Raw genomic sequence first — 120128 nt, 5'->3', positions numbered from 1 at the left:
CCTGGGGTAATGGCCATCCAAGGCGGTTGCTCTGCTGACAGCCCTGTGGTTTCTGTCACGCGCATTGAATCTGAAGCTGATTCTCCAGCTGAAGCCGATGCCTCGGTTGCATTTCACTTGACGTCCTCTCCCACTTGTCGTCATCGCTGTCAGTGCCGTTGAGGAGGAGTCCTGCGAGTCCTGCAAGTCCTCCGATTTGTCCTGGCCGTCCAAGGAGCCTCCGTCATCCGGCTGCTTAATGTCAACTCTTGGCGTTTTGTCTTAGCAGCCACATAAAAAAATTGAATTTATGATAGGGACTTTGGGATGTTTTTCGCATTGTGCTGGCCACGCAGATTTTGCACCGATAGCTTTTGGCCTGGCTCAGCAACTCAATTCCATCGTAATGCTGCTCCTCCGGCTGCCAGCGGATTTCATTTCAGCTCCCTAACGGAAATCAACTGACCGAACTGGCGAATTGCAAATTTCAAGTGAATTTCGCACTTTTCAATCTAAAATTTCATTAATTTCAGCGATGCACTTACACTTGAAGTTACACATTTTTGTAGCTTTCACATTTAATTTAATTTTTTAGCGATTTTTTAAATTTATCTTACCAGAGAATAAATAAGTAAATGTTATTGGTTTTGGTTGGTATGTTGCTAATTTTATTTTCTCTATCTTTTTATCTAAGGTTTCTTAAAAAAAACTATGATTAACTTGGGGACTTCAATGGGAAAGGAATTTAAAGGAAAATACAATTTTTTAAAGAATATTATTAAAATAAAAAATAAATACAATTAAGGAAATACTTTTTTATAATAAAATGGATTTACAAAGGAGAATTCGAGTCTAAAACGTGCTATAAAAAAGTACCTAAATCACTCCTTTCCCCTGATTTAATTTTGATGTAATGATTACTACTTAGTACCTCTTTTTTCTAAGTGCACTTGCTCCATTCACGGAATGGTTCCTTTAGTGCTGCTGACCAAACACTCAGTCAGCGGGCTCATTATTTTTAGTAACTGCCTTGCTGCATGTTTATAATGCGGCTGCACATTTGGTTTTTAGTAATTCTGGATTTGGCTGATATTAGCCCGGCTGTGGCGGTCCCCACGTGTATTTCTATATTTCCACCCCGAGAATATATATGTTTTTGGTTTTTAGAGGGGGTGGAGCGGAACTACACATTTGCTCCATGTTTGCCGCCGCTGTGCTCCGTGCCCAGAGAATACTTTAATGATGTTGTTTTCTTCGAATTTCAGTTTATTTATGCAGTCATGTGTGCCGCGGCTTGTTTACCAGGCATTGCATTATATAATTTCAGTTTGCAAAATCAACATGTGGCAATGGCTGCTGTTGGTCATGCTGCCTTTTGGCTCATATAGCGTATATGGTATATGCGGCTTTGGGCCACATTCTGTATGGCTGGCCGTATCGTTATTGAGTTGGTTCCCAGTTTTTAGTATTCAGTTTCCAGTTTTTGGGATCCCAGTTACCCAGTGTTTGCGCACTCGGAGCTGCCACACAAAAAGCTGGAGTCGCCCCCGTGTGCGAAATATAAATGAATTTGTTCAGTCGAAGCGCGTTGAGTTTTTGGTTCCATTCAAAATGGGTTCCGTCCCCCATTTCCATTGCCATTTCACCGCCCCCCATCTGTACCTGACACAAGGCAAGGCAGCCACCGAAAATTTCATATTCATAATTTAATTAAATTAACATTTTGTTGAATTATGTACTTACATGACTGTGGCACAAAATATGGTTTAGGCATGGCACGGCATGTCATGTGTATGGCCCAAGGGATTTACATCTTTGCCTGGATCCCCAACCCGCGGAATTTCACCCATATTGAATTGCCTCCGAGTAGCCAGGGCAAAATATTCCCATACATTTGTTTGGGATGAGTGCAGCAGACCAGAAAATCCACATAAAAGTGGGTTAAGCCAAAGAATGGGAAAATTAGTGGTAATAGATAAAGCTAGGGGCCTTTATTAGCAGACTTAAACGGTTTCTAACGTAAAGGAAATATTTAAAAGTATAGGTTTAAATATTTAATTAATAATACAAAATAACTAACTAAATAATTGTAATGCTGCGGTTAAGAAATATTAATAATTATATTGCTATCTATCCTTTAAAGGGGGTTTTCCACAAAAAATTCCCTAAGTCAGTTAAAGGAATAAGAAGTAATATTTATAAACTGAATATGTTTATCCTTTAAAATTGAAACAACTAAGATGTCTGTAACAGTGCCAAAAAACAAGCAGCAACATCCGGAGACAAGTGTTTAAATTACATACGACATTGTTCGAATTTGTTTATCTTTCGATTTTTTCGCCAGCTTTGTGTCATTGAAGGCGCTTTTGGCAACGAGACTGAGACTGAGACAGGCCAAATCGCACTCATACTCACCTGACCACCGGACCACCTGACCATTGTCCTCCTGGCAAGGATACTCACGAGATCGAAGGGATGGAATGGGTTGGGATGGGATGTGTCACTTGTAGCAATTTGAAGTTTACAGGGTCACTGGGGACCTCGTTGGGGACCTCGTTGCCCATAAAGGATGGCAAAAACTTAAAGACAATGGCAGGCAGGCAGACGTAACAAAAACGTAATCTACTCAACAACTTACTTTGCTTATACTACAAGGATGGGGATCTGAAATCAGTGTTTGCGGATGTGGAAGTGGCTATGGATGGGGGGTGGTGGTCTCTGGGTTATTGTCTTGGGCATCTTCTTCTACTCTTCGATTCGAGGACGACATACGACAAGTTTTTCGAATAAAACCAATACAAGACGCTGGCGACACACTTAAGTATGAACAAATAACAAACTAAATAAAATGCCAAAGACACCAGCCCGAGGGGGCTTTGAATTGGCCGGGCCAGCAACAATAACTGTTTGGGGAAGGTCTTAGCCGGGCTATATATACATATATATTTATATATGAAAATCTGCTTTGGCTTTGTGAAAAAAAAAATCGTATTTAATTTTTGGTTTTGTTTTCCCTGCTTGCGGATTGTGTTTTTATTTTTGCATACAGCATCAAAGTTTTTGCTACTTGAAAATGTGAAGCAGATAAAAATAATGGAAAAGTTTTGCTCACTTTTTGTGAGGAAAGTGAGAAAGTGGATGATGGTTCCTTCTGCCAGTCCATATAGTGCCATATGCTAGTCTTCGGTTCGGTTTCTTTGGTCCTTTGGCCTGCAAGTGGCAGCGTCTTAAGGTGGCAACTACTTAAAGTTCAACTTTGGCTTAAGCACTCGCTACAGGCTGCAATTCCTCGTTGGGGGTGTGACACCTTTTTCCACCGGTAACAAGGCCATTTTATTTATTACCCTACCCAGTTTCTTTGTTTCCACTCCGGTGCTTAGTCCTGAATCACGGGTTTTTATTGCCGACGCTGCCTGCCCTACTAAGCTGCAAAGTCCTTAGATAATAATCCGGCTTTCTCTAGATGCGCTTAATAATAAATGACAATGGTACTTGGCTTAGTTTAAATAATCGGATTGGAAGTTCATTGAGTGCATTCGAACCAATTAAATGCTCACATGCTAATGATGCACCGATTCTATAAATTCGCTATAAAGGTGAGTGAAATGCGAGTGAGCTGGGAATCGCGTGAATTGGGATAATCCGCGGGTTTCCAACGGGGGAAAGCATTTCCAACACCTAGGAATGGTCTCACCTGGCTGAAAGTGCTCCTGTGTGGGGGTGTGTCGGTGTGAGCCACAATGGCAACTAATCAGCTTTTTGTGCAACACGCGCGAGTGTTGCCTAAGGTGGTAATGGAATGATTCGGCTCTGGATTTGCCTGTCTGACTACACTGCACTAAACTACTACACTATACTACACAAAAAAAAAAATCAGGACTTCATACCAAAGGTTTATGAAAAAAGGAGGGTTATGCGACGAAAACTGTTTTGACGGGATGATATTATAACAATACAACCGAATTTGTGTGTTACTATTTGGTCATGGTACATATTACATCTTAATAACCATAACGTTTATAAAGAAAGATACTAAACAATGTGTAAGTAAAATTTTTTTCTTGGATCAAACCTTTTTTCCTAAACACAGTAAAATCTTATCTAATATATCTTGTTCTCGAAAAAAAGTACGTTTGTACGTATGTAGAAAAAAATTATTTTTTAAATCAGTGCAAATTTTCATAAACTAAATCTGATGTCTTATGAAAAAATCCTTTTTAAGAAAGTCTTTAAGATTTCCTCCTTGTTTTAAAGTGTAAGCTTACAGTTCGGTAATATAATTTTCGAAACTCATGGCTTTTTGAGGCCTCAATCTTTTCCGTGTGTACCTGCAACTTTTCAGTTGTTTCACTTTGGGGAGCTGAATTTCACTCGAAAGAGGCAAGGCAGTGAACCGTGTAGGTAGTACCCCTCGGTAGTACCGCCCCCCCACTGAATCCACCACCCACCAAACCACCCACTGCACCAGCACTCGTGGCTGTGATTTATTTACCGTTGAAATTATCTTGTTTTGCGGTTTGATGCATCGCATTGCCAAAGTAACTTTATTTTGCACTCGAAACCTTTTTGCACTGCACCGCGCAGAGATAAAAATTTACGTTTCGGCTTTCATTTTCTTTTTGTGTGTTCTTTTTTTTGAGTTTTCTGTATGTTTTTTTTTTTCGTTAGCCCACGCTCCTCACTTTGTGTGTTGCTAACTTTTCAACTAACGTCGACTTGGGTGAAAATTGACTTTGCAGGGATCCTGGGATACCGGGGATACTGGGGATACCGGGGATTCCCCCTGCTAGGCGTTCTTTTAGTGCATAAAACTTTTGTGTTAGACTATCAATATTTGCGCCTGTGAGGGCGGACTGTTTATCTAGCTGCAGTTTGAAGTTTGTGTGCATGCTGCGGTCGAGCTGGGGATTCAAGCCTCTATAGAGTCTACAGATGGGTTGCGATGGCGAAAACGCAACACTTTAGTTTAATTGGTAACCAGGCGAGCTGTGTACATTTTTAAGTAAGAGTTAATATTTAAGGGCTTCAGTTCGGCTTGCTCTGCTAATTTGACACTTGAATTTGAAAGTTTTGGTGGACAGCGAGAGTTTTGGAGATTCTGGTTTTCTGGCCAGGCCGCATACACGAAAATGCCATATCAAAGCAGACCACACACGTCACAATCACACACACAAAAACACACACACAAGTGGGGATGGTCCTTTGGTGTGTTTTTCTAACCCCCCTCCCCAGGCCCCATTACACCAACACACCACGCCCATGCAAATGAGTGTGACACCGTGTGTTTATCATGCTTAAATAGCTTACACAATTATAATAATCCCCACTGCCACTAAATGCAGACAATGTCCATGGAAAACACACACAATTTTCGGGCCAGCACAATGGGACGATCGAAAATCAATTGTCAAATTAAACAATTTCAAAATAATAATTAAAAATGACTATCTTGTTTTCGCTGGTATTAATGGATTTAAATATTGCATTTCAATTACGATTTTATTTGACATCTTTGCCTTACAAAATTCAATTGTTTAATACGACCCATGGTAGCCGCAGTTTGTTTGCCCAACTATTTTTGTTTGCAATTTATTTGAAAATTGAATATAAATTATTTACTAAAAAAGCATTAAAGGCGGGACAAGTGAGAGAGTGGCCAACAAAGGCGGAACATGGCTCTGTAATTTTAATTAAAACAAACAAACGGACGCAGGATGGTGAGAACTACACGGATCGGTACTTATATACATGCATATATGTAGGACCAGTGCCGGAGGTCCTGGCCGATTATATTCTAGTTGTATCGTTCAACTTTTGCCCATAACCGTTGGTTGGGGAGGTTTTGGAAGGGGGGGGGGCATGATTTGTTTGTTTGTTTGCTGTAGCTGTCATTATAAATTTCATTTCAGCCAGAACGGAAGTCTGTATGTCTGCACGCTTGGGTTTACCAATTTTAATGAGGTGATATCGGAACTTTCAGCGGGTGCAATGGGAACCCACTCTAATTGGCAAAACAAAAAGTGTGTGTTTGTGTGTGTGTGTGTGTGCATTGTGAATTAATAATGAATTGAAACACATCGAACCTTTAAACGGAACCCTTTGTGCGCCGCAATTTAACCGCATTGACCATTGATTGAGTTACAGGTTGCCGGGCATCTATACTATGTGTATATACTGAATGACGATGCGTACTGGACTGCCAATGCTATTTGCACATTAGTCCAAATTCAATAATAATGGCGAATGCAAAACAGAAACTAATTGCAATTTGCATGCAGTTTCTCCAACCAGTAATTCAAATGCCAACTGTTTATTGAGTTACTTCATAATTACAATGGCACACCGATGTTGTGCGAGTTTTTGGTCCTTACCTGGGGGTTTACGTCCTGACTTCGAATCTGAAAATGCCAAACATGGCTTTCCTCTTACAAATATCATAGGTCTTCTATCCAGGGTATAGGTAAACATTTTAAATGATTTCCTGAATTTAAAATATCTTAATTGTAAAAAGGTTTTGTGTATTTAACTAATGGCTAAATATGTTTGTTTAATTTTTAAACAGTAAAATAGTATAATTAATATACTACGATTTTTGAATATTACAATAAACATTTTGTTTCACTTAGTATATTTTCTTATCCCATCTTTTCATCGCCATTTTAAGTGCAATCAGCTATGTAATGAGTTCAATTGCTTTGCTGTCAACATGAAAACCGCAAATGTAACTGCCAATTCGTAGGCCAAAGGCAGGCAATTCTTGCTCGGGCCCTCAAAAGTAGGCCCACGGATTATGGCCAAACTATTGGCCTGACCAGTAATATCATAAATTCATTACCCACAAGGCAGCTGGCCACGCCCCCTCGAACCGCAGTAATGAGCTTTCACATTTTCACATTTCAGCAGAACAGCTCATCATCAGCCTGCCTTTCTGCCTTCCGGCCGCGCCCCCATTACCGGGAATGACTATTGAAAAACGGTTGACCAAAAATGACGCGCAAATGTTGGCAACATTAAATTAAAGCGCCAGTAAACTGGCTCAAACCGCACGCGAAAATTTATGCATATAAATCACAGGCAACGTGGCCCGCTCGCTGATTGACGTGTGCCCGTCAAACTACTGCTAATTTGTCGGGGGGGTGTCTAGGAATCTGCCCCCCTAGAAGCTCCCACCTCTTTAAAAAAAATATATATAGAAAAAAATGGGAAACAACCAAAACAAGGCAAACGCGGCCAAGCCAAACCAAAGCAAACAACAACAGCACAGCAGCTGGAGCAACTGAGTGTGCGAGTGTGCGAAATGTGCCGAAATTCCATCAAAGCGACGTTTTACGGATAAAACATTTGCATATTTTGATTGGACACGCCCAGTTGTGTGTGCACAGTGGGCGCAGTGGGCAAACAATGGGACGACGCCGCTTTTGGGGACGGTTTGGCTCGGCCTGGCATGCAGCTAGCAAACTGCGACGTGCGCTAGGCCCAGGCAGCAACAACAAGGGGCAACAACTGCACTGAAAGAAAATATAATATTAAAAATAAATACTGGATTATTAGCATATTGTAATCTAAGTTTCGTAAAATTAAATACAAAACATATTAAATAACATAGTTTAGTTTGAAAATATTGGTATCAAGTTAGGAAATAATAGATACGATGTTGGCTTACATATTTACTTATAATATTTTACGTGATTAAGAAGCAGATATTTCATATTAAAATAAAAAATATTTTAAAGGAATATATAATCCTTGGATTTAGTAAGGTTTTTTTAAGTGGGTAGGTACAGCAGCAACATTGGTGGCAGCAACAGCAACAGCAACATCAGCAACAGCAACACAATGGCGGCAACTATGGTCGCGATAAGGGAACCGGGAATCGGTAGAGGGGATTCGGGGATTTGGGGATTCGGGAATTGGGGTCTCCCGACTGGACACGCCCACTGGACGGAGTGGGGCGGGGCGGGGCGGTCAACTGCCTGACTGGTCTATCATGCGGCTGACGTGACGTGACGCGGCAGCGATTTTTACACTTTGCACTTTTTTTCACAGCTCCATACTCAGTACATTTTAAAATATAAAGGGTAGATAAGCTCTATGAGGTGCCTAAAAAAAGTATTTACATTTAATATGCAAGCTTCTGACAAAAAGCAAGCACATCATTCAAATATTTTATTGATCATATATAATACTTTTTAATTTTTAAATCAACTAAATATTTTTTTAAGATAATGAATCATTAATCACATAGAACCTATCTTAAATAGAAAATACCATTTTTAATTTCAAATCAATTCTTATGAAAATAAAATAATTTTTCAAGTCCTAAGCATTTATATTACATACCCACATATTTATATGCTCATTTGAAGTCTGTATTGATGTGAATGGTTATATCGTAACCCAAACTGCTTAAAACTTATCTGTTTCATTATTGCCCTACAAATTTCATAAAGGATTCCATAAAAATCGCAATATTAAACGATTAGCTTTAAACTATCATGTTTATATAGCCCTTCCTAGTCGATTACTTGAATGATTTCCAGCATTTACGGCTTCCGATTTTGCTGGTCAGTGGCTCTTTGTTTTGCCTTTGTTTTAAACGCGCTTTTTAGTTGAGCTACCGCTTTTTTTTCGTGGCATTTTGGCGTCGTCATCCGTCGCTGTCGTCGTCGTGGGCAATAAATCTTCATTTTCGCTATTAAAATGTTGTAATATTTTCGCTTGTTTTTTAACGCGCTGCCGATTGTCCTTGCCGTTCTTCCGTCCAAAATATATTTTTTGGAGTTTTGGTTTAAGGACCGCACAGTCGAAGCCGTAAATAAAAAATAGAGAATAAAAATTGAATTGCTCGACTTTGCTGGCGGCCTTAGTTTTTTGTTCGATGATTTTATTTTTATTTTTATTTAGGGGTGCCGCTTAGATTTTGTGTGCTTCTAAACGGATTTATGCCCGTTCGTAATTGATCTTTTGAGCGAAATTGCCCGGGCGATAAGCTATTCGATGGCAACTCGACTTTAATGCGAATTTATCTGAAGCGAGCGACTGCTGATGTCATTGCTGACGCATTGCGTATACGCAGCGTGGCGCTGCCATTAGTATGTGGTCTTTTGCAAAGAGTCGTCGGTTCGGTGAATGCAAAATGCATGTTGCTATCGTGCTGCGACGACCCTTATTGCATTAAAATATTTGACACAATTGCAGCTTTATGGCAATTTGCAAATTGCATTGCCACCCGTGGAGTTTCGCTTTTGGCTCCGGTTTGACTTTGTCAGGTGCACAACTCACAAGCTCACATTGTGTCAGCTGTGTCATTTTGAATAATTCCAGAGTGCGTGACAACATATTTTTTCCATCGCCTCGCATGCAAGTCAATCAATTTGGTTGGCGAGAAATATTGATAAGTAATTTTACTTTACATGGTTTCATGCAAATTTCATATGCCAGGGCTTTAAAAGTTTTATACTAATGAATTGAATAAATTCCTATTAACGATTAAGGCCGTGAAATAAATTCACCAAAATTCGATTCACATGCGAGCTGGGGTCATAAATCAAACTGTGTCTAAAATGGCATACATAAATTTTCATACTGGTAAAGGCATTTGCGATGAAATTAACACGCTGCGGCCCAGGACAACGTATCGTTGGCTGTGATTAATGCAACGCGGCGTATGCGTAACGTTTCGCTAGCTGTCTTTATTAATGGACGCTGATTTGCACATAAAGCACAGCACATACATATGAGCCGAGCGATAAAATGTGGCCAGGGGAGGGGGTTTAAGGAGCACGAGGAGCCTACAAGGTGCTGGGATTAAACTAGATAGCTCAGGAGCAGGAGCTCCCTGGGCTCTTGGTTGTGGCTTCTTGGCTGGAGGAGCAGGCACCCAGCCAGCCATCCAGCCTGAGCTGCCTGGGCATTGTTGTAGAGTCATTAAGGTGTAAATTATACCACTAATTAGCCATTAAGTAGCAAACGGCAGGAGGCAGCGTTTAAGCACGTACATGCCAAAACAAAACGAGTTCTGCGTGCTGTGAGGGACTTAGAACTATATAGGAGCAATAAAATTTAATGAGCATATAAAATGTGAGAGTGAAAGGTGAATTCTGATAAAAGTATATATATATATCGAGTTTAAAGGTACCTATCCCAGGGTTATCCATCTGTTTGTCTTTAATCCTTTGCCAGTAATGCTGCCTGTATACATATATCGAGAGCAGAGCAACAAAGCAAGTGCGAGAAAAACAGCAGAAATAGTTTGAAAAAATATTGAATTCTTGAGACATAAACAAAGTGAAGGGGAGCGAGCTATAGAGCTATGGCTATAGAACTCCGGACTCCAGACTATTGAAGCAGAAAATCGAAAATTTATACAAATATGTTGAAAGGGAAGAGGGGTGTGAGCAGGGAGTGAGCAGTGGAAACCGGGAAAATAGAGAAGCGCTTTGGTGTTCGGGAAATGTGCAGCGGCGGCAACAAAAGGAGCAGTAGTCCTTGTCTATGGCCAATGTGTTCCTGCCCCAATGTGTGTGTGTGTTTGCCATGGCTAAATTTGCATTTATTTTCTGAGGGTATGTTCAAATGTGCAACGAACTGTGCTTGAGTAGAAGACAGGCGGAGTAGAAGAGCCAGTGCAATCAAAGACGAAGAACTGAGATCGCTCCTTCGTCCTGTCCCACTTTTTTTTCCCCCCAGTTCAGCCGCCGGCTGTTCGTGTCCATTGCATCCTTTGGCTCCCCTTTGCCGTGTCCATCTCGAAAACAGCACAAGACAAATGTACTCGCACAGCTGACCCTGCAGCCAAATCCAAATCCCGGCCAGAGATCCATCTGAGGAGTGGAGATCCACATTCACATTCGCATCCACCGAGACGGCAAATGCCTTTGATTGCTTTTAAAGTGTTCTCTGCTCGAAATTGAATTTGCCATTAGTCGCTGGCAACTTGTAAATTCAAATAAGCTCAGCCCTCCAGGATCCTCGTCGCCCACTGTTCCTGTGTTTTTCATTGCGTCATGCTGCATAATGAGCTGCAAAATCTTTGCCCGGCTTACATGGCGTGTGAGTGACATTTAATTTGCCGTCGACAGCGTTCGCATAAAACTCAAACAGCGCCCTGGTGGAAATGTACCCTTAAACTAGTTAAGTAATTGTGCCTTAGTTTTAATGGAAAGGTAAAGGTTGCCACTGGAATTTAAGAGTTTGTTGATTGTTAAAAGGAACTAAAAACTAATCGGCATATGACAATTGCTTGGCTGTTTACCTACTAACTGATTTAGACTCAAGATATGGAATGTAAGTGTGCAGTTTTGCGTTCCAAAACTAAAAGCCATTGAAAATAGAGACAAATGGAACATAACCATGAGTTAAAAATTTGACACTCGCTTAAAATAAATATTTAAAAGTATAATATTAGAGAATTCAATTACAAATCCATAGAGGTATCCCACGTCTAGATCGGGGTCGTATAACCCGAGTTATGGAATTTGAAAGTGCAGTTTTGGTCTCCCATTCTGAAGACCATTGGAAATACGGAAAAACCAAACATGAAAATGGGTCAAAATTTGGACCCTCGCTGAAAAGAAATATTTTAATGCAGATTATTAGAGAATTCGATTACAAATCCATAGAGGTATACCACGACTAAATCGGGATAGTATAACTCGAGTTATGGAATTTCGAAGTGCAGTTTTGGGCTCCCATTCTGAAGACCATTGGAAATAAGGAAAAACCGCACATGAAAAGGGGTCAAAATTTAGACCCTCACTGAAAAGAAATATTTAAATGTAGAACATTAGAGAATTCAATCACAAATCCATAGAGGCATCCCACGTCTTAATCGGGATTGAATTACTCAAGTTATGGAATCTAGAAGTGCAGATTTGGGGGCCCATTCTGGAAGCCATTGGAAATTTGAAAAAATGGAACATGAAAATCGGTTAAAATTGTGACCCTCTCAAAAACAAAATATTTAAATAAAGTTTATTAGAGAATTCAATCACAAATCCATAGAGGCATCCCACGTCCAAATCGGGATCATATAACTCGAGTTATGGAATTTGGAAGTGCAGTTTTGGGCTCCAATTTTGAAGACCATTGGAAATAAGGAAAAACCGAAAATGAAAATGGGTCAAAATTTGGACCCTCGCTGAAAAGAAATATTTTAATGCAGATTATTAGAGAATTTGATTACAAATCCATAGAGGTATCCCACGTCCAAATCGGGATTGTATAACTCGAGTTATGGAATTTGGAAGTTCAGTTTTGGGATCCCATTCTGAAGACCATTTGAAATACGGAAAAACCAAACATGAATATGGGTCAAAATTTGGACCCTCGCTGAAAAGAAATATTTTAACGCAGATTATTAGAGAATTCGATTACAAATCCATAGAGGTATCCCACGACTAAATCGGGATAGTATAACTCGAGTTATGGAATTGCGAAGTGCAGTTTTGAACTCCCATTTTGAAGACCATTGGAAATACGGAAAAACCGAACATGAAAATGGGTCAAAATTTGGACCCTCGCTGAAAAGAAATATTTAAATGTAGAACATTAGAGAATTCAATCACAAATCCATAGAGGCATCCCACGTCCAAATCGGGATCGTATAACTCGAGTTATGGAATTTGGAAGTGCAGTTTTGGGATCCCATTCTGAAGACCATTTGAAATACGGAAAAACCAAACATGAATATGGGTCAAAATTTGGACCCTCGCTGAAAAGAAATATTTTAACGCAGATTATTAGAGAATTCGATTACAAATCTATAGAGATATCCCACGTCCAAATCGGGATCATATAACTCGAGTTATGGAATTTGGAAGTGCAGTTTTGGGCTCCCATTCTGAAGACCATTGGAAATACGGAAAAACCAAACATGAAAATGGGTCAAAATTTGGACCCTCGCTGAAAAGAAATATTTTAATGCAGATTATTAGAGAATTCGATTAAAAATCCATAGAGGTATCCCACGACTAAATCGGGATAGTATAACTCGAGTTATGGAATTGCGAAGTGCAGTTTTGAACTCCCATTTTGAAGACCATTGGAAATACGGAAAAACCGAACATGAAAATGGGTCAAAATTTGGACCCTCGCTGAAAAGAAATATTTAAATGTAGAACATTAGAGAATTCAATCACAAATCCATAGAGGCATCCCACGTCCAAATCGGGATCGTATAACTCGAGTTATGGAATTTGGAAGTGCAGTTTTGGGATCCCATTCTGAAGACCATTTGAAATACGGAAAAACCAAACATGAAAATGGGTCAAAATTTGAACCCTCGCTGAAAAGAAATATTTAAATGTAGAACATTAGAGAATTCAATCACAAATCCATAGAGGCATCCCACGTCCAAATCGGGATCGTATAACTCGAGTTATGGAATTTGGAAGTGCAGTTTTGGGCTCCCATTCTGAAGACCATTGGAAATACGGAAAAACCAAACATGAAAATGGGTCAAAATTTGGACCCTCGCTGAAAAGAAATATTTTAATGCAGATTATTAGAGAATTCGATTAAAAATCCATAGAGGTATCCCACGACTAAATCGGGATAGTATAACTCGAGTTATGGAATTGCGAAGTGCAGTTTTGAACTCCCATTTTGAAGACCATTGGAAATACGGAAAAACCGAACATGAAAATGGGTCAAAATTTGGACCCTCGCTGAAAAGAAATATTTAAATGTAGAACATTAGAGAATTCAATCACAAATCCATAGAGGCATCCCACGTCCAAATCGGGATCGTATAACTCGAGTTATGGAATTTGGAAGTGCAGTTTTGGGATCCCATTCTGAAGACCATTTGAAATACGGAAAAACCGAACATAAAAATGGGTCAAAATTTGAACCCTCGCTGAAAAGAAATATTTAAATGTAGAACATTAGAGAATTCAATCACAAATCCATAGAGGCATCCCACGTCCAAATCGGGATCGTATAACTCGAGTTATGGAATTTGGAAGTGCAGTTTTGGGCTCCCATTCTGAAGACCATTGGAAATACGGAAAAACCAAACATGAAAATGGGTCAAAATTTGGACCCTCGCTGAAAAGAAATATTTTAATGCAGATTATTAGAGAATTCGATTAAAAATCCATAGAGGTATCCCACGACTAAATCGGGATAGTATAACTCGAGTTATGGAATTGCGAAGTGCAGTTTTGAACTCCCATTTTGAAGACCATTGGAAATACGGAAAAACCGAACATGAAAATGGGTCAAAATTTGGACCCTCGCTGAAAAGAAATATTTAAATGTAGAACATTAGAGAATTCAATCACAAATCCATAGAGGCATCCCACGTCCAAATCGGGATCGTATAACTCGAGTTATGGAATTTGGAAGTGCAGTTTTGGGATCCCATTCTGAAGACCATTTGAAATACGGAAAAACCAAACATGAAAATGGGTCAAAATTTTGACCCTCGCTGAAAAGAAATATTTTAACGCAGATTATTAGAGAATTCGATTACAAATCTGTAGAGGTATCCCACGTCCAAATCGGGATCATATAACTCGAGTTATGGAATTCGGAAGTGCAGTTTTGGGCTCCCATTTTGAAAACCGAACATGAAAATGGGTCAAAATTTGGATCCTCGCTGAAAAGAAATATTTTAACGCAGATTATTAGAGAATCCGATTACAAATCTATAGAGATATCCCACGTCCAAATCGGGATCATATAACTCGAGTTATGGAATTTGGAAGTGCAGTTTTGGGATCCCATTCTGAAGACCATTGGAAAAACGGAAAAACCGAACATGAAAATGGGTCAAAATTTGGATCCTCGCTGAAAAGAAATATTTTAACGCAGATTATTAGAGAATTCGATTACAAATCTGTAGAGGTATCCCACGTCCAAATCGGGATCATATAACTCGAGTTATGGAATTCGGAAGTGCAGTTTTGGGCTCCCATTTTGAAAACCGAACATGAAAATGGGTCAAAATTTGGACCCTCGCTGAAAAGAAATATTTTAACGTAGATTATTAGAGAATCCGATTACAAATCTATAGAGATATCCCACGTCCAAATCGGGATCATATAACTCGAGTTATGGAATTTGGAAGTGCAGTTTTGGGATCCCATTCTGAAGACCATTGGAAATAAAAAAAAACCGAACATGAAAATGGGTCAAAATTTGGACCCTCGCTGAAAAGAAATATTTAAATGTAGAACATTAGAGAATTCAATCACAAATCCATAGAGGCATCCCACGTCCAAATCGGGATCGTATAACTCGAGTTATGGAATTTGGAAGTGCAGTTTTGGGCTCACATTCTGAAGACCATTGGAAAAACGGAAAAACCGAACATAAAAATGGGTCAAAATTTGAACCCTCGCTGAAAAGAAATATTTAAATGTAGAGCATTAGAGAATTCAATCACAAATCCATAGAGGCATCCCAGGTCCAAATCGGGATCATATAACTCGAGTTATGGAATTTGGAAGTGCAGTTTTGGGCTCCCATTCTGAAGACCATTGGAAAAACGGAAAAACCGAACATGAAAATTAGAAGTACAGTTTTGGGTTCCAGTACTGAAAGCTCCTGGAAATACGGTTTCTATTATTCAACTGTCTTAAATTGCCTTTATAAAAAATTAAAATTGATGAACTACAACTTTCATTTAAACAAAAATCCAGCTACCTAATAAAAAAGGGTTATACTTTTACCATCCTTAATCAAATCGCGAGTCGTCTTTTGTTTCAGATTTGGAGCCCCACCAACGGAGATTATTTATTGGATGGCAGGCAGCTCGTAGGAGCACTTAAATCCGGAAGCCAACCGGATCTCCAGCTCGCATTTTACAGCTAATAACAAATGACCCGAGGTTGCTTGTCGTCGGCCACGTTTTTCAGCCGGGCACGTACGCATAAATTTCGACAAGGCCGTTGGATATCCTTTTTTTGTTCCCCGAGTCAGGTGGGCTGAACCCAGTGCCCCTGCTTTGGTCCTTCAGTCCCCTGGCGTTGGCCCATAAACATAATGACCAGCTATTATGGCCGGTCGGCTCGGCTTGCAGGGCAACAGAAAACACATGTTTGTCAGTCAAGTTATGTGCCAAGTGTAACATATTTTAAATAATTGATGAGCGAACCCGACCCGGCAGCTGTTCCTGGTTCCTGGTTTCTCTTCCTGCGGAAATCCAGATCCCGCCCGCCTCGTGCTGTATATTTGCATGGAAAAGCCTTTGGCTGGCCATCAATTAGACGCACTGCCTGCCGACATGGCTGTCACTTTTTGCTGTCGACGCCAGAGATTCAAAAGGAGCGTCGGCTGGAAATGCCTTTGGCCCATCCGTTTTCTTGCCGCAGGCGGTGCATACATTACAAACACTTCAATTTCCGTCTGCCAGTCAGTCCACTTCAGAAGTCGAAGCCATGGCCACAGCCAAGGCCTGATTCTGATTCAGAATCAGTTTTTTTCGCCCATCCCCACCCTCCGAACCAGACAACTGTAATCAAAGCAAATTAATTATCTATGTCCTCCGTTGTACGCCGCCTTTTTTCAGCCATCTCGCTTATATACTCGTACCTTTCAAGCCTTTCATGTCCGGCACAATGTCGTCTGGCGCTGTCAGGACGCTCCACCCGGTCCACCCGGTCTACTCGGTCCACTTGGTTGTCTGCCTCGATGGCAGGCGGCAAAAGGCAAGAGTTAAATGACGGCCATTGATGCCTGGTTTATAATTCAATGTGCAGCCGCACTCCAGAGCACATACTCATCGAAGGAATACCAGCAATATCTTCCATTCCCTCAAAGGAAGTCTGCAAAAAAGTGCAAATGCCAAAACAATGACAGACACGGCAAATAAAGGACCTGCTGGGAATTATAGAGGGAGAAGTGCGAGATGAGTCTGCCGATTGGCTTTCGTCTAAATTTTTAATTAATATTTCAAAAGGTACACTTGGAAAAATAGCTTTAAAAATGTTAAATTAACAAGACAAATTATATAAATTTTAACACAAAAATGTATTTAGAGTTGTAGGTGATTTAATAATATATGAAAAGTATTGTAACTGAAAAATTGTAGTTTGGGAATTAGAAAATGGAATAGTTTAAATGCTTAAGTTCAGAACAAGGATCTTACTTCTTAAGCAAATAGTTATTTAGTATAATAAAAAAAGGTTGGTTATCTCTTTTTGTAACTTAAGAAACTAAATATATTTTCTCTTAGTGAATTTCTTTTTCGTACTTAGAGTGAAACTAATGAAGTTAGTTACCGAAAGCCCTTTTGCCATGGTGAATCCAAATCAGTTGCCCTGCTTAGAGCCAGTTTTATTTCAACATGCGGCTCCTAATCACATGTATCTGGCTCATCCTAGGGCTCGACTTTAGTGCTTCCATGTGGGTAAAGAGGTACATCGAAAACTACCATAGACCCACATACCGCAATCGTGCCCACAGTTCCGATAAACACGTGAACTACAATCGTGAGGCCCTCGAGAATCGGAAAAAACCACGAACGTTGGAAGCCCACACCAGGCCTCCTTTTGATCACGAAAAGCACGTGTCCTTCTACGTAAATGTCCTCAATGAGGGATCTGTGATCTGTGCAGGGGCCCTGATCTCTCACAGGATGATCATCACATCGACGCACTGCTTCTATGCCACAGGAACCGATGCGACTTACGAGTATACGGCCAAAAAAATGACCATACTGACTGCCATTGATTTCGCACCAAATACTGAACCCCACCAGGTGAAGGCCTTTTTCATGCCGGTGAACCGGGATGACCACTTTATCAACCATGTGGCTCTGCTCGCCCTGGCCCAGAAGCTCAAGAGGACCCAATATCGCTATATTCCTCTGAATCGCAAGAAGCCTAAAATGGGTGATAGCGTTAAGATGGCCTTTCTGGGACCACCCACTTACAAGGTCACTTTTTACAAGACCCGGGTTTTTGAATACGATCGTTGCCGAATTCACTACGGTCTGAAGGACTTTTTCCACATCTCCACCTTTGAGTCGGACTTCTTCTGTGTGATGAATAAGAAACACTCGAAGAAGAGCACCTGCAGCACCCGACCCGGAGATCCCTTACTTGAGGATAACAAACTGGTGGGAATAAATATATATGGGGAGCACTGCGACGAGGACGATGACTCCACCAACATGGACATATACATACCGATCAGGGCTGTCGTACCATTCATCCAGATGGCCACGGATGCGCTCAGGGGTTTCACTGCAACGGGTCCCTACAACACCTCTATAAAAGCCCCGTTATCACCCCTGCTTCAGTTCTTGGCCGATAAGGATCCCAATATTTACGTTGGCGCCAATGTTCCCGAACTTCCCTTCGGTGATCCCCTCAATGGTGGAACCCCTGAGGACGACAAGGGTTCAATGGAGCACCATGTCGAAGAAGTTCCCGAATATTATTAGTTGTGTTCGCAAAACAGCTAAGAATATAAGCTTGATTTAATAAAGGTCATTTCCGAGAGAAATAGGGATAATATTTGTATTTTTTTTAGATACAAAAATATAAGTATATCGTTAAATTAATGGTAACGGCTTAGAAGCTTTGTGTTTTTTACATAAATACACCAAAATTGGCATGGAAAATCAATTGTTGGGGTGTCAAATGGATTACGTAACATTTTTGTAAAGAGATAAAATATAAATATAAAATATAGTCAGTACCAGGGGATTCCTCGCGTCACGATGATGCGTTCACTTTGGATTTTTCAAATCCTGCTACTGGTAGTCCTAGCAAATCAGTCGGAATCAAGCAAGACACACTTTCATCGCTATATGATGGGCGAATATAAAGCGCAGCACAATCCAAAAACACAGATGGACTACAAACGAACTCGTACTGCAAAAACTGATGCTGAGGCGGTACCAGGTGAAATAAATGGTACTGTGCATTATGGCACCTCCAAGGAGCCCGTGGTGAGGTTGACTAAGTCAGGAAAGAAAGTACTGCTCCATGAGCTAATGGTTCGCATCTATCAACATAACAAGTACATTTGCATGGGAACTGTGATTTCCGAAAAGCTAGTGATCACCGCATCCACCTGTTTCGATGATGGAAGCCCTGATATAGTGTCGATGAAGATGTTCGACGATGAAATCCTTGACGGGTTCAAGTATCCCCTGAACAAGACTTTCCTGAAGGGCGCCGATTCTCTGCTAGTCGCCATTAAACTACCGAACTCCCCCCACAAATCCAGTGTAATGGGCGACACAGTGAAGCTCTGCGACATAGAACTGCCAAACTACAGTCCCGTTGAATTGCCTCTTTGGATTCGAAGTCGCCACAGCATTCACTCGCAGATAACTTACACAGAGCCCATCCAGGAGTGCCGGCATCGTCTGAAGGATCCGAGAGGAGTTGTGGCCACCAGTACAATGATCTGTGTGAAGAATATGAAGTATACTGCCCTATGCCAGCACGCCGTTGGGAATCCACTGATTCATCACGAAGAGATATGTGGCATCAACGTGGCGGGCCATAATTGTCCCGCCTTCACTGGAGTCGATTTATATCTTAGGGTCTACGATGCTCTTGACTTCTCTATAAGAGGAATGGAAGTTATTAAAAACAGCCATATAGAAGACACAATATTGTAATTGTGAAATAAATAAAACACTTTTAAGTTGATTTCTTAAAAGCTTTGGAAAAAAGAGTTTTATGTACAGTTTATCCGAAACCATATTTAAATACCATTAGAAATCCATTACCAATTTTCGAATCGGTTGCTTTTTTTCCCCTTAAAGCCATGTAACATTATAGAAGAAGTCAGTTTCAAATACCGCCATGTTGAAAGTGGGCATATTTTTGCTTTTGGCCTTACTAACATTTAGTCCAGGCGAATCAGGTACCAAACATCTCAAGATGCAATATAAGAATGGTAACTGGCGTCCACACTTCGGCTACAGACGCAGTCACTACGCAAATAGTCATGGTTGATTCCATCAGTACTTTTAGGATTTGATATAAGGCAGTTGGAAGAAGTACAATTCCAGATTTACTAAATAAAAAATGTAAGCACCGTAAATAATTAATAATAAAAGAGACCCATTATCATTCCTCAAATCGGTTCCATTGCCTTTCAAAATAGGCGAGGAAAATCTTAGGCATTCAAAGGGCCCCATTTCAGTCATTTACATTTAGTTTTATCTGTGATCATGTTAAAAATGGGTATACTATTTCTGGCTTTGCTGGGTATAAGCCACGTCAAACTTTTGTTGGCTGCACCGCCTTTGGAGGATTACCTGGTGCGTTTTATGGCCAACGACAGGCTCATCTGCAGCGGAATCATTGTGAATCGGCGACAGATTTTAACCGCTGGTTATTGCAAGCCAGATCAGCATGCGGAGAACTTCACTCTGGTATTCTCCGATGGCTCTACAAACACTGTCACGGATAGCACTGTGTCCCAATATTATACAGCCAAAGAATCCAGTGATTTGCTGATCCTACTTCATTTGAGCAAAGTACTTGGGGAAAAGTTCACCAATCCGCCACCCATTTGCCAGTATCGACCTCCTACTGAACATCAAGTGGAGTATTGGAGCTGGAATGGAAACATTCTGCAGAAGAAGTACACTCCACAGTCAACGACCTTGGAATGCAGACGTGAAATCAAGGATCCCGAGGGTGTGGTCATCGGCAATGATATCGTTTGCTTGAAAAACATGCAATATTCCGAGGGTTGTGTGAAAAACTTTGGCATACCCTTTGTGTGGCGCAACAGCTTTTGTGGAATTAACATATTGGGACATAATTGTCAAATTGCCAGTAAAGCTGATATATTTGTTCGACTGCGAACAACCAACTGAAGTGCCATTTCATGTTCTCTTATTAAAATGGTGGTGTTAAAGATAATTTAGTTCTGTTCACAGACACAAGTTTATAAAATTAATAAAATTATATGTTCTCAATATAACCAACCTGGATCTTGTCTTTTTTCTTAATTTGTTTGAAGTGGTCAAATATCATAATAATCGCCTTATTTATTGTCCAAAATTATTTCTCTTAAATTAATCGATTCCCGAAACCAAGTTCAGAGCTGCGAAGATCAAATGAAAACAATTTTGTGTGTGCAACAAATATGACATTAAATTGTTCTGCCTCATTTCCGTTCGACTGGCTGAGGTTCAATCAAATTAATGAAAAATTGCTGCCGCCGCCGCTGTTGCCGCTGCCAAATCAAAGTTGCCCCAAAAGAAGGGCCATTAAACGCGCAGACGCTTAGCAATATTTGCCGGGAAAAAGTCCTTTGGCTCAGTGTCATTGACGAAAAAAAAACACCCAACCGAATGAATGAGAAGAAACTGTACAAACACTGAGATGAAGTGGCAGTGGCAGGAAAAAAGTACCTTTTGTATTGCAGCGATAATGTCATCAACTAAAGTACTCCGTCGGGCATAGTGAAAAGTTCTAGTCAATCGCCATAAAGCACCATATAATGTGACGGGGAGGCTGGGACTCCGGAACTCAGATACTCTGAAACTCGTAGATACATTGGATGTTGACAGGCGCATACAAACTGTGTAAACATCATTAAAATGGTTTTTCCTCTAAGGCCCTCTCCCTTCCGCCAAATCGAAATGGAAAATCATTGAAATTATATTTCTGTCCATGTGTTTTCTTTTGGTTTTTTCGATTTTCCTTTTTGATCTTCGTGCTGCGATTTGTCCCCCTTTCCCGGGGAACGAGGTCCTTGCAAATTAGCCACATATCATTTTATGGAGAAAGCACTTTGGCAAATTAAACTAAATAATTCAAGGGCGCGGCCGCAGTTCATAAATTGGGGACGGGGCATAACAAACAAATTTGCGCCTCTCCATATTTTCTTTTGTTTTTGCAAATATTATTTTGAACAGACATTCACGCACTTATAAGCGAATATGTGGCTGCAGCTGGTTATGGAACTGTTTGACAAGAAAAATGCGGTCGTCTGCTCAAGGGAGAACCCAAACAATGCTGAACGAAAAAATTATTCCATACACAAAAAAAGAGATCATATATATTCTTATTCTTTTTAATTCTAAATAATTGTTTTAGTCAAGTTTCTGAATAATTTAATGTATCCTATTATCTATCTTGTCTATATTTTCTTTTATTATACCCAAGAAATTTATAAAATCCTGGGCGAGGATTTTTAAGAATTAGAGGAATACAGGAAAGTATGGATTCAAATATTATTAAGAGCTAAAACAATATTTTTCAATTTTGAATAGAATAAAGAAAATATTATATTATATTATTCAAGAAATATTATATTCCATTCTAAAATGCTGTTATAATTGATGTTCTGGGATTTCTTTCTGTGCACAAAATCGCATTTGTATGTGTGCGCACGTCCTTGGCCCTCGTCTGTGTCTGGGTGTCTGTGAGGGTGTGCGTAAAATTTTACGATAATACGCAACAATTTCGAAATGAGTGCACCCTGCTAAGCGGCCTGGTCTGCGGAGCATTTCGAGTGCAAAGAAAGCAATTTCCTCAATATTCTTTATGGCCAACAAGAGGCGAGAGAAAGACAGAGACAGCTGCCTGTAGGAGTGAGCGAGAGGGGGAGCAGGGGCACTCTTTGCTGGTTTTTTGTTATTATTTTCAAAGTTCCATAAGCTGGCTGCTAATAAAATTTTAGAAGCCTGTGTTGGGCTATTAACATTATCATAACACACACAGCCAAAGACAGCCATGGGTGTGTGTGAGTGGCCTTATAATAATCATGGTAACACACTCACACATACATCCGCTTACCCACACAGTCACACAACATAGACGCTGACACACATTTACATGCCACTTAGGCATTGTCGCCCATTCCTTTTGACTGGCGTTGCGTATACGCCGCGTTGTGCGAGCGCCTTATAATTCATTTATTGGCATAATTTCGTTTTATTTTTATTTGTTTTACGGCTTTTGCGATTGCCTTTGATAGGCGAGGTTCGAGGGGAAAGCAAAGCGAAAAGATGTGAGAGCAGAGAAAGCGGCAAAGTGAAAAAAAACCATATTGAATATCGAATTTTGTTTGCTTGGCCGCCCTTGAATTTGGCCGCGCCACTTAATTTCTAAGCTGCACACGCGACCCGGCATACAATTAGGTATCCCCTGGGTAACCTATGGGACATCCTAGGGATATCCTATCCCGTGCATTCATTACAAAGCACTTTAATTCTAACCAGCTTGAGCGCATAGATCACGCTCGGCTTAATAAATTCCCACGCCAATGGCAACCGAAAACAAAAGAATCCTTGGACGTCGCTACCACTCAGTGGGGGCGTATGTCTTACCTGGCAGCAGCTGGAATTGGAGCTACAGCCACCGATTCAGCTCTGTCTGCACACTTGTCTGGTCGGTGGGGACGTGACTGGAAAAATGCATTTCCGCTGCACGTAAAAACCGGGGAAAAACTAGCAAAAAAAAAAATGTTGAGAAAAAAACACGGCAAACCCAGGAGCGAAGAGGAAAACGAGAGGCACGTAAGTCAATCAGCAACTGAGCAGCAGCCACAGGACTAAGGACCAAGTACCAAGGACTACCAACAACTAAGTATAACCCTAATGCAATGCGGAAGTCACACTCCAATTTGGACCAGGCATGGCGCCTGATTTTGTTGCTAACTGAATGAGTTACTTCCGCTTTGCCTAACAATTTTAAATAAAATCACATCACACAGGAAGGGGTTTCCTCTGCCAGCAACAAACTCGGACGCTAACCAATATGGACAATGGTGTCTGTGGATGAACCATCTCCATTTTTCCATATTTTTTTTTTGCGCCCGGTGGATATATGGTAGATATATAGATGTGCCTCGCAACCGACGCGACGCTGGCCTTTGAAATATTTATGGCAGCAACAAAAGGCCATAAAAAGCCAATGCCAATATGCGAGTGAAGCACTGAATCTCGCTGGCCATTTGGTAGCCAATTTAATTCACTCCGGCGCAGAAATCCCTCTGGCAGCCTCAATTTATTTGCACTAAACTGATTGACACAGGAAATAGTCTATATTTGCAAGTCCATCATATTATTATGTTTCACAGCAATTATGTTTGCCGGGGGGAAAAAACAAATCAGTATATAATGAGTGGGTGGAAAATTGTGCAAATCATTACACTCAATTAATTGCTAGCGAAAAATATGAATTGCAAAATATTTCCACGCTTGTAAGCACACACACACACACACACACCGACGAAGTAAATAATGCAATTATAATGCAAAAATAACTTAAACAAATGAGGGAGCTTCGCATTCCCCGTGGCAAACGTTGAATTCCAATTATTTAATAATCGCTGTTTTTGCTATTTGGCCAAATAGTTTCTGCCATATCAATAACATTCAATCACAATCCATTGGATAAAAACTTGTGAATGTTTGATAGCGAATTGCGCCAAGGGCTATGAATGAAATATCATCGATAACATGTAGCTCACCTGTTCGTTTCCCTTAACAACCCCTTGGCCCCCCCTTAACACCCGAAAACCTGACAGCTCATGGGTAATAGATAGTTTCGTCTGCTGCAATTAACACCTTGCGCGCTGCACACAAATATTTGCTAAACTTATCGAGCATTTATCAATGACAAGTGTGACAGAAAGCGATGATATGGTATGGTTTCGAGCTAGTCACGGCATAGGGCATTCGATACAATATCGCCCCTGCTGCATGTGACGACACAGAAAGCTCTTGAAAATCAAATATAGAAATCGGGAAAGTGATAATATGAAAGGCGGCCGCAAAGAAGTCATAATACAGAGCGTGAAGTCGCAATCTCGGCGATTTAGTTTCGCTTTTCGGCCCGACTTGTGACCACTTGGAACGCCATGCGGAAACAAAATCGGAATCACTTCAGTTGCGTTTTATATTTCCCATGTTTGCCAGTGGAAAAATTTGTCGGCCCCGCCGTTGCCTTTTCTATATCATTGTCTTCCTCATCTGTCAGTTGATCTTGGTACTCCAATTTATAGTCTATAAACGAAATAATGATATTACCGCGAGTAAAGTGAGCTATTTGCTTGGAATTTAAGGAATTACCACTTAAATCTATCAAGTTTTCTTCTCAGCCCTTACATCATTCAAATGACAGTGGGATTCACTTTCTGGATTGGCGTGAATTTATATCTCATACACCGCCAAGATCAGAGGATTATTACCAGTACAATCTTCATTTAAGTGATACTTTGGGAGTAATTCGTAACTTGCCTTCGACAAGGCATTATGGGTAAGAAATCAAAAAAATCAAAGAACTTGTTGCCTTGATAGCTTGCAAATCTAGATGTATTTAAAATATAGTTTTCTTGTAATCCTTTCTTTTTAATCATTAACTTACTTTACTGTGTAATAATTTACAAGGGTATTTACCGATCATTATCTTAAAATTAGTTATTTTATTTTAATGTCAACCTTCTAAGTGATTAACATTTTATGACCTTATACATTCATGTGTATAATTATGCTATATGCATTTGTTTTTTAGATATTTTCCTGGCTTTTTCTTAGCTTAGTATAACCCGCAATTGAATTATCATCGTTTCATTTTAGAGATACTTTTGTCATATGATTAGTATTATTTAATTATTATTATTATTCCTAGCTGCATGACCCGCCCTTTTAAGCTTCCGCCCCCTTTGGCATCCAAAGTGAGTGTGGTGATCAGTTTCCACAACGAGGCGCGTTCGATGCTGCTGCGCACTGTAGTTTCCCTGCTGAGACGCACGCCGGAGGAGTATCTGCACGAGCTAATCCTGGTGGACGATGGAAGCCAAGATGGTAGGTTATTGAACCCGAACACCAACTACTTTCGCACTTATCACTCAATTAACAGTGACCCTGCTGGACGACCTAATGCGATGGATGGACGGGTTTTTGGCGGCGCGAAGGGATCGCCTGGGCCTCATCTTCCGCAGAAACCAGAAGCGCATGGGCCTGATTTCGTCGCGCAACAGGGGCGCCTCCTTGGCCAGCGGAAATTATGTGCTCTTCCTGGACAGCCACTGCGAGGTGAACGAGGAGTGGCTGGAGCCCCTGCTGGAGCGATTGGCTCTCGATCCCCATCTGGCAGTTAGCCCACTACTTGACCCCATTGACCCGACCACCCTGAGTTACCGGAAGGGCAACGAGATGCTGAAGGGCGGTTTCGATTGGTCCCTGCACTTTCACTGGCTCAAGAGGCAGTTGGCCATCAAGGAGCTGCCCGAGATGGCCTACAAAAGTCCTGCCTTCGCTGGAGGAGTCCTGATGATGTCACGCGATTGGTTCCTTATGTTAGGCAGCTTCAATTCGTATCTGAAGGTGAGAGCTAAACCTAATTAGCCAGTGACAAGTGGTCTAATTGCTAATGTCGAACCGAGAACCGAGCTTTTCTCTGCCACTTTTCCCAGCGAATTCCTCTGTTTTTTTCTGTATTCCTTTGCAGATCTGGGGCGGCGAGTCCATCGAGCTGGCCATTAAATTGTGGCTTTGCGGTGGACAAATTGAGATCGTGCCCTGCAGTCGAATCGGACACATCTTCCGGCGGCGCCACGCCTTCGACTTCCCACCGCAATCCGACCAGGACCAGCAGTTGAGCCCGGCCCAGGAAACCTATCTGCAGTGAGTGCTCCAAAGTGCCGAGGTCGGGGATTAGGTGTGAAATGGACGCACCGCACCGCCTCTGGTATTTTTCAATTTATTTCATCACAGCGTCCGTTTAATATAAACATTCCAATCGCATGCTGATTGGACTGCTCCCCTTTCCCAGCAATTCAAAAATCATAGCCGAGTCCTGGCTGGACGAGTATAAAAATATGTTCTACGCACTGAGGCCGGTGGCCAGGCGAATTCCATTGGATCACACCTACGACGAGATGCAGAAGCTGCGGAGGGAGCGCCAGTGCCATCCCTTCGAATGGTATCTGCGGCATGTCAATCCCGAACTAAGGTCAGCGCACTGGAAAAAATATTATATGAAAAATTGGGTGTTCATTGGTAATATTAGTAGATTAACTAATAGATTAACTACCCTAGAAATCACCACTGAAAAATATTGAGATTATATTAAGTACTAGCATTTTTAATTTTTTATTTTCGTTAAAAATTCTTTATAAGTTAAGATATTTGACTTATCATCTGTCAAATTCTTTTATTTTAGGGTGGTTAAAAAAATATGAAAAAAGATGGGTGGTGAGAACAAGATAGTGCTAAGCCTTAGTCGATCTCGCTTAACGTTGATACTTAGTTTTTATTTTAATCTTTCAATAAGATAATAAATTATATGAAAAAATATTTTTCAATTAATATATTCCTTTATCAAATTTTTATTAGAACATCTATTGGGAATATCTTTTAAGTTTTTAATGGTAAATATTGATGTTACATTTTCTGAAAATGTTGTAGATTTTATTTTCTGTGTATTCAGTTATCTGAGTTATTATTAAATTAAAAATAACCAACTCCAAATCAATTCGCAGGCTGCACTTTGATGAACTGTCGGCGACGGGAACGCTGCGGAATGAGGATCGGTGCCTGCATGCCAGACAGAAGAACTCGCAGCTGATCCTGGCGAGCTGCTACCTCAGCGACATCACCCAGTGGAGCATGTTGCGCAGCAGTGGACAGCTGAGCACCCAGCGGGAGCTGTGCCTGGGCGTGGGATTAAGGATGCGGATAACCCTCCAGCCGTGTGGCAGGAATGAGACCACGAGGAAGTCCCAGCGATGGCTGCGCCTCGGAACCCACCTCCTCCATGCCGAGACGCACCTCTGCCTGGATAATCCGCTCAAGGACCGACTGGAGATGAGCACCTGCCGTTCGCATGCCGTATCGCAGTCCTTTCAATTTGCATTGGAAATGGAGGCTCAGACATAAACTTGGCTAATGATACTCAATTACTCTATTCGATTCGCTTCGAAATACCCCAAAACTCCGATACTGATTCGATGAACCTGAGCCTCTTAGTTCTGTGATGGTTGAGTGTTTCTGTGTTTGTGTTTGGGGTAAATCTCTTGGCATGCAGGTAAATCAAAATGCTGACATGTTGTGCTAATCTCTGTGAAACATTTCCGCTGGCGGAGCAACATGGCCATAGATTACGGAGGCGGCGGTAAATTATGGCGCCATAGATATAAGGAAAGGTACTCCCTAACTCCGAGATCCTTGTTCCTTCTTTTTTGTTCTTTTTCTCTGCAGCCTTTGTTGGCGGCGTCCGACTATCAAGACTCGCAGCGCTTCCTGTCGCATCCGTCACACGAGACAGGATACAATGGTTCCTGGGGGCGGCGGCGGCGGCTGGGAAATGGGGGCGTGGCCAGATAAAAGCCAACGACGCCGCGCGTATTGTGCGGCTTGTTTAGGCGGCCCCTGTCATCAGTCAGCGAACAGGGAACAGCGAACAGCGAACAAAAGCTTCCCTTCGGCGGCAAGGAGTCAGTCGCAAATGTAATTGAGTTGATGACAATGCCACTGACTGCCCGGCTCGCGCTTCCGGCAATTTTGATGGCCTCCGGATGTCGGCGACAAAAAGCGGCGACACCGGAAACAAGACCAAATAAAACAGGAACAGCCGTAGCAGCAGCAGCATCAGAAACATCAACTGGAAAGGCAGAAGTTCATGGTGTGCTGAAGCATTTGCCAAAGTGCAGTTGTTGCAACTTAAGATTTGTTTTGTTTTCACCATTCTTGCGGTAATAAAGCGTAAAAGTTAATTTTGTATCTCAACAATGGCAACAAGTGTGTCCACAGGGCTGACAGTGAGTCCGCCGACTGTAATATTTTCCTCACAATGGCCGCGTGCAGCTGCGCGTAAAAATCGCATTTTTCACGGAACTTAATAAAAACAAAAAGAAAGGGGGTGTGGGGGATGAAAAAAGATAGAAAGAAAGCCTTAGGAAGTCTAACAAGTGGCTGGTGCTTTGGCATCGGGTTTGGCTCTTCTAGTTTTCCCGGAAAGTTATGGCCGCATCCGCCCGCGACATTTTATTGTCCTGCTGCACCTGAAATGCAAGTAACAATAAAGCGAGCCCTCTCGGTAATAAAACGGCGAAGCACTAGAAAATTTAATTTTCTATAAACTTTGTCCAGGCAGGCAGGACTCTCCAAATTGCCGGCGACCACTTTAAGAATCCTTCGTCATTTGGCTAAAATGCTGTCAGTCCTTGACTTGGATTCGCCAAATTTGTATTGCCTTTTGAAACAAGAGCTGGATTGGATGGTTTCGAAAAAGCAGCCCCATCATCGAGTGAGCTGAAAAACTGGGCTCAAGGACGGACCTTAATTATGAGCGGTACCATCCGACCAGCCATGCAAAACTTGATTATTCATTTGAAGACTCATTTTATTATCTGCATAAATCTTTGCCGAACCCACCAGCCACAACTTTCTGTTTACTTTGTTGGGGGGAGGCTAAGAGCTCGCAGGCCAAAAGGAAAAAAGACAAAATGGAATCCATCATTCACTGGCGTGGCCGCATTTAAAACATCTTGATTAAAAAACTAAAAAAGGCGACTGGGAAAAGCTAGAAGAATGGCGGTCGGTGAAATGGTAAAATGAAAGCCAAATGCAAACTCAGCGCATTCTAAGTGCGCTAGTGGAAAAACAAAAAGGATAGGAAATTCGCGGAAAAAATTAAAAGAAAAAAAAACGAAAAAAACAAAATGAGAGAAGGCTAAAAAACTTATAAGCCGCGAGCGTAGAGCCAAGTTGCGGAATAACCGCTGCTGGGCAGCGTTTAAAAAGGGATTTCAAAATTAACGTCCATCAGGCGGGGAACAAAAAAAGCAAAAAAAAAAAAAAACGAAAGAAAAGAAAAGTCAATTTGAATGATTAAATAGCGAAAGCTGTGTGTAAAAGTTGTGTCGCCGTACCGCCATCGACCCCAAAAACCCAACCATTTCCAATCCAAATCCCGAGCGTAGCGCCCACCAAAAACAGAGAAAAAGGCGATTAGTGTGGTCTTTTGTGTGGCTTAAGCGTCGCCATTGCCATCGCCTCCTTTTTTGGGCACTCTCAGGCGGATTTACATTTATTAATTCCCCTGGCAGCTGCCGAAAAAAGGGTCAGGTTTCTGGCCGGGTTATGTATGCGAGTAAATAAAAACATGTGAACGTTAGCGCAAAAAGCGATAATCCATCATTTTTGTCACAGGTTGACTTTGGCGCTCGAACAGTGGTTAAATCTTTTCGAAACCACCGTGCAAAGTGGATGTTATCTGCCCCACTTTAGATCAATTTTTGGTTGAGCTACACACTGATAAAAATTGTAATATATCCAATAATTCCATTGCCTATTTAAATGTTGTAAAATAAAATATGGAATTAAATCGATTTTAAACTTTAATTTTACTCCGAAGTTAATTTTTATAAAAATAAAAAATGGTAGAAGTAAATAGAACTAAAATTATAACTAATAATCACCACCCTTATTTAAAATATTTATATATTTTTATATAGTGAATATTTACTATTCCTTTTTTTTACCAGTGTAGCAATTGAATTCTTCGATTGATCTGGTAGTAAAATCACTAAGTTAAGGTCAAAATTTAAAAATCACATTTTTCTAGTTCACCCACTGTGGTTTCCTCTCACGACGACCAAAAGTTCATGTCCCTGGCAGAGACTGGTAATCCCTATCGCATGATTATGCCAAAAATGAACCAATCCATCGCAGCTCACGAAAAAGGTTGAGCTCAGTGTCCCTGCAAGATGGGTCCTTCAATGCCAATCCCAATCCCATTCCCGATTCCGATCCCCGTGAGTGGGTGTTGTGTGTGCCATGCGGATTATCAAGCCGGCAGCCCAGAGGAGCACCCAAACAATTTTGACGCAATGAAATGATTTTGATGAAAAATTAAAAAGCATTTCAATCACGTCGAAAGTTTTCTGACATCACACAAAAATTGTTGCTTGTGCCGTTGAAAAGGGAAAATGCAGGGCGAGTGAAAATTTCAAGTGGGTGTGTTGTGTGTGGCTGATGTGAAGATCTCATCCTCGTTCCCAAACTCTCATGTCTGGCAGTCATTTATTTAGATGCTAATTTAAGTGGGCGCCTGGAATAATGCTTTCCATTTTGGTGAAAACGCTGCAGAAGTGGTGGTTCAAGGTTGGTTGGGGGACTTACAGGATTTAAATAGTTTTTGAGTGTAGAAAAAAAATGTATTTTTAAACATCAGCATACACAAATCATAAATTTTCAATTAATTTTCATTAGTCACGTTATGAAAGAGTAATAGCTAAATGAATTATTATTTTCAGATTAATCATACAATTATATAAAATTCAATGTAAAATATTGATTGGATGAATGGATGGCCAGAATGATTCTAGACTAATTGTTTGAAATATGGAAAATTAAAATCAAAGAATAAGTAGATTATTATTAATATCCATTTAATATTATGCATAATAAATTTTTGCATTATCTTCTAAGACATTTCATTTCATTTCCGGTCCATTTTGTTAGCCAGCCGCAAAGTATGCAATGAAATTGTAGGAATGGGCAAGATGGCGACTCCGGGTTTTTCAGCCGAAATTTAAGCAATTTACCGCCATTGTTGGCCATTTAAATAGGCAATGAACCTGCATTAAGAATTAAAGACTTCATTAAATCCTCAGTACTGCACATTAAACAAACATAATTCCGCCTTTTGCCTTTTACTGTTTGCTCTGGCCATTGTCGTCGTGGCGATTTCTTGGTTTATTTTTTTTAGCCACCGCCGTTGTTGTTGTTTTTGTTGTTGTTCATGGTGCTTAATTCGCATTTAATCTCATCAGGTTGCCGACGTCCTCGTCAGGGGTGCAGTGAGCCATGGCCCCACATCAGCCCCATCAGCCTGAAATGCGGGGTGACAGGACAGCCCGCCGCAGATTTGATGGGGGCCACAGCTGCCGCTGACGCAGACGCCGACGTCGACGGCGCAGTCGGCTTCTGCAGGTGACAGGTGAGCACTGCGCTGGCAGCGGCAATAAAAAGCATGTAAATGAGGCGGGATTTGGCCTAGGCCAAGACCCCAGGCCCAGCTATCTGCCGCCTGCGGTTATATAATGTTGTGACAAGCCGTCCCCAGCGACCAAAAGGTGTTAACCCAGTGGATCTGATCTCTGGCCTACACGGATCAAAAACAGCTCGTTGAAGAGCATGTATTGGCAAGTAATAAGGTTCATTCTGTTAGTTATCTTATAAATATATTTTTAGATATTTCATATTTTAATTTTTCAACATTAAGTTGGGCCATTTCAACAATGTTACTATATTTAAAGCTAAGATAAATTAAAGAAAAATATTGTATTTTATTGTGTCTTTCATGTTTTCCTAACAATATTGTGTGTCATGCAAACATAAATCTTATAAAAATAGTTTCTACAATTTTCAGAAATATTATAGACTGACTCAAAACGTTTTAAACCATAAAAAGATGTGAAATTATGAGCACATTTTAATGATGAACACGTTTTTTGACATCTTGAAAGGTAAATTTCTCGTTCAATATTACTATCACTTACATTATTACTCATGTTTTCTCAAGAATATAAATCTTAAAACATTTTTAAGTATTATTTATTTTCTCTCAACACTTAAATCATTTATTCATGTGTTCCTAAAAAATATATTATCATACTTTTGTGACTTGCCTGCAGGTTTTATCGCATAGCAGCTCTATTCTGCTTACAAAAGGCTTAGAAATATAATAAGAAGATTATCCCATGGTTAACATTTTTTTCCTGTGTAAGAGTGAGGGGCGTGAACATGGGCGCGTGCCACCTTTCTGTTGTTTTTTTTTTATTCCACCTCTGCTGGCAGTTAATCAGAGAAATTAAGCAAAGTACTAAACGCGGCAGAGCTTCGAGCGCCAGCTGTGCATCGGAGACGCAGGACGAGAGGTGTGACGAGGCTGACGACATCCAGCCAGGACACCAAGCTGTGCAGGACAATGGTGGACCCAGGACCAAAAGCGAAGGCAGACCCAGAACAAGTAGTGATTGCCCCAACAATTGCTGTGGCTTTAGGTTGCCCATTGCCCATTCAACTGGGCCAACAGTTGGAGCAGCAAGAGCAAACATTCCAGTCAGCTGATGAGGATTGGGGGAGGAGATGGCAGATGGAGGTGGAGGAGTAGATGGAGCAACTGGAGGAGGAGGTGTTGGCCCCACTCACACGCACAAATCTAACGCCGCTGGTTGCTGCTATTGTTGCCATTATTCTCGCTGGGATGGCTGGCGTCGCTGCCGGCGTTTTTCCACCGCCGCCGCCGCCGAGGCATCGACGTGTTCCTCAACAAGCCCAGCCAGCAATCAGTTGGGCGCTGGATACGAACGCGTGCAGTGTGGACTTTCGAATTGGTCAAAAATACTAGAGTGGAATCGAGAAAAATATATACACAGTTCCCTGGCGAAACAAAAGGAAACGTTGGAAACGCTTATATTTTCGGTTATATAGCCACCAAAATTTATGCCATTCCGTTTGTCAATAAAAAAAAAGAGACCAAACAAAACCAAAAAACCCAGAAACGTAAACAGAAACCGAAAGGAGCGAAAAGAAAGACATCATATTGAATTTATGGTGTAGGTGCAGCGACGTGGTCCTCGAGGATGGGATATCCTGGCATGCTCCTTGTCGTCGGGGTGTGACACGGCACAGTTTGGCTGCGTCGGCGCCGATTTGAACGTGTCCTTCGGACCTTTGAACTCTCCTCCTGCTGTCCTTTTATTGTTGTCTTACCTCTTACCTGACTGGCTACCCAGCTACCCTACTACAATTACCCTTATCGGGCCAAAGGACCAAATTGCTTTTGCCACCCGGCCACGTTGTGAACAATTCCGGTTCGTTTTGGTTCGGTTCGGTTCCACACGGCGTATGCATTACGGGTTCTCAACGGTTTCTCAAGCGCCCTCGTATTCCTCATGATAATTGAATTTTTGTGGCGGCCGCTTTGTGCAAATCTCCTAATTGGAAATTTGTTATTTGAGTTCGATGAACTGTGAACGGAAAATAAAATAATATCCTCAAATTGTTGAAAAATTGAAAATGTCCCTTGACAATCAGTGAAATTACCAATAAAGTGATCAAAATAATAAGAAACAAAAATGGAAACCATGGAGAACTCTACATTGCTGGGGAAAATCAGCCTAAATGCTTCGAGAAGCGATGAAAACATCACCTCCTTCTTCACGGATGAAGAGTGGCTGGCCATCAGCGGCACTTTGCCCTGGATTGTGGTATTCTTCTTCGGGGCCATTGCCATTACGGGTTTCTTCGGGAACCTGCTGGTCATCCTGGTGGTGGTCTTCAACAAGAACATGCGATCCACCACCAATCTGATGATTGTCAACCTGGCCGCCGCTGATCTGATGTTCGTTATCCTCTGCATTCCCTTCACGGCCACGGATTATATGGTGTACTATTGGCCATATGGAAGGTTTTGGTGCCGCAGTGTCCAGTATTTGATTGTGGTGACGGCTTTCGCCTCCATCTATACGCTGGTACTAATGTCCATCGATCGATTCCTGGCAGTGGTCCATCCCATACGATCGCGGATGATGAGGACGGAGAACATCACCCTGATTGCCATCGTGACTCTGTGGATCGTAGTGCTGGTCATCTCAATGCCGGTATTCTTCACACACGATGTGATGGTAAGTGGGAGTGGTTTTACTAGGTGCTGTGGGAGGTTGGGAGGCCTGCTGTGCCTTAATCTGCTGCGAAGAACACGGACCAGGCAAATTTATTGCTTTCCATCATCGTCACCTCGTTAGATTCCTCTCGCTGCACGTCAATGCCGTGCTGTTTCTTGGTTTGAGATAGATATAGATATAAATGTATCGTAATACGGAAGGTGAAGATCCAAGACCCCGAATACCCCAACCCGATCGACTGATTCTGCATGATACAAATCATTTGCTTTTACTATATGCCCCCTATTAAAGTTTCCCCTTTTTATCTTGTTTTGCTGTGCTTTGTGTTTATATTAAAAATTTTGCAAGATGCTCGATTTGTTTTTGTTACTAATTTGCTATTTGCTATTTTGAATTCATAAATTTTTAATTATAGACCAGATAGCCAGCGAAAAACACTTGCCAACTGGCGGTATCTTTATCTGCCCCCCAATTTTCCCCTTTCTCTGCTCTATGCACAATTTCCATTTCAATTTCAACTGTTGATCCAAAAGCACGTAAATCATGACCAGTCGTAAGTCGTAACAAGTGGTCATTATGGAAACTTTGCACTTGCGAACTTCGGGCGCACACTGCGTATGATAAATGTGCTCGCGGGTGGCGACCTTGAAGAGCTCTTTTGGACTTTAAGCTTTTATGATCGATGCGAAAAGTGCGAGAAACAATTTAATTGCGGAATAATCGCCAGAGATATTCATTGTTTGTATAAAATCAGCGGGCGATATCAAATATAAAGGGGGTTTTTAATTGGTGGACCAAATCTAAAGTCTGGGAGGTTTACTTTTGACTTTAAGTGAGCATTTAAAGAGGGTTTTATGGTTTTTCTATCACATATTGTAGGCCGTTTTAAAATGTAAAGATTTGTTTGTTTAATTTACAATTTAATTTGCTAACGCTTAAAAAAATGTTAAATATATTGGACACTTTATTAATAAACCAAGCATTTCAAATAGGTCTTTAGTTAGGAGATAGTTGGCATTATTGAATTTAGAAATTAATAAATATTGATGAATCGTTCAGTGTTATCTTAAATATCTTATTTATCCATTACACATATCAACTACCGTTACGGCCGGTAAAAAGGGTTATTTTCCTGTTGACGTCACCGATTTTCCCGGGGGCATTTTCCAACAGATTTCCCTCCGCCAATAAAGCGAATGCCACATAGCACACGACCAACTTTTCATGTGTGCCATGGACTTTTCTCTTTTCCTTTGCCAAAAGCAAAAGAGTCGCGGTTAATTAAACGAATCATCCCATCGATGAGATATTTTATCTATGAGATGGCGATGGCCCACTGCTGCTCTAGCTGTTGTTATTGTAACCTAATATTTTATTAAATGGCATTTCACGCTTCGTTATATATTTTTTTTCTCCCATTCGGTTTTGTTAGCCTTGTTTACGTTGGGGAAAATGCGGGGAGGAGGGGTCACAGGGTTCCAATGGGTCGCATTATTGTTTGTTTATGTGTTTGCTTTGCTTTGTCTAAGGATTAAGCTGGAAAAATACAGGCCAAATTGAATGCTCATATGTGTGCTTTGCTTTGTTATCTGGCCGTGCGTGTGCAAATACAAAGAAACATGCGATAAAAAGGCATAATTAAGTCATGTTTGATCAACATGTTAATTAACAGTTTGCTATTAATTATTTCCATATTACATTTAGCCCGGCAAAATTGCATATGTACATCATATGAGGGCTCTCTGTGTGAGCGTGTGCCATTATCTTTTTATTAGAAATCGATAACTTATAATCATAAAGGCACACATATGTCCGACTGCGTAACTAGATATGCGATCTCCAAATTCCAGGTCATGGCATTGATTGACAGCTGTTTGATTGGGTTTTCTCTCGAAACGAAACCGAAACGAGGGAAAGGCATTAATGGCTTGTCAAGTCTATTAAGTCTTTGGGTTTTCTGGCCTTTGTATGGTGGAAAACAAGCGAAGCAAATTAACCCATTAATCAGCGGAGGGTCTACTTCAATGGCCTTGGCCACTTGACGCTGCACAGATTCCTATTTTCGAATTGCCAACTCAATTTGTGGACCAACCAGATCTCTCGTTCAGTGTAACCAAAACAAGGGCGGGTAATAAACAAACATTTTTGTAAGCATTTTCCCGGGCATTAACGTGAAAAATTTTTTAAATACGATTTTCCACACGCATTAAGCGATGGCAAGAGCGCGGTGAAGAGGCGGAGATTGTAAACAAAAATGTAAACAAAAGGCTGCAAATATTTTTACGATAGGCCAGGCAGTTTATGACCCTCCTAAGCGTCAGCACACCAGTCTCGTCTAGCCCAAACCCGAAAGTACCCCCTACGTATCCCCACATCCACATCCAAATCCATACCCATCCCAAATCCAAATCCAAAACTCCGGCAGAACAATTTGTCAGCCAAATGTCAGCGACAGAGGAACAAAAGTGAGATTGCGAGTTAGTTGTCGACGTCCGAACTATTCGTATGACAGTTTAGTTTTATTTACGATGTCTGGCTGTTGGCCGTCTGGCGTTGCTTGGCTGCCATGCAACTGTCACTGGCAACATGACGTATGCGCAATATTCGATTCCCACACCAGTTTCCATCATTTCAATCCTCTCTATCATCGATTTCCGCAGGTGGACACCGATGCCAAGAAAAACATCACCTATGGCATGTGCACGTTCGCCACCAACGACTTCTTGGGTCCGAAGACCTACCAGGTCACCTTCTTCATCAGCTCCTACCTGCTGCCCCTGATGATCATCAGCGGGCTGTACATGCGGATGATCATGCGACTGTGGCACCAAGGAACCGGTGTCCGAATGTCCAAGGAGTCCCAGCGGGGTCGCAAGCGGGTCACCCGCCTGGTCGTCGTGGTGGTCATCGCATTCGCCTCACTTTGGCTGCCCGTCCAGGTGAGTTAAAATAACCCTATATGATCATAGGTAATATCGTACATACAAATAGCAGAGAATTTATAAATTCTTTGTTAAGAAAAACTCATATAAAAATCTAAAATTTAAAAAAGACTCAAATAACCTTTTAAAAAATACACAAAACTCTTTCAATAACTTATAAAAGCTGAGCGATAAAATTTTATGGATCAATCAGCTGAGTGTTCTTTTCGGCTTATGTTAAAAAGAGAATTTCGCCCAGAACTGTTCAGTATTTAAATTACCGATCAAAATTAAAAAAACATTATTTTTACTTTGCCATCAAAACATTATTTTTCCAAAATTGCTTAAATACATTTTGCTAGTCATTATTACGCATCAGAAAATATGCAAAAATTTATCATAAAATAATTATTTGTTTAATTGTAAGTTTAGAAAACAATACATGTTGAATCAAATGTTTACCTTGAATACTTTTTTTTGACCTTAATATTACGTGTAGTAATCATTAAAAGCGCATATGAGCACATAAATAATATTGGAACTGTACAACGTTAATCTTTAGTTTACCATTTACTTATATATTAGTTTCTTTTTTACTGAAAATTAAATATAAATATAAAATATTTCCAAACAATATAACAATATTTCCACAGCTCCTCCTACTGTTCAAGTCCCTGGGAGTCATCGAGACGAACACTCTGACCAAACTCATCATCCAGGTCACCGCTCAGACCCTGGCCTACAGCAGTTCCTGCATCAACCCGCTGCTCTACGCCTTCCTCTCCGAGAATTTCCGGAAGGCCTTCTACAAGGTGAGTGGGTGCGGTCAAGTGTCCGGATGAAGGGTCCTCCGATGGGCGACATTTGAGTGCTGGGTCAATATATCGATGATTCGACTGCCGGTTGATATACTTATTTTCCGAGCATTGTTTTCGCTTGCATTTCATTTGATGGCAACTTTTATTTGTCATAATTTTTGAGTGAGCCATCATATTGATTTATTGACTGACAAACAAGAAAAACCATTGACCCATATGTGATTGCGATTCATATTCGCTTAACCGCATTTCCATTTCCAATCCTAATGTGAATTTAAATGAGCCAATGTTTTGATTTCAAATCAAAAATAAAAAACCAATAATGCAATTAAATAATTTACGATAATAATGGACCAGAAGAAAACCAAAAAAGAATCTCAAGAGTATTCTGCGCGTGTTTCCCCATTAAAATTTCGATGGGCAACGGTTTCAATGAGTTAAGTGCGAAAAACGCGCATACGCCGCGTGGGTCGAAGCATCAAAATTTGTATTTACGATATAAATATGTAGAATTTACAGAATAATTTCAGCCTAGGCAGCCGAGCTGGCCCGTCAAATGGGATCATCATCATGGACCGACCGTCCATCTTCATTTCTCTATTTATAAAGCCGGCAAAACAGGGCAAAACAACCCGACGTTTCGCAGCTGCTGGGCATTAACACAAAAGAGCACTCTTTCCCCTGGTAATATGGAAGAAATATTTTCCATTATTGGATGGATGTGTGTGTGTGTGGAAATCTTTTGTCTTGTCAATTTAATGAAGTGCATCGAAGTAGTTTACGAGGCATACCATTCGCATGCATTCCACAATTTTCCATGAAATTGCACAGTAATTGGGCTTTAAAGTACAAATGGTTCGTCTATTTAAAGATATGCCCAAATTAGCAACGCATTGAGACAATGGGAAATTACAGGCTTTACATTTTTTTTCAGCTCGGTCTTTTTATAGCTTTCTACCCCCTGTAAATTCATTGACATTCGCTGATGTTCCGCCCACAAGAAAAAACCAAAAAAAAAAAGTGAAAACAGACGGCTGCCCGCAGTTTTTGGAGCTTGGGTCTTCGAGGCTCATTCCAATTCAACTCACTTTCGGGACGCATTAATTCTTTTGGTCAGCGGCCATTTGCATAAATACAAAAAACGTTGGTGGGTGGCAAATCACTGGCCAGCCACGCCCCCCGCCCCCCGTGGGGAGGGGGTGGTATTTTCCATTTACTTACTTTTAATTACTTTAGGGACAAACAGACACAAACTGAAGGCTCAAGAAAAACAGCGGTACTCATCGATCGGCTAGCCTTACTTTCAGCGTACAAGGAAACATTTCCTTTCAATCATTTTGTGGCTTAATTTTAATATTTTAATTTGTTTTCCCGCTGCGGTGCGTGAGTCCTTCGTGTTTTCCCGCCAAAGCTTTTTGGCACTTTGCATATAAATTGTGTTCCTGGACTGGAGATGCTGATGCTGTCTCGGTTTGCCGTTCGCTAATTGATGTGTTTGTCAAGTCATTAAATTAGATTAATTACGTTAATTAAATTGCTCAGCCGTTGTGTGTACTGTTGATGTTTTTTGCTATTGTTTTGCGCCGCGAGCGTGTTCGGAATGCCTTTTTTTTTGTTAATTCCCGGAAACGGATAGGCAGACCACGTGGTCGGGCATATGTCAATCTGATTAATTGGCCATGTGACGGGCCCTTCTATTGGACAAGCATTTATTCATGAGCCGCATTGGTCTCTCCATTGTTTTTCCATTTTCACGCCTTACCAAATCATTTAACCCAAAAGAGCCTGCAGTCCAAGAGGCTTGACAGGTGGACCACGACGCACCAGGATGTGAGTTCTGAGAAAACTACCTATTAAACATAACTGTAAGGCGGAGTAAATAATGGTTTATGTATTTTTTTTTTTAAATTTATGTTACAACAATTTTTCTATGACACTTTTAAAGCCATGTGGTTGTAATCCTAATTTCAAATTGAATTTAAATATTTATCTACCAGATTTAAATCTATTGCGATTTTTTAAGAACTTTATGCTTTGATTTTAACAAGAAATTCCTTGTTTTTGAATCAAAAGATTTGAAGTTAATTGACTGATATTTATTTTTACAATTCCACTTTTCTGTTTATAGTAATTGTTAGGTGCTTTTCTATTTCCTTTACATTTTTGTAACCACTTTCTTTTTAGCTGAATGTGAAAAATCTGTAGAAATGTATTTCAGTTTACTTTAATACAATTTTATTTAACCAATAGAAATTAATGTATTTTTAAACGGTTACGAATGTAAACCGAAGTTATTACCCCTTAAAAGCTTGTGGTTTTATTCTTTGTTGAACTCTCTATTAAAGTGTTTGTTCAGTTTTTTTTTCAATACATATTTGGATTAAATGTAAATGTAAACAAATAACGTACTTCTTCGAAAATGTATTATTTATTTGCTATATTTATGCATGTTTTTTCAAGTCTACAGGACAAATTATAGATGATAAAAACCACTATTTTTTATGCAGTCTCTTTTTTAGTAATACCCAGTGTATTTGCATTTCTGTTATGAGTAAACAGGTGGCAAATTTGCAGTTAAATACCTGCTTTAAAAGCTTTTCGCTGTTGTGCATTTGCCGTAATCGAATAATGAGCAGGAGGCACAGACAATGCGAAATGCACAGCGCACCTAGGAAGCCAAAGACCGTAACTGCCGGCGGTTCAAAGGCCGTAATTCATTTCCCCAGAGTTTTCCCGGCTTTCCCGGCTGCTCTGTTGTTGTTCTTGTTGCTCCTGTGACTAGGCACTAATCAACAATTTCAGGCAGTTCAATCAAAGCGCAAATTCATAAATCATTTATATGCAAACTCCTCTCACTCCCCTCAATAGGGATGGGATTCCAGTGGAAGTCCCAGTTCCCAGGTCCCAGTTTGGTTGCCTGGCAACTGCCTGTCTGCCGGCATTTCAACACCTCAAACCACTTTAATAATTGAATATTGAATCAAATCTAATCATTCAAATGCAAAGCGACGGCAACAATCGCAGCCAGAGGCCTTGACAAGGGAATAGCCTTCGGCCCATTGCCCCAATTGCCACTCCCCCCTTTTTGGGGGTGACTCTGCATCAAAACAGATCATTAATCAAATATTTTGGCCAAAAACAGTGAATGGCCTTCACTGGGCCATCAGTACTTAATGTATTTTTATTTTCGCATTAAATTTGGACAATTTTCCATCATTTTTCTCAGTCTTTCTCCTTTTGTACCCGCAGGCCATTAACTGCTCGTCTCGATATCAGAACTACACATCCGATTTGCCACCGCCGCGGAAGACGTCCTGTGGCAGGACCTCCACCACAGGACTCTAGGGATAATTTCCTAAAGGAAGGTGGACACACATATGATTAACCGACAGGCAGACCATTTGGAATTGCCTTCATCAAGAGTGAATCTCCGAGGGCAGGACGAATGTCCTTTACAGGGAACCACAGGACCAAAGGACCAAAAGGACTGCAAGCAATCACGGCAACAAAGTGATGCTCTTCGAATGGCTAGATTTAAATAGACATAAGTACTTTGTAAATAGAGCTTTACCTGATTGTCTATTAATATTATATAATATAGAGCTAGCACTTTATAAAGTCTTTTTAAGCACCTAGGAAATAATAAAAAAAATATAGTACTTAAGTTTATAAAATGCTAATTGTAAAGGGTGATATATTTAAATCCCTTGATATAATATTATCACTGTTTACGCACTTTTTAAAGAGTATTATTATAATAGCTGTTATAAAGATAAAGCTTATCGAAACATAATGTGTTACAAGCTCCCTTGGTGTAGGCCATTTTGTTGATCTTGTTACCACAGTTTGTTATTTGTGTAAACCATTAAAGAATTAACGAACAGCACATCACCATGCGTATTTGACTTGTTCTGAATGGAGTTAACAAAACAGTCAGTTGTCAGCCGGCGGCTCATGAGGCAATTGGCCAAACTATGTTCATAAGTATAAATGTATGCAAATTCGGCTGCCGGCATTTAAATGGGCATTTATTGGGGCGTGAAACATGAAATCGAAATACTTGTCGAATTTCGCGATGCCATCTACAAGGGAAACGGCTGGCTGGCTTTGTGCATTTGTGCAATCACTCGCATTCATTTGCAAAGCTATCATATTTATTCTTGGTCCTCACTCACCAAAGAAAGATTTCCACTTTCAAGATCTTCATATTCTGGCTTTTGAACCATGAAGGGACCCAAACACATCAATAGTAAGTAAAATATTTTAAAAGCTATTTTATCTTAAACTTCCCCTAATAAAAGCCATATCCTGGGCAAAAATTGTCACAATTCGGAATGATATACCTCGTTCAACTTGTAATAAAATCCCTAAACGATTGGCATTCAAACCTGGAAATGTTTATTTTTTACCCTGTTATCTCTTTTTGAAAATATGAAAATTTGATGATGCTATTCACTGGAAAAAGTCAAAGATTTTTTAAAAACTGGAGAACATGTTAAAAGTTTTGGAAAGATATACCTCGTTCAACGCGTAATAAAATCATTATTTGGTTGGCATTAAAACCTGAAAAGTTTTGTTTATCCTTTATGGTCTCTTTTTGAAAATATAAAAACTTACTGATCCTAATTCACTGGAAAAAGTAGACATTTTTTTCATAGCTGTAGAACAAGTTACAAAAATTTGGAATGTCATCCTGATTGAACTTGTAATAAAATTTCGAGTCGATTGACATTTAATCTGTAAATGTTTTATTTTTTATTATTTTCCCAAAAAATGGCAATTAAAACTTTAGAAATGCCAAAATTGGCATAAAAACCGGAAGCTTGTGGCATGTGAGCTGTTTACAACACTGTTTTTTGGTCAATATAAGTTTTTTTACCTTTTTTTTATTTACACCTTAGAAATCCCTTTTTTAGTAAGCCAGTGATGAATGGAGAGGTTTCCCCAACCTCAACCCTGGATAAAATCCTGCGAAAGCCCCTGGCTTTCGTCATTAAATGACGTCAGTGGTACTCCTCCTGGAGGTCCTGTGAGGTCGGCGAGGTCCTGACTTTGGCAGCTTAAGACGCTGATTGCATTCGCTCTCCGCTGACGACTGACCGGAATTAATTATGCGGTGTCCATCTTGCGGAGCCAGGGGTACATATATCTATATGTATGGTACTTACAGGCGGGCGTAGGAGTATTGGCTCCGGTTTTCCGCACTGCCGGGCGGACCTTGCACCTTTGCATAATTTATTCAATTTTAATAAGCGGCCCCGTCTAGCGCGGAGGCGTTGCTTTTTACACCAGGTAAAGGTAAAGGTAAGGGCAACGTAATTAATGCGTATCAGTCGCTGACAGGTTCCTCTTCGGCGCGTTGCCAATGTAATCAAAATTTCAAATGAGCCCCGAGGTCGAGGAGTGCGGGCCCAGGTGCAGGTGGTGTCTTTGCAAATGAGGCGGGAAAATCAATGGATCGATTCGAGAGCTGGTAGCTGGGAGCTGGAAGCTCGGAGGAGAGCCCCCAGGAAGTCGGCAAAATAAAGCCAGGCAACTAAGTATTGGCGCCATAAAAGTGAACGCTTCGCTGGTCAAACTTTTGTTTGCCTTTTCTTTTCTTGCACTTGGGAAAAAACCATCATAACATAAGTTAAGAAATTCTGTAGTTCCAGTTCCAAAAAAAAAGTTGAGTCTTTGAACCCATTCTGGTAATAGTAAAGGATTTTATACCAAATCGTTAAAAAATTTAGAGATTTGGCTTTATATATAATGGGACTATTAATAAAAAAAACTTTTTAGCTTTAAAGCGAAACAATAGTTTCAATTAAAATTATGAAATTAAATATAAATATATATGTACAGTAAATATAAATATATATATAATATATAAATTAAAGTTACATTTAAATGATACTATTAAAAACACATATTTATTACCCTTACTTACGAAAATGTTAATAAAATCATACTTTCATTAGGCGAGGATTATGGCTTTATCGTTTTTTAGCATCCTGCAGGGTTCACAACACACATTTTATTTTCTATAAAATCCTAATTAATTTTAATCCCTATCCATTTGTGTTTTTTTTCCACAAAATAGTTGTAACGAGTCAAGGATTGGAAAATAAACTAATATTGGTCAATTTGAATCGATCGATGTTGATCGTTGTAGATTTTTAACATTATTTAGTTCTTTCCTATCCCTTTTTGTATCTTTTTTTATCGTGTATCCTTGGGATACCCGCTTGCCCGAAGGATAAGTCATTTTGCCACCGAGCAAATAGCCAAACAATAACGGCAAAGCCGAATAGAAAAGCAACAACAATAACAGCAACAACAAGAACAACGACTGCTTATGCTGCTGACATTATCATAATAACAATAATCATAACTGTGAGTGTAACAGTTGTCGCAGCCAGCCACTCTCTCTTACCCTCTCTTACCCCCTCTCCCCCTGCTCACCCGCTTAAAGCCAAAGGAGTATTAAGAAATTGCGGCATATCCTGCATGCCAAGCAGTGTACCGTTACGTGGGCGTGTGAAATGCGGAACGAAATGGAAACGGGACTGTTACACTACTGACCTAGTCACAGGGCCAAGAGAAAGCGAGAGAAAGAGAGAGCGAGGGAGCTCTCTATTTAAGAGAAAGCTGGCCTGTCCTGGCAAAGAGAATCACTCCGAAAAGTGGTGAATTCCGGGTTAACAGCGGCAGAGAGGAAAGGAAACGCCTGGCATTGGCACACCGCCCACGTAGCCTGCTTTTGGGCATTCGCCTCGCTCGACTTCAGAGCGTAGGTCATGGCGGCCCACGGGTCGGCTACTCAACCTGCCCACCTGCTTTGCGGTCACTTACATGCTGCTAATCCGCAGTGGCGGAGGGAAAACGGGGTAAAGGGGGTCGCACTACGGCTCTTTGGCCAAATGAAGCGTAACCAAATGCTGATAGCCCAAATGTTGCAGTTTATGGCCAAGGCATTGGCCAAATTGCCTCTTGGCGTGCGGCATAATGGCGACAATAGCCACATTGTCTTCACACCGAGTATGTATGTGCCAGAGCGGGATGGAAGTAGTCAGTGGGGGTGGGGGATACACACCCACCCAACCTTTTGCTCGATTGCATAATGCGGTCGCGCCAAAACAGAAAAACAACTTTGAACAGCTTTGCAGTTCATTTCGGTGTGTGCTGCAACTTCCCTTTCTCCTTCTCATTTCTTTTTTTTTTCATTCTTTTCCACCGGCTTTTTGTCGTTTCGCGTTGAACTGGCAAATTTCCGGCAAGCTTTGCATGCACACAAAAGCCATCTTCCGTCCTTGTCGCACGCACGCACGCACACACACACACCCGAAACGAAAGTTTATCTGTCAATTTCGGTACACAAACACACTCAGGCGACAAAACGGTAACGCACTGAACGGATTTCTATATCCTAGAGATACTCTATCTATGAGATAAGACCCTGAAAACAATTTATGATAAGATTTATTATAAGACAAAAAAACCATTATCAAAAAAATTAGATTTCAATTCATCCATATAGTTTAAATATAGTTAGTTTATAAAAATGACATATATGATATAAAATATGTTCTCAATGTATGTTTTTAACCTTTGTATAAATAAATCACCATCAAAAGTCTAGTTTTTGCAAATGATCTAATCAGCTTTATGAGTTTGTTGACAGCCTATGTGTAATATCTTTTAAAAATAGACTTAAGCAAAGTACCAACCTTTTCTTAAAACAAAGAAACAATTTAAGAGAATATTCGATTTTTTTATCCAGAGCATCTTGCCTTCACGTAAACCCCGGTTAGTTAAACTTTTTTTCCAGTCCAGCACTTTGCCGATAGTTTGAGTAAGAAACATTTTGTCAACTTTAATGCGCTTTGTTGTTAAGACGGCAAAACGAAGAAAACGCCACGTTACATGTGCCAGCAAAGCAGGTAAAAGCGCAAAAGTTCGAACCGATTTGCATATAGTTCAGTAATCCAAAAAACGAATTTTTCGGTTAGTTGGCAAAGTACTTGGCTCAGCTTTTATGCATTTTAAAAATCAAACATCCCCATTCACAACACTCTACTGAACTCGTTTTAATGTTACGTACTTTATTTCATTAAACAATATGGTTATTATTATGATTACAATTGAGGGGTATAGGTCTTTGCATAATGGAATTTTAGAGTAATTTTGATTAGGAATTAGCCAGCAATTTGTTGAGTTTAAGGTTCTGGTTCTATTTCTTGCCCAGCAAGCAGCGTCATAATAAATAAATGATAAACTTTAGCCGAAAAACAGAAAACTGACAAGAACATAATTTCCGTGTCCTGGGTCCTAGGTCCTGGGTACTTGTCGAAAGGCAAGCCGCAGGAATTAATTGCGGGTCCTTTGCTCGCCTTGCTGGCCTCGTTAAACTTTCTACCAGATTAGGAAGTGAGGGGCGAACATTCGTTTGCAATAATTTAAATATTAGTTACACATAATGTAAAGCATAAATTAATTTTGTATTCCCCAACTATTAAAAAACTTTCCGTTCGCTGGGGCCAGCGAGTTGCGATGAAGAAGAAGAAGTGAAAGAGGGACATCCGTTTAAACTTTCTCCGCAGCTCGGGGCAATTAGTTATTCACGCTTGCGCTTGTCTTTGGGGCAAGTTTAGCCGCTGCCCAATCTGAATATATTTTTCTCCTTAACGGCGATTGGAATTAAACGAAGGATAAATAGTTGGAGGTATCTTATCCATATCATGTCATCTCGTATCGCTTCAGAGACGCTGCAACATCCGGCCGTAGACTTGATTCCGCTCGAAGCTGCTGAAGGCCTCGCGGAAACGCTGCCTCTGCTCGCCACTCAATTGCGCATGGAAATCTTGTGCAGCTGTCACGAACAATGCAATTTCGTGTTGACCCAATTTTCGGGCCATCGCCGGTGCTGTTGCCCCCGTTGTCCCCGTCGCCGCCGCTGGCGCCATCGAGCTGGATGCCCCGATGCCGAGCACCAGCGGAAATAGTTTAATCAAATGCAGATTTATGGAGGCGGATAAAAAGATGACGCTGAGACCCCAGACACCCTGCTGCTCCGGCTGGGCCAAGAACGTTGGCAGGGTGCAGATCAGCCAGTCCTGGAGCATCTGCAGGTACGACGAGTCGATGGCGGACCGAAAGACCTGCCAGGGGGGAAGAAGATTGGAGAGCGGGTTAAGAGCTGAACAGCGAAATGGTTAAATAAAAGCCAGGCCAAGCCGACAATACGGAAATTAAATTTTATTGTGCTGCTCGAAAGGTGCCTTTACTGATGGTGGTGGGGGTAAAGTCTGCAGCATACTTTGTGGCAGAAAGTTGGCTAATGAAATTCCACAGCCTGGGAATCCCAACCCTGCAAATGACAGTGCAAATTGTGCCGCACCGGGATCCCAAGCCAACCAGGATCCCCCAGGTTCACTCCCCCGGTGAGTGTCGAGCTTGTTTTTATTAATTTCCATGCACACGCACCCACCGAATGGAATGGCTAACCTTGAACCTAATGAAAAAATTTTATGGCACCACAGTGGTGGCCTTCTCCTCGCATTGACCCACATACACATGTGAGTCCCACTCGCACCTGGACGGGGGCCAAGCTGTAGCCATGAATTCCATTAATTTTCAAGCTGCCAAAAATTCCACAGACGCACACACATGTTTGGTCACAGATGGCGGCGAGTGTTTTACCCTTTCGACTTGTGGCCAGGCCAAACATTAGCGCAGCATTGACCCCCTTCCGTTACGGTCCCCAGGCAGGAGGTCCTGGATCTGGACACGGATTCAGACTTGAACTCGTAAAATGAACCCCACCAGGCAAACAACCACGCACGAAAGACCAACGTCTTTACCTTTTGCTAGATCTTTGGCCAGCACCACTCACCTGATATACAATCATGGCAATAACATCGCCGTGCGGTTGATTTATGGCCAGAAACTCCTTTATGACCTTCGTCAATATTTCATTCGGTGGCACTAAATCACGAATAATTTGGCACAGCACTTGTCCATAAATCCCGGCGGCATCTCGAGTCGATGATTTAATACAATGCAAAAGTATATCGACTTTATCGTTTTGCTGGGCGATTATCTCCGGGTCATCCTGGACGATTCCGTTCGACAGCTCGGTGTTTTCCAGCTGGACAGCAGAGCCTGAAAAGCAAAGGCAAAATGTGTAAGTCATCTGCAGACATAAAGGGGGGTGGGGTGAAGAAAGTGAAACTTTCTAATTAACAAAGCAGCCTTCAAGGCACATTGCCAATGGCCATTATTCACATGCTTGGGGTCCTTCACACGACAGGTATTCTACTCCTTTTTTTCCCATCCCAGGATACACACACGTCCATAAATTTGCATTTAAATTTTATGGATTTCTTTTTTTTTTTGTGGAAGCCTGACGCTTTTTGCTAAACTTTCTCTTCCAATCCCATGACCAACGCCAAAGCATCAAATTGAAAACTAAACAAAAAACGCAACCAAAAGCTGAGCACCCATAGATTAGAGCTGTTCGATTAAGCCCGCAAACTGAGGGAAAGGAAGGTCACCGGCAAATAAATGTGCGTTCCTTTGGCCAGGTGAAAAATGATGGTGGCCAGAGAGCGGTGAAAGCCACAGCCTGTGTGTGTGCGCGCTGCTTAGTGCGGTTTAGCGGCATCGAATTATTTACAATGCGAGTGGAGCGCTACCTGATCCACCTGGCCGCCTTAACCGCCCCATAACCCCGGCATAACCATCACCTTCCATAACCCAGCTCAGCCGCCTTCTGGCCGCGCCAACTTTGGCTTTGGCCTTTGTTTTGCAGCTTAACATTGTTGGTCGTGGCTGTTGGCCTGCGGGCAGCTTGTTTGGCTGGCTGTTGCCAATTTTGGCATTGTTGTTGCAGGCTTTTGAACGGGGATGAAGTATGGCCAAGCCACCAAGTGGGGGCGGAAGAGAGCGGAAGGGGGCGTGGCCCAGCGCCTGGCCACAATTATGCGCGCCACGAATGCCGCAGGCAATGCACGAAAAAAATATACGAAAAAACCTAACAAACTCTAAAATTCGTTTAAGCAAAACCAGGCTGTAGAAAAAAATGTATTACTATAAAAAAACAACAGGCTAACATAGGCTATTCCATAATCAAGAAGGACAATAAAACGAATAATTTATACCTACTTAAATGTTTTACCACCCATTATGAAGATTTATTTATTATGCAAATTATATACATTTTATGCAAAGATTAGTCTTTCTGATTGTTTAGTTTACGATGGATTTCTGAATGACATGTTTACTTTTGTCGTTGAGTTAAATCGATGATTCGAAACATTTGTGTTCTGTATATTATGTTATTAACTAGACTTGACCTAATATTAGAAGACCTAGAATTTTAACGGGCCATTGAGAAATCGGTCCCTGATTTTTAATAAAACATTTTACTTAACCATTCCTAATTCAATTTATTAAAGGGTGTCTTCTGTACGAAGGCTTTCTCGGCCTTTTTCCCTACAAGAATTTTCCACCAACTGGGTGACCAATATTGCCGCAAATATTTATTATTGCGTTTTGCAACTTTGAGGGCAAATGTATATACGTTTTTTTCTGTACCGACTTTCCCTATTTTGCTGCCTTGCTCCTTTTTTAAGCCTTCACTCTCCACATTTTTTTTTTGGTTTGAAGCAAGGGCAACCTGTATTGTCTTTGGCGACGCGGTCTTTTGTTTATTTTCGCGTGGAGCCACAGCGCTTTAAAAAAGCAAGCAGGCGGAAAAAGAGCAAAAAAGCGTGCCCAGAAATGGCCAACTTCCGCTAGGATGCGTTCCTCCCCCCCATTTCCGCCCAAGCCAGGATTTGTGAGGGTGTACGCTATGTGTGTGTGTGTTTTGGAAGGACCCGAAAATCGGAGGCAGCCGCCGCCATTTAGTGGCAGAAGTAAGCATCGCGAATGGGCTGCTACACAAACATTGACGTTTCTCAAAGGATTTGCGTGCTGTGGCCATGGCAAAAGGGACTCAGCAGTCGGCAATCCTGCGCACTGACAAAGTGCACGGCAAATACGCAACGCACCACTTCCAATTTCACCTACACATGCATCCCGGCCGCGGGCATTCTTCGACATATTTGTGGACCGACTTGCATAATTTCTGGCCAGGAGTGGCCACGTCGAAAGCTGTGCTAAGTTGCCACGCACATCAGTTTGAATGGGTTGAATCAGTGGGGGGAGCAGCACATCCCAAAGCCAGAGTTTGGAAAAAACCAAAGCAAGTTTTCCATTTCTTGTATTTTCCTATTTGACGGCTGTTATTTTTTCTCGTTAGAGAACCAGAACGAGAACGAGGAGAAGAAAACGTGGTGGAGCAAAGGAATCGATTGGCTTGTGATGTTAAATGAAACGAGACTGAGCGGATTACGACTGACCCGCATCGGGGCGATTTCCATAGGTACCTTTAAACAACAGTACCGGCTAATGAACTAAGCAAGAATGAGAACCCTTGTGGCATAAGCTGCATTCTAAGCTGGCACTTTTCTGGGGCTCTACACTTTCATTGGTAGGGGGTGTACTTAGTTAATAGTAGGCGTTTTAGAAACCTTTCTGCTTTTAAGAAAACTATGTGAGGTGTCTGGAATTCCACTAAAAAAAACTAGCTTTTTTAACCGATTTCTCAATGTCATGTCAAGGCTATCACGAAGATAAGTTGCATTTTGGAAACAAGCTTCCAAGAAAAATAAGTGAGATGTTTTAAGTGTCACTACACTGTCTTCAAAATTTTAGCCGTTTTCTCAATGTCATGTTAAGGATTACATAGTTTTTTTTTAAAGTTATTTTGAAGGTAATTCAAATTAAATATTTTTAACTCGGTTTTTTAAAGTTATGTTAAGGTTAACATGAAGTTAACTTTTTTGAAAGCAACCTTGTTTAGTGAGAAAATTTAACATGACATTGAGAAATCGGCCATAAAAATAAACATTTTTATCTAGAGTTTTGTAGGCCACCGGCGAAAGTAACTTGTGGATAAATATTATGCAAATGGCCGATAAATTTTGTACTTAAACCGAAACCCATTTACGCTCATTGCAATCCAAAAACTGGACTTGTGCCCCCGAAAACCACTGAACTAACATTTTAGCACAAGAGAAATGAGCGCATGACAGGCGTGTGTGCCTGTGTGCATGTGTGCATGGGTCCGACAGTTGAAACGATAATAATTGTCCTGGAATTGCGCTAATAACAGCAACAGGGATAATTGTTGGCCAGCAGAGACGGCAGAGATACGCAGCAACAGTCGGTGGAGTGTGTCCCGCTGGCCGGCGACAGCAATTAGCCTTTCTCTGGCAAGGGCACACACACTCGCATCCGCATTCGCATTCGCACGCCCAATGCATTCATGGCCATAATGATCAGCGCCAAACTGTTGACCCGCAAACACACAAAGTGCACCATGACCACCTCCCATCTCATCTCATCCCATCCTGGCGAGCGTATTTAAAATGGGACAGTGGACTCAGGAAATCGGACGTGGCAGCAGCCAAATAAAGGATATTGGGGCGCGTAAAGAGAATAAAGTTCACTTGGCCCGAGTGTCCTTTGGACTAATGCCACCTCCCTGTCAGGATGTTTTCCTTTCCTTAAAAATTGCGAGCTCCTCTCGCTTCCATTTGAAATTGGGAATTTCGGCTTGCCATTTCCATTTCCAACCCACACAAAAACGCACTTGCCCTTTGTTCAATTTTCTTATAACAACAGAACCCGTTCGCGGCCCATGCGGCATTAAATGAAATTACAAAATATTTCCGAACCATCCCCAACCCGATTCCCTCCATTTACTGGCTCCCCTATTTTTGATCTTGGTATTATTTTTGTTATTTTCCTTGGAGTTCAGCCCGAAATACTCACCCACATACATGCAGGACAAAAGCAATTTCAATGCCGGAATCGAAAATTTCTCATTTTCCATTTTCAGCAATTCGAGTGCAAGTTTTTCAATTTTATGTCGCATCTGCGGTGTGACCACGACTCCAACCGCCGCCTCGGATCCTCCAGCGGCTCCTCCGGTTCCGGCTGCCAATTCACCCGCCGCTTTCTCCTTGCCAATAGGCTGTGGGCCACCAGGAGACGGCACTCCGCTATTGACCACCATGCGCTCCAGGCCCTGGAAAACAAAAAAAAAAAATATTTGAAAAAAAGACAAAGAGATAAATAAATACAATAAGCAATATGTATATATACCCCCTCTATATGCACTATAGGCTGGCTGAACACTTTTTGTGGCCAAAATTAATAACTTCAAGCAAAACCAAATTTTTGAGTTCGGTTCTTATATTTGGGCTTATAATTAGCAAACTAACAGAAAAAGGCGTGGCAACGCCCCATTTAGGAGAAATTCTAGTTGTATCATAAAAAATAATATAAAAATATATAAGAAAATACTTACCCTAAAAACAAAACATAATTTAGAGGTGTATATTTTTGATTTGGATTTATATCGATGTAATGAACATATATATAGAAAAAAGGTGTGGCGCCGCCCATTTTTCACATGTTAAATCGAAAACAATTCTGAGTTGTCTAACCTGAGGTTGTGACCTAAAAAGGTAAATTGCGACGAAAGTGCGCAAAAGTGCACTTTAGAATAGCATTCATATGAACAAGAACTGAACTACCGACAACACAGTGTAAATATTAAGGTGAAACTAGGTGAAACTCACTTTATATCTCTATTTAAAGTTAGTTTTTATTGTAAATTTGTACACGTAAAGCGACTATAAAAAACACTCAATTACAGGGACAACACAAACAAATCCAACTTGTGACGACCACAAACATAAAGTACAAACCGCTATCTTTCGATGCCATCATAACTTGTTTGGTAAAAACTTAGTTTGGTGCCTTATTTTTATAATTTTAAACCGACTCTTTTTTTCACAAAGTAGCTTTCGTGCGCCCGTGACACCGAACAGCTGTTTTAACAGCCGATATTTTAACAGATCGTGACTCTGTTAAAATTTCTGTTACGTAACATTAAAGTTTGAAGTTTTCCCAACACTTTGTCTTCATTAGATTTTAATATTAACGACTTTCGAAAAATTGATTTTTGGCCACAAAAAGTGGTCAGCCAGCCTATAGTGATATGGTGGGAGGAGTAGAACAGCTCATAGAAATAGCAATGCGGCGGCTCTCGATTCGCTTTTGAATTTTTATCATTGCATACTTAAGTGGGTTTTTCAGTAATGGCCACGCTAATTGAGTGGCAAATTGTTATTGTTATGGCCGCTGTTGTCGCTGCGCGCCATTGCGCTTTCTCCCGCTTTCGCCGCTTTCTCCACCGCTCATCATCATCATCATCATCATGATGATGATGATGCTGATTCTGGTGGCGATTCAGATCCTGAGTGCGGCCATCAAAGCAAAAGGCAGCAAGGCAACAACAAGGACACAGCATCCAGCAACAGCAACAAAATGGCACAATTGAATTGCGTGCAAATTTCATAAATTGCTTAAAAAGTCGAATTTAATTTTCGTCCGAACGAACCGGACAACCGGAAGTATGCAGTGCAAAAACAGTTTTTAATTACTTGCTGCTCGCCATATACTCGTAAACTGCAATTAAAATCTCAACTCTATATTAAATGGCGGGGCAAATTACGTTCGTTTCGTTTCGCCCAACTGAGGAATTTCTTTTTATATGGCAGACAGACAGAAAGCGCGCAGCGTTTAAAAACAAAATGCTCTACACTTTTTCATTACGCTCAATTTGGAAACGGTCACCAATTGACCAACTGGCCAGGCCAATAAACATTTGGCTCTGTTGCTCCTCCATTGGCCATGGCTTCTCCGTCAGTTATGACAGCACTGGTTGCGGTTCGAGGTTCGCTGGGGATTGAAGCCACCTCCTCCACCCTGACATTCCCGTTGCCGTTTGAAAATTGTCAATCAAAAAACCAATTAAGCGCAACGTGGACTGCACGGCCGTGGACGACGTGGACTAAGCCACACCAGTCAAGGGATAGAGGCTTTCCCCACGGTCGATGGCAGTCAGATTTGTTGGCCCGCCAGTCGGCTGACAGTTAGTAAGTGGCCTGATGGCGGCTAGACAAGGCTGACAACCATTTAAGTGGCATGCTAAGTCCTTCCACGCTGCCTTCTCTATGCACCAGATCCCTGAGTTCTCTCCTTACTTCGATTCCGTACTCACATGCAGAACGCATAGATAGAGCTCCTCGTCGCCGGTCGTCTTCAGGAAATTGTTGGCCGCAATGATTGTATTTGACAACAGATGACATTGCGGCACGAATTTCGATGTCCACTCGATCAGGCTGTAATTGAGCGTCCAGACCAGCTTCGTGTGCTCCACGCTGAACGGCAGGGGGCTGCAAAAAAAGAGATGACCGAGAAATGTTTAGACCAGCGGATTGTAAAACGATATCGGGGATATCGAGGAGAGTGATTCCGCTGCTGCTCCCGGCATGTTTCCATCTAAATTAATTAGAAGTCTGACGACCGCAGAATTGCATCCGCCGTTGGCGTTGGCGATGGTGATGCCGTGGCCAATGGCCAAAACAGGCAGCTACTCCCACTCCCTTATTGCTTTTCGCGCTTAAAATTACAAAATAATTAGTTCGGAAGGGGCGGTGGTGTGGGAGCTCCGCCAGCACGCTGATTAGTTGCCGTGGTCGTGCCTCCCAAATGCAGGGGCCATCCATTGATTTTATGACCAGTGGTGCTACTGCTGCCGCCGCTGCTGCTGGAGCTGCAATTTTCACTGAGGTTTTGGCATATTGGTTTTGCATACGCTGCGTATGCGCAATAAAAGTTGTTTGCTCTTCTCAAAGCCAAACGGGGAATTCAAGTTATTTCCTTCAAGGTTTAAACAGCACAAGTTTTGGCGCTGAAACTTGTCAAAAGACGCAAAAACAAGGTGGTGCAGTATATGAAATTCCATCAAAAGCCGCGAACGAGCTGGCGGCAGCTGCTCAGCCAATAATTAGAATTTACTGGCGAGCATAAACAAGCAAATGCAAGGCAAACACGAACAGCACCATGGCTCCATTGATCAGAGGCTGGGTTTGACTTTGGAAAATCTATCGAGAGCAGCGGCGAAAAGTTTCAATGGCCATGGTTCATCGATGTTCTGCACGTTGTCGAGTTATGGCAACTTCCTCTGCCTGGATATCCTTTACAGGGCGGGAGGGTGTGACTGCTTCCGGCGCAGTCCTTGAAAACTTTTTGATAACACCCTAAACAGAAAGAGGTGGCGGGCAGGTGGAATCACCAGGAGCAGCAGCAACAGAAGCAGCACCACCAGAACATCAGACCACAGCGCCCAGATGCCGATGAGCCGAGGTAACTAATGCGAAATGAGAACTTTTGCCATTAGTGAGTGGATCTGTGGAACAGATATAGACATGCCGGGAGCAGCAGGAGCTGGATTTTGAATCTGGAACGGGACCCGCAGAGCCATCCCCCAAGTTGATGAGTTTCAATTCAAGATGGTACCAGGTAAGTTCCACTTTCAATTCAATCCGATGGTACTGCAAACAGACTGATAATACCGACGGACCAGCTAGATGAGGGGTTCTTAATTGCGCAGAGAGGCAAATTATGGACTGCAGAATCCAAAATCCGAAAGCCGGCTTCCTATATCAAAGACCTCCCACTTCCTGTACCAATTCCGGGCTCACCTCTCATCAATGATGCCATGACGATTGATGTAGCCCACAATTAGGGCTCGCAACAATGCCAACTCCTCGCTGAGCCGTCCCATTGTCGTGTTGGTCTTGCTGCAGCACTCCAGCAGGCAGAGCAGCCCCTGCAGCGTGGCGATGCGTATGAAGCTGTGCGTGCTCTTCAAGTAGACGTTGCCAATCAAGGAGCACAGGACCTGCAGCTCGCCCAGGCTGGGGATCAGGAGGGCCTGGCTGCGGCACAGTAAGTAGATTATGTGCTGCAAAGTACGGAGGGCATTAACATCGAAAACAATAGAATGGCAGGGTGCTGCGGAGGAAAAAGTAACATGAAAGTTGCAAAAGGGAAGCATTGTAACAAATTTCAACAGGTACTACTTAAAAAAATATTTGCAAAAATTAAAGAATAAAGAAGTGGATACATTTTTAAGGGAGCCACAAAATTGAGCTACTTAATTTTAATAAATGAAATGAAACAATTTGGAGAATCTAAGCACATTTAAATATTGCAAAAAAAGGTTATAAATATTATATAATTGAACAGAAATTCTATGTTTTGTATGTTTTTTTTGTACTTTTAAAATGGCAATTTTCAAGCAAAATGTTTACAACTTGTTTCATACTTTTGATAACTTTTCACAGTGCACACATGTACTTACTTGATGGGAAATGGTATCGTCCATGGGCACTTGTTCCTGCAGTTTAAGGCAGCGCTCCTTAATCCATTTGATGTGGTCGCGGCTCTCGCAGATCTCGCAGAACTTCACCAAATTGGGCAGCACCAGGATGTGATTCAGCTGTCATGGAGCGATGGAGCGATGGAACGAAATTTGGAAAAGAGTTATGCCAAGTTGCAGCTGCAAATTAAATCACTGGCAGCTGGGCAAACCCCAAAGGATCACCCCCAGAAGCACACACACACATTCAGCTGCACAGCAGTAATGTCCGCGGAGCGGCTTGCATAATCAAATTAAAAGCCATCGAATGGCGGGCATGCGATGTGCGAATGCTGGCAATGCACAGGACGTGACTGCCGCAAAAGTTTGACGGGACTCACCTCGATCATCTGCTGCAGTACGTCAAAGACCAGCTGCGTGCTGCTGCGAAAGTCAATTCCCGACAGCTGCGTAAAATGGCGATAGTTGCGCATTGCCATGTCGGGCACATCCGCATCGCCGGACTGCTTAATGTCCGCCGTGTTGGTTGGCTCTCCTCCTCCTGGTAGGCCAACGCCCACTCCCATTGCCACTCCCCCTCCAGCCTGCTCCTCCATCTGCGCCCAGCTGAAATTGAGATCGTACTGATTGGCCGCAAAGGTGCGTGTGCCAATCACATTGTCCTGGGCCGCCAGCTGCCGCTCCAGATTGGGCTGATAGAAGACATTGCACGCATCCACCAGCAACTGAACCTTGTGCAGTTTCTTCAGGCTGCAAAGTATGATGGATATGGAATATGTGTGGGAAAATGGTCGGTTTGTCGGCTGGCGATAAGGCGAGAAGGCCCTCCCGTTCTATCCCTCCCATCGATTATATGGCGCATACGCACTGTTGACAGAGCAGCAGAAATGGCAAGCAAAAACTATTTGCTTGTAATTAAAAACTAATTTATAAAGTCAACAGTCAGGGCGACAGGGATTTGTCAGAGTTTCGTGTTACCCACAGCTAATACGAAAAATATGTATTTTCCACAAATTTCCTAGGGGTTGTCAACAGAGTTTCTGATATTTCAGCTTCAGTTTCACCCCTTTTTTTGTTGTTAGCCCATATTTTTGCCGTTCCAGGCAATTGAATCGCGTCGACGACCAGGAGACATGAAAAAGAGTTTGGCACTCGTTAACTTTTAAAATTATTTTCATAATTCATGTGCTCACGTCACGCCATGCCATATATGCAATATTCGTGGTACCACCGACAAAGACTTTTTGTCGCTTTTAATTAAAAACGCAGACATTGTAAAAGCATCCGAAAACTTGTTTACCAAATTGTTTTTGCCCGCTCCCATGTTAACAAATTAGTTGTGCATTTAAAGTTGAAGGATTTTTTTCGTAATGGGGAACGATATAATGTGTGTGTGGCGGCAGAGCATCCAGTACAGCACAAAATCAGGATATACACGCTCATTCACAGACTCAACTTTTCGGCCATCGTTCGTTCCGTTCGCATTTAATTTGTGCTTTTTGCCATTTACACATTAAAAACTTTACCCACTGGTGCTGCTGCTCTGTGAATTTTAATTTTCATAAATTTCTACCGAAACCCACACCCAAACCCAAACCCCATCCCTATCCCCATACCAATCCCGAACCGGAACCCGAACTCACCTAATGCTGTCACAAGTGATGCGCTGCCAGCGAGTCGTGTGATGGAACTGTCCGTTGGTTTGGCCCACAATGGGAAAAGTTTTGTACGTCATTAAAAGTTCTAGGATGGCCTGGAGGCAGACCTGCTTGATCTGGAACTGCTCCTGCTGATCGACCATGTGCTCATCGTACTGCTTATTGATCAGCAGCAGGCAGGTCATGAAGTACTCCTCGAACTGCTGCCGGGTGGTGAATCCGAAGATGGAGAGCCTGGAATCCAGAGTGGCTATGATGAGTGTCAATTTAATTACGACAGGCTGCCCCTGTGCGTTTGTGTGTGTATACTATGTATGTGTAAGTAAAGTAATTAATTGAAAATTGGAAATTTCTGCATAAAATGTTTTCAGCCAATGCTTGAAATTTTAATTCAATTAGTCCTGGCCTCTTGAAATATTTAAAATATGCAATATACATGATGGTAAATCTACATATATATATATACACGTATAAAGTGCGTAGTGAGCAGGCCTAAAATGTCAATTAGTCTTCGATTACTTTAGGCAGTCGGTGAAGCGGTAGCTCCAATAGCTCAATCCCCCTTCGAAGGGAGCCCCGGGTGATGCTGTGCATCGTGGTGGTTTCTGTGCAATTAGCAACAATGTTTCTGGGGCAAAGGCAGCCGTCCGCATCCGGATCCGCATCCACATCCGCATCCTGGCATGACGTGTGCCTTTTGTTGGCAGCCATCTGCAACACGCACACATGCATTTATCTCACTTTGCTGCTCATAATTTGTTTATATCGCTCGCTGCCTCGACGGCGGCTCTTCCTGCTGTGTCTTTTAGCCAGCTTTTATCCTTCCCCGACATCCCCACAACCCCCCCTCCCCCCGCAGCCATTCCCTCCTGGCCAAAATGCATGGTGATGCCAACGATGCCGGCGATGCTGATGCTGATCCTGCGCAGAGTTTCGTCTAATGGAGTTGTTGATGTTCCGCTCCGTCAGCCCTTTGGGGATTTTGTCGTTATCATCCTCGCAGCTTTCCGCGCTGAAGCTGCTGCTCCCTGGCTGCCTGGTTCCATGGTTCCATGGTTCCTCTGCTGATGTGGTTTTGATGTTTGTGCTCTTGTCGGTCGGCCAAAAGCCAGCACTGGATTGGCTCCGCCGGCTGGGGCGACAAAGTGCGAGTGGAGTGCAAGTATGCATGCTTTTTGGGGTGGGGAGGGGCGGAGGGCGGCTGGCAGTGGGGTAAGTCAAGTTTTAGGCTCCGGACAACCAAACAACCACTGCCACAGACATCTAGCCGTGTACAATTATTCCGCCCAATTCCTGGCTGATGACGATTCAGCTTTCAGCCTTCAGCTGACAGCGTAATGATGACGACTGCCATCGAAACAATGGAGCTATAGCAATAGCTATAACGGGGAGTAGGAGCAGTAGTAGGAGCGGGAACCGGAGCCTGTCAAATGACAAGGACGAGGACAAGGATGAGGACGAGGACGAGGACGAGGCAAACAAGCCAAGGACAATGACGATGACAATGAAGTCTTACGGCCCGCACTCTCGTACATATGTGCGGATGTTTGGTTGTTTCGATGTTTGGATTTGTGCTTGTGTTTGCAATAGAACAACAGGATGTTGATGTTTCCAGTTGCGGTTTAGCCGTCGCTGCGTCCTCATCATCGCTCCATGTAGCTGCCATGCGCTCGTCAACGCTGTCAGAGCATTGTCAGCAACTTTGTTGTTGTTGCTACCGCTCTGGTTGTTGTTGTCGCTGGACAAAATGACAACGACAGCAGCAACAGCAACAGCAACACCCACAGCCTGGACAATGCAACAGAGCCTGGCCGATTGATAAGGGAAGCGACAGTTGACCAGACGGACAATGAAGCCTACCGGCAAGGTGAGGGACTCATAACTTGACTGGTGTAAGGTGTGACCCAAAAGATAAACGGACTTAATTAGCAGGACTTGGAAGCATCACATTTCCTATTATATGGGTCACTAATAGGGCGGAAGCCAGGAAACATTGATTTTCAGGCTGTAATTGAATTACATCCCACAATTATGTAAACTTTATATTAATAAATCACCAGTGTTAGGCAACTTCGGAAACATTGTCTGCCGCCACACGCACAGTATGTAAAGGCTGCCCATGTAAATTACTCAAATAATCGCTGGTTTAAGCTAGAATATGAATCGCATACAGTTTGCTATTTTAAGGGCCGTTTTTCTCGTGTATTATATATATATTTTTATATTTTTCGGACGAGAAAAAGGTCCTTAACCGGTTTTATTGAACTCGATCTCTTTAAAGATCTCCATATCTTCTCTCCAATTCAATTAAACTTGAACTCTTTAAAAAATAGATGTCTTTGCACCTTCTAAGGATCTCCGTATTTCACCCCGACTCACACTCACACTCACCTCTTGACAAATTGACGCAGGATATCCACATCGCTCAGGCTGTCCACAGGAATGGAGGGCAGCTTGCCATCGGCCTGTTGCTTCTGCTGCTGCAGCTGCTCCTCTGGCTGCCTGATGAGCTCGTGCGGAGTGACCGCGTAGGCATAAAACTGGTGCGTTCGCAGCAGCGAGATGCCGATGGATGCCACCAGCGACTGGAAAGGGGAAAAGAAAATGGAAAGTGCTCCTGGGTGGGACTGACAAATGGCCAGCCGAATGTCACTTACCAATGCCACTTGGAAGCGGGCCAGATCCTGGCCTGCGAACTGCAGTCGAGCATCCTCGGCGCCTGCCAAGAAGACCCTGCCGCTGTCCAGAGACTCGATTTCAATTTGCGTTTCAATCAATTTGGCCAGGAAAATCGCCTGCGGTGCCGGTCCCTTGGCCTTCTTTCTGTCCGTTCGGTGACGACGATAGAAAATTGTGTCCTGCAGAATGCACCGGGCCACCGAGTCCAGCAGGTCGAGCAATTCGCATCGCAGTCCGGGATCCGGGCTGGAGTTAAGCTCCCTCCAAACGCGTGGCTGCTGCAGGAGAGCATCCACGGTCGCAAGCAAAACGCCTAGAGCGTCTTGTTCCGACTCCTGTGGTGTTGGCTTGGCCAAAATCTGTTTGGCCGTACCGGCCAGCCAGCCCAGGTAGGCCAGCAACTGCGGCAGATGCTCGGGGCGCAGCAGGTGCTCGACCACGAACTTCTCCATCAGCCGGGCATCAATGTAGATGAGTGCTGTTTGCTCCACATTCCGAATGCAGGCCATCAGTGTGGCCACCGCACGGGCCACATCGAGTTGCTCTCCGGTGGGCGGTGCCCGATGTTGTGTGGCCTCAATGGAGGCCACTTTTGCCAGGAGCAGGGAGCAGGATACACGAGCCAGCGGCGGCGGTTGGATGTAGTTGATGTGCGGTGCATGTTGGATGCACTTCTGCCGGAAGGCGGACATCATGGCGGCCAGTGAACCGGAGATGGCATGGCGCAACAGCCTCGCCTCCTGTTCGGCGCCCAGACTCCGGAGCAGGCGCTGCAGCTTGGGCTCCGACTGGATCTCCAGGAGCAGCAGCATTAGTTGCTTCTGCTGCTGCGGAGCATCTGCATGCTGGGTGGCGAATTTGATTAGCTGTGGGCGGACGATAGTGGTGGTGGTGGAAAAATGTTGTCAAAGGAGTCGACGATGAGGAGCAGGAGGAGGAGGAGCAGCAGGAGGAGGGAGGATGAAAAGAACAACAAATTAGCTGTGGCAGTGCCATAATGGCCGAGTGCTTGTCCCATTTACCTGAGCAAAGAGCCAGCTCTCATCAATTATGCGCGACGGCGTTGCAGTCTCATTGTCCTGGCGGCACTCCAAGTCCTTCAGTCTGCGATGCGAAGCAATGAAACATAAATAAAAGCATCAAGGATAATGAGAGTCTGCTGATCCGAACTTGGAGTACTCTTCGGTTTGCTTTTAGCGGGTTCTCGTTAAGCAAAGGAAGGGACACCACTTTCACAAGGGTGGTTTGCCTTTTATGATATTATATTTTGATAAAGGAGTGGTCTTTAGATATTATTATCTATCTACCTATCTTGTTTATTCAGTAAATGATAAATTGAATTCTTTTATTTACCTATATTTTTTATTTATCCAATAAATAGATTCATAATTCTTATAATATATCTAATATCAAGTACTAATAGTTTTTTTTCTGGATTTTCTATTGTCAGTTAGTAAATGATCCGACAAATAGGACCTTCTTTATGATTGTCTCATTGATCTTATGATAGTTCGTTGTACTTCATGGTTTCCTACATATAATACTATATTTTTCAAGTCACCCTTAATCGATCCACCCTACCATGCAGCTATGTAATCAACTGAGTATAAATTTCCATTGCGTGGGATGAATAATTGCAGGGGAATTACTTACAGCAGGGTTCGCAGGGCGTCCTGGTCCTCACCGCCGGCCAGATCTCCCTCGACCAGTCTTTCGTAGATGGAGTTCCTGGCGGCCGGGCTGCTCTGGGCGCTCAGTCGTCGGGCCAATCGCTCCATGGGCAGTTGCAGCGAGCGTTCCCCCTCGTGCAGCTGGTGCAGGCGACTCAGCAGTTGCAGGGCCTGCAGTGTGGGATCCGCATCGCTGCCAGCATCTCCAGAGGCCTCCCGCTCAGCGGTCTCACAAAGACGTCCCAATAGCCGAAGGACGATGCGAATGGATTGCTGGAGGGGATCGGAAAAAAGGGGACAAGGGGACATGGCGGATGAAAGGGCGAACACACAAAAGCTTTGTTATGCAAAAGTCCTGAGTCTCAACTCGGGCAACTTACCCTGCTCAATCGATGGGCATTCCGGAACAAGGCCACCTGCAGTAATGAGCCGCACTCGGGACGCTCTTGGCATAGCTCGCAAAGGAATTCCAAGTGGTCAGCAATTAGGAAATTCAGATACCTGCCGTCGAACAAGCGGCGCACTTGTTGCGCACTCCAATCGCAGCCCTGCAATTAGTGGACAATCGTGATTTGTTCATGGGTTAACGGAGGATGGGGTTGGAGATTGGGATTGTGCCATTAGCCAACAAGTGGCGCATGTTCGAGTGGCAATCATTTAAAATTATGCCCGCCAATGAACTGTGCTTAAAGTAAGCCAACCGTTTAAAGGCTCACTGTCGCCGGCGGGACAGTGAACCGAAAGCCGAAACCAAAAACCCGATGCGGTGAACCACAAAATTGCGAGTGCGACAACTGTCAGCTGGAAAAATTCGCATTGTCGTATATGGTTTGGGTTTGGGCATTCAGAAGGATTTAGGGGTTGGCGGCCCGGCAACGCTGTCGTCTGCCAAATTCAAATTAAACTAATGTGTCTGATTTGCCATTACTCCGCTGCCCTCTCTTTACTTAGCTACACTGGGAGAACAAGTCTCCTAGCAAATAGTCTGGGAAATTCTAGAATTCTTAAACAAAAAGATATTTCCGTGGAAATTATTTTAAAATTTCGTTGAATTAAATTATAAAGATAGTATCATTTTAGGATTTTTAAAAAAATACATAAAAAAGAAATAACGTTTGAAGAATATTTAAAAAATATTTAAAATAATTTTGTTGTTTTAATTTTTAATAAAGTCTAATAAACAAATTGGTAATACAAAAATTATTTAAAAACCGACATGATATTTCGAAAAGTCTTATAACTGATGTTTTTAACATATCAAAATCTTCCCTTTTCTTTAAAAAAAATTTCCTATGCAGCTACCTTATTGGGACTTAACATTTAAATAATTTTTTCTCAGTTTACTTACCACATTTGCACGACAAACTTCACCTAGCAACGCCCGCTGCAAATTTCGTTTCAGCGGCAACTGGGCGGCCTGTTCCATGAGGGCCACCGGCTCCTCCAGCCGCATGGCCAGCACCAGCCTCAAGCAGGCGAGCAACACGGCATCCAGTGAGCCGGATCCTCCCTGGCCCGCGGCACTCATCAACAGCAGGCTATAATATTTGCAGAGAAATTCAGACTCGGCCAAAACCAAACGGAAAACCGATTGAAGTGCATCCTTGTGACGCGAGCGGCAACAGACGTTGAGCAGGGCGTCCACGAAGCGCCCGGCCAGCTGGCAGTAGGCGTGGCCCATGGAGGAGGAGCAGGAGGAGCCGGTATTCAGGCCCAGTATTGCATCCAAACAGGCAAGTAGCTTCTCGCTGAGAACTTTGGCAAAATAGTTAATTTCGCTGATGGTCGATCCCTTGGAGGAGGATGCAGCGGCGGCTGCTCTGGCAGCTGCAGCCGCCGAAGACGTCGAAGGAGCCTCGTCCTGCCAATGCGGAGCCGCCGATGATGAGCTGGGCATCATGGCCTGCAGACGACGCTCGGCCGTGGGATTATTTTTCAAATAAAGTTTTATGTGATTCACCAGATAAATTTCCTCGGTTTTTAGTATTACGTTGGCAAGCATAACCATGGCCAGAGCTAAATCACCAAAGTTCCCGACGCCCTAAAAACGAAAATAGGAGAAAAATGAAAAAGATATGTAAGTTCGTTGGCTGATGACTCCTTTCGTTGTTGACCGCCAGTGCAGTAAAGTGTGAAACTTTGCATAAATTTGTGTGACAAAGTTGCCAGTGCCAACATCAACATATTTTCCGACAGTAATTAGAAAGGACCCACCAGCCCCACCATCCTGCGCACATGTGGCGAATGCAATTCCATTTGCTCCTCGGACCGCTGGCTGCATACATATTTTAAATAAGCTTTTTTTTTGCCTCCTCGAGTCAATGTTTACACGCAGAATGTTATTTAAGTTGCGGCGCAATTTCAATTTCAATTAAAATGCTGCTTCCATAAACTAGTCACCTGCATCCTGTATCCCCCTGTAACCCACCTAAAAATACGCTAGCAAACACGAGTGGAAGGCCAGACCAAACTTAATTACTCATGCCACCTGAGTGGCAAAGACTGCGTAAAACTCTGTTAATTTCTCTACCCATCTCAGCTATTTTTTATACATGTCCAAATTAAATAAACGATAATTAGTTAAAGTTTTTAAGCTGTGCGCATAACTTACAAGCTAAGTGAAGTTGAATTGCCCAAGGCAGTAAAGTGTCAGGTCGCCATTAATACGAGCGATTTGGGAGGATGAGATGATGGGGTGAAATGGGATGATTTCATGGGGTGACCAGCGGCCAAAGCCGTTAGACACGTGGATGCACGGGAGTCTTCACAAGCAATTGACTGCCTACGACAAGTACTCGACTCGAAAACCCCGAGAACCCGCCCGTTGAACCAACACACGCCCAGCTGTGCTAGTGAGACTCTGTAATTAAGTTGGTTTTAACTGTAGCATAACGGTTGACTGGTGTATGTGGGGGCGGAATGGGTGGCTTGTGGGATGGGGTGGGGCGTGGCTGGCCCTAAAGGCACGGGCTGCATGGCAGGCAGACCCTACGCGACAGTTAATGCATGTGTAGCTTAAATGCGCATTAATAGTTGAAAATGTGCGGCGTTGAAGCGTAGGTATTAAAAATGTCACGTATACGACATGTGCCACATTAACTACAGCGCCACATGGATCAGCAACAGCAGTGGCAACAGTAACAGCAACACAGAAACACCAGGGCCAAATAAAAAATTGCCCCGTAACTGCAACTAAGTGCATTCGTGTGTATGTAAATGGGAATGAGAATGGGAAGGGTTGAACGGACGACCGAACGGACCGGCAATGACAAATCGTTGATGAGCTTCGAGGGTTCGAGATGGGGGCCTACAGGTGTTTGGTTAACTCCTTTGTGCACACATATATTTTCCCGCTTTAACTCTTTGATGGAAGCCCGAGAAATGAATGCAAATCGTTCGTCATCTTAGGAACATCGAACATCTGCCGACGCACGGCAATTTGATGTCATCGAGTTCAATTTATGCAGGCGTCGGCCCTAAGTACCAGTTAAGTCGCACGGCCATCGTTGCCAAACTGAGAGTGTTGTAATTTGTGGCATTACTTCAATTATATTATTAAGTGCATGCCAGGCACGCCCGATGACACCTACTCAGGACATTCATATGTCATTTGCATTGGCAGCTTGCCAAACCGGCGGCTGATAGACAGCTTTATGTTCATTTGCATGTCGGGTCGGGATTTTAAGTTTCTGTCTGCATTCATAAATATTACAAATTTCCTGACGCCTCGAAGTGTGTGCGGGCATGTATATTTAAACAGGCATTTCGCATATTTATGAGTTCAATCGAGAGAGCGGACGAACGGACGGAAACGGCAGACAGAGGTGGATCTGCCGGAGCCGGAGTCTTAATGCGCAGGCCTTAATTGAGCTCCTGACGGGCAGCTTGTCAGGTTTAGGCCACTGCATATTTAACCCACCTGCTCGATGAAAAGCTGCAGCAGCTGCAGGAATCCCTTGCTGTCGGCCAGCACATGGTTGCCGTTGTTGCGGAAACAGCTCTCCAGGAGCCGCAGATCTCCGGCGGAGTGGAGTCGCCACTGGCGCGAGCACAAGCCACGACACAGCGTCCCGTACACGGCGTCCGCATCCTGGGCACTTCGGTGGTATGGTGGCGTGTCCAGTTGCTGAACACTCCGCTCAAAGAGCAGGAGGAGGGCCAGGACCTGTTGACTCGGTCGTGCCTCGATGAATTTCTCCAGCATGCCCAGCACCACTTCCCGTTGGGTGTCCAGTTCGCGTCGCTGCGCCAGCAAGGCCTCTCGGGTTTCCGGTGTGGGGGCCGCACTCAAAGGACTCTGGCACGCCGCTCGACCTGAGTTATGGCCCTCCGTGTCCAGTGCCTCCTCCAGCTGGCTGTGCATGAAGAACAGTTCGTAGCTGAGGGTCTTGAGGGCTAGCAAAGCCACCTCGCGCACCGATCCGTTGGCCAGCAGATTGTTGGTGATGCTGATGATCTTGGGTATGGTGATCAGTTGCCGGTCGCTCTTGTGGGTTAGCTGCACAAGGAATCTCAGCATGGGCGGGACAACTATGAAGGCGTTCCTGGAGGAGCCATTTAAAATGTATAGAATATTATAAAACATCAGAAATTATAGAGTAGGTACATCATATTTTATTTAAAGATTAATCAATATCATATATGCTTTACTCACCTATCTATTCCATTCTCAATCAGATCCATGTTGCTCAGTATCTGGTCGAATATAACATTCTTGGAGTCCAGTATACTATAGGTTACATTTAGCTCCAGCAGTTGGGAGAGCAATCGCAGTATGGGTGCCTGAACCAGCGCATTGGATTTCATGAAGAGCTGAAAAAGAGGATGAACGAAGAGAAAGGGAATATGTAACATGCAGGAATACAAGTAGTCGGCAAATTTCTGCCATTAATAAAATATCAATGGTTGCACTTTGAACCCACCCGCATACATGCACACCCACACACGTAGCAGATTAAGGACTGCTCCCCAGGATGGTCAGTATTCGTGTCTGTGCATTTTTAATCAAACAAATTGGCTACAACTAAAATTAATTAGCCATCGCTAGCCACCGTTGCGTTTTTACAGTCGGAAAAAGTGGGAATTTATTTTAAGTAGTAGAAGGAAACAATAAAAATCGATTCTATATAGTTGTAAAGTAAATATAAAATGTTAGAATTAATTGCATAATTAAAAATGGAATCGAATTCATAGAAATATCAGAGCTTTAAATAGTAAATTTTTCCCTCTTCAAGAATATTAGATTATTGATACTAAATGTGTTAAATTCACCTAAACATTGTGATTTTAAGTTTTAACTATGAATTTTAGCTATAAAGAGGCGATGGATCTAAAAGAAAGGTTTAAACATATGTTTATTCAAAATTAACTCTAGTTCATGTCAGTATCCAAGTTTACACCCTTTTTAATAATGATAATTTATGTTTTAAATATGAGACACATTTCTCGAAGTGCACTTACCGTCAGACAGTATATGACCAGCGGCTCGAATAGCTTTATAAGCCGGCCGCATTCGCCCGTCGGTGGAGTGGTCGGCTGCAGGCCCTGCTCAAAGAGCAAACCCATTGCCTGGAGTGGGGCAGTATCAATTGGTTGCCCAGCTCCGGCTCCTCTCTGGTGCTCCGGTCCCTCCACCGGTTTTGAATTTATTGTTGGCAACAATGTTGAGCCGGCGCCGTGACCCCTGCCCTTGGCCCTAAAGTAGGGACGTATAAAGGCGGCATGGTGGCCAGTTCCACCGATGGTCGATGGCTGCAGCCGCACTTGGCTGGCATAATTTTGGGCGAATAAATATTTCAACAGTTGCCGCAGACATGCAACGCACTCGGCGGGCGCATAATTTATGAGCTTGGTCAAATAGTGGAGTATTTCTTCGATTAATTTCAGCTCCGGGGGCGAGGCACTTACCAAGCCCTCCAGACACAGGCCCAACGCATTGAGGCAGGTTTTCAGGAGACAAATTAATAAGCTGCCCGCCTCGTGATTTATGGTTATCTGAGAAAAATAGAAGAAGAAAAAGTTAAAAAGAAGGAGTAAATGATGGTGGCAACCTAATGCAACCCGCACATTAAGTCACTCGGCTCGGAGAAGTTTTCTGTTTGAGCTGCGAGTGGCAAAAGTCAAGTGAGGATGCTACGTTGGCTGCATTTCGTCGCGGGTTGAATTTTTACAACTCATTGCCATTGCCATTGCTGCGGCAGCGGTAGAAAGTGTTGCATATAAAACGGTGCATTGCGCTGTACGTGCATCCAAAGGATGGAACTCCATCTCCAGCTCCATCTAAAGCTGAATCCTGGATGCTCAATGCTGGGATGCTGGGTTGCTGGGTAGCTGGCAAATCTCAGTGCACGTGCCGCGCAACTTTTGCCATTTCGGCGCCACCAGCGACTTAATGGCGGTTGCTCGCTCTGAATCCGCGAGTCCGTGGCTTGACTTACCTTGTAGCTGTCATTAGCACCTCTTAAAATGTTGTAAAGTTTCATGTAAACGTAATCGCCGGCAAAGTAACCCAGAGCCTGAAGGGATGCCGCTGGCTGTTCGCGGGCAAAGAGCTCGCTCTTGGGCGGCTTGGAGCTGCCGCTGCTGCTCCCGGAATGGGAACTGGTTGGCGGTGGGTGGCGCTGATTGGTGACCAGGTGATAGTAGATGTTCAGCATCTTGACACTGTGCCGCAGCAGAAAGTCCAGGTGGGGGGCACTTGGCTCACCTGAGCTCAGCATGGCACCTGGAATGAAATGTGGAGCAGGGCTTATTAATGGCAAATTAAGTGATCCCGCCGGGGCTAATTGTGTTAAAATGCAAACGAGCTCTTAAAATTATACAAATGCGGCGTAATTGCAGCTCACCAAATGAAAAACGCATTAATGGATTTGCAATTGAAAAGTGCACAATTCAATGGGATTGCCATGGCAATATCCTATATATGCTTATGTGTATGCGCAGCTCGGAAGGCGGAAAAATAATGTGATATTAAAACAAAAATTGCATAGGTACAAGCGGAAAACGCTTCAAAGTATGCTATGATTTATCAACGTTAATTAATGTGTGCGTGTGCGTGTGTGTGGCGACTCACGCAACATTTCAATTTATGTGTCAACAATGCAACATTCAGCGGCAATAAGCAATATAAATTTGTATTTTTGCGGCTGCCAAAGGAAATGCCGATGCAAAAAAATTATTATTTACAAATAAATTAAATTGTATGCGCATAAATATTTATAAAAATTAAGTGTTAAGGGAGCCATTTAAAGAACCCCTTCGGGGATGCCACAATGGGCAAGTGGATATCGCCTGCGGCCCCGGATCGCCGTTTGCATTACATTTACTAATTAATTGAAAATTGCACACAATCGCAATGAGACGCCGCCATTCTTCCGTTACCAATTTATATTTATTTATCGCACATTTCAGATATTTTTCCCCCCCTTTTGGGCGCCAGTTCAACGTTCGATTATGGCTCGCAAAAGGTAGGTAGGTTGTGGGGTGAGATTTCACTGCTCACGATATGTCCATAAGTAGTGGAATTAAACCGCACGGTATAACAAGAACATTACTACACGGAGAATTGTGATAAATGATTCCCCAAGGCTTTTAAAAAGCATTTATTATTAGTGAAATCTTCAAAATTGCTTCATTGCGTTGTACATTCCATACCATCATTCATTCATCCAACTTAATCATCTTGAAAACATAAAATTAGATAATTGGGGTGGAAACTATATGCTGTGCATCAGTGATGGGAAAGGTACTATGTTTAAGGTACCTATAAGTTTTCTAAAATATAAACAATTCGTAAATATTTTATATCTCTTAATTAAATGCGAATAACAAACGGTTCGATCAATTAGATAAAAGTCGAAATGATCGTTATTTTCTAACCTTTCTATACAGTTTTTTAAAGGACTCGTACAATAACTAGGTAAGCAAAAAGGACCCTGTTATAAATATGGTTAAAACGACCTAGTTAATTTCCATCTCTGCCTACAACAACATCAGGTGGGAATGCAGGTGACTCTCAGTGGCTTTAAGCCATCGGTAAACTGTGAATTTACATAGGCCACAATTAAAGGATTTTCGTTGGCTGTGTTTTGTTTCCGGGCATGAATTGGAAACTATTTGCATACATTTTGGCAACTGTCAAAACTTATCATGAAGCGCACGCGAGAGTGTCGGAAAACATTTGGCGATTCTGTTTTCAAATCGATGTCCAGATAGGCGGGGCACACGGACAACCAGACACATGGCCACATAAGTACACGCGGCTTAAATATTAAATTGTTGAATGTTATTGAATGTTGTTGAATGTGCAATGCACGCAAGCGGCACAAATGCAAATGCAAATTGCAATGGCAAGTGTTTTAGGAGAAAGGGTTTTTCATGGGGGTTATTGGGTAAAAGCAGCCGGTGCGGCGCCACTGACACAAAAATTGTTTAACATTTAATGGTTTATTAATAATTTAATTACTTTTTGATTATGGTGGATTACATTAGCGCGTAGCAAATACGCGACTGGCATGATAAATAATAGAGAGCCTGTCGCCGTACCCCTACCTTTTCGCATAATACCCCTAAAATTTATAGCATCCTAATGCATGTCGACCGACCTGGTGAAGGGTGGGTGGTTCGACGGTCGGTGGTTGTGAAATGCCCTAATGAAATTGAGTTGAAGTTTGGTTTTCTGTTTGCTGTTTTTTGTTGTGTGCTGAAAACATTTCGTAAATTGAATTGAAATGTTTATTAGTGCACTACTATCTGCATTACTGTTGTTGATGTTGTTACAGTTGCTGGTATTTTTTAGATGCGCATTGTTAATGATGCTGTTTAAAATTATTAAATTAAAAAGGGTCAGATACGTTGTGGAAAATGTGAGCATGAATGCTGCTTTTGTTTGTTACCTATATTTAATGCAACGTTTTGTCACCGATTTTAGTTTGAACTAAAGCCTATTACATAAGGCTTTGTCTGCATGTCACTCAACTGTGCAAAAGGTTTGCCACATTAATAGAATAATTTATACAATGAAATGAAAGTGTATTTTGTATTCTTTAATATCTGTAATAGGCTTCCCGATTTTTTAATTGTTCGCCCTTTTTTTCGGCTAGCTAAATAAACTTTTAGTGCAACGGAAATTTAAAACCATTTATGCTAATTTCCCGTTTTTCTTGATTAAATTTAAAAATAATAACAGCTAAAAAAATAGACTGCGCCCAGTCACTTACACCGCAGCATGAAAATATTTATGCAAATCTATTTAATGACAAACAATTAATTAAAATGATTTATGCAAACGTTGCCACAGCATTCATTACAGCATAATGCAATTAAATATGCAGTCTGAGACTAAAAATTACTGTTTTTGTAATTCCATTTAAATTAAATTAGCCAAACGAGCCACAAAGCGTCGACCGTCCGGCCCAGTCGAATAAATCCAATAAATATCGGAAATATCGGGAAGGCATTCAGGCGCACAAGAGAGAAATCATCAGGCACGCCAGCCAGCCATGAATTAATGCGGTATATGAATGCGAATGTCGGTTTAAATGGGGTTGGGGTATGGAGCTATAAAGCTGGGGATAGGGATAGGGATATGGGATAGCAAGGAAATAGCAAAGTAACCCCTTTTGCGATCGGTGTAAGCACCGAACCACTACTCACCTGCCATTAATTTGCCCATCACATCAATCAAATCGTTCTGGCAGCCGAGGTCCGCAGCTGTTGCATTGTTGTAGTAGGCATAGCTAATGCAAATTTCAACGAAATTGAATTCCAGCCAGGCCTGTTGATAGTCCACGAAATTGAAGTGCCTCAGCAGGAGGCGCAGCGCGTAAATTATGCCAAACTGTGAAGGGAAAACAGGATGAGAGGGTGGTCGGGATGGGAGTATCTGGTCTATATCTGGTATCTGGTCGATTCGTTTCGTTTCAGTTCAGTTCGATTGGCGGCTGCCTGGCAAACACAAATATTTACCTGCACATTTTTATCATTCAGCGTCATCAATTTATTTGTCAAGCGATACAAAACTTTGGCCAAAACTTTTTCCTCCTGCGCGATTTGACGTTGGGATGCCGATGCCAGGGCAAAAACATGCCCCTCGGCGATGCCGATGCCGTAACTTGCTTCGAAGTAGGCCGACGCCGCGGAGACTGCCGCTATGGATCCGGATGAGGCAGATGCCGATGCTGAGGAGCTGGACGTGCTGCCCGTTTCTGGATAGATTGAGGCGGAGGAGGAGAAGGCCATTGCATCCAACTCAGCCAGAGGCGGCACAATCGTCGAACTGGCCCGGAATAAATTACGCAACGTCACGGACATGCTGCCAAATATGCGATAGTCGAAAAAATCCCACAGCAAATTGAAATTAGTTTGTTGAGTTTCCACGTTGACGTTGCTATTGCCATTGCCATTGCCTTCGATTTCGCCTCCGCCACCATCTCCTGCTCCTCCAGTGCCCTCATCCCTCGCCTCCTTCGATGGATCCTGGCGCGCCGTTTGCATTATAAAGCGGCAGAGACAGCAGGCGGCGTGTTCCCGCACCCGCGCATCATCGTCGCCGAGCAGATGTAAAAGTTCAGCCAGAAATTGCGCCTGCAAGGGGAGCGAAGTGTTTTTGAGTCAGTTGACGGCACGTTGTAAATCAAAAAGTGAGCCAAGTTTTCATTATGCAGTTTGGCAGTTTCGAATGCCCGTGCAGATGCGGTTTGCCTAGTCGATTTGGCCAGGAAGGTAGAACACTGAGGAAAACGGAACTCAATGACCCTAAAACTTAACACTCTTTTTTAAACCTCTCTATACCCTTTAAGTATAACATTTTTCTTTACATAAACACCAAAACTTAACTACGCCTTTATAATTATTAAATTTACGTATTAAAATTTCTTTAAAAATTGGAAAGATGTACAAAAATTTGGGACTATTTTCAAAATTAAAAAAAAATATATATATATAATTACATTTTTAATTTTACAGAAATTTCAAAGCTTTCCAATCCATTAGTAGAATTAAATTTAAATGGGTTGAATTGAATTCTTAAGTTTACAAAAGAAGAGTATGCAACATATTACTAAAAACATTTTTTAAATATTAAAAAAAATTGTGGAGTAAATTATAAAATTAAGTTTTTTTCTAAGTGAACAATCATCAAAAATGCGGCATTCCAAGTTTTGAACTTTGCGAAAACACAGTCAACCATAATTGCAACTACGATTGGAATACGAAATTCTAGGCAGCAGTTAAGCTCTTTTCATTCCCATACATTTTCTGGGTATTCAGTCTGATCCGTCAATCGTCTTTTGGCTCAATTGTTTGCCGACTCTCAAGCTGATGTACGTTTTCCCTCTCAGTGCCATTTAGTAAATTGCTTAGCTTTGTCAAAATAATAAATAAACAAATATATGTGTGCGAAGCGCCACAAGAACCCCGAAGCTCCGAGTTCCGAGTTCCGCTTGTCAGCCAGTCCGTCATGCTGTCAGTGGGTCCGTCATTCGGCATTCAGCATTCGGCAGGATGTGCTCCTCCTAGACTGCGGGAGTCTGCTGCAGAATGCACAAAGAGCCCGGCCACACACTTGAGTGCACAAATGTTCAATAAGAGTTGTCAGAGGATGCCTTGGAAGCCTTCGCCGGGCGAAGAAAACACACTCGTAAAATAATCTGCACAATAAACAAGCTGGCGAGCAGCGGACTGCCAGCGGGCCCGGCTGTAATAAGACGATTTAGCTGCTTACCTCATAAGTGCAGACAATGTCCTCGCCCTCCGCATCCCGTCCAGAATCGCAGGCATCCCTTGACGGCCGCCTCGAGTCCTGCTCCTTGGCGCCGCTGTTTTTGTTGTCGATGATGGTACAACGAGAATTTGCGTAGTACGACCGCAGCAGCACGTAATTTAAATTCGAAATAACTTCGGCGTATTTATTCTGGACCAGCCAATATTTATTGTGATGGCAGAGCCGGAGTTTGCTCAAGAGCAATTTGGGTGAGATGGCAAACACACAGAAGGGTTCAACCAGTTCGGTATTGGGCTTGGGCTTGGACTTGGTATCGAGATCGGGCTCATTACCCAACTGCCCAGTGTGCTGCTCCTGCTGCTGCTGCTGCTGCACCCCAGTCGATTGCAATTGGAAATCATTCAAAAGAACAGCCAGTAGCTCATCATTATCAGTGGCCGAGGACTTGGCACATGTCCCGGCATCGTTAGGACGCCTTTGTTGCAGCCGTTGACTGCTTAAGGCATTATCCTGGTCCTTTGCAAAAGTTTGTTGGCCAAATGTTTGCGCCTGGCCCGGACGCTTTTGTTGTCCACTTGAATGTCGTTGCAGGTCCCTCTCCTGGTTGTCCTTCTCCTGCTCTTGCTGCTCCTTCTGTTGCTGCTGCTGCTCCTGCTGCTGCTGCTGATGAGCATGATAATGACATGGCGGCTCTGTCAAATATTTGGACACCACATGCGGAAATATCTTATCGAATGCATTCAACGCTTGTATAACCACTGTGTGGATCTCGTCCTCAAAGCCCTGCAATAAGTGGGGAAGAGCAAAAAGTTTTTCGGCTAAATTTCTTTATACAGGATCTCAAGAACAGGCATAAGACGGCTAGCTACGGCCAAAACGAGTCGTTGGCTAAGCGAATTTGTGTTTTATTGTTTGCACAAGCAAAAAGTTTTCCACAATCACACAGTGGCCAGCTCTCAGGCATCCCATCCCTATTCCTATCCCTGCCATTCCTTTCCCTGCCCTCCATCCGGGCATCCATCTGAGAGTGTGTGCATTTTTAACGAATCCCTAACAAGCTTTTCCTAGCTGCAGACCCCGGCCAAAGGGCTATTGTTATCAAAGTTGCTTTGCCTTTGGCCTGTGTTGGCCTGCTCCAGGGAAGCTGGGAAGATCTTCCCACTCGCCACCGCCACCGCCGACCCATCCCTAACCCACAATCCCTATCTCGTTTTGACTCCAATTTTGGTATGCTGGCAAGTGCCATTGAGACGGATTTGCAGCCATTATGTAGCAGGCATCTAATGTGATTTTCAGCTAGCACGTCCTGCGTCCCATTCCCATTCCCAGCTCATCCTTTTCTCCCCCTCGTTTTCTTTTCTAAACCCCCATCTGCGCGTGCATCTCGCTGCAACAACATTGCATAATCAAATTGCACTTTTGGGGAGGCCAGCAGCCAGCAGCAATTTAAATGTTCGGTGCTGGCCACTAAATTATTGAATTCAATAAGAAACCATCCCCGCATCGGAGCCCCAACTTACTGCCACGGCCAATCCCCAGACAGAAATCAATGTGCAACTTATGCGCACATTCTGCATACCGGAAGGGTAAGAGGATGGGATGGCAAGAGTTGGGTTAGATGGGTGAAAGTAAGATGGCAACGGATGCGCGCTGCTCCCTTTAGGGGCATTTGCACTTGCACATTGCGAAGGCGATAAGAATTTTCTTTCTTATTTTCAAATGAAAAACAACCAACCACACAAAATGCCGCCGGCTAAGCTCCTCCAACTGCAACTGGCTTGAGCTGGAGCTGGAGCTGGAAAATATTCAAAAGGCAGCAGCCATTGATATGGACACGTGTCCGTGTCCGTGTGTGTTTGCCTGCATGTGTTAAAATATGTTAGCTTGATGGTTTAACATAGAAAAAAGTACAGCGAAAAGGTGGGGGCACATATTTATAGATATAGAATGTTTGCGCAGGGGGGAAAAAAAAGGGTAAGCTACGCTACTGACACATAGCAAACCAGGTCAGACCAGGCGATGCTGGAATGCCCTAAGAAACTTCATGGAATTCTTAAAATAACATGTTTTTAGAATAACAAAAAGACATATTTTGTGACTTAACAAATGCTTTTAAAAAAATCATAATATTATTTTAAACTGATACCAACTTCCTAAGTAAGTCCCCATACCTTTCACAGGGTAAAGCAAATACTCGGTCGTACAACGTGGCGTATGCGTTATGCAAACACAAGGGGTAGAAAATGGAGTAACACGACGAAAGAGAGAGGGACTGCAAGTGGGCGTTCCACGACAAAGATATGGCGCCAGATATACAAAGCGGGTTAGCATACATGTAATGTGGCTTACCATTAACCAAGAACCGGCAGATTGGTGCTACCCATTAAAGGAACTTTCATCGGAGTGCCTGTGGCTATGAAACGCTTTGTGCGAATATCGCGTATGAGGTTATCGCCACACTCACCTTCAACAAAATGGCCAGCAAGTGTTGCAGACCAAGATTACGTTTCAGTTCCAGAAACAGTCCAGCTCCACTGGATTGCAGGAAGTAACCCACAACTTGCTGCACTCCACCACGCAAAATGGGATCGGTGTGGTCATGGAAGAGCAGGATATCCGAAAGTGCCTGGCAGCCTTGAGGAGTTGGAGGCGTTCCAGAGGTGGAAGTGAATGCCAGAACTCCTGAGCGACTGCGCGTAGACTTTGTGCGCTTGGGTGGACGTGGCGGAAGGCTCAAAGGTGGCACATCCTCTACTGCTACAGTGGGTTTAAATGAGCTCCCAATGATCTCGGACTTGGAGAGTTTCTCTTCCTGCGCAGATTTCTTAGCAGGATGAGAGGAAGAGGATCCACTAAGCAGAAGAACCGAAGCATCTGCACTACGACTCAACGTAGGCATAGCCGGCTGCAGGTAAGCTGGACAGGTGCTGGGGCCAAAGTGGTCGTCCTTGATGTCCAGCAGGAGCAGGTTGTCCTCCAGATCGGTTTGAATCAGGCTACTATCCATCGAAGCCTTCTCTCCGCCCACTTGTGAATTGTCGCTGCTCTGAGGACTGGACACCTGAGTACTGTCCCGGGATACGTCCTCCTCCAGCAGCTGCAGTTCCCGATCGCTGATCTCCACGCTGAGTTGAAGAACCTTGGGAGCCAAGCGTACACATTGCGCAATCACGGCCAAGGAGAGACTCTTAATGGACACTCTACTGATGCTATCGGGCTGTAATCCCGCCGCCTGTCCACTGAGCAGGAATCGAGCTGCCACCAAACGAGCCGTATAGTAGACCAACGACTGCTCCATGATGCTGCCAATTTTCACGGTGATCTGGGCACGACCGACAACAGTCTGCCGTAGCGGCGAGTTCTCCACTAGAAAGGGATTAGCTGCGGAGATAAAGCTTCTAATTAGTGTCTCCTAGGTGCGACAAGTCGCCCTGGCGACTTACCGTTGGGCGTGCCTCGCAACTGCGGTGTTTCGGGCTTAGAAGCTGCCACATCCACACCCGGTGGATCCATCATGAGGGCGGTGGAGGCCGTGTGGGAGGCGGTCATCGAGCAGGAGTCCTCCAGCGGCGTGGGCGTCTCCGCAATCGAGGGCTGTCGCTCCGGCGGCTCCGTGTTGCTGCTGCTGGCCAAGGAGGTGAGCGAAAGCGTAAGCGAGGCCGTCGAGATGGCATCCGATTTGTCGGCGGGCGTCGACTTGGAGGGCGTGGACTTAGAGCCGCTTGATTGACGAAAGAGCTTACTGACCGACTCCGAGGCTGGAAGGATAAGAGCAAGCACAAAAGCCCCGAGTTAGTGCGTCCTTTCGAAGGTCTAGCAGATAACTTGGTTTGACACTAATGCCAGCAATGGCGTTGGCTAATTTGCGGCCACTCCAGACGGCCAATTACCCGGCACATTCGTCCATCGTCTATCGTGGCAAACTTTGTGAGCCAAGCCATGAGGGCAAAGGAAATTGCAAGGATGTGGGTAAAACCGCTAAAACTATTTTCCTTAGCTACTTTTTATGTTGTTCTATTAGCTTGCCGCCGCGGGCAAACTTGCCGGGCTCTTCATCTTGTATTGAAAATTAATTGAAAACTTCAATTTCATGGAAAGTACGAGTATAGTGCAGCCACTCGCTTCCTCCGACTGACCACTTAAGTGGGTTAAAAATGGCTGCATCTTTTAGATGCACTTGTTGTGGCTTTCCCAGTTGTTGTTGTTTTCTTTTTTTTTGTTTTTTGTGTTATTGTTCTAATGGATGTTCCGGCCGCATGCAAGTGCTGTAAAAATTAGAGCAACCACGATTCCACGACTGCGGCCAACGGAAGCAGCAGAGCACTTTATGGTCAAAGTGTTCGCATGTATTGTTCGGGGGAGATAAAATACGGAGGAAGCCTGATCAGGGCTTCAGCAGAACATCCTTGAACTACAAGTGGTAATCCCTCAAATTGGCTAAAGATATGCCAAATCCGAAATATTGTATTATTACTAACCCAATAACCAGGATTACTCTAAAGTGATCAATATTTTTGAAAAGATTTAGTTGATAATCAAATATAAAGGCTTAAGGATAAGCAGCACACCTTGTAGTTAACAAGTATTAATGCTCCATTTAAAATGCAGATTTACCCAAAAATATATTCTGAATTACATTGGCATGCCACAAAATTAGCAAAAGCTGGGTGCTCATAAAAGTACCCCGAAATCAGGGTCTTTTATGGAACTTTCCTGCTCATACACTCGCCAGTAATTATGTTTGGGGTTGTTCGGGGGGGGTTTTTCTGGCTGCCATTTTATGCTTTAATAGTTTCGCCTCCATAAAAGTGAAAACGGCAGCCCAGCAGCTCCGCAACTTCGGTTGAGTGTTTTCTTTTTTATTATAAAATCACGTTGAAAATGCAAACAAAAAATGCAGCACACAAAAATGGCAAATAAAACTTTGAAGCGTATAAGCAAAAAGGGAGAAACAAAACCCCCCAACTAGGCGACAATGAAAACCGCGTAGGAAAAGCGCGCTCTGGTCGGGAAAACAGCGGGGAGAAGGTCTCGTGGCTGCTACTTTATGCCCGGTACACAGACGGGAAAACCTCTCCGCTTACCCACACACATGCAAATGTTTTTTACAGCTCAAGTTGCATATGTGGATGCAGGGAAAGGGTACAAAAAATATTACAAAAAGTGGGCGAAAGACAAGACCAACAGTCGTGAAAAAATGGTTTATGAAAATAGAGTAAGATGGCTGGCCCAAACAAAATGAAAGCCTAGATTCACTATCAAAATTGTTAGCTCTTGTAGATCTAGTACATAAGTTACCTCAACAATTTATAGTGTGTTGTTAACATTGGTATTAATAAGTTATATGTATTTATAAATATCATTTTTTAAATACAAAAAAATATATAAAAAACCTGAAAAATATTAGGAAAATATATGCTAAGGGAAATGGATTTTCATTAAGATTTGTATAAAAGATCAGATTACAGGAGTCTGTTGCTAGAGTCCTTGGTAGAGAAAACTAATCGTATTTTTCTCTTAGCTACAACAAAAGGTCGTAGATTGTTTTAGAAACTAATACATTAAATATGTTATATAATATATTATTTTGTGATGAGATCACAAGAGCGTTTCCCTGGAGTCCTTGGTAGAGTGTACTAATCGTCGGGGCTCTAATGCAGATAAGGACGGGCGGCTGTGGCCACATATCTGAGCACACATGTTATGGCCCTAGATATATATGTACAATGTACATATTTATAAAAAGAAAACAAACAAGCGGCAATAACTACCGCGGACGGACGAGGAAAGCAGCGCAAAAAGGCTGATAGCGCATAAGTGCACAATAGCAAAAACAACTAATACGGCCCAGAAAGGATAACAACAATAACAACAAAACCATGAGGCGATGGAAACAGCAGGACGAAAATAAAAAAAAAAGCTAAAATCGGAGCAGGCAAAGTGCAGCAACTGATGGCTGGCTCCTCTCGTTTTGGCTGACTATTCCTGGTCCTGGCAATGCTAAATAAACCGCCACACACACAGTGTACACACATCCTATACACACGCCCCCGCCAAAAACACATACACACACACCCGGCACACGTATACTGTGACACAACATGTAAGCTTGCATACATGCAATTTGAGTAACCGCATTTTATCACGTAACCCATTTGTCTTAACCACTTTGTTGCCAACTTGCAGTGTGATGCTTTGGCCAAGTGGCAGTGGCGGCACAAGAAAACCAGCAATGAGGTTGGCGGGCGGAGAGTTTTGGGGCCATCGCACAGCACAAATGCATTGCCATGTTTCAAGCTTAATCCGCATCCCTCGCACATACACACACACACACACACACAAGAAATGCCGGATTTAAGCCCAACATTTACGTCAAGTAGATGTGGGTTTTTATACGCACCCCTCTCTCATCCGCCCCGACCAGTTGTCTTTATTCCCCCCTTTATTCCCACCGCTTAATTAGTACTTCCGGCTCAGTGCAGTACATTTCCTTTGTTTATTACTAGCCTCCACCCCGCGCACTAACTAACGACAGGACATGGGTCTGGCATCAAGTCTGCCACTCGTCCCTGTCCCAGTCCCTCTTCCATTCCATCCGTTTATAGGTCAGGGGAAAAGTGTGCCATACTTATATGCACTTGACTGGCGCTCGTTACTGTGAGTTGATTTCAGCAAGTCAGGCGGCATTCGAGCGGTTTAAATATTAAAATAAATTATATCAAGGACAGGGCAATCAATATGCAATGAAATGTCAGCAAATAGCATTAAAATCAAAGCGGGGGGTTGTTTGCCCATGTCAACTGACAAGACAAAAGCCAACATCAAGATGCATCTCAGGGTGCACGAACAAAAATAAATAGGTACTTATTAAATCGAGAAATAAACTAAAGTACTTAGAAAGGAAGTCATATTTTTTGAAAATCTCTAGGGGCTTTTTTTGCAAGGTAAGCTGCTATGCCCTTTAAAATACATTTACTTCAAAACAACCAAAAGTATACAATGCCATTTATTATAAGTATATTTGTCATAAAAAATCCTAGATCTAACGTCGTTATTTTAGGATCAAAACTCAACTTTGTTAGCACCATGGTGCTCACACCTCCTTCACGGAGAACAATACTTGTGCACGAATTGCCTAATTTTGCTCGACAACCGAGGAGAGTTGCTAGTTGCAGTGGCAACAATTACGCTTCATTAAATCGCAAGTGCAATTGGCAATCGCGAACGGCCCCCGGCTCTAAGTCACGTCTGCAGTTCTGCCGCAATTATGCAAATAATGTCATCGAAAGCCAACGGAATATTGAAAGTAAATGCTGAATTGTTTGGCGGAAAAAACACCAAAAATCTAAAGAACGGGCAAATAGAATTTGGTGGCGACTGCGGTAGACCATGAAATGCAATAACATCGAATGGAAATAGTTTTGAACTTGCTTCGCTGACTTTGAACTTTGCTAATGAAATATTTCCATCGAATATAAATTCATAGTTATGGCTGACTCACCTGCATTGGAATGCGACAGCAGATTGTTGAAGAATGTGCCAATTGCTGTTGCATCGCCGGATTCCACCGAATCATCCGCCGGAGGATGTTGCTGCTGCTGCTGCTGATGCGGCTCTTTGCTGCCGGCAATTGTGATTTCGGCTTCGAAATCGATGCTGTTGAAAGATTCATTGTCGATGTCACTCAAATGCTGGGATTTGTCATCGCTGCCGGCGAGCAGATTCTGCAGAGATGACTGATGCTGCGGTTTAGGCAGCCCCCCGACATCGGCATCAACATCAATCAGTTTATCGTCCTGCGATGTTGCTGTTGTTGCGGGCAATTGCAATGCCGCTGACAGCGCCTGTTGTTGTTCATTTAGTTGCGACAGGGTTGTAAAGTCATCACACTCGGCACTCAGCAGCTCCATGTCGTCGTCATCATCATCATCATCATCTTGCTCCTCTCCCGCTGCCGCCACTGCCCTCCTATCATCATCCTCGTCCCGCCGCCGCCGGTGTCCTTGCCCCTGCTTGTCCTCATCCGAGGCAACGCATTCGCTGATGCTGCGTGCGGCATTCCTAATGTGGCAGCGCTGCTTCGCTGCCTCCATGGATCCCCCTGGAAAATAAATGGGAAAAGGGATGTGAGTATGGGTTGGCCTTACAATTTGTGTAAATATTTGTGCAGGATTCCGCTGGCGGCAAATGCAAATGCAAATTTAGCCTGACCTCGTTCCTGCATGTGCCGCCGCCTAAAAGCATGCACTAATAATTTTCATATGTGCATTGTGTGTGGGTGTCTCCATCAGCCTGTGCAATTGCTCAATTTTCTTGATTTCGGCATGGTCTGTCTGTTGGTTCCGTCCGCGTGTCCTGCCCCTGTCCCTGCCTGTCCTCCAAGCTCCTCTGTGATCCTCTGTCAGCATGTCACATTTCCACATGACTGCGCGCTCACACACTCCCAAACCCAAACACAAACCCACAAACCATCTTGCCATACCATGCCTTATTTGCCATACCTTCATCAGCAACGGAACTTGGAGCCTCGGTCGTGGCATCTTCCCCGGCATTAATTCCCAGCGAGCTGTTGTCAACCTCGAGTCGCTGTTGTTGCCGCTGCTGTTGACACTTCGCCTGCTGCAGTTTTGCATTTGAATTCTTTTTCATTTGCACTGCAGTGGCCCCAACCGCCGGCCCATCCACATCCACATCCTCGTCCTCATCCTCATCCTCGAGCTGCTGTTGACTTGTCGCCACTTCGTAATTTTTCAATTGGAATATTTGATTCTTTAATGATTTCCTTCGCCGCAAATACTCATTGTGCTGCAGTTGTTGATTGCACAACAGTTGGCGCAAACTTTGGCCCAGACTCTGGCTACATTGGCCATCGTTGGTTGGGGCGTCCAGGGACTGGAGTATGCCGTTGATGACCTCCAGGGTGGCATTTATGATGGCGTGATTCGCGGTGTGCTGCGTGCTCAGCAGGTGCAAACAATAATCATAAATTTCAATAATTTGCCGGCAGTCGGAGGTCGTTGTCTGCTGCTGGTGCTGCTGCCTCTTTCCGGCCAAGGACTCGGAATCCTCGTGGCCATCGGCCGAGTGGCCTCGTATGAGTTGCGGCAACAGGAGGCGCAGCAGACCCAAGGCTCCCAGCACGCTGCTCGTTTGCTGATCCGTCAGCAGGAGTTCTGCAAAAAAAATAAAAATGAGGAAGGAGAAATAATAAGGATAAGTTAGTTAATGGAGTGAAACTTATGGCTCTGCTGTGTTTGATACAAATTAAAAACGCTCTTCAAACTTTTTGCGCAGAGTGCGCTGGCAATTCCAATTTGTTCAATAAGCAAGACCCAGATACCGATATACCAATTCCATATACCAATACAAGACACCCATGGCAATGCCAAAGGTAACCCACTTCCTTCTGCGTTTGGCCGGCCAATTGCAGTTCATACTTCTTTCTTTCGTGTTCTTGGCAACTTTTCCCTCATATGTTTTGCAACAAATTGCCTCCAATTAAATTTATCTCGTTGAAAACTTTCCATCTGATATTTATAGACTCCGCACACATGCACCCACCCACTGGGACTGGGACTGGGGACTGGGACTGAAGCTGGAAATGAGAACCTCGACCTCCCGCAGTTCTTGCTCTTGTTGTCTCCGCTTATTTGTCGTTTCATTACGTATACGCCACCAATCACAAAACGCCATGTTGGAAGTTTGTTACTCAATTAGTTTTCATTTTCTTCCTTTGGGGCGCAAAATTGAAAACACTTCTCGCCGGAGAAACTTTTTACATGGCCCTCATGGCAGCCAAGTGACTTTGCCGAGCAAAACTTGCGGCCTGTTTCCATGTGTATCAATTAATTGCGGCAGAAGCCGCAAGAACTTTCTGCAAAATGGGCGAGCCCAAAATGGGATTGTAGAAGGAGGGGGAGGCTTCATGCTGGGCACGTTTAAAGACTGCAATTAATAGCCACCCGAAAGGTGTTCACTTTGAGGTCTACTTATTGGGGATCACAGAATCGGAGTTTATGATTCAAAAAATTAAAACTTCTAAGAAACTGAAGGGATAGTTTTGGCTAATTAACCTCATTATCAATTTTATACTATATATTAAATTTTAAACAGCTTCAAATAAATCATATAGTTTTTGTATCCATAATATTCAGGTAAATAGCTAAAACTAATTAAATACGAAGCATTCAAAATAGGTAATTCTATTTTTGGAAAGTCTGCTTTTAGGACTGCCCAAACTCAACAACAATTCAAATAATAAAATGATTACTCTGACATTCTCAGCCTGATGGACTATCAAAGGGCCAAAAGTACACTTCCAAAAAGATCAGCAGTGATTTCACAAAATGAATTGGTCATTTGGCCATTTTGTGCTGCCCACAGTTGACATGAAAAATATTTTGCACTTTTTGTTTAGCTTGGCATCAGTCAGTGGGCAACATAAATTTTCAAAAGCTCCCCTTTGCAGCTGTTGGCTTTGCTGGCCTCGTTCGGCTGGCATTTGTTTACAACGTTGATTATCCGCTTTAAAGCTGCACAGGAATGAATATCTGATTCAATTTCGCATGAATTATTGCATGGAAGTGTCCAAGTGCATAAATTTCATTTCGTCTACGGGCGGAGACAAACAAACGGAGATGGCGAGGGCGGGCCTGAGGTCTAGGAACCCAGCTCTAAGTTCTCCGCTCTGAGGACTAAGGACCAGGGTCGTACTTTGTGTCTGTTTGTTGGGCCATGCCAGGAGGATGCCAGGATGCTAGGCAGCCCAAGTACTGACGCTGCGATGGTGATGGGTGCCCATAAAAAGAGGCGCCAGACTGTATAAGGATGCGCTGAAGAGTTGCCTGGCATTGTGCCTTTGCCGAGAAGTGGCATAAAGTTGACACAGGACTAGAAGACCAGTCGCCCGGGGAAGGAGCAGGAACAGGGGCCGAAGGAGTTGATTTGAAGGTAAACATTTGGACAAGAAAAGAGCAAAAGGTAAAGTCAAGTCGAAGCTTAATTTATATGAACTTAGGTGAGGTCAAAATTTTGAATGCCACATATACATATGACTCGCAAAAATAATCCTACAAAATGAATTAGTTTTTCCAATCCGGGCATCTCACTTTAATTGTTTGCAAATGCCAAACACGACTAAATGCATTTACAGTGCAGTACAACAGATCATAAAAAAGCAATGGAAACTGTAACTAAGGTGCATTTACCTCTTCGTCGACGTTTGCCAATAATATTTTCATGAAAATTCAATAAAAAATGATTTGTGTTTGCAATTTTTAAGCATTTTCGAATGGCTCACGTTGCCATGACTTTTGTTTTTGCCGCAGTCCGCCAGTCAGCGAATGCTAAAATAAAAACTGCCCGCTATCGTTGTCTAAAATCAAAACAAATCTAAAAAAAAACGATATATATTCGATGGTTCGTCCATCGATTGCGCGTTGGTTACCAACAGCAATGTAAAAATATAATTTATATCAACTGTCTAGTTACTCTTATTGTGGCACGCCCCCTTTAGCGCCCACAGACCACAGACAAACAAACCCCCATGGTTGTGATTGCATTCACAATGCGAGTTTGAATAAAATCCCAAAAACCCTCTTTCCCCCGCTCACGAAGTTCGCAGTTCGATGGCTTTATATTTTGGTAAGGTATTTTTCATGGATTTGCGGCTTTTTAGAATATTAAAAATATTTTTTTCCAATAGCGCGAGCTCGTCCAACCATATACACATATATATGCAGAGCTATGTGAGGCTTAGTATTTGGCCGTTACACGCTTTTTAAACACCACTTTCATTATTGATGAGAATATAAAGAGCGTTCTGCTGGACGTGTCCGAAGCGAAAATGCGTTAAATAACTAACAGCAATAACACCGAATTGTGGATTAGTTTATCCAAATCTAGACGATCAATAACGGCTTTTATGAGGGCAGGTGTTTTCTAATTAGAAGGGTTTACTAGGGTTGAAAAAAAACAAACTGTTGGTCGGGTTTTTTATAAAAAGTACACATGTTATATTAAAGAGATAGATTGCAACTCGAGACAACAGATGCTTGCAATAGCGAAAACACAAATAAAACTGTTAAGTCCTTATTCCTTAGCATTTAAAAACCCAATTGACTACTAACCACACAGCCTTCTAAAAGGCGTTTCATTTCCGTTTCCCAATGACTTACCCATCACTTTGTTGACTCCATGTCTGGCCATGAGGCTCCTATTGCGTGCATGCTCAATAAGGCTGATGCAATTTTGGGCAGAGCAACGACGCTTGACAGCACAATCGGAACTAATATTGTCCAGAAAAGTCTGCAAGAGCACACAAAGAACTGAGTAATTAAAGAAATAAAATAAAGGGCAATGATCGCACCTCGAAGAGCTTGCAGGATTCGCTATCGCTGAGACCCTGTTGTATATAACGACCAAAGTGCTTGATGAAATCGCAGAGGGTCTCCTGAAGCAGTGTCTCCCTGCGCTGGGAAATGGTGGTCATGCATTGGAGCAATCTCACTGCATACCACTTGATGTGCTTCTCCTTTATTTGCGGGGCATAGTAAGAGAATAGGTTCAAGCAAATTCTCAAGGATCTGTTCAAAAGATTGTTTCTGTTAGTTGATGTTGTCTTGGGATATGTATTTGTCTCCTTACCTCTGATTACCATTCCGCTTAATCTCGCCGTAGAGATCCATGAGGATGCGACTGACCCGGGTTTTTTCCAGTGCCCTCAGGATCTTGTTGAGGTTCTCCTCGGCACTCATCCGCACCACGGAATCCACATCCTCGCAGAAGAGCAGCAGGACATTCATGGCCGTGCCACAGTGGGCGGCATAGTTAATGTGTCCCGCCAGCGAGGGAGACATGATGCACTCTGCAATCTGCTGGAAGCATGTTATCTTCTGCTTTTGACTGTGGAAATTTCGGGAGATTAATAATTAGTGCAGGTATGTGGCATGACGTCATAACGGATGCGCCCGTTGTTCAAGGTTGAAGGAATGTTTTGGTAGATAGGGTAGATAGTTGGGTCATCTGGGGGCACTAAACCCATCCGAGAATCATATTGACAGCCGCATTTAATCAATATTGTTCCGTAATGAGCAACAAACTGTTGCCGGTTTCCCCACCCCAAAACATTCGATGCAACCAATAACATTCCAAATTAGGTCTAAAACCCACCTGCATTCCGTATTGCGCAGCTGTTCCACGTAGCCCACGAACTTGTCGTAGGCACTGGACCTGGATTTATCCATTTTGGAGTCCGAAATAACGCCTAAAAACGCTATTTAAACCACCTAATATCGAAAAACATTGTTTTGTTATGATTTCTATCAGCTGCACTTAGAGATGGGTTAACCACTAACGATAATATTTATGTATCGAATACTAGTGCTTGCCAAAATCGATTGTTCCGACTATCGATTGTTTACAGTCGTTTAGCAAGGGTATTCCGTATTTATTTGAATTGCTTAATTGTTAAAAATGTAATACAATCTTTTAGTTAGGATAAGTATTACTATTATTAAGAGTGAAAAAATATAACTTTTAGTGATAAATATGAAAGCCTGGTTTTTAACGAAGAGCTGATAAAGCCCTAACAATTAACCAATTCAACAGGTTGGGGAATACCCTAGTTTTTTGTTGGTCTGTAATGCGCATGTTAGATAACAGTGGCGCGAGTGTTATCGATAACGAACATTTTCAAAAAGCCATTCAAAGAAATCTGCAACTAAATTCAATTTAAACTATTTAATAAAAACGAAAAAGTGTTTTTATTTACTTTTTATTTTTATTTATTCATAACTGCGTTCACATAGTTAATGATTTACTTAAATAAGAACTTCACTTTTTCGTTGTTCATTGTCTTTTGTTTTGTTCGTTGTGAAATACTTATGCTCTGCGCATAATATTTCCTGAAATAGATTTCTTTACATACTCTTTAGGGTAGTGTACATTATTGTATTTAATTATGTTTTACCTTAAAAAACTTAAACCCATACAAAAATGCTTTAAGCTACTTAATGTTATTAACAAAACCCACCATTGTTTTTGTTCGCTATTCATTGTGTTTTCTTTTTGTTTTTTTTTTAGGCTTGCCCTACGTGTATTCGCGTGAATTATGTAGAAAAAACAATCACAGTCCATTGAAAAAATTATAAAATTATTTGTTGTGTGTGTGAATAAATCGAGAAAAGATCTAGTACAGAGGGTTGCAAGTAATGGACATCTAGCAACGGTTTACTGAATTCGTGACACAAAATATTTACAACAATTCATTTAGGTGTACCTAAACCTTACGCTTTAAACTACGAAATGTGCAAAACTTAGCCTAGGGAAAAACGAGTGCCGAGTAGAAAGCTAAGGAAAGCTGCGAATGTGCTTAAATAATTTATGACATTTGGGCAGATACAAGAGATTGGGAAACGCGGTGAAACTTGGAAGCGATAAGAAGTAGAGCCGGAGTAGGGGGTAAACTAACTAGGACGACAAGGACGACTAATCGTGATCTAAAGTAGGCATCTAAAAATAGCGTAATATCTGGAGGTCCTAGCCGCGTTTGGCCCGCAGCACGAGGAGCGTCAGCACCAGGAAGCCCACGATCCAGGACAACGTGCTCACATAGCCGATGTACACATCCGACTCCAGTATCGCCCAGCCACGTGTGAGGATGGAGCGCAGCGAGGAGGTGGCCAGCGTCAGAGGCAGGCACAGTGATATGTACCTGGCGGATAAAATAATATTAAACACCATTTGTATGTAAAAAAAACCCCTCCAGAACTCACCTCAGCACCACGGGCATGCCCTCAATGGGCCAGATCACTCCAGACAGCAGCAGGGTGGGATAGAAGGAGCCCAGCGCCAGCTGGATGGCATTCCTTTCCAGCTCGCACACCGAGGAGATGAGGAAGCCAAAGCACATTCCACACATGCCCTGCAGCAGGGTCAGCACAATCACCCAGAAGAGGTCACCGTTGTTGGTGACCCCGAATACCACCAACATGAAGATCAGCACCAGGGTGGTCTGTCCACACATCACCACGAACTGGGTGATCACGTGGGAGAAAAGAATTTCGAAGGGAGAGACTCCAGCAACCCAGGAGCGATCCAACAATCCCTAAAAGAAAGTAAGGAATAAAAAATATGTAATATATGATATTTAATTTATGAATATATGAACTAGTTTTCATATGTAAATTTAATTTGATTTAATGAATACTAAGTCAAGTAATTTTCTGTCCAACAATATAATTTTTTCTTTAATAGAGCAATTATTTCCCTGACTTACCTCAGTACGCTCAATGATCAGAGCCGATGACGTCAAAGCAACAGCCAAGAAGAAAACAATGCTATTAAATATAACGAAAAAAAAACATTAATGACACTCCCATAAAATGTATATGTATGAAACCTACGTCAAGATCACGCCAGGTGCCACGAAATCGGTGAACGATGGATTCATGGTTCCATAGATGGGGTCCCTGAACTGAATGGGTACGTCGCCCAATTTGGGATTGCTGCCGCACTGGCCTAGAAGACCCATGGCGAAGTCCCTGAAGGCCAGCTGGATATCCCGATTGAGCATGACGCCGATCTGCTGATTGGACATGTCCAGCCAAACCTTGACCTCGGAGGAGTCGATCGTTTCGTCATCGGAGTCACGTCCCAGATTTGCTCGGGCAATGAAGGCGTCCGTGAAGTTCTCACTGATGTAGACCGCTCCCCAAGCTGTACCCTTTCTCACGGCTTCTTTGGCATCATCCAGGTCCTCATAATATGTTTTTACCACACTCGTGTTTAGATGACTCAGATAGCGACATCCCAGGTTCTTAAAGTGGCAGCCATCCTCCCAGTAACAATTCTCCTGAAGATAATAGCAAATAAATTAGTTAAAATAATGCAAAGTTAATTTTAAAATCTTTGTGCTTCTTTGTAAATCTTTTTAAGTGACTATTTATTACTTTAAGTGTTCATTTATTACTCTATCTATCTAATGTTTAATGGGATATTTCAAAATCAAATAAAAAGTGAATATTAAATGTTATTTTTTTTTTAAAGGAAAATTTATGATTGTGCAGTTACTAACAAATTAATTTATTTAAGGTTTTAATGGCGTTTTTATCGTATAAACAAATTAAACGGGTTTTATATCTTAGCTTGGAATCAAAGGTGTATTTAAGTGAAATAGTGTATAATTGTGTGTCTTACCCTTACCGTGTCGTTCATCTCCCCGTTGACTATGGCCAGGTTGAGGCCCTGAGGATCGCGTCCGATGGCCAGGCAGAAGAGGATCACCTGCATGACAGGCAGGGCAAAGATGAACAGCATCACGCCCACGTTGCGCCACATGCGGAGCATGTTCTTGGTGAGCAGGGCGCGGATCTTGCCCTTGGAGGTGATCTTGCACAGGTTGGCATAGCAGTCCTGGCAGCTCTCCTCGTCATTGGGATTGTTGTTTCGCCTTGAAGGTGGGGGACTGTACGGTTCCTGGTTGAGCTGGGATCAACAAGATATGAAAGTTAGGCAAGGAAACCATATAGGGAGACCCAAAACCTACCGTGTATATAGAGCCATTACTGTCGTTGATCAGCACCTCCTTGCTCTGGTGGAAGTTGAGACCCACCACACCGCCCTCCTGACTGGAACTCGGCTTGTCCATCTTGCTGCCGAAGGCCATGGCGTGCAACGAGATGTTGTTACTAATCCCGACCAAAAAACCACAAACAGATGGGGGGTGGAACACATATTGCGAGCATGCGAGTGTCGGATGGAGGAGAGTTCAGAGTGGAGAGTTCAGAGTGGTGATTAGAGTAGTGTCTTCGGGTTAGCCACGTGGTGCATGCCAGATCCTTACCTGAAGTTCACATGGGTCACATCGCCCTTTTGGCTCTGGATGCGGGACAGCTTGAGGAACACCTCCTCCAGGCTGATGCACTTGTAAATGGAGAGCAGGACGCTGGGTGACTCCTCAGCCAGCAGGTGACCCGATCGCATTAGGCCAATCTAAAGAATACATTTAAATATATTTTAGTTATATTTTTTAAAGATAAAGTAATATTAAGTCATACCGTATGCGCCTGTCGCGCCTCTTCAATATAATGTGTCGTGATAATGACCGTCTTTTGGCCCGCCTTTGTGATGTGCACCAGATGGTTCCAGATGCTCTGACGCAGCAGTGGATCCACGCCCACAGTGGGTTCATCCAGGATCAGCAATTCAGGATCGTGCATCAAAGCCACTGCAAAGCTCACACGACGCTGCTGACCACCACTGAGATTCTTAACCAGACGCTTCTCCGATGGCAAATCGAGGAAGTTGAGCAGGAACTGTAGACGCTCCAAGATCTCCTTGGTCTCCATGCCGAAGATCCAGCCGAAATACATCATGGTCTCCTGGATGGAGAATTCCCCATAAAGAGCGATCTCCTGGGGCATGTAGCCCACACGCTTTCCAGGAACACCTGATCCTCGAGTGCCGGGTTTGCCACCCAGAACGAAGATCTCACCGGCGTCCATATAACGACGACCCACAATGCAAGACAGCAAAGTGGTCTTGCCACAACCAGAGGCTCCCAGAAGGCCATAACTGAGGGGGAAAAATATAAATAATTGTATTAAGTTATAAAATGCATATAAAAATCCAAGTATAAACCCTTTCTAATCTTTACAACATTTTATTAAGGCCTAACAAAGGTTACTTTCTAACATATATTATTTTTAATTAACTCAATTGTAACTTATTACCTTTTTAGACTATATTGTATAATGCCAGTTTTGTTTGGCTTCTTGGGCATGTAACGGGGTCGCCAAAGGTTAAGAAGCCAACCATGACAGAGAGGCAAAGAAATTTGATGAAAAGTCAGCAGAAAGCGGGAAAAACATTTAGCCAACTCAGCACGAAAACTGTCGCCACCATAAAAATGTCTATATATGTAACTGGGTATCAAAATACGAGTGTGGCATGTCGGCGGCGATGTCAATGTTAATTCCAGCAGTTCAAGTTGAATTATTTCGAAATGTTCACCTTGAAATGTAAGAAATGCCCGCGGCTATCAAAAAAGCGACTCCGCCTGTTTTTTTATTTAGGAGGGGCTAGTCTCCCCATAATTATTATCACCACCATCATCATCATCATCATCATCATGAACTTGGTAGCTGTGATTATTGTGATTATCACTTTGTTTTCATTTTGTCTTCGGCCTTTGACAAAATATTGCAGCACGTAGGTCGCACGTTTTGGCCTGTTATTGGATCTATTATTATAATTAGCACGCTGCGCCATTTAACGAATTAAGCGAGACAAAATCTGATAATTTAGCCCCAGGGGAGGACTGTCTGGTAGTTGGCCAGACTTTAATTGACTTCAATCGTTAAATGCACTGACTTTGAGAGCCCAAAAGCAGTTCGTTGACTTGCTCAAAAATCGAAAAAAAAAGTGACTAACTCAGCGACCTGACCTAGGTCAAAAAGCTGAACGAACCGAGCTGTTAACTGGGTCAAGACTTCTGCACAGAGTCTTGGCGGAGAATAAAATAAAAATCCGTTACGACACAGCATTAATTCGCTGAATAAATCACTCAGAATGCCAAAAAGCAAACAAGGAAAAAAACAAAATTTAATAATACCTCTCCTCAGGCCATATCCAATGCCAAAGGCGGCTAAGACAAAAAAATATAAAAAAATGCATATTTACGAATTTATTTTTATGGCCCCTAAATGTTTGCCAAAAATTCGTGGACCAGCAATTAAGCACATGTGCCGCGACAGAGATGGAGATAGATAAGTTTTGGCTGCTCCAAACAAACATCAATATTGTTTTCCAGCCATTTGCAAACTTCTCAGACGATAATCGATCAATATAGCTGGGCATATTGGTTTGGTTTCGAGAATATTGCCAATAACCTCAGTGTCTGGCATACAAATAGATTTTGGGATTAATTGCAAAGACGTGAGTACATTGACGTCAGTTGGGAACGCGGCTTAATGGGGATCATAACCAAAGATCCGACATATGAGGAACTTTTCAAACGACCCTCGTTAACCGCCTAGAATTATCATGCAAAAATGCCGTTTCAATTGCAAGATAGTCGAACGACTAAACCGGTTTGCCCTCCATATAATAGCAGCAATTAGACGCAAGCGTAACCAAGTGACCTCTGATATAGACGAGATCGGAGATCGGATCGGATTGAATAGGTGCAAGTGCAATCAAATCGCCGTCACAAGGAAATCGCTTAGCATTGCGCCAGCGGTACTAATTTCGGATTCGAGTTCAGTTGGCATTAGGTGCTAATTACTTTCGCCGTTTCTATTTTATGAACTCGCTAAATTGAGCTGTCAACATTTCACTTTTATTGATGAAACCTGACCCGTTGATCCCAATCACTCTAGCACTCACATAGTTCCCTTGGGCACAGTCATGTTCAGGTTGTTCAGCACCTGGTTGGCATTCTTCTTCTTGCCGTAGGCCTTAAAGGCATGCCGCACGGATACGGCGGCCTGTGTGTTCCGGGGTCCATTGGCCGGAGCTCCCCATGCCGCCACCGCATTGGGCTGTGTGCCACCGTCGTTGTTTGTGGTCGCCATCGCTGAGTCTGTGGAGATGCTGCAAGGAGATCGGGAAATGTATTTTAGTTGAGGTTTCAAATATTAAGGTAAATTATAAAATTTGATATGGTTACTTCCTATAAATTCAAGTACTTCAATATATATCATACCATTATTATAAGATCAGTTCGTTCATTAAGAAATATAATATTAATATAATATAAAGGTTAAACAAGAAATATGATATTGGTACTTCCTAAACCTTCTAGAACTTACGAATGTACCTATAGCTTTATTATAAGATTCAGTTCGAAAGAAAAATAATATTGGAACTTTTTATAACATCTAAATGTTCAATAACATTTCAAAAGATTCATCTTTTATATTTTTTGGTTTTAATGTATAAACACAAATCTTGAACAAAGACATTAACCTTTACAGCTGTCAAATAAATATTTATCTGAAAAATCAATGAGTCATCTAACCCCGTAAGTAAACAATACATCAACAAAATAAATAAATAAATATTATTTTTGAAGGGCTATGGGTAAACTTCAGAAATCATTAAGTGATATATACAGAATCTGGAAATTGACTTATTCGAATGAATTAAACAACAGAAAAGGTTAAGGTGTCTAAATGTAAACAATGAAAAGCCAATTTCAATGAATAAATCCAATAAGAATTAACATTTTAAATGCGGGCTGTTATTGAACACGAAAAAAATGGAAATTACTAAACCCACGTTTAGTTTAGACATAAATGTCATAAATTAGAAGTGTTTTTTATGACTTACTTAAAATTAATTAATGTAACCAGGCAACTACTAAATTAATTAAAACACCTGATGATTATTCACTTATATTGCTGACAGCTATTACTTATCGTTACATTTTTGAAAGCCTCAATCATTTTTTAAACGCAGAAATTTTATTAAATATTTTTTACGACTCTTTAAAGCTCGGATTTTAAGGGGAAAATCAATAATAAAAAGATCGTTAACGTTACAAAACTGGTTCCGTTCGTTTGGTAGAATATTTTATTGTCGTTTAATTTGCCAGCTATTGGCAGCTTCCTGCTGTCGCATATCGCATATGATAATTTGCATAACGATTTGCATCTGAACCCGCTTGAAAAAAATGTGTGTTATGGGTTTTGTGGGCTATGCTTCAATGGCTCGGCATCAAAAAACTATGTCAGCGGCACACATTGCAAAAAAAGGCATAAAACAGAGCGAAACAGCAAACACAATGGACAAACTTGCCAACACTTTTCATTTTTTCATTTCAATATTTATAGTTGGCCACTCGGAGCACTCGTGTCTTGGGCAACGCGCTTTTTGGCCACTTGCTTGGCCGAAAAGTTGGAGTCCAGCTGGAGTTAAAGTTAAAGTTAAAGCCAAAGCTAAAGCCGCAGTGAATGCGCGAAGTAATGTGAAGTCGTTGGCCAAGTCTGGTTTTGGACCAGCTCTATTCGCCGATTGCCCAACAGCCATCCATCCATCCAGCCATCCACCACCAAGTTGGTCAGCCGTTGAGCAAATATGCAAGCCGCACTTTGCAGTTTTCATTTGCATTTACATTGGCCGCAGTTTATTACGCAACTTCCCATGCAGTTTTTTGCACGCTTCGCAAAAGTATAAACAACACAAAAAAAGCTTCGCCAATTTTTGGGTCAAGGTTAGCTGCACTGTTAGTTGCGAGGAAGAAAGTTCATAATTGCCTGCAATTAATCACATTCGCACCTTTTTAACATATTTTGACTGCCAGCTATATATACGTAGATATTTATTTTTTGGGTTTTCATATCATTAGCGCTGGCAAACGGGCAAGTCATACCAGAAAACGAGAAGCGAGACAAACAGACCAAAAATATAAATAAAATGCTGGCTAAGGGGAAACTAGTTCAAGGTCACTGATTGAACGCATTCGATTGACGATCTGTTGTTGTTTTCTTCCCCGCACTAATGCCGCTTTCGAAAACGTTTTGGCTACGCTTTTTGGCCGTCTCGAGTTTTTGCTAATAGATTGCGTTACTTCTCGTTAAGATAAATATTCGATCGGCCGCAAATATTTGCATTTATTATAAGGTACAAGATGGTATGTGTTTGGGATTGGGTTGCCCAACGGTCGAGTGGCGAGCAAACATCCTCGAATACCAAAGTTTGCAGGGAAAATTAAGTGGCTATATTATGCGGCCTATCAAATATTAGCATAATGCGCTGACAACATTTGGGGCTGGGCCGCACGAATTCTGAATACAAAACGCACTCAGAAAAGCCATGCTGCAATTTCAACTGCGGATTGGTCAGTTGACGAAATGTGTTTCAAGTTCGTTGCCTGAGTCTTTCGATTTGCGTACAGTGGTTGGATTGGTTGGATTGGTTGGTTTGGAGTTAGTCACAGCCAAAAAGAGCCAAGAGCCAAGAGACAACAGCCAACACTCGCTGGTTGCTGGTTACTGGTTGCGTAAATCGGTGCGTCGCCGTGTGCGCCAGTCAACAATGGACAAGGTCAGGCCAGGTAGTTTTTTATAATGACAACAAACCGACATATTTTTCCTCTTCTCCTCACTTTTTTGTGCTTGACATTTATGGCTCGAAGATTTTGGCCCCCATCGATGGGTGTTTCTTTGTTTTGTGAATGCTTATTGATAATTTAATTAGCTATTAGAGCGCGATTTATGCATGCAACGTTGGGCCCAGCACGGGTCCACTTATATTGTATTTTATTTTTGGGAACCTTTTTCTCTGCTGATTTCTTCACAGACGCGCCCCGTTGTATGACAGATCGTGAGAATGGGTTAGGGTTTGTCAACATACAATACAAAACGGCACTTCGAAACACCTATTTCTATAGTCTAACACACTAGTCACTTCCCCTTAACCAGAAACCATCAATAATCTTTACTGCCCTACTCTGCCATAACTGACACATTTTCCCATCCGCCCTTTGCTCACTGTGCTAAATGCGGACTTTAGAATGTGTAATTATCGTGGCGAATAGTTGGAAATAAAATCGTGTAGAGAGAGGTGCAAAGTGACACCGAGACGACAGTGAGGTCATCACAAGATGTAGATTGCCATCTAAACAGCAAGAAAAGTTGATAAGATCAAGACGATTACATTTAGGATTTAATGGGCTCAGACTCTTCATAGATATTTTACATCAAGTTAGGGTTACTAGGGGTAAAATCAGTTCTTAGTAAAAACCTACACAGCAAAAGGAATATGTAGTAAAAACTTGAATGCTGTTGGTAAACCATGGACATTTTCTTGGAAGAGGAAGCCTTTGAACCTTGTGTTCTGATAGCAGATGGATATATGAATTTGATTTGTAACCTGCGTTATTTTCAACCTATCCCAGAACTATGTTATAATATATATAATAGCTGAAGATGATAGCATTCCGTGCTGCGATTTCATTGATGATCGAGCCGCCTAATCGTCTATAATCAGCAAAGGGAGAGGCATTATCAAAGGGGGACTTAAATGGTTCCTGGCTCCGTTCAGCTGGAGTCTGTCACGCATCGTTGGCTATGAATGGCAAACGAATGCTGAATGCTAAGCACGCCGATCCCCAATAACCCACGGGTTCTCCGGACTTCGGGGGAATTCCAGACCAGACCGGGTATTATTATTGACAGGCGAAACACCTCTTAGCCATTTCCATACAAGTCGCTGCCACACGCGGAAGATGCAAATGTCGTGTAATTGCCTTTTGTTGTACCTACTGTTTTGCTTTTCTTTTGGCCCGCGCATATATTATTATGTGCTTCATTCTTGGGCCAACGAGGAAGCCATTGAAATGACAGACTTGTCAGTCGCCAAATAAATCAGTAAACTCCCATGACTTATAGGTTAAAAAATCATGGATTGTTTTTGGCTGGGAGATACCCAGACAATGTTTCATCTACTCATCAATTTAAGGCCAAAAGAAGACGAATTCGCGATGGCAAAGGGGGATTATGCAATGAGCCTTTTTGGTATTTGACATGATTACAAACTTGTTCGCCCCGCCGAGAAATGCGGTCGCATTTTTCGCCCCAGCCTAGCTGGCAAATATGCAAAAGCGGCAAAAAGAAACACAAAATGTGGCCAAAAGCGGGAAAAAAGAGACACAAAAGGGTGAAGCGCTGGAAAAGTCAAATCGAAGGCAACAAGATTATGCAATGTTAATGGGTCGACAAGTGTTAAAAAGTCGAGATCGGGCGTTGACAGCAGGAAATTGTAAGATAAATTCGAATCCCAGTGATTGACTTGCCCACCAAGTGGGTCAACATCAGTGGGTCAAAATAGAGAAAAGAAAAAAACACCCAAATTATTGCGTTTGTTTCGCGCCTTGATTGCAATTTATGGCCGTAATCTCTGCACGTTTACCCACGAATTTACTTACGTTGATATCAGCATTTTATTTGCTTTTTTGTCGGGATTTGCTGGTGTTGCCACTGCTGGTGGGTGTTGTATTGTTGGCTTAGCTTTGCCTATTGCTTGTTTTTTATTTGCCTTTGTCTAAATGCTAGTTACTTTGTTAACCGTTTACTTTTACTTCACTTCGCTGCCGGGCCAATCTTTTGCAATGCCCAAGTGGTTGAGAGGCTGTGTGCTTTTTATGTGTTTCAGGCACACATTGCTGAAATGTATAAATAATAATCATGTTTGAGCGTAAATTGTTGTTTGATTTATGCACTGGAGAGACCTGGAGTTTGCCGAGCTTGTTGTTTTTCTAATTTTTTTATTCACCGGCTTTTGTGTCTTTCACCTGGCTTGACAGCATTGCGCATGCGTCACGTTGTACTTTGATTTGGCACGAATTTAGCAAAGTCATTGCAGGTGATTTTTGAGAATTTATCAATGATTTTACTCCCATAAAGAGCTTAGAATTTGGGTGGAGAGCCTACAAACGAGCTTCTAGAAAGGTGTATCGAATTCCCCCCAGTTTGAAACATTATACAATCAACACCTTGCGGTATTGACTTCTGTTGTTGTGATCATATTATAATGACAAAGTGCTGAGTCATTTCTTATGACTGCAGCATTATACGATCAACATACAACTGTGAATGTTTCTTCAGCAGCAATTCGATATGCGAACGGGCCAAAAGCCGCTTAGTTCACCGCAATAACAATTGAAATAGTAATAACAATAATAATTGAGAGCCCGAAAGCAATGTACGCAGTTGACATTGGAATTCAGTTGTTTTTGGAGCCACTTGGAGATGTGTGCTCCGAAGCACCGAAGTTTAAGCTTTTCGAGAAAACAACAGGCGAGTTCTTAGCAAACAGATTGCGATTCGCTGATGCCTAGTTTGCATGCCGAGTGCGTTGCCATATTGCCAAGGTCAAAAGTAGCTGGCATGCAATGGTGAATTTCCGTGAATTTCCGGTGCAGCGGAAAGTTTTATCTAAGCGCTAACAAATGCGTCATCGAATGTGCCAAGTGAGAATTCAAATAAATAAGGGGGGTATCTATAAGTTAGTCATCCAAAGCTCCCCGAAAACATTGCCCAATCGGCTGGCCTGTTGAGCATGAAAGCATTTAACCGTTTAACTAGTTAACTAGTTAACCAGCTGCAGACAATGCTCGGATGAATTTATTCATATACAATTTAAATTTCAATGTGGTAATCTCAATGCAATCGCTGAACGACTTTTCAGCAGCTGCAGACAGGAAAAACCATAATTAAGACTTAAGTCATTAAGCAAGTGGGTAGAAACGACTTTTATACGGCTTCGGAACTAATAAGAATTAAAGTCGAAAAAATATCGATATTATCGATACTATCGATAAAACGACAAATCCAACGAGAAAACAAAAGACAAATAAGAAAAACTAAAATATTTTATATAATTCGAAACTAACTACAAAATACCCAAAAGCTGAGACTCTATCAATGGATATATTTGCTAAATTTTAAAAAGGTCGATAGTATTAACTGTGCTATCGATTGTTTTAACAACACTAATAAGAACTGCCTTGGCTAGACGGCCAAAAAGCGAATCTCCCTGACTAGCAGACACCACCACTTTCAATCTCTACTGGCCAGTTTTCATTTTCTTTGACTGGCTTTTCCGATGACATAATTTCAGGCACGTATATCTGTGAGTTTGGCTTTCAATGCACCAGTGTGCGACACAGTTTCGTGACTACGACTGCAACTTCTTCGAGACGGGTGGGCTTTTGGCCATTTCTGCAAATGGCAAACCAAACCCGTCGACTGGTAGTGGTAGTTCGCAACTGGTTCTGCAACAGGTCTTTAGACTTTTCTGAGGCCCGTGCCCAAAAATAAATAGTCGAGCACTCACCCGCGCACTAAAAACTTAAAGCCAAGGTGTTAGATAATCCAGATGGTCTGTAAAATAATCAATTGACTACAAGCTACTAGCGTGTATTGATTGGCAGAGTTGTTGCTCTACTAAAACCAGTCCGGAGTCCGATTCCTGCGAAAACTCGAAAGAGAATGTCCGATTGCCTCAATTAATATTTAATTTTCTCAATTGTTGTGTGTATCACACAGTTACACAATTTATAATTCGTCCAAACAATTAGGAGTTCAGCCGGGGTCACGTGAACCTCAACAAATGTTAAGCTTGTCATGGAATATTTTACCCCATCAGAATTTTTAATGTCCACGAGTCTGAATTACAAATGCTTCTTAAAGGTCTTTAAAGCGGATTGAGAAATCAATATGATGAACTGTCGAACTGATTAAATCTCAAGCACCTTGTTAAGTATTTTACTTGACTTTATTGAGCAATTAGGGCCTGCTGATCGGTTATTAAGTGACCAGCATCCAAGACATTTAAGTCTAATGCCATCGGTTATGCAGCTCAGGGCAATCATCTGGGCAAGGGGGAAGTAATACTCGTTCGTTTAAAATCGATTAGAGCAATGCAAATTGTTCGCAATTAGTTTAACAATCCCCATAATCATATCGGAACGGAACCAATACGATCCGATTGCCAAGTGAATTATCTCGTTCTATTCTGCCGGCTATTTTTATATAAGTCTCTATCTTAATAGAGCCGCTGCCTTGGTATTAATTAAATGTCGCACCGTTTTATGGCTTAATAATAATGCCTATATCTCCGGCTAACTAGATATACAACCTCAGTTGGCATCGCTCTGTTGCCGAGTGGAGTGGATTTTGAGGCACCTTGAACTCTGCTCGAGGCATAGCCGCGACGTGATAAACAGAGAATAAGAGGGCCCAAAAGACCCAAAAGAAAGAAGGAAAAAACCCCAAGTCGAAAATACCAGTTCAAGTTTAAACTTAAAATGCTGCACAGTTCGGAAATGCACATGCGGAGCAAAAGAGAGGGGGGCTAAAAAGCCTTGACAACTAATTTCAGGGCCCTCGCCGAAGGTCTCTGGGTGCACAAAATACGACGATGAATGCAGTTTATTGTAAGATATAATTGTTATTATTATGACGCTTTTCAACTTGTGCAATGAAAATGCAAAAAGTCACAGCATTTAATTGCGCTGAACTTTGCTCGAATTGCAATTTGCAGTGTACAGTGTACACAAGCACAAAAAAAATAGTCGCCAACTGCTCTCCAATTGTTGTTGACCTCTTCTCACTTTTTGGTTGGTGGCTAGTGGGCGTGGGGCATTACCTAAAGTCGGTACTTTGTTTGCTCCCACAGGGCGTATGCTTATCTCAGATAAATACAGAGAAAACACAGGGCTTTTAGCGAAATACTTGTAGGAGTCGTAGGTCAGAAACGTGTTTTTTAGTACGCCAGGAAAGTGCTGGAAGTCTGGGGCCTAGAATGCTACAAAAAATTCCATACATCAGGTAATATTCCAAGACCGATCAATAAAAAAGTAAATTAAGCTAAGTGCTTTGGCGATATTATCCAGGCATGAGTGACACATTGGGGCGCTGTGAAATGCAGTTAATGACCGAAATTATGGCAAAATTGTCCACCATTTTTTTGCCTTCTTTTATGCAATTCACATCCATCAGAGGTAAAAAAGTGTAGCAATATGATGGAGTTGCTTTCAATGGCTTGATAATATCAGGGTGGCCAGATATTCTAACAACGTTTTGGGGCGGCGATGACGACGATGTCAGCCCATTCCGCCCATTATTTGTATGCCAAGCGCGAAGCACACGCGTTGGAACATTTTTGTTTTGAAAGGGGGTAAGGAAACGAGGAAACTTTGTTATTGATGATGTGGATCTCGATGATGATGATGATTATTATTATGATGATGGTGGCAGTTCGCGAACAAAGTAATTGACAACAAAGCGGCAAAGGCAGCCATTTGTTTTTTCTTTTTGCGCAAAGAATAAGCTGTTGTTTGCTGAAATATCAGCGGTGACTGTTGACTGCCTTTTGGGCGATTTCCTGAAACGTGTGCTCAAGCTCGGCAAATTCCAAATAAAAACTCCCATTTGGTTTTCTGTTTGATGAGCAAATTTACACTTACAATGCGCGTTCTAGTTGGAATGGCGATGCGATGTTTGCACACTTTAACAGTCGTTTCGCTGGTTTCGCTTTTATAATCCACTACTCGCCAAACGAAAGACTTAGGACACGAACGCGATCGCTGGGGGATCACTTGGGATCGATAGCTATAAGGCTGGGATCTTTCGATGCTCGTTCAACGTTCAACGTTTCGACGGGGGTTCACACAAAAAACGAAGAGACAGACGACCGATTGGGAGCGGATTACCGGAGCACTTGCGTTGCGCTGAAAGGTTCGGCCAAGACTGACTTCGAGTCGTTGGCCAAAAGGCGGTTTGAGCCGAGTTGAGTTGAGCTGATGCTGGCGCTGCGTCGACGTCGCCGCTGCTTGCTTTGCACTTTACACTTTGTCAATGGAAAGGAGAGAGAAAGAGACAGAGGCAGCTGGAGAGACGGAGAAAGAAACAGAGAGCTTGAGCGGTAAGCGAGCGATTGCACTTTTGCACGTGCGTTTCAAGCGCGACTTTAAACGCGTCTAGACGTTGGAACTGCGGCTGCCTGAATGCCAGAAACTCAACTGAATCGGCCAAGTCAAAGCAAACCGCAAAACACCTGCAGGTGAAACCACTCAGCGAAAAAAAACCACTCACTTTTGAGCTTTTCAGTGGCAAGTTGGCTGCGGAACGAGCGCGATGCGTCTGGCAAAACAAGTGAACTGGTGGCAAGGTTTGTTGGCTTCGCTCCTGGCGGCGGTTCACCTTCGCGGCGGCAGGGGAAAATACTCTATAAAAGGGCCCCGGTTTTTGGGTTTTTCTCTTCACGTCGTCGCTGTGACGTTACACAGGTAGGTACTTACATAGCCACATACCACTTATGCAATCCCCTGCCGGCGACCTTGGCTATCTTCTTTTTCCAGACAGAATTGCAAAAGCCCAATGCTCCGCTCACCCATTCACTGCAGCTCTCTTTTAGATCGTTTAATGGCTTCATTTGGCGGTAATTGCAATCGCAATCCCATTAAAATTCCCCCTTTTTTAATTGGGATTGCCTTTCTTTACATAAGTAATTCAACTGGAGCAAAGTTCAACGCTAATAGATCAAATGGGCCAGGGAGAGATATACCACTTTATTTTTGCAGCTGCTCAAGGCTAAATGAAATAAATGCCTTAATTACTATAATTACTATGCCAAAGAATGCTTTTCGGTGGCTGAGTGATGGACAGACAGCCAAAGCCGCAAAATCAATAAACATGTCTATATTAAAAATTTCGTTGTTTGCCTATTGCACAATTTCAATGTCATCTAAGAAAAAAAAAAGAGAAAAAATTAACAAGCCGGCGTTAAGGGCGTGACTAAGGGCGTTTGCTAGGGAAAAACGAAGCCAATGAACAAGAAAGAAAAAAATCCAAAACAGACCAAACTGTCCACTTTTGCGCAACGCTGACATTGAAAATGCACAGCTAACTTGGCGTTGTGGGTGTCTTTCTGTCTTTCTGCTTTTCTGGCCAAAAGTGCCATCAAATCGGGTGTTGTAACAAATCGCGCTCGAACATCTTAAGCAGGTGGTCAATGGTCAATGGACAGCGATACAATAGCAAGTTGGATTTGGAATTTTACATTTTTTTTTTTTTCATTTTTTCTTTTGCTATTAAACGGCAATTAACTGACAAGGTCGCCTGCTATACATTATAATATCTGCCCGTCATGCATTCCCGCGAGACCTAAAACAGCGACTTATCTAGCTCTCAAATCGGTATTTAATAAGCAGTATGATTTTTTTCCTTACAAATTACTTATACGCCAAGTGGAACGGCCGGCGAGATTTAATGAATCGCATAAAACCGATTTCGCGGCTGACTGATGGGCCTGTAAACATCCTCGTAGACGGTGCAATGGACATAATTGTAGTTGAAAAACAAGCAATTCAGTCGTTGGGGATATCAAGAAATAAATAAACGAATTGCTTTGCTGTCGCACTTGACATGGTTTTTGGGAACATATAGTATATACGACAGGCAACGTGCTAATGAGCCCTGAAAACTGAGTTCCTCAGCTCCCCAGCTCCTCATTCATCATTAACTGGGGATATGTGGCAATAGTCTTATAGCTCTCATGATTCACCCTGCTCATCATCATCATCTGGTTTACATTTCCAGCTAATTTACAATAAGCAAACTGCCAGGTCATGGTACACTAATTTGTGCAGTTGAAGAAGCCATGTCTTAAGCCTTCAATGTCTTGGCTCTTACAAGCTGCAAATTTCGTAAGTGTTGTTTTAGTTCCCACTAATGGTTAACTCCCACACAAATAGTGATCAGCCAACGCAGAAATCCAAAAACTAAGCTTGCAATTTTCTAATATCTTATTTTTTTTGGACAGTCATGCTGTGCAAGCAACAACAAAACCTTGAACAAGTTTGTTGACTTCGGGTTGGAAAAACGAGAGCAACAACAATTGGTAACTGCTAAAATGGCCATAAATATATTGAAGAAATTGGTTGACAAAAGTTTTAGGTTTGTTTTTTGCCATCAATAGCCTCACTTACAATTTCTAGCTTTTGTCTTGCGATGTGCACATTTCAAATCTACATTTTCGTATTGTTCACTCCATCGCCTTTATAGCCCTTTATTCCCAGTCTTAGTGGCCCATTCACACAGACAATTTCATTTCGGTTTAGTTTCTTCTTTCCCTCTGTTTTTTTCATATTTTAATTTTTTTTTTGGTTTATCTCTGTGCTTTTTATGCTGCTGTGAAAATGGGCACAAGGTCGCCGTTGCGACGAGGAGGAAGTTTGCTGGGAAGCCGGCGGAGGAAAGAGGCTGGGCTGAATTCGAATTCCAGACGGACTGCAGAAGCTCCAGCCCGGCTTAAATTAATTGCATCCAGCCACGAGACGACAGCGACGGCAGTTTCGAGCTCATAAAACGGATTGCACTTAACGATAAAATTTCCCTTTCGCTCGGAACTCGTTTTTCGCTCACTTATTCGAACGGTGTCCTAATCCCTTCTGTAAATGGTGTGATTCATAGGGGGTATGAGAAAACTAGAGGTAAACAAAAAACTTGGTGTAAGAATATGTGTTCTCAAATATTCATTAAAGGTTTAAGAATTGTGGGAAAATGTTAACAATAACATTTTTTTATTTTTTAAAACAGTAAAAAAATAGTGGAACTCATTTATTTAGTTTTAACAGATATATTGACAGCTCCAAATTGAATAACTTGAAATATTAATTTGCATAATTAGCTTTTTAAATTAATTGATTTATCTACTACTCACTTTGAATATTTTTAGAATAATAATTTAGTTTTGATCGTATTGTAATTGATGATAGTTTTAAACGGTGTTATTAGTTACTGAATGCTTGAATGTAAAATAACTGCTGATAAAAAACAAATACTCTTCGTTACAACTGATCGTAACTCTAATTCACATTTGAAAAAGGTAATCATTTTCTTCCTTTCTTTAACCGTTATATACCACAGCTGAACATATATATGTAGCATATTTTTTAAAGTTATTTGTAGCTCTGTTAGCCATAGATTCACTGCAATTCTACCAACCATTATTGACATTATGTCTTGGATATTTTTCTTTTAAACTAAAGACACCTCTCTAGTTTTGTTCACTGCAGCCCAGAGCAATGGAGTGGAAAGCTCCAGCTGCTGCAAAGCTGTACTCAAAAGTGGTTTCTTTCGCGACTTGCCAAATATTATGCAATTTCTGCAACTTGGAGTTGAGTCTTTTGACTGCCTTGCTTTATTTTCGAGCGGCCACATGCAAAAGAGCTGCTAATGCAACAGCTTAATTAATTACAATTAGAGGCTGTGGCCGACCCATAAAGAAAAGATCTACGAAATGGCAAACGCAAACGCTCCATTGGTTTTTCACTGCCTCTGCTGTAATTGCTTGATCCACTTAAGCAAAATACACAAAAAGAAGCTGAATCTGGTTCACTCGTCTCTGGCTTGAATAATTTGTGAAGATTTTGGCCAAAACTATCAAAAATACACGCCCCAAATGTGTCAAGGTCTTTTGTAAACTGGCAAATGAGCAAAGAAAAAAAACAAGCCACCTAAAATCAAATCAAATGGAAACCGAAAGCTGGTCCAGCGATTTGGGACTGGGCTCAATTTTTGTGTTTTTTGGTTATATCCAACTATAATTATCGGGGGAAAACTTTTTGGCACACAATGCACGGCATTTGAGTCAGATTTTTGCCAAGTTGATTGGCCGCATTGTGCAATATTTTTGTCTGTTCGACCACATTTTAAGTCAATTAGCAAGCTGGCCAAATTGCTGTTAATGCCATGAGCAAATACGCTGAAATAGTTGCTCTAAGACAATGCATATGGCTTCTTGCAGTGCGGCTGAAAGGGGTGAAAGTAACTGAAAGGTATTGACAAAAAACTCAGACAATGTTTCCCGGAAAAGATCGCCACACAAAAGCCCTAAGAATCGGCGAAGATTTATGTGACAGACCTTATTCAGGACAATCACTTTTGAGCCTACGTGTTATGGCTGATACTCATTAAAATTTAGCTCACATATTATAACTCAGAAGTAAATTCTTAAGTTAGCCAGAGGTGGTAGGTTAAACTGATGAAAGCAAAAGCCACTGACACTTGCACACTCCGGAAATAAATCTTCAATTGCCAGTAGTTCTAATGAGAAGCGTGTGCGTCTTTTGTTTGTGTTTATTTTTATTATCATTAAGATGACCTGGTGATTTTCTCTAAGTTCTACGAACTTTCAGGGCAAACGAATGCCTCCGCAATGAGTGGGATAAAAAATAAGCAAAATATACCTTAATGGCTGACATTAAAGTCCGACATAGAAAATGAAATAGGTTCCTATAGAACATAGTTGCTAATGTTCTACAAAAGATAGTTTTGAGCAAACTATAGAAGTGATTTAGCTGTTCAACCTTTGAAGCCTATTAGTAGAGATTGAGAAGCTTATGAATTCTCAGATTCAGATTATAATCGTCTGAGTCTGACTGAGCAATCAAATGCCAATTGAGCTTCCGTTTTCTATTGTAATTTAATAAACAAAGATGACGGTTATCAAAAAAATTACGCTAGCTTACAATAGTTTTAGTTTAAAACTATCATAAAAACTATTTAACAAAGAAAAACAATTTAACAAGAATTAAATTAATAAAAATAATTAAGAATAAATTAACCGAGAATGGTCTAAAAATGAGTATTTATACGATAATAGCAGTAATAAATTCAATGATTTTATGACGTTGCTAACGTTAACATCACTACGTGACTACTAGCCCTAACGTAGGAAACGCGATCGCAAAGCACGTCACAAAACGAAACGAAAATTGTTTACAAAGAATTCGGACTGATTTTTTCACCACATGGTGAAATTGAAAATATGAAAAAAGCTTTTAAAGCTCTCTTTCGGCTTGGTCACTCTCACAAGCTAACAAATTTAAGCTCGAACTTAGTTTGGACACAAACCATATTTTAAAATTTTTCTGAAATTTAAAGAATTTAGCGTTGCCACTGGCAAATTAAAAGAATCAAGCGTTGCCAGACCGAAAAATACTGATTTTCTAACACAAATGTTAAGATGTATCAAAATCTAAAAGAAATGTTAAGAAAAATCCTAACATTTCTGTTAAAAAACTTTGCATTTTAACATTTCATGGAAGAGGGAGAACACATGGCGCCTTGATTCAAAAATATTGCATTTTTGAGCTTGATAAAAGTGTAGGAACAGAGAAGAACGAGAATTGATAAAATAAAAATTAGGAGAAGAAAAGGGAGAGAAGGTCGCAAAAATTTTAATAACATAAATGGAAAATTTGGCTCTGCAAATAAGTTCCAAATCTTCTTTTTTATATACTTTTTAACATTTTGGAAGAGTATTTAAAAAAAATAATATTTCTTACCCAACAAAAATATGGCCCCGATTTAGCAAGATTAAAGAAAAAGGTGTGTTGTACTATTAATACTTTCTTAAATATTGTTAAATTACTAAATTTCACTTTAAACATTCTTAACAGGTAAAAAATTATTTCAATTTCACAATAAAATAAATGCGCATTAAATTTATTGCTTATGGTTTTCCAGAAATGCATTTATATATTCAGCAGTTAGAATTTCAAGCTTAGCGCGTGCTAAAACTGTTTTAAATGGTTCTGTCTGTATGGGGGCGTGCTTGGGTTGCAAATCATCAACCATAATCGTCAATAACAACAATTATAATTAACGGCATGCCAGGAGCGACAGGTATATTGGTATGACTAAAACATGTTGACAGAAGCAGATGGAAACCGGAGTGATTTCCCAATATTTCGATGCCACTCACTACTGAACTAGTTCATGCGGAAGTGACGTAGTCGATTGTAAAGTGTATATTGCATAATGAGGCCTTCAAAAGAGAAATACCGCTAAAAGCAACAAACAAACTCATTTGGACCATCGATACGGCGGTTAAAGACCCGACCCAAAGCCTCATTTTGATGCTAATAATGTGGGTATATTTGGCACATAATTTGATTCAGTGGCGAGGGCAAAAAAGGGGTCCTTAAGATGTATAAAAAGTAACGTTTTAGAGGCATTTTCAAATCGAAAAACGAATAATCTTTTTAGTTATATTGAAATCTACAGTTCCCTTGTGTTCCATTAGGAAAATGCTCGCATGGTATTAAACAAAGGAAAGATTTAAGTGCTAAACTAAACTAATATATTATTTTCTTATTATTTAGGTGACTTTGTGAGCTACGCCCCTGTCTTAGCATCGCATGTTTAGCCAATATTATGTCATTCAAAAGCCAAACGAAAGAAGAAACTTAGCATAAATGAATGACCAGCTTGGATTTACATAAAGACCATACTCTTGAACAGGCACACACCTCCCTGGTACGCGAAATTATATTGAATTATGGCTAAATACAATTTTCACACATTGTGCGAAATCGACCGATTGCCGGATGTGCCACAATCCACTCAGCTGCGAAAAAAATCACCGAGTTGACGGTGATTGCGTCGTTGATGGACGTTAATTTGTACGAAAACTCATTTGTTTGCCATTTATTGTGCGGATTTGTTAGGGAAATTATTGAAATTTGCAATTAGTTAAATTAAAAGCCAAGTGCTGAAAGCCAGCCAGGCGTTGCCGACTGAGGCTAAACGGAGTCTTCTATACCCAAACCATCCATAGCCCTATTGTCAGCGACCCTGGGTTCTATTTTTATAAGCCTTCACTACGGCTCCGTTCAGTGGCTCATCGCTGGCATAACTTGTTATGAATTTGTTACCTTACTACGTATTTATATAATTGCAAATTTCACTCGTCACTTTTGTGGAGTGGCTGAGGCTGAAGTTGCTTAGCTTAGCATGTGAATAAATGCAATTAAAGCCCAGCGCTTAATAAGCATGACGTGTAATTTGCTATTTGCGCAGACTATTACGAACTGCAAAAATTGGGAATTTGCAGGGCGGCGACAAGCTGAGCTAACGAATTCCCGACGATAATGATCGCCATCAGCTCGCCCAATGAGTTGTCTAAATTTGCATTTCTCCCGGCCACCATCTTGTAAGCCTTGGGCAATGCAACGAACCCGAACTCCAGCCCTATCGAGGTGTCATTCACGTTTGGTTATCAAATAAATACCCCACATGTTTCTTTCGCTCTGTGGCTCATTTAAATATTCATTGATCGGCAAAGCGCGCTAATAAATATGTTTTTCGATACGTTGTTCCCAAAATAAATGACACCAAAACACGTGCGCGCTGCCATTATGCAATGTGTGAAACAAAGTTTAATTAATAAAACACAGCTCTATTCAATCGTAACCAATAAAAAAACGAAACGAAAAGAAGAACACAGTGTTCTTGAGCGGCGACCTCGAATTGTTGTTATTGTCTGGGGAAAATCAAAAGACTTAGGCAACGAACTTCGGCTGATGATCAGTTCCGTTTCGACGTTTCGGTGTTTCGGTGTTTCGGCGTCTCTCGACTTAACGACTACTTTATGGACCATTAAGGCGACTGGGACTGGGACTGGGGCAGTTAAGGCAGATGTAATGGCTGTGACTGTGTGACTCACATGGCACTGGGGTCCGACCAGCTAAAGTGACGCTTTATCCTTTCTAGGTCCATGACAGGCTGCTGGGCCTGCTGTTGGCTCAAGGTTGCCTCTTTCTTGGGCGCCATTTTATATGATATTTCCAGAGGGATCGGGATGCACTGGTCAATGGTTCAATGGAATATGCGATTAGCAGTTGCACAACCTGTTTCCCTGCCCGCAGATGGCAGTAAATCGTCTTGTTTATTTCGATCGATCGTCGGCTTGGGTTTCTCACACAGAAATTCGCGTGCGCCTGCGCACAAAACAAAAGACTTAGGCAACGAACTAAGACTTCATAGTAGGCGCGAGCGGGCGAACGAGCGTTTTTTTTTTTTGCCTTTTAGCTTTGGCAGCTGTAACAGCTGTTTTCTGGTTTTTCGGGCTAAAACGTGGTATGTCGAACGACAAATGCGAGGGCACGGCGACAGCGAGAGGCTACAAAAAACACGTAATTTGATTTATAACTAAACACTCTTATTTTTCTTTCTTTTTTATAGGGTACACGTAATAAAAGAGCACAAAGTGGTAAAGCTATTGCTGCTGCTGCTGCTGATTTTTGCTGCTGCCTAACGCGACGAAGTTGTGATCGAAACTGAAACCTCAAGACGCGCGCATCAGGCGCAAGAGCTGCCGAAATGCGACAAAAGCTGCAAAACGAGAGAGTATAAATACGAGTTCGTATAAAAAACACACCGACTGAACTGATCTGAGCGGCCGATCGTGAGCGAGAGAGATTGTATTTTATTCGGTGCTGATATAGTTTTTTTCCTATAGACCAACATGCATGGTTTTAGACATGCACATGGGGCAGCAAAAAATCGAAAGATCGAACACACCAAGCCAACGAACTTGTTTAGGGAATGTAAATCTGGTCAATTATAGGAGAGATAATGAGTTAATGAGCACTAAAGTATGATATATATAAAGTAGAGTGCTAAAAAGTTTCTGAAGTATCAAACTTAATGCTATTACCAAGCCATACTTCCTGCTAGACATTAATCAACAAAACTTGGAAAATCTCCTAATAATAGGCTTAATTATAGCCACAGAAAAAGGCTTCGGCTACGCCCACTGGGCTTCGTTTAACCATTTTTCACAGCACTTTTTGCGGCTTAATTAAGACATTACACGATACCGTTAAGAGTCCCCCTAAGCGTCTTTTCGGGTCCTCAATAACAACCTCTTGCTGTCGCGTTACGCGCCCAACAATTTATGAACTACCCATAGCAGTGTGATGAACTTTAAAGGCGATTATCAAGACCTGGTCGTTTACCCATCAACGGAAAGGTATATCTTTATGGCAGTGAAATGTAAAGTGAAGTAGTACTACATATATAAACGAAATTTAATTAGTAGCGCTAATAAAAAGCGAAACTAACACGAATCGGTGAAAACTTTTCTACATACGACTTGTTTAATTCACACATTTCACATCAACGTGACAGAGATGAGATTAGAAATTCGTATAGTCTTAACCACATTTTAAGATCTTCATTTAAAATAACAATGGAATTTCATGCTGCATAAGTCAAGGCATCAAAACCAATCAAATGCATCAAAACAAAGTCAAAACAAGGTAATTTCCCTGATCTCAGGGGCTTGGGTCAATTTCCCAGATTGCCGAGTTTCCGGCTAGTTCGACGGGGTCAGTGAAAGCGTTGTTGAGTCTTGCGCAAATTGCAGCAGGCACTAAATAGCCGAGACTTAAATAAAAGCTTATCTAAATATTTATATTTAAGTCGTTTTCAATGGTCCCAAACCGAATTGGTAAGCAAATGGTGGACAAAGTGTTGTGGTGGTCGTAGCATTTCCCGAAATGCAAAAGTGAGTCGGGGTGCCGGCTCTCTTAGCCACAAAAAAGAGGTCTTTCACTCGCTGCAAAAAAGTCTGAGGATGGTTACCTCATCGGCGGGCGTCGTTAAATTGCAACAATTACTGCGGCAGCGAGTTGCCGGCGTAAATGAAAATCAATGAAGCGGCTGACAAACGAAGAAACGAATCGAGACAACTGCGAATGTTTGGCTTTGGCCAAAGTGGCGCATAAAAAGAAAGTTTAAAGCACAAGCACACTTTTATTTTTGTTTACCCCTGCTTTTTGATATCGTTTCGGTTTCGTTGGCGGTTTTGAATTCGAATTTTGGTCGGTCCGAAACAGGGTAAAACTGCATTTGATAATTACGAGTGTATGTACATCGGTCTGCTCGGTGATTCAATAAAGGCGGCTTGCCTTTCGCGTCGATGCCGGGTAAATAACCAAAATTACAAAACCACCGCCACCGACTGCGCCAAAGAATTTGTGTCACAAGTTGCACAATGCCCAAAGAGTCGACACCAGACTACCGCCGTACACACGGCGTATGAGCAACGAGTTGGCTATTACTATGGCTGTGGCGGTGGCTTTGGCGAACAAATACCAAGGCACCGAAGAAGTAAAACTGCAATTTGCAAGCGTTACATAAGCCAACTCGACGACTGGGCGACCGGCTTGCCGGAGCCGCCTTGACGGAAGTCGGGAAAACATAGTTGCAGGGGAAAATCGCTTTTCCAAGAGCACGAAATTAGTTGTTGAATAAATTTGAAACAGAAACAAAGTAAAATGCGTGTAGATTTTAAATATGGTCATCGGCCACCGGTGGAGTATGTAGAGTAAGCCAATAAGTAAATTGGCCATAAGCAACAACAATTGTGGTAGTTGGACTTGCATCGGAAGTGCAATTTTTATTTAAGCGACCCGATAGTTTACAGCCACTTAAAGGCCAATTTAATGTGCCTCTTTGTCAACAATTTAGTTAAATGGATTACGCTTTTAAGTATAAATTAAGTGCGAAGAAATTATACGCCGATTTTAAAACCAGATTTTACCTAACTCTCTTAATATTATTGATTAAAAAAGATGTTTATCTGTTTATTTAACTTATAAATTGTATTTTTTTGTTGTATTTTCTTTAACAATAAATCTTATATTAAACTACAAAATGAAATAACAATAGTAAAAATATTTTTGGATTTATTCCAAAGTGAATCGTTACAATTAAAATGGCAATGTAGGTTTTCAATTTGCAAAATAAATTTCCCTTTTTTGAAAAGCGCGCACTTGCGCATATATTTGTTTTTTTTGTTCATGTTGCGTACTCACTCGCTCTTTCTTTTATCTCTTTCTTTTGACTGTAATGCCGTGTCATGTTGCTAGATGGCGCTAGTCGTCGATGTCTCCCGCCCCCTATAGAGAATTTTTGGTTGCACCTGGGCGACATCTATAGTCCTAGATGGCGCCCCTATAGAGAATTTTAAGTTGCACGTGGACGACATCTATGTGTCCTATATTGGAACTAAAAAGTGTACCAAAGTTTATAGCATTTGGTTTAAAGCGTACCAAGTTTATAGCATTGTGGCTTATAGCATGGTGTCCTTATACAATAGATGGGCAAATTCGAAGGAGTTGGGGCGAATTGAAAAGGGGCAGCATAAACACAGGTGCATTTCCACCGCATAGCAAAATTATATTCTGATTTGTTCGGAACCGATCCGCGGGCTAAAGTTCGTAGTGGTTATTAACGATGTGCGCAAAAATGTGATATATAATTTTCACCAAGCTGGCAAAAAGGCTGGACATTTCCCAAGGCTGAAAACAAAAATTGTTACATTCGTTGCGTACGTTGGAAAAAGTTATACTAACTTAGGAAAAGGCTTACTGAGGATCGCAGATAATCTGGTTAGGAAGAAACTTCTGACTGCTAAGATAAATAACTGAATCACCAAGGCAACCAGTTATTCAAGCATCCTTTGTTTATATCTTATCTGTCAAGTACTTAATCAATTTATTGTCAACAACTCTTCAGGTTCAAATCGTAAGATTCTAAGAATTGTAACCACTTTTTGATTACTTATTGTTTTTTCTTTTATTTTGTTTTGCTTTAATCATTAGTGTTTATTGTATAGCACTACATTCCCTATGTTAGTATTAGTTTTGTAAACTTTACTATCATCTTAAATAAATAAAAATTGTATATATTTGCAGCATACTCTCGGGGTTACATTTTTGAATAACTGGAATGAATTTAATTCTTGTTGACTGTTCAATCAGCATCATCAGCATAGTCTATCAGGGCGGAATATAAATCTCTGCGACCGCCAAGCTAGACTTTATTTTATTTGCTTATCTCACCAGCTGTGAAAATCCCAACGTTATTCAACGTCATTTATAACCGATTGCGGTAGGTTAGACTTTTGTAGTTGAAATTATGGAAATTCCGAGTTTCTACATGACGCACTGCGCTGAAAACGTCTAAGAATCCTATGCTTATTAATAAGCGTAGAAATGGAAAAAATCTATAGATTCACTAAAAAAATTTTATACATGAAAACAAAATTTAAACGAATATTATTGTTATTGTTATAAAAATATACGTTTCCATATAATCATAACAAACGACGTCCATGCCCCTGATACATTTCTGAAGATGTTTTTGAATTTTTATATATCTAATAAATTCTAAACTCTGTTAACATTATATTTAAAAATACAATTGAAGACATTTTTCTTGAATGGTTTAGCAAACACCAGTCAAATGTGGAACGTTTCTACTAATAAAATGGAACGGATCGCAGCAGACAGTGTGACCCACACTTCTCCCATTCAGATGAAGGCCTGGATGACAATTGATCTGCCGGCAGATCTGCTTTAAGTCCTGCTGAGCAGGGACAATAACGTCGTTGTATGTTAACATAACCCATTTGTCTCCAGAAAGATGGCTCACTATCTTGTACATCCATTCGGGAACGGGAATTTTGTTATTATCCAAAAGGAAAATTGATATCATATTGTTATTATTCGTATGTCTCAATCTATGCACTCCCATTGCTCCTGTGCAAACTTTAAGAACATCGTAGGTTCGCGTTGTACTATCATATAGTCCCTTTACTACATTGTTTACCCAGGTCTCGACTGTCTTCCAGTTGCCACGATTGATTCCACGATATTGGGGGATGGCATTTAAATACTTAAAGGTGGCTTTCTTATGCTCTGTGAACATGAAAGCAGAGGCTGGTGTCATGTGGCCACGATCAAATTTACACTGCGGCTGTGTTGCACCCAGGTTAGTCAGCAAGCAAGCTTGAGTAGCTCTTCCCTCATAAGCATTATCAAATCCTCCACTTAATCCATCCGAAGTCCATGGAGGGGTAGGACGTGGAGCGGCTAAGAAAAATGATTTTAGATAGGAAGGAGGTAGACATATTTCTTACTTACTATTTTCGTGGCGGTAGACCATATAGATGGAATGTTGGAATGCTAAGCTGTTACCATTGAAACAGTTTCGATACAGCTCCATAAAGTTTCCATTGACGTTAAAGCCCACCATATACATACGAGAAGGATTGAGACAATCGGGTTTTCTTAATTGTACAACAGACGGGACAAATGGCACTGAGCATATAGCAGTGTTTAAAGGTGGATTAAAATCATTGTTAGATTGACACTGAAATCCAGTACGTTGAATTCCTCCGTTACAAAGCAAATAGATCGTTTGGCCGTTGGCCACCATATCACTATGCTGAATATCGTACTTCCCATTATTGTGGCTTAAATAAATATTTTTTGTTGACAACAAACTTTTATGAATAATACATATAGCGCTGACATTTCCTAAAACTAAAAGTCGGATAAGCTTTTGACGATAAACGAACACCCGGTATATATACTCACGGAAAGATAGGCCAACCCAGAGAAACTTTAGATCATGCATCTTCACAGCTTGGGATTTCATGTAGAACTAAAGATCGCAATAAGCTTAGGTCGCTTTTTGTATACGTATAATTATTCAGCACCAAGTGTGAGCATTTCCTTATCTCAATAATTCTGAGAGAATCAACCTTTGCTTTGATAAGCCCCCGATGCAAGAATCAGAGGACAGGTTACCTCAAAGTGAAGCGAAGGTGGCGTTTTCATAAACTCATTCGAAAATATGACGGAAGGCTTTAATCAGGGAAAAAATAAATTAACAAATTTTGTAACGCACTGTATTATAAATATGAATCATTTATTTTCCAATCGTAACTGTTTGATAATGTTATACACTTGTAACTTATAACATTATTATTATTATGAAAATATCTTGTGTTGTGTAAACATTATTCAACTTTATAATCGTTGTTGTTGAGGAATTTACGTAAAAATTATCAAAAGAGAACTATGACTGCATTGTTTAAGAGCTACAAACGTAATTCATCCCTAAATGGGTATTTTGTTTGTCTGAATGCACCCAGAAACCATGGGTTGTTCCTTTTAATAAAGTCAGTTGGATCGCAGCAGAATGTGAATCCAACTTCAGTACGTATTAATGTTGGGGGGCAAGGCACAACTCGACATAAAGCTTCTGGGTTTGGTCTTTCAGTTTCCCATCCATTGTTTGATGTCAAAATCACTGTTGTTTTTTTGCTGTCGACACTATAAATGATTTTGTAGATCCACCTGGGAACTGGGTTTCTGCCTTCTGCTAGGTAAATCGGCGTCGGCACTTGATTCCTGTTGTTCAGTTCAAGTACACCCAAAGCCCCGGTGCAGACTATCAGGGTATCGTGTTGTTGACGAACCCAATTTTCAACATTCCTCCAATTGCCCCGGTTGATTCTGTAGTATTGGGGGACAACATTTTGGTACCTATTAGTCTGCTGGCTAGCCCAGGCGTTGGGAAAGTCTCCGGCGGGAGTCAGGTGTCCTTGGTCGAAGGAGAGAGTTTGTGGAGAAGCTATATACCGCTGTTCCGGTCCGAGAAGAGCTTCAAACCGATTATAAATATTACTCTGTTGAAAAGAGGCCGCATCTCTGGCAGAAATTAAGCCATCACGGATGAAGCTCGCTCGTGGTCGCTCAGATCCTAAATATTTTTTAGGGATAAAAGCTTTATGATCCAGAACCTAAATCTTTTTCTTGACTCCGGATAACTTACTTGAAGCTGTCGGGTGGACCGTGTTGATGGACCAATACGCCGTCATCGTTTCTGCGTCCTAGCAGCTATAAAAGAGCTCCATTTGTCTAGTCCCGTCCGATAAACCCACGACATATATGGTATGCGGATATCTGCGATCTTGAACGGACCTAATAAATGGCCTTAGGGTCTCTACACAGTTGGGACTGGGTAGTGGTGGATAATATATCCCGTCTTCCTGGCAAGTGGTACTAAACTCGTTGCCATTGCAGATCATAAGCCTCGACTCATGGGGATCTAAGTGAATATCTAACGGAAGGTCGAATTGATTCCTATTGTCAGCGAGTAGACCACTGGTGATAGTATCCCTTAGAATTCGACAGTCATGTGCTTTGAAACCGACGTTAAAAATAGCTGCGAATGATGTGGCTATAATGGCTATGAAGGAAATTCCCGGAATTATGACAAAGGCCGGCCACATCTTGATATAAATATTAGAACTAAAATTTTTTAGTAATACTGGTCCGTTGAAATTTTATCTTTCTTGTTTACCCAATGTAAGCCTTACCCCAGTTCTTATGATAATTTTACTTTGTATATAATTATAAATTATTGTTCTGGCTATTTTCTCCTCATGTTTATCTTCGCTAAGGTTTTTCCTCATGTTTATCTTCGCTAAGGTTTTCTTATGATATAACCGTGACTAACTCCTTAGAGACAATGGTATAAATGTTACACTAGATATATTTTGCTATCGACTGCTCTTAGCTCTTCATCATTAACTGGAACTCGTTGGATTTAATATCTGCCCTCTGCAGCATGGCCAAGCAAACCGTTGGTCACTTTCAACTGCATCGCTGCTCAGAGTCAGAGAATCGGGCAAACTGGTCGCAGCACGCCCGCATAAACATGGCCTGATTGATGTTGGTTTTAGTTGGCCATTTATTTGTTATTTGCACGTTACATGGCAGCCAGAGTGCAGAGTACCGAGTCTCTGGGCGCAGGACGATGAACGCAGGACGAAGGACCTGGCACCAAAAGCCAGCCGGCAGCCATGACCAAACCGATACCGATAGCAGAAAGGCCCCTAATGGATGAGAAGCTGGCCCATCCTTAAAGTGCACTCTAGACTTTAAATGGAACGGGCGAAAATGCTGCACATTCAATTTGTCACATGCCAGGCAACCGCATATTTGGACGAAATATTTTCGAATGTGTCACAAATTTTACAGGGATGATGGGGGGATGGGGATGATGAGAGTCCCCACCCTATGGCGAACATGAATTATGCCTATCCACGTGTTAGGCACAATGGCTAGCCGACCTTCCGTCGGCATTGCCACAACCTAATATTAATTTGCTGATTTATGGGCGCTCAGGCCACAGCGAGGCAACTATAAATTTTAATGAAAATTTAATAAATGCGTCGGACAGAGGGAGGTCTTTTTGGCCGGCATTGTTAACGTGGATATTAAGCAATTATATGATTTTGTGTTGTGGCTTTAAGCGGCGAATGCCAACAAAAACAAGTCATTAAATATGAAAATAAACACAAACGATGCTACATATGGATTAGAGCAGAATGCTGCGAAAAAACCAACGAGTCCGCAAAAATGAAGCCCCTTCAGAGCAGCCGCAAAAACAAACTAGCAGCCCGGCCAAACTGAACTCTGAGTCCACAGACAGAGGATACAGAGGGATTCACAGACGGTCGATACAAAATAGTTAAATATTTTATGCCACTGCTATTTTACGCTTGTAAATCAGAGTCCAAGCCGCAGGCAGACAGACATTTCAGTTCGGTTCTAGTCTTTGCACTGCTTGAAAACACCGAAAACCGAAAAGTTCACATCGGAAAGTGAGCTGAAATAGTTGGAATTCGCCAGCCAGGCAGACCGCTTTTGCATATGTCTCCGGGATTTTGGGAGGTCCACCATCCGAGCAACCTGGCATCCTGATGCTCCAGACCTGTTTAATATTAAAATCAAATTCCTCGGGATAAATTTGATTTTGGCAGGCCCAAATATTTGCCCAGACTCAGGCATTTTGCATTGAATTATTTACCGTCCTAATGCAGCTGGCAGCCACAAGTTGAAGTAAGATCAGCAGCCAGTAATAATATGGTAAACGCTTCTAAACGGTAGACAACAAATTAACAGTCATAAATTATATTAATTGCATTGCAATCGGGTTAATATTTGTAGACACCATTTCGGCTTTGCCACATGCCAAAGTGTCTCAGGTGTCGAAAGGCATACAATTCAATCTGCAGTTGGGTGAAGGCCAGGAAAAACATGCCTGTGGCAGGTTCAGTACCACCTCTGCCTCATCCTGGAACAAACAAAAAGCCCCATTGAGCTTTGTGTGGCTTGTTTTCTCTTTTGGTTTTCCTCCTGGGATCCTGGGAACCCCCCTTCTAGTTTCTTTGCCATGACCTGTTTAAGCAAAACGGCAAAACAATACAGGCTGACAGCAAGTCCGTAATGGATATCGATATTTTTCAAATAGTTGGGTGAAAGGTGGGATGGTAGATGGTACATGGTAGATGGTAGATGGATGCTCCTACGATTCCGGTTCCATCAAAGCAGCTGCCTGACAGTCGGTACAGTTGGTCCTTCGTGCTGGCTTGCAGCGATTTTAACAAACAAATCAATTTATTTGCCAGATTACAATTTACGTGACTCAGTTACAAATTGCTTTATTTATTTAGCACAGCACAATGAATAAACCAGGGCTGGCGGTGGGTCGGTTGTTTTTCAAAAGGAAGTCGAGCCTGAACTGAAACAAAACGTTGGCGGGCAAATACATCA

At 42.1% G+C, this 120128-nt stretch overlaps 9 protein-coding genes and 1 long non-coding RNA gene across 18 annotated transcripts; 6 read left to right on the top strand and 4 right to left on the bottom strand.

The window, feature by feature from the left end:
* Positions 1–17257: 17257 nt before the first annotated feature.
* On the top strand, positions 17258–18509 carry aqrs (aquarius). The gene has a single exon (XM_017071322.4). It carries the CDS (start codon positions 17273–17275, stop codon positions 18371–18373), a length of 1101 nt encoding a protein of 366 aa, XP_016926811.2. The 5' UTR covers positions 17258–17272; the 3' UTR covers positions 18374–18509.
* A 123-nt stretch (positions 18510–18632) lies between these two features.
* Positions 18633–20030, top strand: LOC108007615 (seminase). The gene has a single exon (XM_017071321.4). It carries the CDS (start codon positions 18653–18655, stop codon positions 19562–19564), a length of 912 nt encoding a protein of 303 aa, XP_016926810.4. The 5' UTR covers positions 18633–18652; the 3' UTR covers positions 19565–20030.
* A 101-nt stretch (positions 20031–20131) lies between these two features.
* LOC136117164 (uncharacterized) lies at positions 20132–20776 on the top strand. The gene has a single exon (XM_065866855.2). The coding sequence runs from the start codon at positions 20132–20134 to the stop codon at positions 20774–20776; it is 645 nt and encodes a 214-aa protein (XP_065722927.2).
* A 3954-nt stretch (positions 20777–24730) lies between these two features.
* Positions 24731–28632, top strand: LOC108007610 (putative polypeptide N-acetylgalactosaminyltransferase 13). The gene is made up of 7 exons (XM_070996726.1): positions 24731–24953; positions 25003–25172; positions 25545–25720; positions 25776–26242; positions 26367–26542; positions 26691–26870; positions 27400–28632. The coding sequence occupies exons 1-7, from the start codon at positions 24822–24824 to the stop codon at positions 27794–27796; spliced, it is 1698 nt and encodes a 565-aa protein (XP_070852827.1). The 5' UTR covers positions 24731–24821; the 3' UTR covers positions 27797–28632.
* A 4589-nt stretch (positions 28633–33221) lies between these two features.
* Positions 33222–42179, top strand: AstA-R2 (Allatostatin A receptor 2). 2 transcript variants are annotated; one of them, XM_017071320.4, is made up of 4 exons: positions 33222–34554; positions 37215–37493; positions 38129–38287; positions 41543–42179. In XM_017071320.4, the coding sequence occupies exons 1-4, from the start codon at positions 34006–34008 to the stop codon at positions 41636–41638; spliced, it is 1083 nt and encodes a 360-aa protein (XP_016926809.3). In that variant the 5' UTR covers positions 33222–34005; the 3' UTR covers positions 41639–42179. The 2 variants fall into 2 exon arrangements, with proteins under 2 accessions (XP_016926809.3, XP_036673574.2); XM_036817679.3 differs by lacking the exon at positions 41543–42179 and adding an exon at positions 40076–40150.
* A 4178-nt stretch (positions 42180–46357) lies between these two features.
* Positions 46358–87687, bottom strand: htt (huntingtin). Its single transcript, XM_036817585.3, has 29 exons — positions 87521–87687; positions 86996–87253; positions 86718–86934; positions 86527–86656; positions 82852–83523; positions 81852–82451; positions 77794–78108; positions 76815–77731; positions 74351–75133; positions 72595–73212; positions 72283–72466; positions 69066–69352; positions 68089–68622; positions 67283–67440; positions 66548–67172; positions 63977–64669; positions 63009–63176; positions 62612–62901; positions 61981–62062; positions 60937–61824; positions 60671–60864; positions 58265–58513; positions 57002–57371; positions 56604–56741; positions 55942–56204; positions 54456–54630; positions 52157–52412; positions 48168–48436; positions 46358–47433 (listed from the first exon to the last, which is right to left on the bottom strand). The coding sequence occupies exons 1-29, from the start codon at positions 87592–87594 to the stop codon at positions 47032–47034; spliced, it is 10809 nt and encodes a 3602-aa protein (XP_036673480.3). The 5' UTR covers positions 87595–87687; the 3' UTR covers positions 46358–47031.
* Positions 87688–88110: 423 nt separating this feature from the next.
* snu (ABC-type transporter snustorr) lies at positions 88111–110688 on the bottom strand. 8 transcript variants are annotated; one of them, XM_017071346.4, is made up of 11 exons: positions 102324–102611; positions 98280–98516; positions 93737–93943; positions 91408–91924; positions 91194–91342; positions 90897–91038; positions 90548–90835; positions 89755–90203; positions 89628–89688; positions 89125–89456; positions 88111–89063 (listed from the first exon to the last, which is right to left on the bottom strand). In XM_017071346.4, the coding sequence occupies exons 2-11, from the start codon at positions 98291–98293 to the stop codon at positions 88889–88891; spliced, it is 2334 nt and encodes a 777-aa protein (XP_016926835.1). In that variant the 5' UTR covers positions 98294–98516; positions 102324–102611; the 3' UTR covers positions 88111–88888. The 8 variants fall into 8 exon arrangements, with proteins under 8 accessions (XP_016926835.1, XP_016926836.1, XP_016926838.1 ...); XM_017071347.4 differs by having other exon boundaries at positions 90554–90835; XM_017071349.4 differs by having other exon boundaries at positions 90554–90835; positions 90897–91002; positions 102324–102610.
* LOC118877711 (uncharacterized) lies at positions 102928–103570 on the top strand. The gene is made up of 2 exons (XR_005014432.3): positions 102928–103297; positions 103365–103570. It is a non-coding gene; the product is annotated as an uncharacterized lncRNA (long non-coding RNA).
* A 4196-nt stretch (positions 110689–114884) lies between the features above and the next one.
* Positions 114885–116196, bottom strand: LOC108007636 (Stress induced DNase). The gene is made up of 3 exons (XM_017071355.4): positions 116097–116196; positions 115641–116042; positions 114885–115589 (listed from the first exon to the last, which is right to left on the bottom strand). The coding sequence occupies exons 1-3, from the start codon at positions 116155–116157 to the stop codon at positions 114943–114945; spliced, it is 1110 nt and encodes a 369-aa protein (XP_016926844.4). The 5' UTR covers positions 116158–116196; the 3' UTR covers positions 114885–114942.
* Positions 116197–116409: 213 nt separating this feature from the next.
* Positions 116410–117796, bottom strand: LOC108007617 (uncharacterized). The gene is given in 2 exon segments (XM_017071324.4): positions 116410–117267; positions 117340–117796. Coding segments are annotated over 2 exon segments (921 nt in total). The 5' UTR covers positions 117596–117796; the 3' UTR covers positions 116410–116602.
* Positions 117797–120128: the final 2332 nt, after the last annotated feature.

Source organism: Drosophila suzukii, chromosome 3 (genome assembly GCF_043229965.1).
Source record: "Drosophila suzukii chromosome 3, CBGP_Dsuzu_IsoJpt1.0, whole genome shotgun sequence".
Lineage (NCBI taxonomy): Eukaryota > Metazoa > Arthropoda > Insecta > Diptera > Drosophilidae > Drosophila > Drosophila suzukii.
The sequence above is the reverse complement of the archived record's forward strand: the minus strand, read 5'-3'. Positions and strand labels throughout refer to the sequence as shown.

Bases quoted from the DNA above. Each gene is read 5' to 3' on its own strand.
- LOC108007636 (XM_017071355.4), bottom strand. From the start codon at position 116,157: ATGAAATCCCAAGCTGTGAAGATGCATGATCTAAAGTTTCTCTGGGTT. The intron at 116,043-116,096 runs GTGAGTATATAT...TCCGACTTTTAG, and splicing joins CTGGGTTGGCCTATCTTTCC to TTTTAGGAAATGTCAGCGCT. The intron at 115,590-115,640 runs GTAAGTAAGAAA...CATTTTTCTTAG, and splicing joins GGTCTACCGCCACGAAAATA to CCGCTCCACGTCCTACCCCT.
- LOC136117164 (XM_065866855.2), top strand. From the start codon at position 20,132: ATGGGTATACTATTTCTGGCTTTGCTGGGTATAAGCCACGTCAAACTT.
- snu (XM_017071343.4), bottom strand. From the start codon at position 110,478: ATGGCGCCCAAGAAAGAGGCAACCTTGAGCCAACAGCAGGCCCAGCAG. The intron at 91,039-91,193 runs GTAAGGATCTGG...GGTCGGGATTAG, and splicing joins GTGACCCATGTGAACTTCAG to TAACAACATCTCGTTGCACG. The intron at 90,836-90,896 runs GTAGGTTTTGGG...TGTTGATCCCAG, and splicing joins GTAATGGCTCTATATACACG to CTCAACCAGGAACCGTACAG.
- htt (XM_036817585.3), bottom strand. From the start codon at position 87,594: ATGGATAAATCCAGGTCCAGTGCCTACGACAAGTTCGTGGGCTACGTG. The intron at 75,134-76,814 runs GTGAGTGTGGCG...CACTTATTGCAG, and splicing joins TGCTGGCCATTTTGTTGAAG to GGCTTTGAGGACGAGATCCA. The intron at 72,467-72,594 runs GTAAATATTTGT...TTCCCTTCACAG, and splicing joins TGAATGATAAAAATGTGCAG to TTTGGCATAATTTACGCGCT.
- aqrs (XM_017071322.4), top strand. From the start codon at position 17,273: ATGCGGCTCCTAATCACATGTATCTGGCTCATCCTAGGGCTCGACTTT.
- LOC108007615 (XM_017071321.4), top strand. From the start codon at position 18,653: ATGATGCGTTCACTTTGGATTTTTCAAATCCTGCTACTGGTAGTCCTA.
- AstA-R2 (XM_017071320.4), top strand. From the start codon at position 34,006: ATGGAAACCATGGAGAACTCTACATTGCTGGGGAAAATCAGCCTAAAT. The intron at 37,494-38,128 runs GTGAGTTAAAAT...ATATTTCCACAG, and splicing joins CACTTTGGCTGCCCGTCCAG to CTCCTCCTACTGTTCAAGTC. The intron at 38,288-41,542 runs GTGAGTGGGTGC...TTGTACCCGCAG, and splicing joins TCCGGAAGGCCTTCTACAAG to GCCATTAACTGCTCGTCTCG.
- LOC108007610 (XM_070996726.1), top strand. From the start codon at position 24,822: ATGTTTGCCAGTGGAAAAATTTGTCGGCCCCGCCGTTGCCTTTTCTAT. The intron at 25,721-25,775 runs GTAGGTTATTGA...CTCAATTAACAG, and splicing joins GGACGATGGAAGCCAAGATG to TGACCCTGCTGGACGACCTA. The intron at 26,243-26,366 runs GTGAGAGCTAAA...ATTCCTTTGCAG, and splicing joins GCTTCAATTCGTATCTGAAG to ATCTGGGGCGGCGAGTCCAT.